The 103,270-nt window shown below is 37.6% G+C and overlaps 1 protein-coding gene across 2 annotated transcripts; it reads right to left on the bottom strand.

The window, feature by feature from the left end:
- Positions 1-8,943: 8,943 nt before the first annotated feature.
- Hr39 (Nuclear hormone receptor FTZ-F1 beta) lies at positions 8,944-98,463 on the bottom strand. 2 transcript variants are annotated; one of them, XM_089234236.1, is made up of 10 exons: positions 98,225-98,463; positions 42,949-44,219; positions 23,385-23,592; positions 22,480-22,745; positions 21,986-22,328; positions 16,379-16,777; positions 15,956-16,138; positions 13,907-14,160; positions 13,339-13,591; positions 8,944-11,204 (listed from the first exon to the last, which is right to left on the bottom strand). In XM_089234236.1, the coding sequence occupies exons 2-10, from the start codon at positions 43,429-43,431 to the stop codon at positions 10,960-10,962; spliced, it is 2,634 nt and encodes an 877-aa protein (XP_089090362.1). In that variant the 5' UTR covers positions 43,432-44,219; positions 98,225-98,463; the 3' UTR covers positions 8,944-10,959. The 2 variants fall into 2 exon arrangements, with proteins under 2 accessions (XP_089090362.1, XP_089090363.1); XM_089234237.1 differs by lacking the exon at positions 98,225-98,463 and adding an exon at positions 47,719-47,983.
- Between the last annotated feature and the right edge of the window lie 4,807 nt (positions 98,464-103,270).

The following is a 103,270-nucleotide window of genomic DNA, read 5'->3' as shown; positions in this document are numbered from 1 at the left end:
TTAATCTCAAAACTGGTACAGGGTAATTTTTGAAAACCTGTTGAGCATTTCTTAAACTGGAATCATACCTCTATGACGAACGGTGGATGAGATAAAAGCTGTACTAGCACTTACACAGGACACCTTGTATAATAATAACCACATTTGGCACGATTATACTTCAAAAAACTAACACAGGTGATATTCTTAACGGCAAAAAGTAGACAAACAATTCTTTTTTGACATACAGTGAAATAAATTTATTCCACTTAAAACTACATGAAAATGAGGTAATTACAAAGAAGCGTTTCGTTTTTTTTTTCCTTTATCGAATATAAAAAAAAGGGGGAAGAAAACAACGACAGACAAATGCTTGAGGGAGGGGGGGGGGGGAAATTAAAAAGCGCAAAATAGAAAATAAAAACCTCCACCATAAGCAGACCACATTCACACACACGCTTGCGCAACACAATAAAACATAACAACGAACAACAACGAAGCACCGGTGATAATTAATTAATTAAACATAATAAAAGCCCGACAGAAAGAGCGGAGGGAGGAAGGGAAATGCAGGAAACGGATAAGCACGAATAAAAAAAAAAAAAAAACAAGTAAATAAACTCATCAACGAAGCTAACAACACTTTATCGAACTGGTGCTTTTTTTTATAAAAAAAAACAGAAGATAAATGTGGATTGCGGAAAAATGATAATATAAAAAATATTCATAATAATAGATTCGTAGCGAGATATTTTATTCAATCAAATTTTGATTGTGGATTAAAAACGATTCACAGGGCAACACCGGAAAATACATTGTCAGACAATATAATTATAGATGCATGTATATATATATAATTATATATGTATATAATAGAATTTCACTTTTCAAAGCATGCTGAAATAACGAGGTGTTAAAACTTTTTTTTTCAACTGAAAATCATGATCGAATCACAAACACTGTACAGGCAACAATCGGGAGGGGAACGATATCTGAGAAAATCCATTTACTTAATATACACACATACAAAAAAAAAATCAAATCAAAACAATCGAATGGAATTCAACGTCAAGTTCATCAACATGTCGTTTGGATCAAAAGCATATTTAGTTTGAAAAGTGATTAATGTGATTCTCTAATGAGACAAAAAAAGATTCGTTCAGGGTATGGCACTATTCCGCAGCAGCGTTTCAAGAGATCCTGGCCTGCAATGGAGATTGATTGTCGGGGGGGGGGAACTGATGATGCGAGAGGAGGTTTCCGCCTGCCACCAACCACCTTGGATGGCCCGACAGAAGTGTAAATACATGATGCTTATAAAAAAAAAGGCAACTTGAGCTTATTCAGTAACTAGTAACAGACGATTTCAATTATTTATACTCTCGACCTGTGGCCCTCGGAGTCATCTGAAGTGGCCCGCAACATCAAACTTAATTTTGTAAAGCTGCAGATCACGTGAATTACCTGTGACACAAATCCAGAGCACTTAAGCGCCCCATGGTACAGTTGCACATCACTCAAGTTTCCTGCGGCACAATTCTGGTTCACTCAAGCAGCCCACTGCACATTTACACATGACTTAAGTAATTTAGGAATGTGTAAGCCCACTTAAGTGACCTGCGGCACAGTTACAGAGCACATAAGCAATCCGAAAATGTGTCGTAGGTTGCTTAAGTGACCCACAGTACATTTACCAATCACTTGAGTGGTTTGCAGCACAATTCCGGATCACTTAAGCAATCTATGAATATGATCGCTTGAGAGATCTGTGACACGTTTTAAAACCAATGAAGTAGAACCCACTCTACTAAAGGTTGAGCACCCTTGGGGCTTGATATAAATCATGCCCGTTTGGTGAACAAGCAGCATCACAGTAGGTGGGAGCATGTAGTAAACACATAGCGGTTAGTTAGAGATGCATGAGAGCACATCATAATCATCATAATTTGCTTTGTTGGAACTGCAGGCGAATTAAGAGACTTATTCAATCATGAAGTTTCAGGAAACAAGACGTATATTGACCATGTACAGGGTTAGCGAGAAATAAGTTTTCTACTTTAGAGAGCTCTGGAGTGTTTTCTACAACTCCAAGACAAAATTTGAACTAGTTCAAATGATGCATTTGTCATTTGTTAAATAAATGAAAAAATAGCACGAAAATCTCTCACTAGGTGGCGTTGGAGCATAATATAATATTGAATGTGCTTACTTGTATAAATTTTTAAAACTGCTCAATACGTCCCTCTTCACATTTTGAACTTAACGTGCTCTAATCGCAACAGGACAGCATTCTGTATCATTTTCTGGATATTTTGACAGGCTCACTACATTCAGCTGCAGTGAAAATATAGTTTTGCGATTAGAGCGCATTGTTAAAAATGAATGGGGGAACATATTGAGCAGTTTTAGTGCCGCATATTAAACATTCCTATGTATAAGCACGTTCAATGTTTGTACGGTGCGCCACCACCTATTTACAGATTTCCGTACTATATTTTTTTAATTATTACTCAATAAATGGCAAGCACAATCAATGAATTATACGTAGTTCCGATTTTGTTTCATTTGGAGCAGTAGAATGCACTCCAGAACTCTCTGGAAAGAGAAAATTCACTCGCTAACCCTTTACATTCACATTTACATCACCATAGAATAATATGAATAATACAAAAATCTGCATTCGCTAACCCTTATAAAACCTGCATTCGCATTCCTCAGGGTTCCTGAATGTGGACGCACCTTTTCATGCACTTATTTCTGTTTAGGATTTTGCTCAGAAAAAGGGAAGCCACTTATTAATAGATTGTTTCAAAAGTTTGGAGGATTTTACAGCGTCGTTGGAAAGCTAACGAGCCGTACTATCCGAGGGAGCCACGGCTCAAGTTTAACAACAGCTGGAATTAGAGCATCACATTGAATTCTCAAATGCCCGAAAAGTCAATCGAATATGATTTTTATTATGCAGCATTAGCTTTAAGTTAATCAGCAGCGCCAGACAAATAATAAAAAAAAGAAGACAACATTTTTTTAGGAGCAAATTTTCTTCTTTCGAGAGAAAAAAAACGATCCACAATCATGATTGTGTTTCTCACCTTTTCTGCAGAACGCTGATATAAATTTTAAAAATTTTGCAATATCTAGGGTTTCAATCAAGCAATTCTATAAAGAGGGAATTTTAGGAATCAATTTCCCAGTAGCCATGGCCACCTAGTGACTGGGAATCATCAAGTTCTGTTAGTCAGAATTTTAGGGGGGCTAGAAAATGCATCAAAAATGCTTTAATTAATTTTGACTTTAACTTCTAAACAAAGTAATAGCTTAAAACTCTTACCAAGACTGAGAACTCTTAAAACTCAGACATTCAGCCCCTCTGGCTAGAGTTATGAGAGAGCCCCCTTCAGCCGAGGGGGAGGGGGGGGGAAGCTAAAGTTTTCCTTTAACCACTCATTCAAAATCACACAGAGGCAAATTCCATGCTTGGTACGACTGAAAATATATCCAGATAATCGGCTTTCCAGCCACGACAACAATTCCACTATTGTGTTCCCTAAATACAGATATAATATAGCAGTGGTTCTGGTGGCACACTTGCAATTTGTTTTTGCCGGGCGGCGGGCAATAATAACCAAATTTATAGCCGAATGGTTTTTTTTTTATTGCCATGAAGTCCTGAAGCAGAGTGTTTTTCACTGTTATGAAACAAGTCCTCGGCTGACTGGAAATCTTCTGCTGTAAAAATTTGCATATAATAGTGCATTTTCTACTTTTCTTCAAATTCTTCCAGATTGTTTTGCAGTAGCGCTGATTAAGTTCTGCCGAAGAATATGGACGAGGTGCATGTATGGTGTAGTAGTAGCACTGATTGTTCTGTGACGTATATCACAGATTTCGGCACATTCTGCTTTAGGTATGAAGTACGAGTTTGATAAATTTGATTTCCCTAGTACAGGATAGTGCTTTTTTTCTCCTCACCCCCAAGTTCATAAGAAACTCTGATGAATTACAATAGACATTCACTGAACAGTATCAATCTACTACAGCAGGGATTCTCAAACTATGCACTGTGGCTCGATGGCCAGAAAAAGGTTTTTTTGAAGAAATTTACTTATTAAACTGCTATGGGAAATCAAGGATAAGCACTGATTAGAGGGTAAGGACACAGCGGGTGGAAAAAGTTTGAGAACCCCCCATACAATAATATCAGAACCGATAATTCTACTGACCCACAAAAAACTAATAATTTCAGAACGAAAGAATCTGCTTCAGAAACTGTTCATTGGACAAACTGAACATTCTAAGCAAATATGGAACGAAAAATAAAGAAATTAAAAAAAATTGTTTTCACCTCATATCCAATATGATATCAGGCAAACAACTAACTAATGAGTGCAATCTTTGAACTACTATGCAGTTATTTGAAAAATCATTACACATTCCATCCAGATACAATCGATTCACGATAAGTCAAACTTCGATAACTGAAATATCTGCTTCACTCAGCCCCAGAACTTTTTTGGTATTTCAAATCTCAAAATTTTCTCTTAACTCGAAGTTTTCTTCCTTTAAGTCAAAGTTTTCGACAATGAGAAAAATTTAAAAAATAGCATTTAGTGATAAAATTAAGAAAATTTAAAAGATTCTCCCATTTAACAAATTTAGTATTTAACAATAGAATTTAGCGTTTAGAAGTAGAATTTAGCATTTAAAAGTAGAATTTAGCCGATTCATTTGTCAGCTTGCAAAAAAGTGAATTGAGTTTCTCCTGAAAGAAGGAAAAAATAGACTATAAGAGAGTTGTAATTTGTTTCATTTACATGAGTATCATGTATATGCGACTGTTCCCATAATCCTGTACATACGTGCAGTTTATTTCTAAATATTCTCATTCAATGAATAAATATGATTAAATTAGAAAAACTTTTCAAATTTCGCTGTCTCCAGTAGTTTGAAATGCTTTACTAATACGATATTCATAAACAGCACTATTATTTCAATAAATATTTCTTTTTCCCCCCACTCTGAATTTCTGATAAGTCAAACTAATGATAACTTGGTTTTTTGTCAGTGCTGCTGCACATTCGACTTATCGAGATTTGATCGTACTTATGAAAAACCACAAATCATTCTTAACTCTTACACTGTGCATATACATGGAAATATACCTGTCCGTGCACTGAAAAGAAAAATTTTCAACATTTTAAATCACCAATAAGCGAACAAAGCCTGATAAGCTCATTGACCATACGAGAATAGTTTGAAGGATGAAAATTAAGTAATACAGTTGAGCCCTTACATAAATTTTGTTTCCCAGTTTCTGTAATGTAAATATTCATATCTATCAGTTCTACGTTCGGTGACCACCAGGGTTACATTATTGCCATTAAAATCTTGATAGAACCGGGAATCAGTGCATTATGTTAACCTGCAAATACAATACTGCACTCAAATCTAAATCCCGGCAATAAAAAATTTAAAAAATTGCTGCCAAAAACGAGACTCATAATTCAAAATTGGACATGTATGTAACATCATTATTTTGATGGTGGTTCTTTGGCAAAATTTTGTCTTTTTCCTCCCAAAAAGTTGAATTGTTTTGCGATTTCAGGCAATTGGCAGCAAATGTAGGTCGAGCCATTTTGGGAAGGGGGAAACTGAGGCAATGCACTTTTTACAGGGAAATTCCTTGTGAATAATTTTCTCCTTTAAAAGTAAGGATTTTTCAATCAATATTAAAATTCGGGAGATACAAGTACTTTTAGGGAGTTAAGGATATGGATTAAAAATTCGGGATCCTCCTGGAAGATCTTGGGAGACTTGCAACTGTGTAATTGGGAGCACCTGGAAAATGTTGGAACCCAAGCAGAGAAGCAACAGGTGAACGATTGCCAGAGGAGTGAACTGGAGGTGCTCAAAGTTGGAGAATCACTGCCCCTAAAACCTTTGAGAACAAAAATTGCAAAACAGTGTCACACATTAAAGCCAATCTAGAAGAAAAAAATAGTCAAAAGACTTATTTTCCCTTCTGAATTCTTCTGAAATTATAGTTTTCCCCCAAAAGTAGGGATTTTTTTTTTATTCTATAAAAATTAAGGAAATTTAAGACCATTTTGGGAAGAGAGTCTAGGTGAGGAAGAATTCTCTCTTTTTTTTTCCACAGCACAGCACACCACAACTCCAGTCACATCGCCATATAGAGCAGCTCAATAGATATCAGGTTAGAAACCTTTCTCTCGAAAGAAAGTCATATTGTGCTTACATTCTTTTCTTGAGCACATAGGGGACTTTTGGGAAGCATATACAGTGGAACCTCTGAATAAGAGACACCCATTGCACAAGAGTTTTTTTGTTCCTTATTCAGAGGTAAATAAGTTCAAATTCACAGGGAGACAGATTAGGATTCCTCTCCATTAAATAGACACACTTGGAGTGTCCCTTAAACTGAGATCTGACTATATTGAGATGCATCATACAATTTTCTTTCTTTGACACTGAGCACAACTCTAGTCCATCAACAATTCGACATGGGCAATTTACTACTGAATGAACTGCTCTGGAAGTGTGTGTCTGTACCTACCAGTCTGAATGGGTATCTAGTGTCATTTCTGAATTTTTCCAGTGCTACCACTTTTTCAAACTATGAGTGAAATTTAACTATTGAATATTTGTATCATTGTATGCCTGACGATCTCTGTAGCGAGACTTTCTAGGAGGGAGGAAATAGAATTAAAACCTCAGAAGCCCACCTTAAAAATCTGAGAGATTTGGCAGTTATCGTTTCATTGCATAGCTATGAGGACTTTTTTGGCATCCTTTGCTAATTTGATATATCAGGGCTCAACTGCATTTATTTCAATAAAGAATCGTATGCAATAAATGTCTTGAATTTAACAGTATCATTCAAACTAACAATAATATAGTTATTAATTCATAAAATTCAAGCAGAATTTTTGCAATAACATTCTTGAAAAAACGTTAAAACAGCTTTTTCTTGACATAAAAATCTTCTCAATGAGACTTGTTATCATTTCTCAACGGGACAAGGAATTGCTAGATGTTCCTCAAGAAACAGTAATGAATAAAATTGAAATAGTTCCCCCTAAATTACGTTAACAAAGATATTAATGATTCACGAAAGTTGAGAAACGCTGCTCCAAGTATTGATAGTAATGAAAAGAAAAAGAAAAAACCCTTTAAATCTAGTAGCAAAAACGAAGCAACAAAAAACAAAACACACACGAGAAAACAAAGCATGCATGCAATTTCCAATATCATGTATAACGGTCATCCGATGACTTTCTTTTTTTTTCTCAATACATTATATACACCACGCTTCAAACTCTAATTCTAAAAAATCACAAAAATATGCTAACTTTTTTTAAACTAAACATTAGTCAAATGTCAAAGGAATGTCTCGGAGAAATACATGGCTTTCACGGAATGTTTATCGACATACAAGAAAAAAATCTTCGCAGAACGCGAAATGTAATAAAAATTTGAAATCTTCATTTTCGAGAGGTTTTTTCCCCCTTTTTTTAACAGCATAGATAGATGATACATAGGGCTTTGTGGAAAAGAAACCAAAAACAATATTTCTCAAAATGCGGTCATCCTTCATTATATGATTTATGGTTGGAATCATACGTTTTATATGAAATTCTATCTGCAAGTGATTACAACCTGATCTTAACAAAGCTGATCATCAGTCCAGAATCACCCCCCCCCCAACTTCTTTAGCGTAGGTTTGTCCAATGATAATTTTTGAAAAATATGAAAAATACTGCTGTAAATTTACTTTTTCATCTAAACCCTTCTCATCCAGTAATTGAATGGTTTGCCATGTCAGACGATTTGAGATGTATAACCTAGTACAACTCAATGATTTGAGTTGTATAATCTATTACAACTCAATGATTTGAGTTGTATAACCTATTACCGTACATACTCTTGTTATATAAGCCAAATCAATTTTTTTAAAAATTGTTTTAATATTTCCAGGAGTTAGCTTATGAATGGGTCAATTTTTGAGAGGAAAAGCAAATCATACTCAGAGTTTAACCGACACCCCCCCCTCCCCATGCAGGGATACATTAATTTAAGTCAGCAAAGTGGGTTCCACCCATGAAACCAAATCCATTTTTGCAGCATCATGCCCCCCCCCTTTCCAGGCCAAGCAATGCACTTGAGACACACTTTTTTTTTCTTTTTTTTTAACCGAGCACAACTCAGGTCTATCGCCATAGGCAATTTACTACCTAGTGAGTTGTGCCGGAATTGTAAGTGTGTGTACCTAACAGTCTGAGTGTGTATCTAGTGTTGTGTATGATTTTTCAGTGCTGCCATCTATATCTCAGAAGTTAAGTGAGTGATGTGTAGTGACTGAATATTTGTACTGTTTGTAGGCCTGTTGCTCTCTGTGGCGAGACTTTTTAACGGGAAGATCGGCTCGCATTTGCGCCTTGAAGTTGGGAACCACAGAAAACCAACTTCAGCCGACCACCACTGCGGCGACGGTGGGGCTTGAACCCGGGTCCCCGCGATGCGAGTCCATCACTATGACCACTCGACCACCACAGCAGCACTCGAGACGCACTACAAGTTGGACATAATTTATGGTAACTGTTATGAAAAGTTATCTAAGGACTCGGCAATGCCAAGGTGAGCCCATTTATTATGATGGCCGTGTGAAAAGCATTTAAAAAAAAAATCAATTAGTCACAAACAGTAGCGATTTTGATCATCCAGTCAATAGACTGGATTATTGTATATCTATTCCTAGCCGCTGCGGTGGTCATAGTGACGGACTCGCATCGCGGGGACCCGGGTTCGAGCCCCACCGTCGCCACAGAGGTGGTCGGCTGAAGTTGGTTTTCTGTGGTTCCCAACTTTGAGGCGCAAGTGCGAGCCGATCTCCCCGTTAAAAAGTCTCGCCACAGAGAGCAACAGTCCTACAAACAGAACAAATATTCAGTTACTACACATCACTCACTTCACTTCTGAGATATAGATGGCAGCACTGAAAAATCATACACAACACTAGATACGCACTCAGACTATTAGGTACACACACTTACACTTCCGGCACAACTCACTAGGTAGTAAATTGCCTATGGCGATATACCTGAGTTGTGCTCGGTTTCAAAAAAAAAAAAATCTATTCCTTATTGTCTATGGGCACAGTAGCCATCAATACTGTAGAAAAGCATACCATGCTAAGTCTTGGTCGAATAAACAGGAGAAGGAAAAAGATTGATTATTTTCATAATGCATTTCATATCTTAGAAACATGCAATTTTCCTCTAAAATGTGTCTGGATCCAAGTTTTAGTTTCAGAAATAATAAGCAATTAAGCTGCAATGACTTTCGTTTCCTCTGAGAAGACACACATGGGTCCTGGGGCAGCTAACTAGATATACAGGCAGCAGAAAGGCCACTAAGGGCTGAAAAGCATTAAAAGGTAATAAATAGCCCACAAGTATTTCGGACAGAATGAAATGTTCCACACAAGACAGAGCAGTCTGACTGATAACCGACAACACAATTTGAAACAACTTAAAAATAATTGCAATATAAAACACCTCTGTGTGGTTGCGTGTGCATTGTGCTGGACTTTCATCATAAGGATCAGGGTTCGAACCCCGTTGATGCACGATTGGGTTGGCCAAAGTTAGTTTTATGCAGTTTTCCAACTTCAATGCATTAATGCAACTGGTTTCCCATCTAAAAACTCTCTCTGCAGAGAGGACAAATACCTACAATATAATTCTTACATAACATGAAAATTCAAGCATTTACCATCTTTACTTCAAAATATGGAATGCAGATAGAAAGCATCAGCAAGAACAAGAAAAAAACAAAATTCTGATAAAATAAAAACGTTAAGGACATGCATATACGCACACATCATATTCCTGCATGCACTGTATCGTTAGAAATTTCGCAGAGGAATGTGTACGAGGTGCATGTATAGCAAGTATAAAACATCAAATCCTTAAAGTTGATTGATACTTGTATTAAAGACGTGAAGTAGGGGGGGTGAAGAATCTCCGACCCGGGAGAGAGATGTGGCCTGCAAAGGGGATGTCATCCAGCCAGACACAAGTGCTCATAAAAAATATATATACTAATCCCCAAATAAAACAATAAGCACAGCAGTATGAAGCCAGCAAGCAGCAACCATCTCAAATATTTGGCCGGTAGACTGAAAAGGTTGTGCATCCCTGATGTAAAGTAACCAAAAGATATAATGAAAGATGACCGCTTAGGAAATTTGAAAATACTGGTAAAAAAAATGTAGGTGTTATTCCTCAACATATCGTTAAAACATCGAAAACTTTCAATTTTACCTGTCAAGAAATATATCTGTTACATTGATAAACATTTTAAAAAATCCCACACACACTTTTTTGTATTAAATAAAATTCACTATAATCAAACATTGCATAGAGCATAGGTGAGCGCAAGATTACAGATATATATATATATGTATATATATCTAAACACTTTTAGATTGCATGCTTCAGTTTCGATTGATATGCTTTGAGAATTACAAATTCTACGCTTGAAATAGCCTGAGAAGTTATCCAGAAAAGTTCGATCAAATATTAGTAAGTAGAGAATCTGGTTTTTCCTTATTATAAAACATTTTTTTGGCGAGTGACACAACAAAACGGTAATATTACTATGTCACTGACACATAGACATACAAAATATACAGAATTGGCACCAAATATCTTCAACCAGCGAACAATTTGGAAAAAAGGAAATAAACTGTTGAATTTGCACAAAAGCACACCAAAATTTTGAGAAAAAAAAAAAGGGAGAGGGGAAAAGCAGTACACGAAGCTGACATGATGTGCAATGAAACAATATGGGTGGGGGAAATACAGATAAAAAGAGAGAGAGAAAAAAAAGAATGTTTGACGAAATCTTTGGGTAGCGGCAGCAGCAGATTGTAGTAGAAACAACAGCAAACTGCGACTATTAGTGGTCCCCACGGAGAAGCTCCATCAACAGGTTAAAGCTTGGCATGTCCCCGGCTCGCTGTTTCGTGGTTAGAGAGTCTTTCCCGACTTGGCACGCACGCTCCAGTTCTGGCAACCTAAGAAGCAGCTCTCCGAACTTGCTGGGATGGTGAGGGTAGTGTGATGACGTGTAAGACTGTAATGCTTCCAGAACACGCTTCTGACATGCACGAACTTTATCCGGCTCCTTCAATCCGTGCGCATCTATGAAAAAAAATGTATTTTAACATATCCAAAGGCCTCAAAGAATTTATTTGTACTATTCAATATTCAAAAGAAAAATAGCACAAAAATAAACATATTTGATCATTTTTTTTGTGTTGTCACACTGCAGTTTTTGCCTAGGAGGGCTAATTAAGATCATGATCTACAATTTCCATCCTGATCATTTTTTTAAAGTGAAACTTCTTTAGGGATGGTGCAAATTTTTCGATCCACAGCAGGTAATTTGAAACAGAGGAATGGAAATGACATAATCTTTCCTTTCCCTCAATGACAAAAGTGAAATAGAACAAAGGAAATATAGTGTAAGCCGCTTTCCTTCTTGTTAAAAAAGATTACTTGAACCATTTTGCGGTTTGTGTCAGACACAGTTTATTACCTTTCCCTACCTCTCATGACCTCGCTGGGATTGTAGAACATCCCCTTTAGAGATGGTAAGATGGGTGATGCACACAGTTTGGAAGAAAAGAAAATTCGGCCAGGGTGGAGTGGGAAGGAGTGTGTATGTTCTCAGGCTTTGGTATCTTGCGACCAGTAAAAGATAGATGTTAGGCCAGATGAACCTAGTCATGTCAAATCAGACTTAAACAACCCATAAGTTTCACTTCTATTGCACGAGATTCTGACACAGATATTTTTCTGTCACACCACAGTTATTCTTCGATTAGAAGGGCTAAGACCATGATCTACAGTTTACTGCAGATTCTGAGCAGCAATGATCAACTTCTTTGTCTCACTGAAAAGTTGTTGTACCAACCAACACTGGCAGGGTGTTGGGATTTCTTGCGATACCAATGTGTTTTGTTGTACCTTCGTGTCTGAAAAGAACTAGTTGTATCCGGTAGAGTAGGTAACTATCTTATCGATTTGGCCTACCATATCACAAATGAAACAAATCAAAGAAATACAGTGCACAACGGTTAATGTGACCACATCAGGGATTCTGGGCTTCTGATAACAACTGATTAATAACTGTGACCATAATGTCCTCGTGTGGGAAACCGGATCCAGCTCCATTTTCAATATAACTGGTAGCAAAATGTTTAATTGCGGTGTTGCATTCCACTGATTCATTTTTGGCAACTTATTATACTGTTCTAAAACTTTAAGGAACTGTGAATCAGGTCAACTGAAGTAACCAAGAACTGAAGCCATTGTGAACACAGTGCAACTTGTACATCAATCATAAAGCTGATGATACTATTATGGCCTGATGAGGACATACATCATGGAGTTTGGAAATATTTGCCGGGAGTGTCACACCTCTTGACCTACTACATGGTCTGCAGGATAACTTTTAGAGAAAAGCGTTCAGTGGGAAAGCATGGGAAGTTCCAAGGCCTTCCATGAGCCATGCATTGAAAACCCTTGTGCTAGTGCAGTGCTTCTCAAAATGGGCATCACAGCTCCTAGGGACCTCGCAGTGAGCTGAAACTATTTAATATGGTCTGTTTAGTGCTTTCAAGGGGTTCTTTCATCGACTCTTACAGGGAGCTGCTAACCGATGGCAGGCCAATGGAACTGTAGATTTTTGGAACTACTGCGCTAGAGGATTGTCATGATAAAACAACGGCCAGCACAAAAACACTAAATTATCCTACTTTTTTTAGAGTTTTTAAGAAAGGCTTTTAACCTTTTGTTTCCCAGACCCTTTGTGCCAATAAGTCCACTGACCCCTTCACAAAATACTGTACATAGTAATGCAAAAATAATCAGTTAATTGTCTCCTCATCCAAGCTAACAGGATGAGGACTTCTCCTAAAGTCCAGGTGTTTTGACAAATTGTCATGATACAGCGGACAAGATAAAACAAAATATAATGGAGTAACTAAACATGGTTTTCATATATGTGAAGATTTTCATTATAAGACTTCCAGAGATATTTCTAGTAATGGCTGGAGATGTGTACATTCAAAAAGAGGCTTCTGGGAAGAAGATAAAATATATATATCTAGCATTTTTGCCACCTTGATACCTTTTAATCATACCCCAAATAATAAGTGCAGAAAGTCTATTTATTATTTTTCAAAAAGATTAAAATAATGAAGAAATATTCAATTTGATCGATATCTACACAACTTAAAAACAAAATATTGGGGGGAAAAGTCAAAATTACCTGATGTTAATAGGATGATAACCTTCAAAGAAACATACTCATACTGATCAACCTCTAACCGACGAAGATGCTCTGTCAAATTCACCATACGCTCAATCACAGGACTCAGACCCATGGCTTGTGCTTGAGAAATAGTAACAGACTTCTCATGGGAAATTCGGATTTCGTTAGGAGTTGCCATCGACCGATAGCAACAACTCAGTAGAAGAAGTTCACACCACGAGTTAATAAGAAGGGCGATTTGGTCATCCATCTAATATTTGAAAGAAAAAAATTGATTTAAAAAAAAAAAACTCGCAATAACAGATACAATAACAGCAGAAGTGGAAACATTCTTGAACAAGAAAATTCAGAATTTCTTCAGATAAAGAAATTTGCTACTACACCACGGGTATGGAATATTTACATAGCTCTAGCCTATTACATGCTTCAATTCATTTTACATAGAAAGATGCCATGATGCTGTGTATAATACACATGCACATATTGTATGAGAAATGATTATTTTAACTACTATAGATGGAAACATATTAAGTTTATTTTCAATGAAAATTTCTCTTGAACCTACCCCGATTTCTCTGAACAAAGGCAAGCTCTTACACCATTTAACAATCTTGTACAACCTGTTGTCTGCAATATTACACAAATTGAGGAAATCCTGATCCCCTTCTGATGGCTTAATGGATGAAGATGACGACCTGGAAGAGTCTCTATCTGAGGTGGTGGTACAATGCCAGAGATGCTCCACCGAGAGGATGTCGTGTATCAAAGATGGGACAGCAGGTTGGTTCTGCTCATCTGGTGAATTGGCCCCTGCTGACTCTGAAAAAAAAAATCACAAGTTTTATTACTTCACCATAAACGGATGATTTTAAAAAGTTACTAGTGCAAAACTATTCTTCAAGCTATATTGTCAATAAACCAATTTCAAAGCTGGGGCGTGTTTGTGATCTTAATACATAGGTCAATGGTAAAAATACTAATTCCAAGAAATCCAATACCAGCACTTTTTTTTATATGAATCTTTCGTGAATATGGAGTCCAAAAGAAAACATAGTATCGCCTTTTTGTTACCCAAGAGAAGCGTTTGTCTGATACTGGGATTAAACATTCTGCACTTTGCAAAGGAGCTATTATGGAGGAAAACCAAATAATACTCAAAGAGATGGAAAGCTCCTTGGACATAGCATTGACAGTGGTTAATAATAGTTTTGCTCCCATATTTTTTTCAGATAGAAAGATTTAAACTATGTAGCTTTGAATTGGCACCAGGAAAAAGGATGAACTTCATCTACCAATAATATACACTCATAAAAAAATAATCCCAAGTTTGGCTCCCTATAAATGAAGAGACACTAGTAGAAAAATTTGCTGCTGTGCAGCCATGTGGTAGTGATGGACTTGCATCACAAGGATTCGGATTCGAACCCTCACCATCCCTTAAAGGGGGGGGGGTGTAGGAATGGTACAGAAAGCCTGAAAAATCATTTTAAAAAAATCTATCTCAAATTGTACTGCTTATACAGGGCCTTAAAGTTGCCGTATAGTTCCTCAAAAATCACCCATAAAATAGATGTATTGAAGTAATATTACATTCCAAATATATAATTACTTTCTTTGTGACTATAGCCAGGGAAAAAATTGTGTTGCTAAAATCAAGGTTAAAAAAATGCAAACGAAAACCAGTTTGACCAATTAATGAAATCACAGTCACACATGATCTGTAACAAACAAAGCGCTATTGTAGTTAATTGGGACATCTCCTAGCATCAATTCAAATTATAAAATGGAAAAAAAATGACAGCCTATGTGCAAAGTCAATTCTGAATTTCTATCTTCACAATAGCTGCAGTAATGAATGTCTATAAAATTCCTTGCATACATGCAAAGCGTCTTATAGATGTGCATATATATGCAAAGCTACACATTTAAAAGTTAAAAGAAATAGGAACAATTAAGAATCCCAATATCCGCTTATCCAATCATGCCAAAATACAGTGATATTGCTTCATTAAATTTATTTATGTACTTAATTATAAATTATGCTAATACAGTGATACCTCGGCCAATGAAGCTTTCTTTTGCGATTCTTTAATCTTGCTAATTAATGCACATTGGTCTAACAAAAATTTTATACAATATGGATAGAAAATACAGTATTCAATTTCTTTCCTATTAATGTATAGAAATGGGATAAGACTAGAAAAAATTATCTACTTAATCAGTTTATCCACTTATCTAGTATCTGCTAACAGAGGTAACTCTCTAAGAGGTAATAAAATTCAGCTGTTGTGGACAAGCCTTGCATTACAAGTATCATAACATAGCTATTTCATACTAAATTACCATGAAAATTTCAGAAATTCTTTGATAAAGAAAAAGTCAGAAATCAACCGCAAGTAAAAAATGGGAAAATTATTTCCGAGAAAGAGCACTGGCCAGAAAGAATAATAAACTATACCAATGATAAATTACAAAACACCACATCGTATCGAAATACAGAATATTAAATTTAGACCAATAGATTTCCTTTTAGAGCATAATAAAGAAACATTGTACTTCAACTTAATTATTTTATCCATCATCTAATGTTTAAAAATAATAATAAAATAATAACCTTTAGAAGACCTTGATGACGAGGTATCTGGCTTCCCATGATAATCGCCCGTCAAAGACGATGGAGAAATACTGATCTCACCACTGTATGGAATTCTGCCTTCATCACCTAATGATGTTGCAGGCAAAGTGTAAGAGCACTGGTATGTACTACGACCACCCCTTGTCCTATCTTCCCGTATGGCTGAGAAAATGATGCAAGAGAAAAAAGTCACGGACACATAAAATAATAGAATGAAAATTTCAAATTTTTAAAAATTAATGCTGTAAATAGAGAATTTGATAAATTTATTGCAAATAGAACAGACTCTATCTGATGCATTTATACATATATATATATTTCTATTCTGAGACAAGAATTATTTAATCCACGGATGATAAGACATATATACAGTAAACCAATGAATTTGTGAGACCAATTTACCTTCCAGTTTCATTCCCATGCGTAAGCACTTATTGAAACGGCATGCAGGACATTTTTTCCTTGTACTGATGGCAACATGACAATTAGCACCACGTAGACACACATAATTCTTTTTGTTTTGAACTGTCCTTTTGAAGAATCCTTTACAACTTTCGCAAGAGAATATACCATAGTGAAAGCCAGATATTCTGTCCCCACATATGGGACAAGGACCACTCAGCAACTGTTGCCTGGAGATTCCAGGTGGTCCACCAAGGCCCAAAGGATTCTGGGAAAGATCGTTAAGGAATTGTAACCTACTCTCATCTATACTCTCACTGGACGGTCTCCTAGTCGGACTGGAAAAGTCACTAGCATTTGATTCGTCAGAGGCACTGGAAGCAACAGAGGCACTGGATGCTAAAGTGTAAGGAAAAATGAAATCAGAAAATAATAGTCACAAGTGAGACAATCTGCCAGTAATCCAAGTTACAAGCAAAGAAAAAAAAATTTCGCTAAAAATAATTTGAGTTCCGAGCAAATACAGAGAGTATTTGCTAGTAGATGCCACTAATTGGGATCGTGGGCAATTTTATCATCTAGACATTTTGATATCACTTGCACAAAGTATGGACCAGTCATAACTTGGAGAACATGGAGAATTCTAACATGGGAGCTTGGGCCAGGGCCATAAGTAGGATTTTTCCACCCCAGCAACTTCAACATTTGTGGAAAATTTTATAACAGTATTCTCTCTCCTCTCTCTCTTTGTTCCCCCTTAAAACTACCGTCCCCTAAATTTTTCTGCCTGGGACAGTTGCCCCCCTCTAGTTCCAGCCCTTGGACACTCCAAGCCAATCAATGAGTGACTGGTTATTGGTCTCTACTAGGCAATATATTTATCTTGTATGCAAATATATATTCTGCATGGAATAACAATGCGCTTACCATGCTCATCATAATTGCTTATACAAATTTCAATATCAAAGTATGTAAAACAGATTAAAGAGATATTTTTATAAAAAAAAGTCTGATGGGGGATACTTGTATCATAAAAAAACTGCAACCAGCAGATTGACCTTGTAGCTCATGATACCATCATTCTTACAAATTACTTGTCACTGCACTGACATACAGCAAGACTATGAATAAAGCTTTGAGAAAAAATAAAATTTTGACATCGTTTATCTTGATTTCAAGAAAGCATTTAATCATGTCTAACGGCAAATTCTTGAAACATTTACGTGAGATTGGGGCAACTTGCTGAATTGGATAGAATCATGGTTGCGAGATAGATCACAGCAGGTTATGGTGAACAGGAAATTTTCTGACTTCAAAGGTGTTAAAAAGAAGTGTCCCTGGTCCCCGTCTTTTTACACTTTTTATCGATAAGCTTGAACAAGGTATCGATGAGATTGTGAGCAAATTAATAGGTGACATGAAGCTTATGGGGGTAGTTGGGAATCAAAGCGAAAGGGAGAGGCTAAAAAAAAAACTTGAATATTATTGCAGCATGGGCTAATGACTGGAACATGACCTTTATTTATTTAAAAATACAAACTACAGGCAAAAGCCCAGTTACAGTTTGCATATATCAATACAAGATAAAGATAAAAACACATGTATAAACAGAATAAAAATTTAAAAATATACATCATCAGTAATACTGCATCTTAGAAATCGATACAATGGAGAATTTTTCAAAACATTAGAAGGATATGGAGGAACATAAAAAAGATTACGGCATCTAAGATTGATTTGTGGGCAATAAAAAGTAATAAGGTTTAGAATATCAGGTGGATCAATATCAAAGTGAAGAATTTTTACAAAAAACCTAGCAAGGTCCTGGAGACGGCGAGTTTCAATGGAATCATAACTGAACGATGAGCAAAGTATTTCATTTAGCATTTACAAGTGCATGGTTTCTCATTCTGGCTTGAACAAACCACGTTTCACTTATACATTGAATGGTGATGGTGTCATTCTGGATGCAATTAGGATCATAAATTCGGGAATGCTCATCGACAAGCATCTTAGGTTTTCTGAACATTGTTCAGAAGTGGTTAAAAAGCATATAGAATGCTTGGTTTCATTCTCAAAAAGGTTTTCTCATGTTCTCCTAAAGTTATCCATCCACTTTTCCGGTTCTTGTTTCATCCTGGATCGGAGCATAGGTGGAGATAGGCGCGATGATTGCTGGAGGGCATGATGATGATGTTAATTCATATATACGCAAATACATTAGATCAGTCTGCTTTACCTTTGATGCTGAGGGGGGCATTGCCCCCGCATCTCCGCCCATGGATTGGAGTATGCCATGCCATTAGGTTTTGAAGACCATACTTACAGAGACACATTGACTTGGTCAAGGGGGTGCAGAGAAAAGCTGCGAGTGCTCTTGATGGCACATGAGGCTTAAAGCTATGAAGATAGACTTGACATTTTGAAATGTTTACATTGGAAAAGTGCAAGTGTGGAGGATATGATTGAAGTATTTAAAATTTTCAACGGGATGGATAAAATGGACAATAATTATTAATACATTGCTAATCAACTGCTTCGACAAGGGGACACCAGTATCGATTAGGAAGGGACAATTTTAGGTTGTAGTATCGCAGGGAGTTGTTCTCTAATAGGATAGTGAATAAATGGAATAGCTTACGTCAGCACTAGAGGGAGGAGGGGGACGCAATTTCTAACGACTGCACGATAAACATATTGGGATAAATCTAGAAGCTATCCATACTTAGATGAGACAACCATAATTTTTTAATGGGCAGTATATTTTTGTTTTATCATAATTATTGGTTTTTTATTGCTCTTATTTGGTTGCTGTATCTTTTATATACGTTTAGCTATACATTCGACATCCATATTTTTTATGGGCATCTTTTTCCAGACACCTCATACCTCGTAGGATATTTTGTCTGTTATGACATTTGAATTTGTATAAGACTTGGTTTTTTGGTCTTATTTGAAGCTCTTAAGACATTTTTCCTCCAGAGCTTCAAATAAGACCAAAGCTAGATCAGAAAGGTCTAACATGAATTTCACCACACTAAAACATTCTGAAAACGAGACAGAATTAATGAACCTATTTGGTAGGAAAAGTATCAAGCTCTTGAAAAATTTTCTACTTTAAAAACACACATTTTTTGTTAGTCATTTAAATTGTCTTTGATTCATGATGAGATCTGATGCACAAAAATACTTTTGATTGTGATCCCTATATTGCAAAATTATAGCTAATCTAGTCTTTGTAGATTTTTCATGGATTCAAATGTCTGATCTGAGGATAGAAATTTCTGCCCCCTAAAGAGAGAATGTTTTGCATTGATCTGCAATGAAAAATCTCAACTGACTAAAAATGTTCTGCTATAAAAGTTCCCTGTGGTTCCCAACTTTGAAGCGTGAACAGGGCATAAAATCTCCCCAGAGAGAGCAACAGGCCCACAACGATAAAATCATTCAACAATTACACTTCACTCATAGTTAGAAAATTTGATGACAGATGGCAGCACTACACATAACAAGCATTACACAGAAGAAAACTTCACATTAGATTCACAACACCTACATGCATATTCTCACATGTACCACTTCGTTAGAAGTTCTGCAGAGGAATGTGGACAAGGTGCATATGTAGTTTAGTAGAAGTTCCTATTGCTCCCTAGTGTTTTCTACACTATTCTTGAAATTTTCCGAGATTGTTCTGCAGCTGCACTGTTTGTTCTGTGATGAATGTTGCAGTTTTTGGCATATTGTGCTTACCGATTTCAGTCATGTCTTTAAGTATGCACATGATCTGGACAAATCTATCGTCTGACATGCCCAGTAAAAAAAAAATTTTGAACCACATGCCAGACAGTAGCATATGCAATACCGAATTCAGACACGCATCATTCTATTAATTTAAACAACCACCAAGTACTGAAGGTACTAACTGATCAAGATGCTTGAGTAGCCCCCCAAAAAAATATATTCATGAATAAACAACGTAATGAACGCCCTTGAATTTTTATATGCACAAGATATAGCAACCATACCCCCCCAAATGCTTTCCTTGTCTTAATGCCTTGACTTAAAAAAACTTCAACGACTTGATCTCACCATTATACAGTAAGACCTCACTCAGTATGACATCTATTATTTTAAAGTATAAACTCTTCTATAACATCAGTTATAGTGTACGAAATACAGAAGAAACAGACTCGTCGAATTTGCAGAGAGTGAACAGTTATGCATCATGAATTCATTTTTTAAGAAGGAACCCCAAAGTGGACCTGGAAAAGCCCAACTAGAGGAAGTGATCATCAACTGGCGAGATGTAGAATAATGCTTAACATTAGAATGGAAAGAGTAAAACTTATCAAAAATACAAAAACTGTCATTGATATGGCAAATCTTCAAGAGCATTGATATAAATTCGACATTGTTATTATCAGCAGTAATCCAGATGAACTAGAAGAAATAATACAAGAGCTGGAGAAAGCAAGTATTCAGGTGCGTTTGAAAATGAATCTGCCAAAGACTAAAGTTATATTCAACTCCTTTGCGCAACAACAACACAGATATAGAAGAAATAGAAAGCTATGTATACATGGGAAAATAAATTACTATGGACAACAAAATCATATTAATGAAATAAACTGAAGGATCAGGATTGGGTGGAGTACTTTTGGCAAAACTAATTCTGAACAGCCACATGCTATTATGCCTGAAAAGAAAAGTGTTTAACCAGTGTGTGCTCCCAGCACTGACTCATGGAGCTGAAACATGAGCATTCACAAGCAGGACGATACAAAGGCTACAGACAACACAAAAGGAGCATCAAAAGATTTATGTTAGACATCACAAGAAGAGACAGAAAACAAATCACTTGGATAAGAAGCCACACAAAGGTATATGATATCGTGGAAAGAATTAAATGTTTAAAATGGAAATGGGCTGGACATATTGCAAGACTGCAGGACAACAGGTGGATCACAAGTATTCTGGGTTGGTACCCCCGTGGTGTTAAACATCCGAGAAGGTGTCCCCACACAGGCCCGTCATTTGGGGGGTCAGGGGGGGCTGTTGCCCCTATCTTTTAAAAATACACTAAAAATGATATATATATATATTACACAAATATATATATACATACATTGAGTACATGTTCTTTGCCCCCCCCCCCTCCCCCCGGAAAAAGTTGAAATGACAGCCCTGTGTCCCCACACAAGATGGATCGATGAGATCAAAAAAGTAGCTGGAGTCAACTGGATGGCTAAAGCATCAGACAGAGCAGAATGGAAAAATTTAGAGACCTTTGTCCTGCAGTGGATTGAAAATGGTTGTTGATGATGATGAACATTCATTTTTAAAAATCCTAGTCAGCAAAATCAACAAATTAGGCTTACTCATTAGTAAGTCACCCAGCTTATGAAGTACTGTTTATTCTGTTCCCAGGTGTAGCTTTGTAGCTGAAGTCTGACTATACTATATACATCCAACAATGAATTTTTTTTTCATGTACAGTCCAATGGCAATGGAGAATGTTGTTAGGTAGATTTCAACCACTATAGTTCTTAATTGAAAAAAAAACATGCACAAAGAAATTACACAACCACAACAAAGATTAATACGTACTAGTTGATCGAGCATCAGGAGTTGGATGTTGGGAAAGAGGAGAAACTTGATTCACCCTGGTCTCTATACTTAGGTGATCTGGCGTCGTTGCTATACACTGGTATGGTTGACTGATGACATTTGAACCTTCCGTCGATGAAGACTGATCTGGTGTACTGCAAGTACTACTGTGGATCAAACCAGGTGAAACAGAGACGCTATAAGGTCGATGGCGAGACATGGAAGAACTGCTGAGGTTACCGGGACTTCTAGCTGGGGAAAATCCATCTATATCCCCTCGTCTACTCTGACTGGGACTTTGAGATGGGGAGAAAACTGCGCCCTCAACCGAAACATGCCTAGCCTGAAATTTTTCAAAATAGCATAACATATTTGGAAATGGAGCGATATCATAAAACATTGAACAGATAAAACTATAAATATCAACATCACAACAACAAAAGTATAGTTTCGAAGTGAAAAAAAACCATCAACAAACTGATAATCAAATTTACCTGTAGAGGACTACCAGTAGGTGAACAAGCTGATCCATCACTGCTGTTTCCAGGGGTATGTCGAGATAACACTGGGCTCTGAGTATGGGAGTAGATGGAAGAGGCACTGCTGACATATCGGCCCATTAGTGGGCTTTGGCTCGGAGAATAAGATGAGCGAGAACTGGAACTGCTAGTTGGACGGGCAAGAATAGGGCTGGGTGTCTGACTGTAGGGGCCACTATAACCAATTATGTTTCGACTATGATGATTTCCTAATGGAGATTCTTAAAAAATATGTACATATTTATTTCAACAAACTAAAAGTTATTCATTTAATATATCATATATATATTTGTCAAACACAAAAATTCCAGACACAAGTTTCATATTTATGTAATTATTATACACATTTCATAGCTGCCAACTTTTGAAATGAAAATTCGGGAGATTTTCGCGCGGACCACACAAGTGCAAAATATTAATTTTCATACTCTAAATTTTAGTCCACAAGATTATATTCCATAGCAAAACTATGTTACCGCATAGTTTCCGATGAGAGCAATACATAACTGAATTTACTCATTTATTCACATTCTTAAAATTTCTACCGACCCTGGGCCTAACTGATAATTATCAGCTTCAATCTTCTATTCCTGCTTATAAATGGCTTTTCACTTTCTATGCTTGTCGATATTAACCAAAAAGTATGAAAAAAACCCCCAAATATTGTGTCTTCATCGAAATGTATGAATTTGTTACAATCAAATCATTTTCAAATAAGTATTGAGGTTCTTTAAATCAAGTTAATTGATTTTTCACTTAATGAATGAAAAATTAATGAAATCACAATCAAGAAACAGAGCATTTTTATTATTACAAACATCAAGAGCATTATGCAAAATAATAATACTCTGGAAACTTACCGTAAAGTATGGTATGAGCAGTGGGAGGACGATCATTGGAATGGCCACCAACATAGATAGAAGGTGAAGGAGACTTGATAAGGTTCACTGTGGTGTGAGAAGATGCTGAAGACATATTCGGACTTGCACAAATACTGCCATGACTGCCACTTCTCACAGTTACATTAATATCACTGCTCGGCTCACTGTTTGGTTCACTTCTCACATTCTAGGGAAAAAACAATGGTTTCGTTAAGCTAATCACTTAACTCAGAATTTCTTAGTTTGGGGAAAAAAAATCAAAAGAATTCTGACAATTTATATTATTTATAAAAACTAGATATGAATAAGTAAAATATGTTCAGTTTGTGATTCTCCAAATTCTATATCAAGATCTAAGCCATTGGAGTGCAGCATCCTGGTTTCATACAAGGTTATAGAAGGGGATTTTTAACCATGCCTTCACCTGCTACCATCTCTGCCTTCAGCCAGTTCACAGTTTCTGATACAATTATTTGCAAACGATTTGAAGATGATTTCAGTGAACATGGAATTCCAGGCTTTGATGTACCTACCGGCATAGTGCTTGGTATGATCCGGGCACCAGGTCACCATGGCAGATAAAAATATGGTATTGGCACAAAAAGTTTCTATGGGTGATTATTAAATTGTTGTCTGGGGACTAGAAATGTAAATTCTTGGTAAAATTTTTTTGGCTACTTTTAAAGATGATTTTGCACATGGAAGTCCCTGTTCATCAATAGGATGTACCCACATACGTCTATCCCTCCATTTCCTTCTGATATAAAGGAGATATAGCAACTTTAACTGCCTACGTGTTAGCTTCAATGTGCCTACTACGTCAAAAATATAAGACTCTTCTTAAAAAATAACACACTATAAATATAGCATTCATTTCTTTGAATCCACTACAAAGTTGTTGTCCCTGCTAATAGGTCAAGGTTTCTTGATTTTCATTATGATTCGGCACCTCAGATGCCAAATTTCGTCAGCTGGGTCAGGAAATGAGTTCAATTGTTGTCTGGGGACTACAAATGTTAAAATTCTCGGTAATAATTTTTTGGAGAATATTATTGAAGTTATTGTAGAGAATTATTTGAAAATATCCTCTGAAAGAAAGTATACCTTTTGGATAAGATAATAGACATAAGAAAAACATAAGTATATTGAAAATGTGATTAAACAACAGCTAGACGTGTTTTGGAACTGTGAGAAGTTCCTTCTTCAGTAGCATAGAGAAAAAGACAGAAAATATATAACCCCATATACACTGGTGTAATAAATTAAGAGAATTTGCAGACTTGGTCAATTATCTCTAGAACTTCTGTACTGATTTTAATGAAATTTGATATGTACATACATTGATACAATACAAAACAAATAACCATTCAATAATTGTAATACACAAGCATGATCGTGTGTAACACTCGTTGGAGTCGGAAGGTATGAAACAGCGGTTGCAGAATAAACAAAAAAAATGGGTTAATAGGGGGTATGGTCCCCTCTTACAGATATACAGGTCTCGCAGCGTGATTTCATACTTGCAGTTTATCATTTCCTGTGGCAATTGGTCCCACTCGTTCAGCAACGCTGTTTTCATTCCCTGGATGGTTCCCGGAGGGGGTTTGCGAGTTGCAATTGCCCTCCCGAGAGCATCTCAGACATGCTCTAAAGGGTTAAGGTCTGGAGATCTGGCTGGCCAATCCATCCGGCGAATATCCTCACTCTCTAGAAAATCGTCGAGCAGAAGCGCTCTATGTGGTCTCGCGTTATCATCCATTAAAATGAACTCAGGGCCAACTGCACCCCTGAAAAGGCGAACATAGGGCTCCAAGACCTCATCCCTCTACCTCACACCAGTCACAGTGCCTCTTTCAAAGACACAGAGAGGTGTGCGGCCATCCAACATGATGCCTTCCCAGACCATTAAAACTCCTCCGTCATAATGGTCGATTTCGCTGACATTGGAGGGTAGGTAGCGGGTCCCTGGTTCTCTCCATATGAACGTACGGTGAGAATCGGTGCTTAGGCTGAACCGGGTCATCATCTGTGAAGAGAACGGTCGCCCATTGATTCATACTCTAATCTCTATGCTCTCTGCACCATGATAAACAGATTCTCCTGTCCGTAGAAGTGAGCGGGACGCAAACAGCAGGTCTTCTTGCAAACAACCCTCTCTCACGAAGTCTTTTGGAAACAGTCACCCTTGATACACTGGTTCCTGTGGCTGCATACAAGTCACGAGAGAACTGAGAAGCTGTAGCACTCCTGTTATGCCTCGCTATAATCAACAAATGGCGATCTTTTCTGGCCGTCATGGCTCTTGGATGGACGACCTTGCCCAGGCTTTCTCTCGATGGATCCGGTATCCTGGAACTGTTTCCATAAGTTACACACGACGCTGGGTGTTAAATTGAACTCTCTAAAAATCTGGACTTGAGATTGGCCTGCTTCTAGCCTCCCCACAATTCGACACTTCATTCCATCATCTAAACGTTGGTGTTCACTCATTTTTACTGTTACAATTTGAAATTAACCGATTGCTGCAAAATAACACCAAGAAAATCGCAGAGGTGTGCTAGGGAACGAAATGCGTTTCAGCTTATAAAGCCTCTTTCTCTACTGGCTCCGCCTACACACACGTGTAAGCTTACGTATTTGACGTACAAGATTTGCATTTTTGTCTAGAAGCAGTGGTTTTACATTCAGTTCAGTTCTTTTCATGAAATTCGATAAAATATGCTAATTCTCTTAATTTATTTCACCAGTGTAGCTGAGGTGTTTTTTTACTTTTCATCTTGATGAGCGAGCAACCTCTCCAATATGAGATTAAGTTTTTATCTTTTTCTAAGTTAATTGATGAAGGAACTTCCTAATAACATTGATTTCAAATGATAGCCAATGACTAAGTTTAATGTTTAATAAATATTTTTCACTTTGTTTTACAATATTGTTTTTTTTTTTTTTTTTTTTTATGACTAAAAATCATGGATTTTGTCCTCGCTGTTACAAAAAAAATAAATATTGTGTGTATAAATACATACTAATAATATTGTATAAATATATATTTGCTGTAAAAAAAAAAAAAAATGTATTGTTATTTCTGTTGTTTTTCTCTCTTCGAATAATGAAATCACCTTATTTCTTACACATACGCTGAACGAAACTAGTTTTAAAAATTTGACTTTTCTGCTGTTTGGATGGTTTTTCATGATTTTTTTCGAAATAGCACAGAAAAAAATCAATTTGTTACATATATTTAGCAAATCAAAATTTTTTATGTCTGATGGGTAATGGGTTGGTAATTTATAATTTAACATCTTAGTTTAAAGTATTGTTAAATTTGTTTGCCTGTGAACCGTGCAAAAATGCTTCCCGTAACAGAGTGCATAGAAATGTTTAACTGAGAGAAAGATGTCTCAAATATTCTAAATACAGTATGCAACTACTTTAGTATGCAACTGTAGTACTTTTGTTCTCAAAAATTATATACAAAATGTGATAGGTAACCCAGAGACTCCTCTAAACCTCTGAAAAATGTCCACTCCATGAGGAAATTAAAAAACACGTCCCTCCCCCCACAGTTTGAATTTTGGTCGAGTAAAATCTTCAAAATAATCTCATAAAAGTGGACACTGGATTTTCTCAGCGGTATATTATATCATCAGGATGATTTTGTTTTTAATTCAAAATTTTTTTGGTGAAATTGAGCAGTAATTGAATGTTGGTATGAATCTTGCGGTTATGCCTCTCACATTAATGATCCAGAGTGGAATGGGGGGGGGGGGGGTAGAGCCTATGGAAACAAAAATAACATAGAAAAATAATGGTTCTGCCCCTTAAAATGCAGAATGTATTGTCAAATAATGACCTTTACTCATACTAAAATGTCCCTTATGACACATCTTCTTGGATCTGTGCCCCCCCCTCTCCCGGCAGTGATTTTGATGATCTGTACTACCTAACATTCTTATTCAACTGAAAAAATAACATGATGGAGAATGTGGTAAAGGGTGTAAATGGAATAGATAACTTATTAAATTTAATTCAAAACTTCAAAACCTCTTAAAAAAGAAAAATTTACTTTGGGTCATAGTTTTCATTCTAATGCGTTGCTTGAGTTTTTAGAAGACATAGCAGAGTGGACAAACTAGCCTAAATTATTATTTTCCATTATGAATTTAAATGATTGATGAAAACTTTTATTATATTTTGAAGCATATCTTCATGTACTACCATTAATGCTTGATGCTGGTATAGATGAAAAAATTATAATGATGTAACAGAGTGGATATCTGACAGAGAAAAATCTGGTACTAAGCACATAAAATGAATATTAAGTCATTTTGCAAAAGTCAAATCCAAAAAAGTTGATCAAGCATTAAAAGCGAACCTTTCAATGAAAAAGTGTTATCAGATTTAAATCTGGATCAGAAATATATTTCCCAAAATGACCGTAGCAGAGTGAACATTTTTTAAAATGGGAAAATTTTTGGGACACGAAGAAAAAAAAAACCAAAAAAATCTGGTTTAAAACAAAAATAACTTGATTTTCTGGTTTTTTTTACCAACCCTGTCTATGGCACAAATATAAAACATGATTCCAAGTTTTTTGAAAAAAAAGTTCCAGATTTGCACCAAGTCTCTGTTAGACACATTTTTTCAAGTTTTGACAGCCATATTTTGAGGTTTTGCTACAAACAATGGGTTTTTTTTTTTAAATTAGACACCATCTGAAACAAATTAAGAAATGCCATATGACAGAGAATTAAATGAAGAACTAGAAAAAAAATCAAAATTACCATAAGAGTGCTCTGGAAAACAGTTTGTACACTTTTTTTTGAAATGATCCATATAGCTGTTATTTTAATCATTTCGGCATACTTATGTTGTCTTATGTCTATTATTCTCTAGAAGAGCTACAATAATAAAAACTTTCACACAAATCTTAAGGATTTAATTTTCGAATTAATATCTAAAAAATATGTTTAGGAATATAAAAAAACCAAATTAATAATTAACTTATTACACAACTGCATTTTGTTTGATTTTTCTGCAAGCAAAAGTGATTGTGCAAAACAATAAAATTCAACATCGCCATTCTCAAAGGAGACAGAACTGTTCTCAATGGGCACTCTGATTATAATTATTCACAATAGTAATTAATTCTTGCTTTAAAGATTAAGATGTTTTTTGTTGCATGAGTAAAAAAAATTGGCGATTTTCTGAGTCTTATTGTGTGAAATGTATTATAATCTGCCAAACTGACAATCAGTACAGTTGCCAAAGCATTTTTTTTAAATCAAAAAAAGCACTCATTAACTTCACTCCTGAAAAATGAAGAGAAAATCATTGTTGAAGCTGTATGCAAAAGAAAATCGGTGATACTAAAACCTACCCACTATGCTTCAGATATTTTTGATCCGACATTTTAGTGGCATACTGTCTACACTATGGTGGCATTTAAGCAAAGCTTAGCATGAATCAGAATTCATTCACCACTTGGAACCTACAGTAGAGATGCCATGAGAAAAGATTCATTCAGAACTGACAGAGCATCAAGAAAAATTAAGACTTTTTTTGGAAAACTGTATGCTATGTCAGCAGAAAATATCTATACTGTTATGTGGTAGAAAGGAACGTGCATTGAAATAAATTAGACAAAAGTTAGCTTCTAAAATTGCTGCCACAGCAAGAGGTTTCGGTACCTTATATACACACCAGAATTATGTCAATAGAAAGAAGTGGAAAATTAAGTTTGTAACTTCCAATATTTAGAATAAATATTGTAGTCTAAAAATAGAATCCTACTACAATAAGATGGAAGTGAGCATGAATTATATACACATGTTCCTCAACTGAAGGATGTATCTAGACAAGATACTTATTGAGCTACTGAAAGAGGTAAACGGGCAAAGAACAGATAAAGAGGAAAAATAAGTAGTAAATCCTATGATGCATTGGTAGTTGATTGTAAATAATGGTTGGCATTATCTTAATTAGATCTGAAATTGTGACGAGTGTTGAAAATAAAAATGCTTCATAAATAATATCAAATCAAATATGATTATCAGTATCACGGAAATTAAAATCTTAGGGATTGTTCAGGTATTATGTCATCATCGATGGGGGAGGGGGTTTCCGATTCATAGGCGGAGATAGACTTGGAAGTTTGGGGGGGGGGGCACAATGATGATGATCTCAATTCACATATACATTAGATCAGTAGTAACATTCCCCCTATTGAAGGTGCCCTACAGAACCACTTTAGTGATCTCTAAATGTTTCGCGTATCTAAGTGATCTGGAAATGTGCCACGCATCACTCAAGTGATCCATAATTATATGCCGCTTATCACTTAAATAATCTGAGAATGTGCCACAGGTAATTTAAGTGATGTAGAACTGCACTAGAGGCAACTTAAGTGCTCTAAAACTACATCACATGTCACTTAAAGGATCTCTAAATGTGTCACGGATCACTAAAGTGTTCTGTAACTGTGTCCCGGGTCATTTGAGTGATCTGAAAATGTGCCACAGGCTGCTTCTGTACCACGGGACACTTAAGTGATCTGTAAATGTGCAACTTAGTTCATTTTTGCAAAATTAGGTTTGAGGAGGGCAGGCCATATTTGGTCCATGGGCCTTTATGCGATTTATCATTATATGGCTTAGAGGGTGGGTCGCAATGAATTTATTAAATATAAATTTTTTGAGTTCATAGCTTTCAAATAACATTGAAATTAACAGAAATTGATTATAACATAAAGGTATTGCCTTCCAAAATTTCAAATTAAAAAAAATATTTTTTTTTTGCATTAAAAAAAATAAATTTTTGATCGTGGGTGGAGTACGAGCCCCCACCATGCCTCCCCCCACATACGTCTTTGATCCCACCAATATGCGTTAGGATTCAGAGGGGCAGAGCTGATGAAATTTTGCTGGCTTTTGTTGACGGGGGGGGGGGGGTCCAAAAATGGTTAAAAATTCACTTACGTCATACTTGAACGGCCCCGTCCCAGCTTTTTAAAATTGATTTAAGTAATAAATTGCATAATTAAAACTCAATATTGATCATTTAAAATTGCCAATAATTTTATTTTCAATTAAAAACACCACTTCTGTTTATAATTGTGATGAATTTTATGGAAATCAATATTCAGAGTATTCGGCCAAAACATTAGACGATTATTTGGTGAAATGACTATTTGTCTCATCCCTACTGAGGACGATGCAATTTTTTTATGAACCCTACATAGACGAACAGATATAGTTGATGAATATTTTGAAACTGAGGATATTCACAGCATGGATTAACTATCAAATCTTCAGGTGGTGGGACTTAATCCTTCAGACCTAAATCCTGTTGAACATGTATGGAACACTCTTGGGATGGCACAAATGCAGCTCGCCATCCCCCCACCCCCTCTAGATCCATCCAAGAGCTGAAAACTGCAGGTGTGGGGGATGACTGTTACAGGGACTCATTAACTTCCTTATTTCCAATGTGATATAACTGTCAGAACTGCACGACTATTAAAGGCATCATATCCCGATTCAAGAATCGTATCGTGTTCGAAACCTTCATTACAATGAAGGTTTTGAACATTCCTGCACTATCATTGCAGTTATTTGTGCATGACAGAAACGCTATGCAAGGACCAGGGTCCGATACTCGCAGGCAGTATATTTTTTTTAGGAATGACCCATATGCGTTTCAGAATTAGAAAGTTCCTTCTTCAATTAGCTTAAAAAAAGATAAAAACTTAATCTCGTATTAGAGAGGTTGCTCGCTTGTCAAGAGAAAAGTAAAAAAAAAACCTCAGTTATATGGGGTTATAATATATTTTCTGTCTTTTTCTATGCCACTGAAGAAGGAACTTCTCACAGTTCCAAAACATATCTAGCTGTTGTTTTAATCACATTTTCAATATGCTTACGCTGTTGTTCTTATGTCTATTATCTCATCCAAAAGGTAATCTTTCTTCCAGAGAGAGAGAGAGAGAGGATATTCTCAAATAATTCTCCTCAATGAAAATAACTTCAATAATGTTCTCCAAAAAATTATTACCAAGAATTTTTACATTAGCCTGACCCAGCTGATGAAATCTGGTATCCTCAGATGCAGCAATGAGCTGATCAAATCACAAATGGATGAGACACCTACAAACTCGACTGAGTTGCGCCAACACCCACATTAGCAGACCAAAGCTGGAGTTGATTAGATATTATATAGTGTAAAATAAAAAGATCTTTTTCAGTACCTCATCTACCTATAAATCATTTGTGTCCAATTTTGAAGCTTAGCTTCCGTCAATTTTAGTTTAGGGCTAGTTTTTCTCTTTTTTTACAGCACTCCTTAGGACTTTAAAAAACTTATCTTTAAATACCTGGAACAAATGAAACAATTTTACATGGAAACCTATGGGAAATCTCAATTCAGTTAATGAACATGATTTTGGAAAAAATCATAGTTGTCTCGGAAATATCTTCGTTAGCCAAAATATCACTGCATTTTCTATTTTAACTTCAAATTTTGTAAAGTACAGTTCACAGTTTTCTGTCTGTCTTTGGCCTCTGGGAAAGGTATGGGAGGGCATATATGTCTCTTGATAACAACACAACCCTTTCAGTTTGCTGGCCACAAACCAGAGTACTTTGTGGGCCCTCTTTGTACATGAAGGGTCTTAGATGACTTTACATGGCAGTTACTGTTTCCAACTTGTAGGGGCAGTCTAATACAGAGCTGGACAAATCACAAAAAATCTAGGTTCCAGAAAAAAAAATTTTCTTCGAAGAAAAGGTTCACAATGGTTTTTTTTTTTTTTCATTTTTAGGGCATAGTGACCCTCTTTCGTGTTGGCAGATATACTGCTATAAATTCTAAACATTTTGTGCTGTTCTCAGCCTGTAATTTAATAACTACACAAAGAAAATTTTAGGCGCCACTACCAATTTTTTAGTCACCATAGCGATTTGCATTTTAGCACCCGGGATTTCTCCAGTCCTGGTCTAATAGACCTACATTAAAGTTCAAAATTGCTACATTGTTCTGCCAGAGAAACCCTGATGCTGTAAGATTGTTCAGTTTTTACAAACCAAATGGAACCCACTTTGCAGGCTGCATTGGCTGGATAAGCATTTGTGCCCCCCACCCCTTAAGGCCACAACTAGGAGAGGGCGGGAGAGGGGTGTCTGGTGCCTTCGAAGCATAGGCGGAAATAGACTTGAAACTCTTGGGGGCATGATAATTATGTCAGTTCATATATACGCATATACATTAGATCAGCCACTCCGCCTTTGACACTGGGGAGCACCCAATCCTGCTTCCCCCATATCTCCACCCATGCTCAGAAGCTGGATCGAGAAGGGCGGTGAATCTGTTTTTCCGTTCAAAATCAAGGGCAGGGTGCCAAAATGGACACTGGCTCCGGACGAGAGAGTAAATTTTCGTTTTTATTTGCGGTTTTTATTTGTTTCCCGCCTAATCAAGGAACGAAATTTGGAACAAATTACATGGCTTATACACGAGTATAAGCAGGGCCATAACTAGGATTTTTGCCGCCAGGGGAAAACATTATTTGCCCCTGAATGGTGTTCTTCATTTCCCCCCCCCCAAACTGCCGCCCCCCCCAAATTTTGCCATCCGGGACAATTGCCCCCCCCCCCAGTTATGGCCCTGGTATAAGAATATAAATAACAGCAAACTAAAACCAATGATAATTAATTACATTTTACAAAGTCTTCACAGTCTTAGTGGCAGAAGCGCAGACGTGAAGAAAATATTGGAGGGGCTGAAAGTTGCTGGTCTTCCTGGATATACAAGACTCAAACGCGTACACAGGAGGAGGAAGGTGCATTGCATTGTTTTCAGAAAGCATTGGGGGGGGGTGATCAGCCCCTAGTTTCCAGCACCTATGCTCAGTAGGTGAATGGTATTCACCACAAGGCCATAGAGAGCGGGGTGACTTGGGGGGGGGGGTCTGTTCCCTCCTCCCTGGAAATGTGAGAAAATGACCGAAAAAAGGGAAATAGATGGCCAAATCTATTGTTCTATCACCTCGGCCCCCCCCCCCCCGAACGAAATTTCTGGCTACGGGCTTGATTCAACAGGTTGTTTCGAAACCACGAATTCCCTGTTGGAATATCAAATGGACTTCACAGATTGATTGAATCCCACTACAAGAGTTCCCTTCTGTTATGCCCCCCCCCCATATTAAAATGCAAATGGTCGATTTTTTTCAAAATTTTAATTCTTTCCTTGCATGTGAAAGGGAAAAAATTAAAGCTACAGGATCTACAGAGGCCATGTATGGGGGCATAGAAACGCTGGAGAGGGGGAAAAGAAGAAAATAATTTATAGGTGCCGAGGAGAGAGGTCAAGGCCATTTCCATTCAAGCACCAGAGAAATTCTGAGGAGAGAAAAAGATACTCAGAAGGGGGAAACGACCCAAAACGTCCCAACAATTCTTCCCCACAGATGGCGCTACATCCAAAAGTGCTAGAGGACGGAGAATTGAAGGGGGTGGGAGGAGGGCAGGAAAAAAAGTTTCACGCCCAGGGGAACAAGGGGAATGACAAGCTTCCAGGTCATGGGAAAGAAAGGGAAGGGTTAAGCGTACTTTCGTCATTTCACTGGGGTAGGGGGGTGGGGGGGAAAGACACACATAGCATCACATGAAACCCGCTGAAAATTTAAGTGACCCACTTAAATTTAAAAAAAGGGAAGAAAAGGGTTAACACACATCCATCTGTGTTATGGACAAGAGAAAAAAATTATTGGGGACACTTTCCCACGGATGACGATATTCAAGAAACATTTAAGAATGGATGGAGTTCGGAAAAGGATATTCCCGCCCCCTACATTCGAGATCTCCAAAGAAAAAAAAAAAAAAAAATATATATATATATATATATAATGTCTAATAAACAGTTATTTGACCGTTGACCTGATTTCCCGGGGGATATTCAAACATGGGAACTACATGTTGATTGATGTACAAGTAATGATTCTGAGCTATACGTACTATTGTATACACTGCACATTCACCGAACTCATGATCTTCACTGTTACCAACTGCCCTAAATTCAAAAACCACTGGGAAAACGGGTTCAAACTTCAAAATAGTGAATCTTGAAGGATTAAAAAAAAATTGAAGGAAAAAAAAGACTTTACAAAGAATTGAATTCATGTGATTGCATTGGATGAGCGTCGGTTAGGCCAGTGCAGTTACGAGCAGTTGTCTATTGTGGTCCATAGAGAGCCAAACCATGGAACGGGGTTTTCAAATTTTTATCTATACCACACTGCCTCTTCCCCCGAATTTTTTTCCCCTTGAGGCCCTTCTCTAAGGATCCAATGTTATACCCGTAGCTTCTACTGTCCAGAAGTAGAACACAGCCCTAGAACATGGGGTTTCCAACGGGGATTCTGTGAGAGCTTTTTTAGGGTTCCACAGTATCCCGATGTGGAAAACTTTTCATTGTTGTTACAGCAGAAACATCTATATCAGATAATTATTCATGTTATTTCAGGTTAAGTGGAACGTTGGAATTCCCTGAGCTAGGATATGGAGAAAAACAGGAGATACAAAGAAAATTGGAAGAATTCATACTGTACAGCGAAGTCACGGAAGCGTTATCGAATAATCGGAAAAGGACAAGAAAATTTTAATTCACGTGTCTTTCACAGTACACATTTACTCAGTAAGGACCCGGTTTTTACTAATAAGAACCAGGTTCAAGACAAGGCCGGACCGAAGAACGAGAAAATGACCGATATATATGAAATAGCATGGTTCAGTTTATTGTATTACAACTTTAGTCCCCCCCCCCCTCCCGGAAAGAACTTTTTGACTACTGTCCCTTTCAGGGACCTAGAAGAGTTAGAATGGAACAAAGTCACTGAAATATGTAAATATACCGTATAGGCAGGTATTCATAGAAAATATCTGATGCTTCCTGACATAGAACAATTTGCCATTGTCAATAAATTCATTTCCATCCATGAGCGAAATAATTCGCTTTAACAATACGTAAAAACTCGTAACCTTATTGGATGTGCAGTTACATGGGACAGATCACAGGTAGCGAATTGAAAGGGAGGAAGGAGGTAAATTATGCTACAATTATTGGTCAGCTGTAGCCCGGGCCGAAGGCAAAAGAAAAAACTGCCTCGGGTGAAAACCTTTAGGGGCGGAAAATTTCTTGGAAAAGGGAGGAAAAATCGGGAGAAAAAAACTACTTTAAACACAATGTGTAAAAAACACTTGTTTATAGAACTGTGAAGTTTTACGGGGTTCCGGAAAAAGGTTTGTCTCCTCTAACAAAAATCCTAGTTACTGCCCTGCTTCTTCTGATTACTAGACAAATTTCGGCCACAGATAAGTGATACCGTAATCAAGCCTGTCCTTGAAAAAACAATTCTATGACAATCCTCATGCCTCTATAAAGGCTGCTTGCTATGCACGTGCAGGTAAACCTGAACGTTACGTAGAGACACAATCCGGTATACTTACACAGTATTTTTTGAGCCGAACGGATTGTTTTCTTCATTCGACGTACCTATACAGGTTAACCTGAATGGTGTGGATGCACTGAACCGTTCAGGTATGCGTTTACACTCTGGTCTACAGGTATACCTGCGCAGGCAAACCTGAACGTGCGCAGCAGGCTTTAATACGAAGATCAAGAACTGATCGTTACACTATGCCGTGATTATGTTTTATTCACGGGTCTACGGGCAGTGTTGAATCAAGACAAACCATCATCTTGTCCCAGGAATGTCTTTTTTGACCAGATAACGAGTGAAAAATAAAAGCAGAAGTAGCAGGACCGTCTTAACGCAATCCCGTTACACGGGTATTGAAAGGGAATCTCACGACAGAGCATCTTTTTACCCGGGGGGCCATGATGCTGTTAAAACGGCTCTGAGCAGTTGATATCACCTAATATTGCGCATTCATTCATTCGGGGGAATGAAGCAAAAAAAAAAAAAAAAAAAGGCATTTTTTGGAAAACTAGCATCGAACACATATCCTCTAGGTCCATCCCTTCCCCACACACAAAAAGTGGATTTAAAGCGTTTTTCTCACTGTTTTCTCGTCTTCACTTCGATGAACACATAACAAGAGTCCTGGAAGGGTGTTGTAACTCTCATCCCCAACTCACTAATAGGGCCGTTCAAGTTTACGCCATCAAATTTTTAGCCATTTTTTACCCCCCCCCCCCCCGTCAGCAAAATTTCGCCACCACTGCCCTCTACCTCCTAACACATATTGGTGGGAACTGAAACGTACGCGGGAGGAAGACATAGGGGATAGGGGGTTCGTGCACCCCCCTCCAGACGACAAAAAAAAAATTAATGTAAAAAACATTTTAAAAAAATCGAAATTTCGAAATAAAATACCTTTATATGTTATTATAATCGATTTCTGTTAATTTCAATGCTATTTGAAGGCTAAGAACACACAAAATTTCTCTCTAAGAAATTCATTGCGTCCCACCCTTTAAGCCATATATTTACCATATATGGCTTAAAGGGTGGGTCGCAATGAATTGCGACCACCCTTGACCTGCGGACCAAATGTGGCCCTGAAGGTTATCTGATGCGGCTTACCCCCTCAAACCCAATTTTGTAAAAATGTATTAAGCGGCACATTTTTACAGATAGCTTAAATAACCCGTGGCACAATTCTGGAGCATTTAAGTGGTCCGTGGAACATTTTCAGATCACTGAATAGGCCCGTGGAACATTCAAAGATCACTTAAGTAACCCGCGACACAGTTCCAGAACACAAACGATCCGTGGCACATTTAGAGAGCCCTTTAGTGACATGTGGCACAATTTTAGAGCACTTAAGCGCCCCTTCCCCCCAGTGTGGTTCTACATCACTCAAGTCACCCGTGGAATTTCCAGATTACTTAAGTGATCCGTGCCATAATTACGGACACCTTGAGTGATGCGTTGCACAGTTCCAGAGCACTCAAGCGGCCCGGAAACATTTCGAGATCGCTGAAGTGGCTCTGTAAGGGATTTATCATTAAAGAGAATGTTAGTTCAGGTGCCCACAAACTAGCGAAAGATTTTTCTCGTTTTTGGTGCACCGAGTTAAGATGTCATCAAGAATATTTCATATTTTCATAACGGGTGGTTGATGACGTAAGCATCATCCAACCCTCCCCCCCGTCATCAAAAGTCAGCAAATCGGACCCCCCCCCAATCGATGATGACGTAATACTTGAATGACCCCCATATCAGACAGGACGTTGTTGTCTTTAGATTGACTACAAGACATAATAGAGCTTGGTGACATATCTGCACTGTGGTATGAAGAGTAATAAGTATCATGTGCCCCATTCTGTACGTGCACTATGGTAATAGACTGACATCAATATATAGTCCGTTGGCGTACAAGTTTGCAGTCCTAGATGTATACGAGGTATAATAGAGGAATTTAGTGTCTCGTGATAGGTCACAATGAACCAATATGTCACTTACAGAAAAGAACTTGGCGAAGTTCAATATCATGGTTTTTTTTTTCTTTCTCGTTTAGCAATTTATCCATTTAATTGCAACCAAAATTTGAAATCTCCTGTGGTGCACTGGGTAGAGTATAGGACTCTCCACAACAAAGGTGGCAGATTGGAATCCCATTCAATTCGTAAAGTTTTTCTCTTCCCCTCCCCCCCTCCTCCCTTCCATCTTCGTTTTTTGATGATATTTATTTTTCTTCATCGTAATTCATTCTTAAACAGAAAAGTGTTTTCAAAACTTACAGAAGGTGGGCGATAATTTTTTTTTTTTAGAGTTTATCAGGTTTCATCAATGTTTGAGGGTACTGTATTTTCCTGCGTATAATCCGTGGCAGCGCATTATCCGCAGGATTTAAAAATTTATAAAAACTTACCTCGTATATTTCAATAATCAATAAATTGCTATGCTAATTATTGAAACTTATTTACGAAACAATAGCATTACTTACATACAGAACTAAATTTATAGTTCAATCAAAACCTTCAAAGTCAGACTCATCTGAATCGGAGTTACCGTAAATAAGCGCAACAGTTCATCTAATTCTAACTCGGAAGAGTCAATGGATTCATCAAGAGGATTTTCATTTTCAGCCTGAATCTAAAGGATGCAACTTCTTAGTCAAACCGCCAGGTATGGGAAAGACAAGTACTACAATTTTTGCAGGCGTCTTTTACGTATTCTTGACTATGAGCTTTCATTGAATCCATAACTAGGAGAGCCATCTTTTAGCTGTTGATAATATCATTTTCTGCAGATTATCTGCAGCGATAGATAATCCGCATTTTTTTTTTCTCTCAGACTATTTTTTCACAGTTGCTATGCACGGGGTCAGCGCTGACAGTTGTATGACTTTGAATTTAATAAAAACCGTAATTTACTGCAAATAATCTATAGCTGCATAAAGTTCGGAGGTATGAATTTCTCCACTTTGAAAAAACTTGCTCATCACATAATCCGCATATGTAAATATCATTCACAGCAATGAAATTTTGAGGAATGGAAGAAGTTTTTGATTATAGCCTATGTTTGTATATAGAGGGAAAATTTCAATTTTTAAACAGGAATTTTTCTTAATTTAGAAATCACACATTGATGATTATTTAAAAACATTTTTTTAAATACAATACTTCTCAAAACGGTCTCCTATTTTTGAGATGTGTAATATATATAATCAGTGCGATGTGAAACCCGATATGTTCAATTCAACTATAAGAGAGTTTCTTGAAAGTTATATGTGAGTATTGAATATTCATGTTATTATTCTTTTCCGTATGTATTTCTATTGTTCCACTCGTTTTTGTTTTTTGTATTTGTGTTTTTGTATTTTTCTTCTCTTGTCCATCTCTGTAATTGGGCAATCCTTGCCTGTTGAGGCGTGAATAAAAGAATAAATAAATTGCCAATGGCGATAGACCTGAGCTGTGATCGGTTTGAAAGTTATGTAGCGAATGTAGTCCTTGAAGAGCTACGAGTCTCAAATTGTGCCCGTACACTAGATCGTAGGTTTCCACCTGATGTTCCGCGGCATCAGAAAAGGTGAGATTACCAATATAGAGATGTATAAATATCTATATTGGCTTTTTTGGTTTCTGTGAAGCAGTCCTGTGACTATCAGGGATCTACACGAACCAAAACGTAAGAGATCCCTGCCCTTTAAGCTCGTGATTAATACTTGGGATATTTTGGGAGAACATACTGAATTGAAAACAAATGTAGGTTCGAATTCCCAACCATTGTGTCAAAACATCTTGCTGAGAATCCTTAATATCATGCAGGGGTGTTATGAGATGTGAAAAATTCTTATCTCATTTCCAAGGGTGCCGTGAGTATGAAAAGTTTGTAAATCTGCCTATAGTATATAGTCGGCTCCTCATTAAATACTTTTTTATTTTTCTAAGTGGCCCCACCAGTTTGAATTTCTTTATAAAGTGGCCCGAGCATTTTTTTTAAAAATAAATATTTTTAAATAATCACGTGATCAGCACGTATTCCCAAGAGATCGTTACGATCTGTCCAGGGAATTTGTTAGTGTTAGTAGACATCCATGCCCGACCCGGGATTAGAACCCAGACCTGCACAGTCAGAAGCTAGCTCCCTAACTACTGGACGGCCAGGCTGCCATGGGCGCAGACGTGCCAACTTTTGAAATCCAGAAACTATCCCGAAGGGTGGTAACCCCCCTTCCCCCAGCACTCATAGACCAGATCAAAAAAAAAATTCACGAAAAAAAAACTTCTTTCGATTTTTTTTTTTCCAATTAAGAAAAAGTTCCATTCCTTCCCCCTCCCCAAGGCAGGTGCTGCTTTGCCCCTTCTCGAGCAGAATATAATTCCATGTTAGTCTTTCCATGCAGAATAGAGAAATCACATCTACATACTGTTCATAAAACGTATTTCCTTTCGTGGATGCTATCAGTGATTGATAATCTTGGGTATATGAACTCTTAAAAGTTTGATATTTAGCTTTATATATAGCTAAAAGTTTTATATTTTCTTTCTGAAGACATATTTAATCGGAGAAAACAATTTAAAAAACTTCAAAATACGAAGCTGCTGACGAAAACACTTGTGTTCACCGCACGGCTGTTAATGGAATACAATAACGATTACACAGGAATTTCGGCAATCAAGGTCATGCCCCTGATAAATGACTGCCGATAAACGCTTTGCCGCCACACTAGAACATGACTCCCACTCTGTCCCCAAATGGGATATCACGTCTTTGCCAGTTGCTCACCAAGACTTTTTTTACGGCTGATCGATGGAAATGACCACGGCTGTCCTCTCTATGGGTGTTTTCCCTAACGACGACGGCAGTCATTGACGTCACGATAACGTGAAAGCTCGCGTAAAATCTAATTTTTTTGCCAAAATCCGGCAGGTCTGTGGCGGAGAGACTGGGGGATTGCCCCCCCCCCCACAGCTTCAAAGGTGGATCTAATGTATATATGTATGTATGAATTGACATCATCATCATCGTGCCCCCCAGCCTTCCAAGTCTACCTCCGCCTATAGGCCCGACGTTGAATATTGGTGGTAATTTGAACTGAAATCCTCAATTAAGAAAACAAAATTACATTTCAGACTTACATAAATTTAGCAAAACGGGACGAAGTAAAAAAAATCTTATATATAAATGTGAAAGTATGTATGTATGTATGTATGTATGCTCTTTATACAAATCTACAGTTTTAGGCTGATCGTCGCCAGATTTTGCGTATATACCAAACAGGACCGGGATTGAACCGTAGGCTACTTTAAAAGTTCGTCAGAGCTGGGTAAATGCCCGAAATGGGCGAAAAACTGTTTTTGCAACAATGGTTTTGGGGCCTCAACAATCACTTTCGGAACGTTTACTTTGGTTACCGTGGTTCCCAACAATGCGTTTCAGACGTGTATATATATGCCTTTACAATGGTTTGTCAAATCTTTAATTCTGCCATTATAACAGTTTATTCCTTTATAACGGTTTGTCACTCTTTTCCAATCCTCCCAGTAATTAAAAAAAAACCCGGGAAGCGCCAGATATTTTTGCTTGCATGTATACAGGATGTCCTGTAAGTGCTAATGTGGCCTTTATCTCATCAACCACCCATCGTTGAGGTATAGTTTCAATTTAAAAAGTGCTTAAAAGGAGTTTGAATAATATTCGCTGCAGAAGCTGGACATATGGCGTCACTAACAACAGAGAACAACAACTACGGCGATAAAACTGGGAATAAAAATGTTCAACGCCAGCTGATGAACTCAATGCTTGCCTCAAATCATCAGCACTCTACTTCACCAAACACCAACTCTGGCCATATCGCTACATTGCAATTTACTGCCATTAGTGAGATGATGGGTTGGAAGTGAAGGTGCTGTCTATCGGTGGTCGCCTCGAGTTTGTTAGGACATCAACACTCTGGCACGAAGCTAAAAAATTATCATTATCCACCAACATGCGAGTTCAACTGCAAAATGACTCAGCACTGCTATAATTTTCACATCAGTTGATCAAACTTGGCAACGGAAGAATTCCCGTAGACCCAAGCACTGGACTGATAACGTTCCCAAATGGATTTTGCCAGTTATTATATATATAAACTCAGTTCAAGAACTTGCAGACCACGTCTTCCCAAACATTCAACAAAATCACCGAAACCATGAGTGGCTTTGTGAGAGTGCGATTCTGGCACCGAAAAATGACAGTGTGAACAAGATCAACGGAAAAATCCTAAAAATTATTCCGGGAGACTCCACATCTTACAAATCGGTTGACACAGACACAGCGCAGACAGTTCTGTATCCTGCAGAATTTCTGAACTCTTTGGATATTCCGGGTGTGCCACCACACAACTTGACCCTCAAAGTCGGAGCACCTAAAATGATTTTAAGAAATTTGGAGATACCGATACTCTGCAATGGCAACAGACTCTGCGTGAAGAAATTGCACAATTACATCATTGAAGCAACGATTCTAACTGGATGTGCTGGAGGAGAAGACGTCTTCATTCCACGTACCCCAATTATCACTGAAGAAATGCCATTCACTTTAAAGCGATTACAGTTCCCGATTCGTTTAGCTTTTGCCGTGACAATCAACAAAGCGCAAGGCCAGTTGTTAGTAGTGGCAGGTATCAACCTACATGAGCCCTGTTTTTCACACGGACAGCTTTTCGTCATCTGTTCGCGTGTTGGTAATCCCAAAAATTTGTACATGTACACACCAGATGGACAAACAAAAATATTGTGTATCCACAAGCGATTGCCTGAAGTTTTTAATTAAAATATTTAAAAATTAAAGTAATTTTTTTTACTTAATGCAGAAATATTTGATTAAGAAATAATTAATAAGCTATATATATGTAAATTTTTTACAGGGCGGGCAACGTCGCCGGGTATCAGCTAGTATAAGATAAAGACTGAATACTCTTATTCTGAAAAAAAAACAAAAAAAACAGCCAGAATAAAACGTTCGTACTTCATCCAGTATTACTTCAAGAGTACTCAAATAAAAAGTGTAGCAGCGAATAGAAAACAATCTTACCTTAATGACGCAGCCAACATCCGAAGCTGCGATGTGGTTCTGCTCGTCGGTACACATAGGGCTGCCGGGAGGTCTGGGAACCACCGTGACTGTGGTTCCCCCGGTAAAGCCGCCACCGCCGACGACATCACGGTGGTGTTGCTGCTCACTGATCTGAGGAGGTGGAGGAGTATGCCTAGACTCCATGCCTTCGTCGTCAGACAGTTCGCCCTCCCAGGACATGGGTCGCTCCCGGTTGGGGTCTGGGTCCTCAGCGCACAGAACACCGTTAACGCCCATCCTCTGCTTCTTGGTCCGGAGGCTCAGCGGGCCGTTGGACACGACCTGCATGACCTCTGGATCGTCCTCGTCCTCCTGGTCGCCACCCCCCATCGCCTTCCTGTGGGGCGGTGGAGGAGGAGGTGGCGGAGGAGGTCTTGGCGGAGGCGTCCGAGGGGCGCAATGGTCTTTGAAGACCATGGCGGTAACCTTGTCCATGGTCATCAATTTGGAGCTTGGTCCACTTCCCAGTATCCAAATAGGTTTCGATTATTCCTTTTCTTTTCGTTTCACAAAGATTGATTGAAAACAGGCACTAATACAAAACTCGGCAGAGGAAGCGCTTATTTATCTTTCGATTCACTCAGACACATAACTTTTGAAGATATATTCACACGGACATCACAAACGAGCACACGAATTGCATAGTTCCTTGCATGATATGTCGTCGTACCAGAGAAGTACACTACGAACACTTAAGTCAAAAAGCTACGCTGTCAAAGCCGGAAGTGAAAAAAAAAGACGAACTCCCAAAGATGGGTAAAGATATTGTAGACACACCTATAAAATCCGTTAAGAGAATATATATTTATATTTTCACTGTATATGTATAATAGGCCTATTTATATAATATGCTGTTCAATGATATGTATGCTTCGATTGTCAGGTATAAAGTGTAGAAAGAGCGGATGAGGGAAAACTTGAAATTTATAAGTCGGCTATATTTTTTTTTGCTGTGTTTCCTTCTCCGTCCTATTCAGGCTTTTAGGGCTGCTTTGATGCACCAGTGGACGTGTGGTCCGTACGAGTAGAGGAGAAGTTTATGGCGGTGGCCCGGACCACCACAATAGTTCCAATAGGGCCAGCGCAAATGCCAGAGATCTCGCACGCTGTTGCTGCTGTTACGGGCATCGGCAACTTGAATGATCTGCGAAAACGGAGACGAGCTTCTCGATGAAATCAGCGACGAGCTCCAGTTCATTATTTAGCGCAATGCTGTCCTTTGACAACACCTGAGACGGGAAAAGAAAAACATGAATTAAATTACTAGAATTTTGCACAACATACCGAAAGTAAGATCTAATCAAAAAATAAGACCTAGATGGATTTTTCAGGATATTCGTAATATGAGTCCTACTTAAAAAATAAGCCTAAGTCGAAATCGTTGACCGAACGGACGAGTTTTCTACGTTTGTTGCTACATACGTCGAATACACTGAATTATGAAGTGATAATATTGTTATTCAATATATGGATTTTATTATTTGGCTACTATATGTTTATCCTTCCACTATTCTTTTATTTGCCTGTCTTTTGACTTATCAAGGGCAGCCCACTGATATTATCATGTCAATAGTAAGATGTATATTTATACTTAAAATCAGTTATTATTAATTAATTATTTGTATATACCTAAGGGGTCATTCAGGTATTACGTCAGCATCGGAGGGGGGGGGGGGGTTCGGATTTGCTGACTTTTGATGACAAGGGGGAGGAGGTTTGAAGGTTGCTTACTTCATCAACCACCCCTTTTTGAAGATATGACATATTCTAAGCTGCTGACGGAACTTTGCTGACAGGCATAGGCGGAGATAAACTTGGAAGTCTGGGGGGGGGGGCAAGACCATTATTGCTGGGGGGGGGGCACGATGATGATGTCAATTCATATATGCATATATACATTAGATCAGTCGACTTCACCTTTGATAATGGGGGGGGGGGCAATGCCCTCCACGCCCCCCCCGTATCTCCGCCCATGCTGACGGGGGGGGGGGTCAGTGTTTTGCTGACTTTTGCTGACAAGGAGGGGGGGGGGTAAAAAATGGCTGAAAATTTGCTTACGTAATACTTGAATGGTCCCTAAAAGGGTGTCTTTAGAAGAGAGATGAACGCTTCCAGAGCAAGGATTCCCAGAAGAAAGACTACTAAACTACGCATGACTACTAAAGACTATTAATTAAACCTCGTCCATAAAAGTGATGCCAACAGCACGCGGTATTCCCCCTTCCAAGTACTGACTGCTTCTGATACTGTTTAACTTCGGTGATCAGACGAGAACCAGCGTCTTCAGCGTGTTATGGCCGCTGGCCATCGAAACAGTGCCGTCTTATGTGCCGAGTTTATGTGTTATGAACCTGACGTGAAGTTTGTTTCTGCGTACTGTTTGTTGTGTGTGGTGCCGCCACCGGCCATCAGTTTTTCCAACTATGAGTGAAGAAGAAAGACTGCTTGTCTCCAGACTCTTGATATTATAGCAGGTCTGAGCCTGGATTGCGCTTCTTCCAAAAATTGGAAATTGGTATTGGCACCTAAAATTTACTTTGTGTAGTTACTAAATTGCAGGCTAAGAGTAACACTAAATGTTTGGAATTTATAGTAGCGTATCTGCAACACGAAAGAGGGTCACTATGCACTAAAAAGTCAAAAGAAGCAATATTTTGGAATTTTTCTTCGGGTAAAAGTTTCTTGGCGCTGAAAATTTTTTTTGGCGCCTAGATTTTTTTGCGATTTGTCTAGCCCTGTATTATAGGCATGAATATGCCGTTGAAAACAGGGACGTCTTAGCGCACGGAGCCTACCGAGACACGTCACTTGGACCTTAAGTGCATAGGGGTCGTAACAATGAGATCTGATACTGTAGTAAGCATGGCTTTCAGAAACTTCTAGCTACGTAAAGGCGCTAGAACACATGTCTGAGAGCCCATGTTCAAATGGAGATTTTTGCATGGAAATCAATGACTGCTCTAGAAATTGAATGGAGAAAAATATGCGTGAAAAGTTTATCAAGTCTACCCTGCAAATGAACGAACCCCTGAACAAATGTTGATTCTTTTTTTTTTTTACATGAAAAAAGAGCATCACCTGAAAATGAGCCCTGACGCATATTTTTAACCACAAATTAACATAGCACTCGATCTAATTTTCGGGAAAACACTGTATATATGCGTTTTTTAGATATTAATATTCTGTTTGCTCAAACTTTTCTAAAACTTCCAAGAGTTTTTTTTACACATGAAAAATTGGCACGCATAGTAAACGAAAAACATCATTAACGAATCCTTTCTTATCAATTTTGGATATAAAAATACTTCCTTTTATACACATAAGCATGTACGTACATCAGATGCGAGCATAAGCTGTTTTCTTCTACATTCCTCCCCTGGATCGAACCAAATCCAGGGAATCCGAATTCGGAGCGATAACTACCAGGTGGATTCTAGTTTTATAGAAATCATTTTTTCCTTTTATATAAGATTCCTCATGCTTTCACAACAGTTTTATGATTCATACTCACTTAACGGAGATATCCACATTTCGACCATTATTAGAATTTCACGATGAAAGCCTCTCCCCCCCCCCCCCACGGTCAAAAGCCCGGGGTATGGCCATTGCAGAAAGCAGAGTGAAGTTATAGCGAGCGTCTATACTTCGAAACACATCCCGAGGGTCTGTGGCGTCTTAACAGGTAGGTAAACGGGCTCAAAATCAGGTAAAGGCACCTTTTGAAAATCACCGGTGTAATTGAATGGTTAATATAAATTTGAAATACACTTTTATAGTATTTTTGTGGAAAAGGTTCAATGATGTCTTTGACACGAAGTACTACACGGTGGCGTTGAATACAAGACTGAAGCCAGATACAAGCATGTATGTATGGCGAGTTTTATAAATTGAGCGAGGGTTCACGGAAATACAATTCGGAGTCCTCACAGGTCATGCACCTTTACTAGCAGTAATAGCCCTGTCTAATGGCAGCACTTCTCGAACATGAAACTTACTCTGACATCATAAATATTTTGGAGTCATGTATACACACGAGTACCGAAAGTACAAATAATAAACAGGGGGGGGGGGGGCGTATGTCTAACCTCCACCCTCCCGCCGATGCCATAACAATTTTTTTACTGAATGGGGGGATACCACTCCTACGTATCCACCAGGATACGCAAGATAAAAAAATTCCTTTCGCAAAAAAGCGAAAATGATGAGAAAAGCTTTAGCAAAATGCTACAATGCTAATGTAATGATTGTTGGTTGAATGTCTACTCGTTCCGTACCTCCTGTATGCATTTTTGCGAAAGTGGCTACCACTTCTTTCGCATTCTAAGATAAAATGCGACCGTAGCTTAAACCCTGGTATCCACCTATGTTTGAGCAGTAGTAGTTGCGGCCGTACTCGAATGTACAGTAATGTGCACGATAATAAATAATATGCGTTAAGTATCTAAAATATCACCGATATACTTTTGAGCAAAAATTTCTCTTTATTTGATATAGAATTCACGTGCAATGCATAATTTGCAAGTACAAGGAGCCCTAGTTATAAGGTAAAGCTTGATTGAAAGTGATTTATAGAAAAGATAAAAAAAAACGTAGTTTTACTAACAGACATGATATTACACATTCGAATTTTCAAAATATTTTACATTCGACTGATTTTTGGGAAACCGCAACGAGAAATTTCTGCTTTACTGCATTTGATAAACTAACAAAATGACGGGAAAAGGTTACCTTAGGTATGAGGGCTTTAAGAAACGATCCACACAACACAACTTCGAAGAATTTTCACAGATTACACAAAACAACCCACGCACATACGAGGAAGAACAGTGAATATAGATCCCATCAGAAAGAAGGAAAATAATAAAAATAATCCTTTCACAATTTTTTTACGTAATATCAAAAAAAAAGAACGAAGAGCAAGAGCCCAGTCTGTCAAAGAAACAAACTAAGGACACCAACCATCAGCGAGTGCCTGCCGACCGAAATGATGGGAGCTCTGTATAAAGAGCTCGGCATGCTTGCACAGGGGGCACGTGGAAAGAAAGAGAGAAGTGGGGAAAGATAATATTGAAAAAAAAAATTAAATAACAGAACAGTCAGAGAACAACCTACGCCCCGAAACGCCGAATACGTCACCCGTGACGCCACCTGCAACCGCGCTGTGACCTTGGCTCTCGACGCCGCTGACCTTGCAGATCGCGCCGCCGCCGCTGCGAAATATCCGTCCACAGACCGCGAACCATATAAAAGCTGGAGAGGAAAGAAACAACACAGCGCCGCCGCCTTTTAAACAACGAAAAAAAAAAAGAGGGGTGAAACACACACTCAACACAAACAGTTTTTAAAAGTCTGCTGATAAATGTGTTATCCATATCACACTTGCTCCAGAAGTCAAAAAAAAAAAAAAAAAAAAATATATATATATATATATATATATATATATATATATCATTGCCAATAACCTTACCAAAAAAGAAGAAAGTAATAGTTGATCCCGCTTATAACGTTCCCATTTAGAATGTTTCCCCGCTTAGCACGACTTATTTTCGTCGTCTGAACTACAACTAATTCTCGTTAAAATTTCCCGCTTACAACGTTTATCGTGACGGTTTTTTCAAAAACATTATAAGCGGGATCGATCTACTGTATAAGAAAACTGCCAGAGTGGGGAAAAAGTTGAACACATTATTAATTACGGTCCCTCTTTTTATTACATTTCTAATTACTACATCTCGCAATGAGAAAAAAAGAAAATCTAATGAATTGTGCATAACTTATGTCATGAGAATATATATATATATATATATGTCATATTCTGCTGGCATCTAAATACAGCATCAATATGAAGGCAGTAGGTGCTAGTCAGAAAGGTAACGAAACATTGTTGGACATAGTTTAACTAAATTTAGAAATGACCATATTCGTTTGGACGACGCATGTTTTACTTTCATAAACAGCTACCATTGATTGGTCTCTTGAGGGTACTCCAATCATGCAAGATACTTGCGCACGCAATAGGGAATTCTAGGGTTCAACGTAGGGCAACATTAATCTTTTTTCACAGGCAGAATTCAGAAATTCGAATTAGTTACCATTTTCTTTTATTTTCCATTTTTTTTTTCTTTCAGTTTACAAATATCAACTGAGAATTTCACGGAAAAACCTTGTAGATTATCTGGACTCACCCATTCCCATTACAACAACACTAAAAATAAAAGCAAAAAAAATAAATCATTGCCTTCCTCGAAAATGAGCGAGTAATTCTGAAAAAAAAAATTACGGCATAAGTGCTGATATGAATGAGATTTTTGTTTCATAAATTAAGTTTTAAAAAAAGTTACGGTAAGAAAAAAATTTTTACTTAAAAAAAAGGAAATTGTTTTTTTAATTAATCAAACTCATGTTCTCAACTGGGAACTTTGACCGTCAAAAAATACGGAAGAAAAAATAATCTTGCTATATAAATGGTCACGCAATCTATGAAATATACTCTCGGGTCCATTGCTTAAAAATTGAAACACACAACATTAATTTACCAGACATATCAACAACAGCGTCATGAACTCGAAAATGACGACATATGGGTTAGATCAGGGATTCCCAAACCTTTTTACCTTCGCATCACTCTTGCGGTACAAGATTAGGATTTAAAATGTTTCCCTGCACCCCAGGAAGTTCGACGGCACCATAAGTTACTGCGATACATTGTTTGGAAGAATCACGGGCCTGTCAATATAATTATTTAACCTCAAAATTCTCACAGCATGCATTTTTATGTAAAATGGCAAACACGGAGTAGATTGGCAGATATAAGCTGATATCGCTTCAATTAATCTAATTCAACGAAGCTAATTTTCCACTCTATCGTTTTCTTTCCTTTTTCTACTCTTTGCTGTTTTTTTATACCACTTCCTTATTTTACAATTTCTATGGTGTTGTGAACGACCACGCAGAACAGCGCCGGTTAACAACGGGAGTCGTAATGAAAAAAGTCGATGAGTTTTGTGTTTGATAAAGTGTCGAAGATAGGGGCAAAAATGATTGATCACACACAACACGGGCCAATTAACAATTTAAAAAAAAAACATGTATATATTTCTCTTTTTTTTTCTCTCCCCCCCCCCCCTCCCGTTCAAGCTCACAAGATTTCATGCAGGACTAAATATTAATGTGCTCTGCAATTTTTAAAAAGATAGACAGTTTCTCAAATAATTACACAACCGAATTGTTTAATTTTATGATTCAAGAATGCCCGTGAAGCATTGCACCTAGATATCAGCATTTCTTGTCACGGAAAGTATTGTAACTCATACAGACTGTTCGAATGGGGGGGGGGGGGGACGAAACATCGAGGATGTGAACAGTGAACGCTTCTGCATTGCCACAAACGTACTGTTTTACATAATGCCTGAGCTTATCATAGGCCAGGGCCGGTCTGAAACCTAGTGACGCCCGGTGCAAAAACAGTAGTCAACCCCTCCCCAGGCGCGAATCCAGAGTGATGTGTCAGAAGAGGCAATTTTTGCTAGTCATTACTGACCCGTAAAATACGGGACAGATACATTCTACCATATTATCAGACTCTTGATGTGTGATCGTTCCAATCCCCCCCCCCTTCTTGATTGGATACTAAGGGACGAAGAAGTCGGAAAAACACTTCTAGAATGGGATTACTGCTATTTAACTTGTAAACAAGCAAAAAACCCAACATGTTTGATTTAATTAAGAGATCTAAAAACATTAAAAAGCAAAACAAAACGTCACACATTTAGGCAGGCTATTCATCACAAAGGATGCATCTTCTTCACACTTATTTTAATTGAGTTTTATGGTAAACTTCGTGTAGTGCACGCATCACGTACGGGCTAAGCTGATAATAAAATGGCTAAATTAAAGTGATATTTCCGTACGATTTATTTCATGTTTATAAAACTCATGAATTTCATTTGAAATTATCCCTTTCAGACCCAGTACTGAGAAACAGAAGGGGCAGGCAAACACCAGCTAAAGCACCGGGCCCTGTAACTTGGGCAGTCCCGTAACTATTCTGAAGCAACTTGGAACTTGGGCGGTGCCAAGAGCCGAATGGGGGGGGGGGCGCTTGTAACTCCTTTTTATAACCATTTTAAGGAGACTCCAAGAAAAGACTGCCCCCTAGAACGTACGCTAAGGCCCTGGGGAAGGGCCGTCTTAAGAGCATCATGCCCCCCCCCCCCCGCAGGCCAAGTGGTTTTTCTGAGGTCCTACCTACTAAATTCTAGAAAATTTTAATTAAATCTCATTTTCGTGAGGCCCCTACTCTTGAGGCTTCCGGGCCGTTCCCGGGTGGGCCCACGCGTTAAGACGGCACTGCAAAGGGGTTGTTTTTTTTCTCTGTAATTTTTTTTTTTTAACCTCAGGGATCGACTTTAATTTCAACGATAACGCACAATTCTTGAAGTTTGGGCTGAACATCCCTGAGGTTAAAAAAATAATATCTAAAGTGAAAAGAAGCAACTCGCACGTTTGTTCATACAGGGTCTAAAAGGATTATGCATAATCGCCGGTAAAAATGATAAATGTTGCGAAATTTATCAAACTTACGATTGGTGATTATGCATTACCGATTCAACGCACATTTACCGTAACATACATTTAATTGTATAATTCATCAACTTCAAAAACCTCATTTCAAATATACGAAGATACATATCCGTAATTTCTCTTATTCGAAACGGATTTGCCGCTGCTCCTCCCCCCCCCCCGTTTTGGATATGTGAGGTACACTACTTTATTTCCATATTTCCACGGAAGTCCCAATTAACCTACCTATTCTGCTGCGCATAGTCCGTGGATTATACGTTTAAAAAAATTACGTTCGAATAAAAACGAAACGTCAGAAATGAATTTCTTATTGTGGATCGAAGTTGCATGAGAAGAGTCAACTTTGAAGTGGCTTTAGTGCGGATAAACCAATGCGTCTTATGTACGGCTTTATTTTTTCCCGAGAGAGGTTTCATTAGTTATAATTACGTTAAAAATTTACTAACAAAAACATATTTTTTAAATATTTATAGATTGGATAGATGCCAGTACAAAAATTGACATTTTCTCCACAAAACCGTGTTAAACACCCCCCTCCTCCTTGAGAGCGATTTTATATTGATAAATGATTAATTTCTCATGTGGGTTATATCAGCACCTCCTAGAGATAGATCTCTAAGAGGTGCTGGTTATATACCGCAGCGGACTACAACATGGTGCCTTTTTTTCCTCAAATTAGCGAAGTTTGATCTGCGGATTCTAAGCAGCAAAATTCGATAGGTTTTGCTTAATGCTTATTCAAGATTAAAGTCGAGGAAATGACTTTCTTTAAGATGATTAAAATTCTTATAAATCTTATGGAAAACTAATACAACAAAAATTAAAATCGTTCCTCATTAGTTTCTTGAAAGGAAGAAGATGTCTTTTTAGAGTCCCGTTGCGGCCACACCTTAATAAGGCCTCCTAAAGCCTAGACAGTATCTCTGTCTAGGAGTCTCATAGGAGGTTTTACCGTTACTCACCGGGTATCTGGAACAATATCCATGAAACTCCGAAAAGATGTTCAGTTGTGTATATGTACGGTTTGTTTAAATTTTCCACACACACACACACACACGTTGCACTCAGGGGCGGTTCGAGACAAAATCTCTACCCGACCTACTTTTGGGCCACCTGACCTCCCCAATTAAAAAAAACCTTTTGTTTCAATCGCTTCGTTTTGATGCGTTCAAAGGAACAGCGATATTTTATGTCATAACATATCATGTCGAATTTCTTTTGGCCTCTCCTAGAGCGGGCAGAAATCATTTTCCTATATTTTTTTGCGTTTCCACTTCGGATATAACGATCCCCCTAAAGCGAGCAGAAATAATTTTCTGTAATTTCTTTCACCCTTTTACGTCGGATTTGACACTCCTACTAGAGGAGGCAGAGAAATCATTTCCCCTAATTTTTTTTCGCCCTGTCTACCTCAGATTTGGCGTCCCTCCTACAGCGGGCACAAATAATTTCTCCAATTTTTTTTTTTTTTTGGCTTTTCACTTCGGATTTGACGCAGGGGTAAATGAAAAGAACTCGAAAGAGGGAGTGTGTATTTTTATCTGACCAAAATCACTATGTACTGTACATATATAGGTGCACTGCCCATCGATTAATTTCTTTTCGCAAAATAACCGTAATATTATATACATTCAAACTTTTTTTTTTTTTAATTCTCATCTCGGTTATTTTTCATGTATATTTTATAGTTATTTTTTTTTATAAATACATATCTTAAAGATATTTTTCTAGTAATGTATATTTAACGAGTTTCGGCGCCCCTTCACATTTGGAGCCAGGCGTAATTACCCCCGTTATAGGCGGATAACATTGTGTCTGCATATGACTCTTATTGGTCTCAATGTTATAAAAAAAAGCTTTCTGCTCTCTCACAAAATCACACTTTTGGACTTAGGTGTAAATGCTGCGTTATTCACCCACCATGGGTGGAGATACGGGGGAAAGGGCAACATAAGCAGCAATGCCCCCCCCCTCCCAGCCTCAAAGGCGGTGCGGCTTGATCTAATGTATATGAGTATATATGAACTTACATCATCATCATGCCCCCTCAGCAATCATCATCGTTCCCAACCAGACTTTCAAGTCTATCTCCGCCTATGCCTCCCCTTCCCAAGTATTGGAAATCTTTTTTGATAACCTCTGAGTGGAACTGCTAATGATATGCATGGCCCTCACATCCCGCAGCTGGGATCTTAACGGGGCCTAGCTATCACAAATACATGTTTTCGTGCTTTCACTTGCCAGTCTCTTCTGAACAATGAAATATTGAACATACAACATCTGAGACCAATATTTTAGGGGGCGATTCAAACTTAGCAGCAGACTAGATTTTAAATTCAGATGGCACACGTTTAAGTCTGTTGAAGGCCTTATAGTATCTCTTTGCCAGGGAGTCCATGATGTTCTTTACCCTTACAGAGGCATTGAAGAGATATCTCACCTAACTTGATGCCTTTTATTTCGGCAATTACGAGATATCTCGTTCCCTTAATACCCTCTATTTCACAGAAACGAGCCCAGATAGTGCGTCGTGGGGTTTTTTTTTTTTTTTTTTTGTAACATTCAAGCATGTTTTCTATCCCCTCTCCAACCTGCCAGATCAACTGCCAGTGGGCGAAGTCAGCTTCCATTCAAAGTTTGATAACCGAAGGAGAGAGACGGTGGTTTTTTTCCTTTCCCTTCGGAGGGGGGGGGGGGAAGATAGAAATATGCGTACAGTATAAACAACAAAGAAATATAGAGTATTTCTCTTCATCTGCTTTTTTACTATTCTCTGAGATGGGCAAGAGTACTATCACATGCACAAAATTGCAAAAAATAGTCTTTTTAGAAAAATGTGTGACATTTTGCGCATGGTTTAGTGATTTCCACTGTGGCAGTTGTAATGCGGATTAGGGAAACTTTGAAAATCGCTCAAAGGGATTACGATAGTCATGGTTAGAAAAAGTGCATCTATTATCTTAAAAAAAGATGTACATAATTGATTGCATTTTTGATTGGTGCTGTGTTTTTTGTAATATATGACATCCATACTTGTTATGGGCATGTTTTTCCTCAGCCACCTCGTTGGGCATTTTGCCTGTTGCGGCCTTGTATTTGTATAATTTCCTTTATTTCTCCTCTAAGAGATAAGAAGCATGGGTGGTGGAAACAGAGGCACCGAAATGCACAGAAAATTTTGAGAAAAAACCAAAATGTTTGTTTTCTTCCTCAACAAATGTTTTTTTTCTCTCAACAAAACGAACATTGAGAAAGCTGAATGTTGCCAGTTGTCCTGTATGCACTGTTCAAGACCTTATGCAGGAGGAGGGATGTTTTGCATTGTATATTCACTTATTTTCGAGGGTACTCGAACAGTTTCAGCACCCAGGTTTCGGCACTTACGGGTGGAAGCAAAACATGGTTAAACTTTTGAACACAATGAGCACGACTGTTAATCCGGAACTCACTCTCAACACGAAAATTTATTAAAAATTGCCTGGCTATTTTTTTACAATGCTAAAACCTCAGCGGGATGCTTTTGTAAATAATCATCGGGCATAGCATAATCTGACACAACACAAGTGGCATGAAAGACCCAAAAGAAAATACAAACATTTTTAAGACCAAGGAAGACATTTACGCTAGGAAGTTTATAGACAGACCCCAGTGACATTTTAGGTTAAAGGTTTTTTTTTTCTTTCTGTCCAGAGGCACCCATGCATGGTAGATGATACCAGGGGCGGTGGCAGCGCCCTCTATTGTCTTCCAAAAAGCATTATACTTACTGTATAAAAAAAATTGCATTAGTAAAGTTAGATGCTTTAATACAACAGGCGCATGCGCCTCCACGTCGCACTTCGACGCCCTTTCCCATCTCTTCCCACCATCCATTTGGATTGTCAACCCGACACATAAGAAGAAAAGATGGTCGGTGGAGAGCGAGAGAGGTGGGGATGCATTGCTGCTGCACAACGGAGGTCATTGTCAAGGTCGTTAACGATCGACACTCCAAGGCCGTGATGCCAAAAAAAAGCCTTCACCCTGAACGAAAGCTTTTATTTTTCTGTCTACGTCTAAAATTTCTCATGATCAAAGAGGCGGATTTAACGGAGGGCTCACCGGGCGCGCCCTGGGCCCCGAAAAAAAACCCAATTTTACACTTCTTTCCAATTTAAGGGGCCCAATATTTTTTTCTGCGCCTGGGGCCTCAACCGACCTTAATCCGCTTCTGCATGGTCCCACAAATGCGTTCGATAATTTTTTTTCAGTTGATTTCGGAATCTTTCTCAAGAACGACAGCCAAGAGGAGGTTTTACTTCATGTAAAAAATTTTAAAAATTTCCACCACCAATTTCAATTTTCCTTCTGTTATCACAAACAACTCTTTTTTTCTTATGTATCGAGTTCGACATCCGACTGGAATCGTAAGTACACGGCTCTGGACTCATTAGAATGACTGCCACTGCAATCAAAATAACGGAATTAATTAGTAGCAAACGAAGATTTTCCACATTTTTTCAAAGATAAGAAAAATTCAATACAAGAAATCATTTAAAAAAAACACTATCCAATCGCATTCGATCAACAGGAAGTTTACAAGTACGATGTTTTGATTGACCATCCATCCATAGGCATGATATAAAACGTAAAGTGCGAAACGAAGTAAGATGGACTGGATACCAAACGGAGATGAAGATGCATTTCGTAAAGACAATTCACATGCCTGTGCTATCGTTGACCACAAAACATCGAGGCCGTCCGCATGCCCCCCCCCCCACATGCTGGAGCAGGGCCCCTAGGCTGGGATCTTTTGCGCGGGCCCCCCGTCCACACTTTCACGGGCCCCTTTATGATGAATTTATAGCGTGAAAAAGCAAATAATTGTGAAAATCGTTCCGGGCCCCAGAGCTGGAGCCTTGTCAGCCCACCCCTTGTGGGGGCCGTGGCCGTCCGAGAGAGAGAGAGAGCAGCGCTTAACTTGTACTCCACCCAATGAATGAAACCAGGTGAAATCCATGAAGTAAAAATGTCGAGACTGAAGTGAAATTAAAATTAGATCGTTTCAGCGTGATCGTAATCTTCGCTTTATGCAGATGAAATTTTACTACTATTTAACCTCACATGCTGCTTGTAGATATTCCTCTGCGGAATTTCCAACTGATCGGTAAATGCAGAAACGTGTTGAGTTCGTGTGAACACTACAAAATATTCTGAATAAAATTTATACAAGCAGCACAACAACAAAATGAACCCCCTCCCCCACGAAGAATATTCACGAAAAAATGTCGCAGCATTTTTATAGCCTCAGTGTAATTTTTTGACAATTTTAACGCATCAAAAAATGATAATATATGACACCAAAGAGAGATGAAGACCCCAAATTAGTGAGCTCAGAATAAAAATTCGAAGACTTTTCGAAAAACAAAAACTGATAAATGCAGGTAGGAAATTTCAAACCATTGAGAAGACGAAAAAAGCATTCTGAATGCCACAAAACTGGATCGGAAAGAAAACACAGCATAACGCTAAGAAATTTGCTTCTCCAAATGATTCACCGTTATGCAATATTCATGCTAAAGGAGAGGAAAAAGAAAAACTTTTCTTTCAGACATGTGAAGTCAATCATTGAGAGAGACCCAGATTTCACAGTTCAGAGATAATAGCTACTACTTATTATTATAGTCGCTGTTGTCATTACTGTTATCATTGAACCCTTCGATCATATGTAAAGCCTGTTTTTCTCCCTCCCCCCCCCGTTCGCTTTGAAACCGTATTTTGGCTCCCCCCACCTTTTTTTTTGGAAGAGATCACCAAACAAAAAATGAAGTTTTTCTCATTTTTTCGTAAAAGTGAAAAGTGAAGTAAAAAAAGTAAAAAGTGATTAAGGGATTCTTTTTTTAAGAGAAAAATAATCAGTTCATATTCCTTTTCTAAATTAACGATAAATGAATATGAAATAAGTTTTTTTCCCGCCTCGCTCACGTATTCATATCGAAATCATTTTTGCATACATCGTGTTTTCCACACATAAAAAAAAAACATATTTAGAGAAGGAATAGGGGCTCCCAATAATAAAATAAAGGCAGGCTACGCCAAATCGAAAAAAAAGAAAAAAAATTTAGGCGCCAGACAAATTTCTTCGGAGCCAAACATTTTTTCGTATGAACAGTTCGAAATATTTTTGTTTTCGATTTTTCTAGGATTTTGAATCCTTTTCCATGTTGGAATGATATATATTTCAAAAATTTTGTGTGGTCCAAAGACTCCAATCTGGTAAATACAAATATAAAAATTTACGGTGCCAGTACCAATTTTGTAGCGACCATGGCGACCTGGCAACTCGGTATTTTCCAAGACCGAAATAAAGGGGAGTTATAAGAGAGTTTTTAACGCCTTAAAAAAGTTTCACACAAAAGTTGTTATATATAAACCTTGAAAAATGCAACCAATAAGCTTATCGTTACATTCGCGAATGTAACCAATATCCTTACTGGTGGTTGGTTTTTTTTCCCTTCAAGTAACAAGTAACAACGTAAAAGATCTTTTTTTCAACCTTTTATAGTGTAATCCCGGCCTTAGATCGGTATTACATTATAAAAGTTTTATAAAAGTTCGTTTATAAAACTAGAAAAATGCAACCAATAGGCGGATCAGTAAAGTTCGTTCGAATGTAACAGATGTGTTTATTGGTAACATTTTTCAAGTTTTATAAAAGAATTTTTATCAAAGTTTTATAGTGTAATACCAGCCTTAGAGATCTATAATATCAGAGAAGGTGCTAAGTTTGATCTCTTCAATATCATACCTGATGGATCATAGTCCCATGAAGAATGTATGGGAACGAAAGCTTTGAAATTTACCGTCGACTGTACGGTTGGGGAAAGAATAGATCCAACTCTCAAAACTGAAACATTAATCAACTAGTGAGTGAACTTAAATTCTGGAATTATGATTTTCAAACTATATTTGTTGGCGAAACCACAAAAAAATACAATTCGGTGTTCCTACTGGTTTTCTGGAAAGGATTCAAGAGTATTCTCAAAATTTCCGTGTTTGTGGCCTTGGAGCTGGCGTAGAATTCAAATACCGTACATATCTCGCGGCATTTGAAAATGTTACCGCATACTAGTATGAATAATCACAAATTTAAAGAATTGTTAGATAAACGTCACGTGACATTTGTGGTTTGACATCAATTAGAAAACAGTCAATTTCAATCTGCCTTCTTTTCAGTCTTTTTCTTATTTAGGGCAATGATCCTCAAATTACAGGCAGCGTTGTCCCATGGAACATTGAAGCTTCAGAAAAATTCCATCTCGCACTTGAGCATGACGTCGGAAAGATTCAAAAATCGGTCTCTCGCCCTTTTTGGATACGAAAATGCATTGACCATGATCAAATCAATGATTTCCTCTCAGTTAATAGAATTCCTATACAACAGCCAAATCTGAGACAACCTTCGAACGTTTCGTATCCTAATAAAGAACGTGATAAACATACAAATACATGCGGTTTATAACGAATGTAAAGGCCTGAATCTAGACAGAATCATCATTATTTAAAAAATGATTGACAAAATGTGTGGGATTATACCAATGTTATGAACCCAGCAATAGTAGATCGACGGCCTTTAAATTTTAATTGGCTATCTATCACCTGACATTCTGACGATAAGCTTGTTAAACCAATAACCTCGAGTTTAGTAGAAAAAAAAAACGGAATCAATTTCGTTCTTATTTTTCAAACCACACAAATGCTGGGTAATCCACTCCTAGGGTGTGGAGGACCTTATCCTCAATTAACTAGGGGGGAAAATCCAGACAAGCAGCCAGAACTAAGTCGCCACCACTGAGCGAGAACTTATAAACTCCACCCTACCAAAGAAAAAAAAAGTCTTTCAATCTTAAAAAAAAGGGCCGACGGAGATCCATTAACAATGAGCAAAGACAAACAAACGCCTCCACCTCGTCACTTTTTTTTAAGAGTTTCTCAACCTCAAGATTATTGTTATTCTTTGCCCTTTCTTTTTTTTCTTACTATCCATGATCACTTACTGTAGAGCCATTTACAAGGGTTGGACCGGAACAAAAAACAAAGGGCTTAAAAACTTTAAAGGTTAAGTAAGGGGAGAGAGAAAAAGGTACAATTATGTGTACTAATTTCAGGTGTTGCCGTTCCAGCAAAGTTAAGATGGAAAAGAGAGAGAGGAATCACGAAAATTTTATGTGAAAAAAATATGGAAAATCCTCCGGAACAAGTGAGAGACTGACTAACTAATCACGGGCAAACAGAACACGGAAAAAAGAACAATTTTCTCCTTAAATACACAAGGGTCATAAGGGAAATGAACAATTTCAAAAGTCTATCTAAAAATAAATATTATACATGTTATCGTTAACCCTTACAGCGGCAATCCCGAAATATCTCGTCAAACTTGATCTGCTTCATTTCGATCACCCCGAAGTATCGCGAGTTCTTAAGAGGATTTTATTTCCAATGTGGCAGTTATAATGCGGATCAGGAAAATTTTAAAAACTGCTCAAAGGGTTAAAGTCTATAATTCAGTTATTCTATGAAAAACTAAATTATACACTTTAACGGCAACATATACATGTGAAAATTAATTATAAGTCTTTTCAACACTCGCCCCGTCAGCGAACACACACTTTCCATTTACAGCAGAGCTTGACAAATTGAAAAAAGACATTAGGCACCAGCCACAATTCCTAGGAGCCAAATATATACTGGAAAAATACTTTTTTAAGAACGTCCAAAATAATGTAATTTTCTTTAGGCTTTTACGAAACTTGTGACTTTTCCTATGTTGGTGGAAACGGTTACACAAATTCTGAAAGTTTTGCGTTGTTCTCAGACTCTATTACTCAACACACAGAGATAATTTCCTTCAGCACTAAATGCTGATTTTTATAGTCGTCATAACCTGGCATCAAACCTTAGCATATATGTGCAGTACATGATATTTACTCTTCCCTATTTCAAAATTGCATATTTTTTGAATCTCAATCTCACATAATTCTTTAACTGCAAAACATGCCGACCATTCAAGGAAAATTTTACTATAAAATTTAAAGTATGAATGTCGGATATGTGTGTATAAAAGAGGAAGAGTGGGGGAACGAAATAACACACTATTCCATATTTCAAGAGTTCTTTACAATTGCAATACGCGAAATCGACCTCTGAAGCAATTTTGTGAGTTCTGCCATCAACGAATAATATGTAGTACGTCTGGGAAAGCAAATGCATGAAGTTTCTTAAATTTTATTTCAACATTACTGGATAAGTATTCGTTGAGACAAAAGAAAATTTTACGGAAAGCGAGTTGAAGTTTAGATTTTAGACGTTTATTGCCGAACATTAGGTATTCACAGGTAGCGAATTATGGCTAACAATCCATTTATGATGATGGCATAACATTTATGCATTCAGCTAAAAGGTAATGAATGGCAAAGAAATTGTAAGACCGATTCTTCAAAAATTTCCCATATTCTGTATATACATGTATATGTTACGGTAAATATGATAAATTCAATTATACATAATAACCGATTATTATGCATACTTACTAAACATTTTGGTAAGTTTTATAAATTTCCCTAAAATTAACATTTTTACAGACGATTATGCATAATAACCAACCGTCACGTCGTTGATAAACATAAATCATACTATATGATATGTATACTATGCATGATAAATCACACATGCATCATTATATCGGGGTCCGACTATATTCATTACACATACTAGACTCATTTCGAATTTTTTCATATTTATCAAATTCACCAATTACAATAGGGTCTCGTGCATAATCACAAATATAAAGGCGGTAAATTTCGGGTACTTATTACATTTACCAAGGACGCGTCATGGTATTCGTATTATATTCACCGGGTATATGGGTATTCATATTCACCGGTAAACGTGATAAACGTTTGATAACGTAGTTATCAAACTTACCAAGACAATTGGTAAGTATGCATAATAACCGGCAATTATGTAGAACACTCATGGAGGCCGAAATTTTTCTCCGATAATGGGGAATTTTTATTGATATACCTAATACCTCGCATCACAAATTACTTGCGAACCGCTGATCCTAGAGCAGTGTTTCTCAACCACCGGACCATAAGTGATTCAGTGTTTAATTTTTCATTTACTTATTAGTCGTGTGCATGGCCGGGCATTTCACAGGTTGTTGGAAGAGCCAATCAGAAAAAGTATCCAAATAACTGGACCTCACATACGTCGCTCATATTGCAAGGGGTTGTTGTATAGTTAATAAAAAAAACATTTCATACGGGCACCCTGTGCTCAAAAACCCAGTTAAAAAGCTCCTGAGGCCAACAAAAGAAATTCTACACATTTCTACGTTCAATATTCGCTCAGATATTTTAATTCGAAAAGGGGGAGGGGAAACTTGTTGAAAAAACTGCATAATCGGGGAAAGAAGCGTTGTTTGTCAGTTTCTTAGTTTTTTGAATTCCAATATCTTGGTGCATTTTTCACTTGGAACCGTTGATTTTTTTTTTTTGGCATCAGGAGACTGGATAACAACTTTCTTATCGAGTTTTTGTGCACAGGATGACCAAAATCAAAAGTTTATTTTTATATTTTAATAACTATACAATCCCTTGCACCATAAATTATGCATCTGTTCACCATTATCTGTCTGCAAATAGAAACATTTTATTTTTTTCATTCGGCAAACCAATCAATTATTTTCATAGGAAAAAAAAAATATCTCAATTTTATCCACATTAAACATCCTATAAAACATACGAGTAAAAGGGGAGAAAAATAGCTCCACTAACACACAAAGCTCAAACAAAATACTAATCCAACAACACCAGTTGATTAAGCAGAGTACTATAATCAAATTGCCAGTGAAAAAAAAATATTATTGCCTAACATTTTTTCTGCAACAACGAGCACAGCAAGTTTAAAAAAAACAAACTAAAAAGAAATAAAATAACAAACAATACAGGTTGGTTTCGTTATTCGAAAACAATGCCCGTTTCAAACACCCCGAATATTATGAATATGATTGATGTTTCAAGTAATCAACACCATTTCCGGAATTCGGAGGGGGAAAGAAAGAGAAATTGTAACAATAAGAACAATATAATAATATTTGACGAAAACGAGAGCAAAGGATTTTTTTCCATTTTTTTATTTTCGGGGTGTGGCATAACAAGAGCTGTAACAACTTTCAACGAACCAGTTATGGAGCTAGTGATAACATGAATTTCAAAACACGAATGAGAAAAAAAAAATACAACCAAAATCAAGACAAAGCCAAGCGTAAGAAAAGAATAAAAACTCTGAAAGAGAGGGGTATTAACCAGGCCAAGGTCTACAACAAATACGAGTATGCAGGAAATGCTTTTATCATTGTTTTGCACCTCATCGTTATTAGCTACACTGGAATATGGAAACTTGAACAGCCACAGCGGGAATATTTGTGATAAGATCTTGTTAATAAAAAAAGAAAAAGATCTAACTATTCAAAAATTCTATGAGTAATCATTCGTTGTCGATAATTCACACTTCACTTTCATTTGAAGGACATAATCTGTGATGGTTTGATGCGTGGGACAGCAACCTCAACTCCCCACTCTCACGGAAGACAATATTGAGAGGATCACCACTTTACAATGGGATAAAAAAAAAAAAATTCCAAAAAAAAGTACTCAGTGTTACAAAAATTCCAACTTGAAAAATCAAGATAGGAAAAATAACACGAACGGAAAGGCAAGGAACCGAATTGTAAATTACTTTCTAAAGAACCCGGAACTAGGAAGCATCACGCTGTATAACGGGTCACTAATATTTTTACGTACAGTATATGCGCAGTCGCATATTTTTATGAAAACATAGTATCTTACGCGCGTTCGTCGTGCAAAATAATTTTTACTGAAGTTATGGACGTAAAAATGAAGTTAATAAAATTTAAAAAAAATTCAGAGAAAAGCTGAATTTCATGCTTTTAAGAATCCAGTGGTCGGCGTGGTCACATTCCAGTCAGTTTTCTTAAAAGAAAAAACGCCACTACAACAACAATCACAGAGACTTACGGAATGTCGAACCCATGGACGACATTCCTAAGCTTCCGTTCGCATTACACAAGGGGTAAAAACTGACTACTATGAGGAATAACCATCCTCCTCCCCGTTCACCCCAGTCCTCCCCTAATAAATAAATAGAAATCTTCAAAGTGAGCACTACTACTTCGTCTTCATCAACATCAAAAGTAAAGGACAAGATATTTGCTGCTGGTTGCTACTCTTTCTTTTTTTCTTTCACCTATTCCACAGGCTTCCTTCTCTTTGCTCTCATGTGACTAATAACCGCAAACCGGTTGCCCCAAAACAAAGTCTGGTTCGAGAACCCCGGGGCCAAACTCGCTTCTTCCAACGCAGATATAAATTTGACCCCCCTTTATCCAGCTTTCTCTTTTTTTTGTACACCAGTAGAATTTCCCGGATACACTTCTTCGATTTAAAAAAAAAAAAATGGGGGGAAGAGAATGTGACGCATATTGCATTGCGAGTATAGAATTTTAAAATCCTGTGGCCAACAAAGACTTCTGAAATAACATTCAACAACCGCCGAAAATGGGTGTCAAAAAAACATCGCTTTTGTACTAATCCAGGAATAACAATATTCGGGCCAACGATTACAAACTAAATGAAACACTTCCCCACACTGGAATGCGACTTTTTTCTTTTCCATTTATCTTCGCTTGGTATACAGTGTCATCTGTACTTCGTATAATTAGCGGAGAGATTCATCGTTTTATTCTAAATGAAATGCAGCATTGTTTCTGATCCGATAACCCCAACTCCCGGGTATTCTAAGGTCCCACGGGTGAAAAATAAAAAAGTTTGTGTAAGGTGTTTTTTTTTAAAGCAGTGTGCTTCTTAACCTTTTATCGCCTCTTTGAAATTTATTTTGTTTTCGATGTGTGATGCCCTTTCTACTTATTGAATCGATTTCAGTAAATTTATAGAGAAAAAAATTATCAAACAAAATCTACTTCTGGATCCTTGGGCTAGAATTAAGTGAGCTTCTCCTGTTTCACCCGTAGCCCCCCCCCCCCCCAAAAGCATCCCAGTAGCTACTACAAGGAATTGGTACCAAAGGGCCAATCTACCTCTGGGTGAGGACCCATTGATTTAAAGAGTCACAGATGGATGGGGGAAAAACAACACAGATGTGATTCATTTAAATGAAATTATGGAGGGGAAAAGGGATGACTACTTTTGGACTTCGCTGGAACTGCTCGTAGAGCCACTGAAAGATCGAAGCAGGTGAACATCTTGCACAGGAATACGAAGATCCACCTCATCTATAAATTTTTTCACATCATTGATTTACTCAGAAATCAACTTGATCGAAAGAGTAACCAACTTAGTTGAAAGAGTCGCATTGCTGGATGTTAGGGGGCCGCCTGGTCAACCAAGACAAAGAGCCACAAGAAAAATATATGGTCCAAAGGGGCCATAAGCGAAAAATGGTTACGAAACACTGATCTAATAATGTTTTCCAAAGTGAGTTCCTCCGAGGAGGGAACGAACGTGGGAAGGGCGGTAAAAGGTACAGGTAGAATATAAACCTCGCATTAGCTTATGCTCAGATATAATATTTGAACAACTCTAATTCACAGAATAATCGCTTTAATGTCATGAAGCGTTCAAGAATATCTGAAGCGGCAGAATAAAAAACAGATTTAGAAGCTCGTCAACCTAGGTTTAACTTATTAGTGATGGGGGTGGTGGTGGAAGAAAACAGTCAGAAACTGTAAAGCTGAATATAACGGAGACACTAAAACTACAGTCAAGAAAATCTGATTCATACATCGAAAGCAAATCACACAGTTCTACAAAAATCCAACAGATGAATACAGTATACAGTGAAGTACAACAAACTGAAATTCACCAATAACACTCGTGTGTAAAATTAAGAGAATTTGCACATTGTGTGTGTCTATTTTCACAAAAGTACTGAACCAAAGATACTAATAATGCCACCGAAGAAGTATGCAAATATTCAGTGTCGAATACGTAAGCGGTACACGTGCGTGTGGGCGGAGCTGTGACCACGGAGGAGGTGATAAGGGCACGAGGCATTTTCCCCGATTCGTGTGCTCGTATTCCTCGGCGACACTCGCCACGTTTCTCGCAAGAGTTTGGTAAATTTTATAAGCTATCAGGTAAAATGAGTAGCCACGAACGTATGGATGACGGGATGAGATGGAGAATCGTCCGTAGATTGGAGGCAGGGCAATCACAAGTGCAGGTGGCTACAAAGCTCGCCCAGTCCCACTAACTGCAGCACACAAGAGAGCGCGTTTAGCATGGTGCAAACAACATCAACCTTGGACCAGATTTCAGTGGAGCACCGTGCTCTTTACAGACGAGTGAGATTCAGCCTGGACGCTGATTCTCGACGTACACTCATCTGGAGAGAGCCTGGTACCCGATACCATCCCTCCCACATCAGGGAAATGGACGACTATGGTGGTGGAGGTGTCATGGTCTCGATAGGCATCTGTTGGACGACCGCACACCCCTCCATGTGTTTGGCAGGAGTGGGACCGATTGCCACAGGGACTCCTCAACTGCCTCGTGTCCAGTATGCCGTCGCGCTGTGCGACCTGTCTGACTGTGAGAGGGGACCATACCCCATATTAGACTCATTTTCGGTTCGATCTCACAACGTGGATTTCGGACATTTTTGCAATGATGAGCTGCGTACTATGACTTTTGTAAGGTACATCTCTTTCTCTGTTATAACTCTGCATTCGTACCAAATTTCATTAAAATCTGTCTACTAGTTTCTCAGGAATTCGACATATGCTAATTCTCTTAATTTTGCACACGAGTGCATTTCTGCTTTCATTGATGATTGTTGTCCTACGATTTTTAACTTGATATAATTTCGTTGGTAAGTTGATTGATGCAAAAAATTCTTCCCAAGAAACTTAATATAACTGTTAGCAGTTAGTTACATTTGAGTGTATTTTCTTTGGTTCTCAGTTTGATGACACGCATGCAATTATCGGAGCATTAGAAACACCTTTCTTAGTTAATGTCCCGACACCATATATGGTTTTTAAATATTCCGTAGTGTGCGATTTTATATGCAGTGGTATTCAGAAACAAAACAAATCACTAACGAAAGTAGGTCATTTCTCACTTCGACCTGCATAATTTATTATTTTGTTTGACAGGGAATTCAATCAATGTTCAGCGCGCGATTTTCAATTTTTTTTATCTATTTCTTTCGTGTTCAATTCGATGATGAAATTACATCGAGGCAGTAATAAACACTGAGAATTCCTTCATAACAGCATATATCATTTATCAAATGACACACGTTTTTTTTTTACTGATAAAAAAAGGAATAAAAATTATTTACGCCAGAGCTTGACAAATCGAGAAGTTCCAAAATACGGTAAACTCACTTTTTTGCGGACGACGGCAGGGAAAAAAAAATTCGTCCATAAAAAAAAGCAGTGACCGTAAAAAGGAGCGCTCCTAGTCAAGCATCAAAATTAAAACCTGATTATGATTTTGCCATAAAACCGGGGGAGGGGAGTGACCGTTAAGATGGTTTCATTGCACATACACACATAACCACTTTCCGTGTTGGTACACAACGCCAACATAAAATGGGAAAAAATAGTCCTCAAATTTAGTAATCCACGTTGAAAATTTTAGGTAACAGTGCCAATTTTATTTTATTTTTATTTATTTATTTTTTTTTTTTTGTCATAGCAAGCTGGCCCCTGTGATTTCTCAAACCCTGATTCACACGAAAACGAATACTGTACCATATGCCCTAAAGCTGAATATGCCGAAATCTGCGACGTATGTCGCAGAACAAACAGTGCTACTGCAGAACAATCTGGAAGAATTTTAAAGTAAAGTATAGAAAACACTATCATGAGAATTTTTACCGCAGAACATTTCCAGTCAGCCGAGGACTCGTTGCAGAACAATGCAAAACATTCTGCTTTGGGGGTGTACATGTATAGGGACCGTTCAGACAGAAAGTGAGCTATACATCGGCCTACAGTTTGGAGCCGATTCCAAACGGTTGTATATTCTATGCCATACACCTGTGGTTTTCAAACTTTTGTCTTCAGCGGCTCCCTTGCCCTAGTAGACATATATCAGCGGTTTCTCTGAATAGTCTAACAAAGGCCACTTTATGATACTGAGCAGGCACACACATTAATAAACACAGCTCACCGCGGTGCCCCTAGGACACCGCATACTTTGAGGACCATTGCATACACCTCTGTCAAACCGGAGGGAATTGTGCGTTAACCGGGGGAGCAATTATGGGTCAATAAATTTAATACGAGAGTCTGCTGTTTTACTCGCCCTTATATCTTTAACTAGAGCAGGAGTGTCCAACTTTCTAGGCTTCCCAAACCACATTGGAAGAACAACCATTTTGAGTCGCGCTAAGAAAAGAAAAACTGTTCTGGGCCAAAATGTAAAAAAAAAGAAGCTGATGACAGCAATTTGAAGAAAAATTCACCCTTTTAAATCGAAAAAAATAATCAAAGCGGTTTGCTTGGTGGGAAGGAATCTACTCGAAACTAAAGTACTAAAATATTAGAATAATATATGGTCATTGACACTACTTGCGAGACTAATTTCTGTTCTTGACCGCAAATGGTCCACAAGACATTTCTGGAGCATTCCAGACCAGGACTTACCACAATAATAGGGTCCATTAACCAAGCCATTTCATTTTCGCACACTCTCATTTGGTGTAGGAAGGAGCCATTCTTGATTTTTTTTTTTTTTTTTTTTTTTTTTTTTGTATGGGAACATCGAGGCTATTCTCAGAATAACGATTGACTGATTTTTTTTTTTTTTTTTGAGAAATGACCTTTGGAAATCTATATTTTAAAAACTGTAGAAAATCACTGCCTGAATCAATATTGAAAGAGGGAGAGAAAAAAAATATTGAAAAGGTGTAAAGAAACCCTATTTCGAAAGGGTAAGGGGTTTACCCCCCACCCAGTTCTGTTTACCGCTCCCAGTCAAGTCAGTCACCCATTCAAATATATTCAGGGATGATACGGTGTCCTGATTCGATTCAAGTAAAGGGTTCAATGCTATTCTATGATATAACGGGAAAGAAAACTTTTCCCCACGTAAAAAGTAGGTGAAAATCTTTCACAAAAAAAACTTTCTACCTTGAGTCCCTCAATAATGCAAACGCACAATAGCTTCAAGGATTCTCTCGGAAATCCCCCCTATTCAGAACTATTATAAAAGACACAAAATATGGGGTAAGGTTGAAATAAAGAATGGAGTCCCGTGGAAAGTACGTATATAAAATAGGTGGGACATCTTCGAAGAAATATTTTTTTGTATAGGACTGCTTGCCCTACTTCCATAACAATGAGAAGACATATAACTGTGCAATGGAAAAAAAAAATTTAAAGAGGGGTGAAAGTAGTCTTATACCCAATGGGTTAGGTAACCCGTTTTAACCTATTGTAATTCACAGAGAACGATCACGAAAACCTATTTTTGATGAACAAAGATGAATAATAAAGGATGGAAAAAATATAGTTCAAGACTGCAAAAACACATTTCTCTTAAAGCAAACTTCTTAGGAGTCAGCAAACACGTGTGAGATCTCAAATTCTAAAATTATATCCATATTTGTACAACGAAATCCCTAAAAAGTTGCATCACTGAATAAACGTTATTCTTCTCGTCACCACCGAATATCCGTATCCCACATACCACAAGAAAAGAGGTCTCCAAGTTCCGTCACAATGACGCACGCACACTAACACTTGCGCCACCGTTCACTGGAAACACATGGTTTTGTTCGTTTGAGTAAGGATAATTTTTATCTCAATTTTCACCTTGAATCATTCGAAAACGTCCCCCCCCCCAAGACTGAATAAAAAAAAAATATCACACCTCACGTTCATTGAGGAGGCATAAATATAGCCAATTCTAGAGATAAACTCATAGTTGTTGCACCAACCCTCGGGCAAGCGTAAGCGAAAAATTAAATGTTCTTAATCAAAACGTAAAACTTTCACAATACTTAATCTGGTACTATCGATTTTAAGTTTTGGCAATCATGTTTAGCATATACAATTGCTTGAGAGAGAGAAGCGGGCAGTCTTAATTTATGAACCTATTCCTATATTTGTTTACATCTACTCAATGAGTGAAATGAATAAAATTTTAATAGCACCTATTAGTAGAGGCGTTTCCAGAATGAATATGGTGGTTTACATACTTTAGTAATTTTCCGGATAGCGGAGAATTTGGCCAGTTCATCTGCTCTTTCGTTTCCGATGGTGACTTGTCACAAATGAAAAATCTATTGCTATATTGATATAGAAACAGCTTTTAAAAAGTACTGTACATCGATTATTAATTTTTCACTGCTGGTTATATCTTGAAGGGCAAGAATAGAAGACAAAGAACCACCACTGCAAATACGAAAATTCTATAGGCAGGCAAGGAAATTTTATAACTTTTTTCAGAGCAAGATTAAGGCAAAGGTGTTCCACTTGGAAAACCGAGCAGTCATCAAAAATGCAAAATTATCGATGTAAAATTTCAATTCCTGGTTGATAGAAAACAAAAGCCAATCCAACTATGCCGTTCATTTTGCTTCCGTCAGTGTATCACGCAATATTATATTTCTCCTAGATTAGCCTATCAAAATTTTTAATTAAGATCGGTTTTCTGGCAGCCGAATGAGGGATTGACGACACACCAAGCTTTCCATTTTTAACAGCGTTGTCATTGGAAGTGAAGGAGCTTACAGCAAGCTTGTGATTGAGGACATCCATATCAACTGGAGGAATTCCTGCAAGGATAAAAGGAGCTTCATAGCTTATTTTCCTGTACCCCTTCACTTTTCTTAGAAAAAACATTCTCCGTATTTTTCTCATATATTTAGCGTTTACTATTTTCTTCAGACAATCATCCCAACGCTTGAAGCATATCTGTGATTGCGGGAATAATTCCCTTGGAGTGAATAAGTTCTCTAGCATCAATGTTCTCGCTAAAATTATTTTTACAGATTTTATAAAAGCCGCAGAAGTTTTTTCTGATTTGCGAGACCAGTAAGAGATGTGTTTTTTCCCAGCAAAACTTGCTGTCAGTGATAATAATACCAAGATACTTTATTTCGACATTTTCTATCGTGTTTTCTCCAAGTTTTAAAAGCAGCTCCGTTTAATCGTCTATTTTTTTTTTTTTATGTACCATCACAGCTTTGCTTTTTCTTGGATTTAATTCTAACATATAGAGCTTCGACCATTGACCAAAGACAATGTAGGATAAAAAGGAAAACCCTGCTTAATCAGGAAGCGTAACATCAAGAAACACCAAACAGCGTTTCATTTTCTCAAACCGGAGTTGGTGATACACCAGAAAGGCAAGTTTCGGAAGTGTCTCATCAACTGACACTAAATACTCAATATAAAACAACAATCCCTCACTCTCCAGACCAATAGTAGACAGTCTGGGTGGCGACAACGTTGTCGGGATTTTTCCTCCAAACCGAAACTAGAATATCATGGGTCTGTGATTACGAACGAGGAAAGACACAGATACGTTATTACATACCCCAATATTAGCAAGTGAACGTGAACATTTCTGACTCATCAAAAATAAAAGATGAATATGAGAAGATAGTTTTTTCAAGAATACATTAGCAAAGGGGACAACAAAAATAGCCAATAGGGAAGGTGAAATTTCTATGTTACCACTTCATGAAAAGAACTCGCATTTTTTTTTTCTTTCACAGAACCATCTGATGCGAAATTAATATTCATCATGTAACCGATAACTGGGAAAACCAGTTCCGCTGACCACGATATATAACCACTGTTTCCACTCCATTCTATTTCTATTACTAGATTAATCGGACCACCTCCCCCAACCAGCTGTAAACTTTCTATCAACTTTTCTTCTCCTGGATGGATGGACCAGTAATTAAGAAGACTATGAGAAAGAAAAAAACTTGAAATAAATTAAGCGGAAAGAAAGAAAGAAAAAGAAAATCGTCGAGCACAGGTTCAGATACCTCTCGGATGACTTTTTTTTTTTAAATTTCATTACACACAAACTACTGCTTCCCTACTGTCAGTTTTTCTGTAATACGTATCCTTTTTTTTTCACCACCTTTTTTTTCCCAGGGCTTTTGCTTTAACTCAAAAGACAAGCTGTCTGGCAAGGTTGCCAGTGGCGGCAATGATAATTCATTTTTTTTACGTCGGTCAGACCGAAAGAAACAAGAAGACCAACGACCTCCATCCGAACATCTTCCAGAAGAAATTCAAGACAAGCGACGGTGACGAACAAGAACACGAAACACAGCGGAGAAAGGAAAATAGAAAAACTACGATCTTGTAAAGTATATAAATACGAAAAAAAAAAAAAAAACCAACGTGGCAGGTGATCACGTGACCAATTAGAGCCGAGCTGAATTTGGAAGACGTAAGAGAGGAAAAATGTTCTCTGTCCTCAAGAACTTTGATCTGTTTTCCTATATCTTTATTTTATAATTTTTTTTTCTACAAAACGCGAAAAACTCAAAAGGCAAACAGACTAGGAGCGAAAGCTTGCTCAGAGTCTGCAGTTGAGGTTTAATTCACATCTTCGACTTGGAAAACTGAACCCAACCTCGATATAACGGTTCCGATCTTCCATAAAAGATTGCATCGAGGGGATAAACCAGTAGTTCTCAACCAAGGGCCTGCCGTCCCAGGATATTAAGTGGGCCACAGAAGGAAATCAAGATGAAAGAGAACCGTGACCAGTGGTTAAGCGGGGAGCACACAGAACTTTGAAAAAAATAATAATGAATAGGCACAGTGAAACTTCAACATAACGATATTCCGCGGACCAAGAAAAAATATTATTGCGAAAGATTATTATTATATCGAGAGGCAACACTATTATCACGTGCCATCAAATTTATGCTGCTGTTAGCATCTTTTCTAAATCGACGCTGTTAGTACCACCAAAACACGCGCTTTAAGAGTACTGATTTGTCGCAAAAAATTTCAATTAATTAGTTGAACAAAATTCAGAAAGCGCGTGCGTATATTGGCTCTATGAAGAAGTTTATTGCATTACCTTTGGTGTATCACACAAAATATAGCGATACCGAAAACTTCAACACTTTCGGTGGTACCAAATACTGATATTATTAAGCCGCATATACATTAGAGCACCGATCTTATCGTGTACAACCCCTTGCAGCGGTTCTTCCGATCGTGGATACATAAACTTTCTTTGTGTTCTATGAAAGGTGTGTCCAATTCAAACAGCTCAAGAATCGTTAACAACGTACAAATTACTAAATAACCAATTGCGAATGCTTGCATTGCATAATCCGCGCGCTAATGTATATGAGCCTTTAGACGTCCGCGAATAAACTAAAACAGTGCTTCTTAACCTTTTTTTGCCCGTGGCCCCCTTTGAACTATATTTTTTTCTCGTGGCTCCGGTCTTACACAAAGTCTTCACCTCTCATCTAGAAGCAAGATCCTTTATACGTATTGAAATGATTTTTTCAGTGAATTTATACTGAACGAAAATTTTGTAAAGAAAATTGGCCTCCAGACCACTGGCCTAGAACTTATTGATCTCCATGCTAGCTTGAGTTCTATCAGGACCGTCTCAACATCATGGGACCCCCTAGGCAAAGTGATGCTATGGTAGTCCCATACTTAGCTGGAAATAAACAGCCTACATATTTCCTACTTATTTTCAAAATTAATTGTACTACAAAAATATCATAAGGTGGGGTCACTTATGGACATGACCCCTCACAAGAGCGGGACTGACAAGAGCTGCAGCCCGGGGCCTGATATGGTTTTCATCATTTTTTGTTTTTCACACTATATTTAATATAGAGAAGGGGGGTCTGCGAAAAAACCCATCCTAGGGAACTTGTTGCAAAATGTAGGTGGTGAGGCCCGGATGGGTCTATGCCCTAAGACGGCCCTGGTTTTATGGGTGGTTTTGTTGGATTCTGTAAGTGTATATTCACTGATATAAAAGCTTTATTTCTTAACACCATAATTTTTGTTCTGAACTCTCTGCAGCCTTCCAAACCACCTGTCATGGCCCCTTTCTGCATTTTCGTCCGAGGCCCCCTTGAAGTATCCCAGTACCACTAGGGCCATATGGCCCCCGGTTGAGAACCACTGAACTAAAATATGTGACGAGTTAAAACAAAATTGAAGGGTATTGCAAACGAAATATAAAAAAATATAGTTGCAGCGGTTTCAAAAAATATAGTTAATGACAGGTTTGTCGTAGTAAAGGATAGTGTTGTATCGAGGAGTGTAACATCCGACCACAGGTCATTCCAAACAAGATTTGAAAAAAATATCGTTGTAGAGGGATTTATCGTAAAATCTACTATCAATGCAGCGAGGTTTCACTGTATTAAAAAATAAAGTTTTTAAATGAAATACGGTGAGGAAAAGTGAGCATTTTCAGATTCCAGCAGTGCCCATAGAATCAGGACCGACCCATAGGTGACCCACATAATGAGATCTGGTACTATGATTCTGGCGATTAAGTATGTAAATATTTAATAGGTTACTAGTAAGCCGTTACTTTTAGCTACCTCGGGGGAAATGATATTGAGGCATCCCAGCATATAGCCTCCACAAGAGGGAAGCTCACTGGACTAACGAAAATAAAATTTTTATTTACTGTAAATGTTCTAAAAAAAATTCAATAAGCACAAAGGGTCTCACTCTTAGATGAGGGCAGGGAGTCCTGTGTAGGATGGGAGGGGGGCACAAGAAAAATATGGTCCGAGGTGGGAGGGCATAGGTAAAAAAAAAAAAAGGGAACATCATCAGAGAGAACGAATTTCTTGTCTCTCAAGCCACAGGTGGATCATATCGACAAAATTTTCGTTTCATGAAATTAATTTTCGTTTACTTTTTCTACATTTGAGCTCTTGCCAACATACAAGGGAAGAGTCACATCCTCCCCGATTCTTTGGGGTAAACCTTTCAGAGTGTCAAATGATACCATAAAAGAAAAAACACAATTAGTGATGGGACGAATATTCGGTTGCTATTGTTCCCTATAATATCTCCCACAAGTCTTGAAATGAGCATAGGATGGAACAAAATGCAGGACGCCACAGATTTATTCACACGACAGCTATTTACACGTATTTTGCAGCAGAGATCTTGACGGAACGTGATCGACAAATAACAAGAGCGACCTACCGATGAGGTCTTGTATACTCGATATTAACAACTGCTTAGTTCCGGAAAAGCAACGCCACTTTATTAAGGCCAAAAGAAACCTTCTAGATTTTTTTACTATCTTCTCGGAACATCTTTACACTTCTCCTTTGACATCAACCACATCATCAGAACTGTCGCCAATCGCGTCAAGTTTGTCGTTAGTTGGCACCACCGATTATTTGCAGGTGAAAGATGACATAATAAATGATAATCACTATTTACATAAGTTTCGTAACAGTATGGCGTGTATCCAACGCCACCTATAGAACCTTCTATAGGTGGTGTTGTGGTATATCAGGGCAGGACAAATTCTAGGCACCGGGGGTTTCAAGGAAACAGTTATTTTCGGGATATTATGCTGAGGTGAACTCGAAAGAAAAGTCATCACGTTTCCGCCGAGACTCGAACCCAGGCCCTTTTGCATACCGGGCAAGCATGCTATCATCTACACCACTGGAGACATGACCCTGCCTTCCTTATTTCACGCACTGTGGCGTGAGGCGCTGAAGTAGAGGCATTAGTAGCCTCTCTTAACTTTAGGAAATAGCCCCCGGGTGGGACGGTTTAGAGAGGGAGATAGATGGCTTTTTTCTCAGACTAAGATATCAAGGAAACAGTTATTTTCCGGATATTATGCTGAGGTGAATTCGGAAAGAAAAGTCATCACGTCTCCGCCGGGACCCGAAGAGGCCTGAGGTCGAGTCCCGGCGGTGACGTGATGACTTTTCTTTCCGAATTCACCTCAGCATAATATCCGGAAAATAACTGTCTCCTTGATATCTTGGGCTGAGAAAAAGGCCATCTATCTCTCTCTAACACCAGGGGTTTGTTCAATCGAACCCCCGTCTTCTCGGAAAATATTGAAAACAATTCTATTGCACTACACAAAAACTAGGACAAACAGGCGTCTCGAAAGCCTTTTTCGGGACAGGGCGAAAAATAGCGAAAAACCGGGACATCTGGCCACCCTAGTTGCTCTTAAAATGGAGGTGGTTTTAGTAGCATTTTTATTGGAGTGTGTTCGTTCTTCAATTGAAAAACTAGCCGCCGAGAAGAGAAGGTTAACTATTTTTATGCAGATAGGTTTATCTCGCCATAACGAACTGAGAAAAAAAAAAAAATTAGATTCCAACTTTTATTAGACACCAAAATCACGATCCCTTTTATTTATTTTTATTCTTTAGGTACGTATGTCGACAACCAGTGCCGTCTTTACGCATGAGCCCACTCGGGCACGGCTCGCGGGGCCTCAAGAGAAGAGGGGGCCTCGGAAAAACGAGAGGTAGTTGAATTTTTCGAGAATTGGCCACAGGTAGGGCTTTGGAAAAATCACTTAACCCGGGGGTCCATGATGCTCTTAAAATGGCCCTGTCGACAACCCACACTCGTTTTCAAGCACAACAAAGACCGGATGTGTGTATATTTGATTTCTTCACTACAGGAGCATTAAATTTCATTAAAAATTACTAACGCTAATGAAAACCACAGAATTTAATCAATAAATGAATAAACATCACAAACAAAACGATGATACTGACAATTTGCAGGAGAAGGGAGGAAAAAAAAGAACAAAAACGAGGAAAAAAAACACAAGGCGCCGATAAAATGTCAACAGCAACAACAAAACAGAGAAATGTAGTGAACTACTGCTATTTCCCGTGATGCTGACCTGTCGTTGACACCAAGGCGAGTACGATATACGTCTTTCTCTCCTCTCATCCGTGTTCCGCACGTAGTCGAATGATACTTCTTGCTTGCATTCTTCCGTCATCCAGTCTGGGCGCCAAATAGCTGTTGTGTATCGACACAATGATGATTATCATCATCAACTGATAAGAAGACTCACTGCGCAACTCCATGCAGTAAAACCATCCCGAAAAGATTATGTTAAAGAGATGCTTAATTTCTAAATCACGAAGTGTCAGTGATCTTCCATAAACGAATAACTCTTTTATATAATCCAACGCTTTTGACTTCTTTTTTCTTTTTTTCCTTTAAAATATTCACTAAACCTAATGAAAAACAAATTACTGTAAAAAAATACGTGTGCATTAGATGAATTACAAAAATACGTTCAAGGGTCCATTTGATGAAACAAATTTGCCAGACCTTAAACATTGAGGTGGGTCGGCAATAATCGTTCTTGCCAGGCTTGTGCAGCAAATACGTGCTCGTTAGTTCTACGTCCACACTACTCCAGTTGCCTTTGGCACAGAACGATTCGGAAGTAAGGAATGGATCGTCAAACACAATAGTCAGCTAGATATCAAGGAAAAATATTTTCTGGATATTATGCCAAAGTGGACTTGGAAAGAAAAGTGATCTGGCCTCCACCGGGAATTTAACCTCTTGCAAACCAGGAAAGCATGCTACCATCTATACCACTGGAGACACGACCCTGCCTTCCTTATTTCACGCGCTGTGGCATGAGGCATTGAAGTAGCGGCATTAGTAGCCTCTCTTAAGACCGACAGGGGTCGTTCAAGTATTACGTAAGCAAATTTTTAGCCATTTTTGACCCCCCTCCCCCCCCCCGTCAGTAAAACGCTGGACCCCCTCCCTCCTCCTTGTCATCAAAAGTCAGCAAATCGGCAACCCACCCCCCCCCCCCATCGATGATGGCGTAATACTTGAATGACCCCAAAGACATTATACTGACAGAGACGTTATGAATTTTCGAGTCATGTCTCTGACATGACGTGAAATCACGTCACATCAGAGTAGTGTGTTTCGGACTTTAACTTCAGCTAGGTATGTTCGGATTGAAAAATTAAAGAAAACAAGATTCTGTGAACTTGACGTGAATTTTTTCTACTGTATCGACAAAAAGCGGATCCTCGCGAATTAATGTTTTGTCCCATGGCCACTACTGACCGAGCTTTAACGTGGAGCTCAATCTTATAGGGGTTTCCTTTCAATTTTCTTTTGTCACTGAGTGTTAATTCACTCAAAAAACACAGAGGTGCCGCTTGCTTATGTATGTCGGAGCAACGGCCGTCAACATTACTCGCAAGTTTGGCAAGTCATACGATCACAAGCGAATTTATTCCCTTTGATAAGATGTGACCATAAGCGTATGTGGTCAGTTTGCCGAACGCAATGTCATAGACAATACTGTACTGGGGACCTCGGACCCGATATTTCGCCAAGTACCAAGATGCTAATTAATATTATGGGGAGGGGGGCAATACAAGTTCACGCCAATAGAAACAATTTAAAAATTCCGGAAAAAAATCCATCCCCCGTTCTTGAAATTTCTCTCTTCCCTAACCCTCCTTAAAATTTACAGTGGAACGGATTTTTCACAAAAACCACTCTTTTTCACTCATCCAACGTTATTTCCTGCTTACCACACTAATCCACCCTTTCAAGCACAAACACGTGAAAGAAAGAAAAAAATCAGTATTTTGATTGCCCCCGCTTGAACCCATCCATGGCAAAGCGTCTTTTTACCCCCATCGGGTCAATGAATGACTCACACAACATCACCTGGGATATAATATCTGTGTGTGAGAGAGTTCTTTTCTCCTTCCTTTTTCTTTCTGCTAAAAAAATGAAAATACTAAATTAGGAGAAAAAAAAACATTACAGGGCAGTTTAGTGATATTATGGCGGGAAAAAAAAATGTGAAGAGAAAGATGGGGCTGAACTGAACACGTGATACACCCGCAGGTACAACACACCACTCCAGTGTGTAGTCCACGCACAAACGCCTCTCTTCTTACCCCTGAAAATATAGAAAACCCGTTCCCAGCATTCAGCTGCAGTTATCCATCATCGTTACGTAAGAAAAAGTGGGGATGAGAGAGTGAGAAGAGTCTGGACTCATCTTGAAAAGAAGTAGAGGTCGCCATTTTGGAGAAAGGAAAAATAAATAAAAAGGAGGAGAGAGTAGGAAGGTATAGAACAGGGATGTCAAATTGGCGGGCCGCATGTGTGGCTCCTAAAGGTACTTGTGGCGGCATGCGACTTCCCAATACCATCTGAAAAATACCATTGTTTTTATTTTGGACAAGTTCCATAATTTTACTATTAAAAAAATATAAAGAATTTATCTCAAAAAACTTATGAACATATCTTTACTAAAAATTTGCAAGCATTTCGTGATATACATTTTTTTAAAATACTGAAATACTTTGATCAAAAGAATAACAGCAATAGCCTAATTTGCGTGACCAGTTGATATTAACATCTTCAGATGTACAGTGTTTTTCAATAGCACTCGACAAAAGTTCGAAAATTCACACACACAAAGACGTGGCTCAAATTATTCTTTCGGTTATTTAGGTTTACACTGACAATATGAACCATACTGAAGAGTTTTTGGAAATGTTTTCTATCCATGAAACCACAACAGGGAAAGAAATTTTTAACGCCGTGGCAAAATATGCATTTTAGAAAAATATTAACTTCCTATTGACAAACTGGTGACAGCGAGAACAGATGGTACGCCAGCTATGACTGGAAAAACATGTATAAATTTTGTTTCAAGACTTGCAGCGAAATTAAAGGAAAAGTAACCGGACGTTCTTAAACAGTAATCTTTCCATTGCGTCATCCATCAGCTGCATTTGCTGTGTTCTCAAGCTTGTGATAAACACTTTGAACTTCATCTGATCCAGAATCCTCAAGCATCGCCAGTTCCCACAATAATTTTTTTCCTGTAAGAGAGCGAATTCTAGGGGCAATTTCATTACACAGAAATATGTAGGCTGTCTCGTCATGAAGTTTTAGAAAATATTTTTTTTAACTTTCACACGAGGTAAAACTGTCCCTAGAAATGAAAGATTAAGAATCATTTTTTCATTATAAGACAAAGATGCGAGATATACCATTCTTAATTGATATTAAAATAATTAATTAATTAATCAATAAGTAATGTTTAATTACTTCGTTGTAAAACTTCTTGAAAAAGATCAGCTAATAATACATGTGTGTGTTAAAGGTGCGAATTGGATTTGTTAAAAAGATATTTGGAGAGAATATTCTAAATAGTTTTTCTTCTATGCGTCAATAGTTGATCAATGAGAATTTCATAGTTTGCTCTCATAATACTTTCACTTCCCATCGATTCCAATTAAACAGTTTTATAAATTTTTAATTTTGTAATTAATATTTTAATTAATAATTAGCATATTATTATTAATTTCCAATAATTGGTGGCCTACCCGAGGGATAATTTTTAAACCAATGCTTAATTGAGTTTGACACCCCAGGTATAGAAAAAATAGCCTTTCTCCCACTTACAAAACGGTTTAGGTGACTCAAACAATCGATCCGACACTTCATTTTCCAGCACCTATTAATGATCCGATGGGATAGACGGTAAGACCAAACCCCTCCACCTCACACTATTCCATTTCTCACACACAGTTCAAGATGAGAAAGTAAATTTGTTGAGAAAGTAATTTTTGTTTCTCCTGGATTTGTGTGCCCCGTTTGAACTTACCAGAAAAAAGGCACGGGGCCAGACGGCTTTCTTCCGGAACAAGATAGTAAAATATAGCGGTCCACCATAAAGGATGCGTGAAAGCTGTCGTCGTCGATGGTGTAATAAGAATAGATACTGGCAACGTGATAAACAAACAAAAGTGGAAATCGCGAACAGAGATATACAGTACACGTTAAACCTTACGTTCCACCTTATCATTTACGCCACTGTAGGATATACGATTTCACAACCTGCGAGACTCATTCATAGCTAATGTCATTCATTTCTCTGGGAGAATGCACAAATGTGAGATTTTCTTTTTTTTCTCTTACGTCAAAGAAAATCCTTTGGTTAAAATGCTATACTATATTGCGCAAGATGTTATCCTTTAGTAACATGTTTAACATCGAGCGGCGTGTTTCAGAACAAAGAAATTGAAAGAAAATAAAAGAGAACTGCCTGGACTGCTCCGGTAATGCTTTTGGAAAAATACCAATAACCAATATGAAATGACTGTGCAATTATTTATTCAGAGAAACAAAATAGACCGATTTTTTTTCTATACGTTTCGGTTTTTTTTCGAAACTCGTCAACAGAAAACTCGATTCGAGAATTCTTTGACAAATTATATAAAATTTAAGCACCAACATTTCTCCGAAGCCAAGCATATTTATTTTAAAGAAAACGGTAAAAAATAATATTCCTTCTCCATATTAGTAGACAAGCTGCCACGAATTTAAAAACTTGTGTGTTGTCCTCATACTAATGAAAATTTAAGCAGTGAAAATTTCTGGCGCCAATAAAAATTTTTCAGTCGCCATGGCATTCTGGGATGTGTCAAACCCCCCCCCCCCCCATCACAACAAACGAAAAAACGGAATACAATATTTACGGCGTTCATTTGGGAATCTCAGCCTTCTTCAGGTAGGGAGGGAAATTAGTTTGTGTCCAATTGAAGATCCTTCCCCCTAAAAAAAATCGTTCATACCTTGCGTACGTAACTTCTAACTTCTCTAACATTTCAGTGAAACAAAACCAGATTATCCTACAACATTCTAAAATAGCAGTTGTAGAGAGAGACAGAGCTTAAAACATGAAACAAAGCCAAAAGAGAAGCAAAGCACAAAAAAGCAAAAAAAAAAAAAAAAATAGAAAAGTCTCCTGCCTTCAAAAAAGTAACAAGGTCCTTGTTACACCTTCCCTGTCAAACTAGAAGACAAGCGGAGATAGATAAGCATTTATTTTTTTTTCTCCTTCTTGCAAAATATTTTTTTTTTCCTTTTTTCGTCAGGCGAAAAGAGCATTGGTCTTTTAGGTGAGAAGAAATCTCTGTGAAAAGAGGAAAGAGAAGTAAAAAAAACACACAACCAAGAATACGTTTGTGCATAGTCTCAGCACAGCAGGAGCAAAACAAGACAAGACAACCAAGATATTTTCCACAGTAGTTTTGGAGGTTTTAGCTTCCAATACTCAGAAGGGGAAAAAATGGTATCGTCACATGCAGAACATGAAAAAAGAACTTGAAAAACTTCAAGATGCAATCCAGGCACAAACAGATCTTGGATTTCTCCATGTGTACATACAGTTTGCCCAGGATGAGATGAAGAAGGCAATGTCCACACTAGTAGGGGGAAAAAGGTAGAAGAGCTACGTCATCACACTAAACCACAAACCCTTCCCGGATTTCTTAACGATTACTTTGTCAGCAGCACACACGCTCCAATTTATGCATCACAAATCAACATCCGGGGAAAAAAACAACAAACCGCAGTTCATAAGAAACCGCCATGCAACGACCAACGTCCGCGAACGAGGATCATGCATCGATTAAATGCCCGTTAATCGATACACACGGTATAAGTAAGGTAGTTAACTAAATTTTAAGTTGTCAAGTACTTTAAAATGTATGCAGACGATAAGGGGTCGCTTACACGGGCTTAGTTGGTAAGTGATTTAGTGGTTAAGTCGAATAAAGTCCGATCTATTTTTTCGATCAAGTAGGCATGATGCGCTCGCTAGTGGGCCTGGTCTCAATATCCAATGAGCATTTACTAAATCACAAACATGTGGATACTTTGAGCACTTAACTTAAAATTTAGTTAAATACTAATAAATCACTTGACGCGTGTAAATGGGCCTTATTACGTGTGTGCCACAACGTGACAAGTACTGAGCGGGCTTTGCCAAGGTCAAGTCAATGCCGCCATTACCATCAATGCATACATACACTACACTGGCTCGATATGTGTATTAAAAACGGTGACCGAATCCGTTCAGGCCACACAAGAAAATAACTTGATACCTTGAATTATTTTTTGTACTTATTAATGCGCGTAAGTGATTGGAGCATTTAACCTGGGGGAGGGGGGGCGCAGAAATTTATCATATAGAAACATGTGGGTGGACAGAGAGAGAAACGTGAAAATTGATCAATCATGTCTAGCATAACGATGACCCGTGCTTGAGTGTGCGTCGCCATCAAAACGACGTGATTTACGTATATTCTTCACGCCCTCAAAGAAAATCCCGTTATTCCAGGAAAAACAACGAGCAAAAACAATTCGAGGAAGATGACTAAGTAGAGCAGCCGTGAGAGACAGAGATGTTTCCATTATTGCGCTATGACGGACGAATGAGAGTCTATTACGTCGATGACGGCAGAGAGAAGGGAAATGAATGCTCCATTCTGTTCAAGGGACTGTATTAAAATTATTCAATTTTGACCAATGACCACGAGAATCTACTAAGGAAACGAAAGTGGCCTGAAAGTGTTCGTTTTCACCCTCGAATCAAAATACTGCAGCGAATATAAAGAAAAAACGGTGCAATGATTCGGAACAGATAAGCTACTCAGAGCTGTTCGAGTGGAGCGAATACATTTCAGTGAAACGAAACCTGAATATCTCGCCAAATATCAATTTTAAATCAAAAACGACAAAAAAAAAACAAAAAAAACTGTATCATACTTGCACACCCGTGGCCCTGAGCCCGGTACGATTGTGTATCAATTAATAGAAAATATGAATACAACAGAACCTCGGTTCTAGGAAGCGGACGGATTAACCAAGGTACAAAAATTTCCAAAGCTCCATAAAGATGAAGGAGAACAGAGCATGAAGTTATTGCACAGATAAGGCAGGGTTCCCAACAAAATCTGCTTGACCATTTCCCTGACCTAAACTCCCGAAGAAAAAAATTATTCCACAGTTACGGTTTTTTTCCCACAGAATTATTCTTACTTTTATCAAATTATTAATGTCTTGAAGGTATAATTAATTTACCTAAACTAGTTTTGCTTGAACAGCGGTGCTTAAATCAGCTAGATTTAAATCACTTGATTTTGAAAAAAAATCATTGACTTGAATCAAAAAAATTTAAATTTTGTTTTTTCTTTACATAACTTCAATGATATTGAAGTAAAAGTAACCTGGTATATGGTGTGCATGTTATTGATACTGTATGATAAAGTTCGTGATTAAAAAGTATAGATGATCTTTTTTGGGGGGTAAATATAACTTAATCCTTAGATACAGTGTAGAACGAAAACTGCTCCATTTCCAGATTTTGTGCATGGAAAAAATGGCAGAAAAAATATAGGTAGTTGCACTTAGCTTAACCGCACTAAGTATTTTCAACGCATTACAATGTGGCACTAGAGTTTCCTTGATTAAAAACAGTGGAATTATTTTTTTTTGTATAAAGCCTTGAATTCTGTGCCTTAATTGCTGATTCAAAATAATAACAGATGTTGTACAACATAAATATCATTGGGTTTCGACTTTACTTTTCATATTGAAATTTTGAGTTTGCTCGTTCTTTTACCATCTGTGAAAGAATAAAAATGCGTAAACCATTAAGTAGCATCATGTAAGTCGAAAGCACATCCATAAGAAACAGTCGTGTCAATAGAATTTGTTTTATTTAGTTGATGCTGAATGGCCGTTTGGTTGCGCATCATGTGTGATACTGAGTTGACACCACACTCATTAACTTTAATGGGGGGGGGGGGGGGGACTCATGTATAAAAGCACTTTTCATTTAAAAAAATGTTGATTCATGAAGTCAATTTGGGCTCAATGACCTTTCATGTTACATAAACACAGATTTTTGTGTTCGTATTTTTTGCTTGTGGTGCGTTTGTAGTTTATTCATTAATGCTTAATTAAATTTGAGCGATTGTGGGGTGGGGGGGGGGGAAACAGTTGGGCGATATGAAAATATGCATTCTTAATTATTAACAATGTTATAATTAATAAGCAGTCAGTTAATTCTATTCAAAAAAATCCGATTTTTTTTTAAATCGTGATTTTTTCATACCTTGGTTTTAATAATGAAAAAGTACGAGAAAAAACAAAAACCCAGGGTATTTTCAGAAAACAACGATTGGCTGTAATGTAGTGTATAAAGCCCAGAGGAGTGCGAAAGGTGCAGCCAAATGAGCAGTGAAACTAGATCAAAATACAGGGTGGACGAGACGACCCGGATGCATTTTAAGACTGATAAAAAGTTGTTAATTTTTGAAATGTGTTCCAGAACATTCTCATCTGCCCTGAATATTGACAACGTATTTCCTCTTGAAAAAATAATGCTTATAATTCTGTAAATTTTCTAATACGCAATCATTATTAAACCTTACTGCATGCCCTATAAACCAATATTTCCCTAATAAATAATCATACAAATGATGACTTGTAGAGGTCCGCAAAATCCTAGGCCTATCCCTGACTTTAGTTGCACCGTTCTCACACTCTTATTTTTTATTACTACTCTGAAATTTCGGAACAGACGGGTTGCCAAACCGAACCGGAAACTTTTTATGAATTCCGGAACAGGGCGGGCGGACTGATATCGTGGAAGAACCCTAACCCCATTTGCTATGTGGAATAACGGGAGAAATGGATTGACTAGTCCAAGGACCCCTAAAATACTTCCGTCAATTTTTTTTCCTTTTCATTTAACAGTTCTCCCCCCCCCCCATACCCATAGCACAAAAGTGAGGCCAACGAAGGGAATTGGGGGAAAAAACCTTCCCCCCTTCAAAAAGGGTTGCCATACAAGTTCCTGGGCGGAGAGGTGTTATAACGGGATCAGGGTTGAACACATGATTTTATGGGACAAGAAGAGGGGTACTCTATGGCTGGCTTTGTATAAATAGGCCATTACCCTAAATCCAAAACCGTACCAACCTGTATATCAACGACCTTCAGAAACTACAGGGTACAAGACCCCAAGGTAGTTGACAGCGGATTCCAGGGAGTGCGTATACCGTAGGTTGTAGGATGAGGGCATGAAAGGGGTATTTTGTAAGGAGGGAAATCCAGTTTCTTAAACTTAACATCTGATTTCACTGAAACGTGAAAAAAGTAAAAAAATTCAATCAGGTCACAGCTGTTCAAAACATTTTCTGCCACTTTCGCACAACTTCCATCCCAGGTCATTTGTCAGTCATCTGATCACTGAGACTACTTTAAAACTACTCAATAAGTAAAGTAATTCCAAATTTGATTACTTGAAATTACATCATTGTTAAGTGTGCAAAAAATATTCGTAAAATGTTACTTTGGCGGATCACACTAGCTGGATTTATACAGGGTGCACGAGTACCCTCGGCCTGAAATAACTTGCGAACGGGGAGAACTCAAAACTAGGACTCGCTCCTACTCAGAAGTCTAACAAAGGAAGGCTTCAAATCAACAAACAAGCACACATCGATATCGCCAGCTTACAGCAACGCCCCTAGGAGTTGTGACACATACTTTGAGAACCACTAAACTACGATAACGGTATTATAATGTGACTGAGTCTAATCAGACATAATAAAAATTAAAAATGAAGCATTTTAAAATAACTGGAGAAATATATAAAATTAACATTTAATAGTCCCCCCCCCCCAATCTACCATTAAAAAAAAAAATTCAAATTAGTCAAATTTATGCCTTTTCATTGTACGGAAAAGAAATTTACTTCGTGACATTTTCATCACCGAGAGTTACAAAATTGCGGGAGAAAACATGTTGCGTACTTGCACAATTGCCAAAATGATATAGAAATGCGAATTTGTATAATTACAAAAATGCGGGAGAAAACATGGCGCGAACTTGCATAATTACAAAAGTTGAAGCGTGTTGCAAATTTAGAAACTATCATTCTAAAGCTTTGAGATATGGAGTGTGGTTGAAATCTGAGTTCAGCCATTTTTTGAGTGATAATTGAAAACGATGCCAAAGAATTTGGAGATATATTATAAAAAAATGCCAAATTAAAGAATTTTAATCCAATTATCACGAGGCAATTCTTTTATTGCTGCAATAGAAAAAGGCATAAATTTTACTGACATCTTTCAGATGAGGAAGGTACAAAAATTTTAATTATCATTCTTCTCTCGATTATAATTTTATGCGTGGCTTTTTTCTTTTCACCTTATCGGGCGTAGTCACTTTACTTTTCGGTTATCTGAGTTGTATGTGGTCGTGGTTCTTACCGTTTGCAAATTATCTCAGTTCAAAGGGACTGTCTGTCTGCACTCTGTTTGATAGGCTCTGCTGATTAACAACTGTTATTTTTTTTCCTAGGAATTTAGTGAGGGGAAAAAAAGACGATGCTATGCGAACTATCGAAATAAGAGTAGCCAATCAATTTCCTTTCGATTGGAAATGCTGCCAAAAAAAGGTAATTTTTTTTATCTAACAGCGTCACGTGGAGCTTTGGCTTATAGAAGAAAAATTATTAAAAGGTATCTCCTGTCAGAGAGGCAGCAGTAACGAAGAAAGAGAACAAAAAAAACCACTAATAATAATAAAATTAGATTTCGAAACTTTCTTCTGTCCGATGGCAACACAGACGGATATCGTTCAAAAAGCTGTTGTCTACATTTTAACTAGGACACATCACCGATTGCAAAACTCGTAAAAAGAAATGCTCAGACAGTTTTTCGCTGAACATAGAACACTTTCGAAGAAAAAAGAAAAAAAAATTGAATAAATCGTAATGTGCAGTTGTTTACAGCGATGAATGCATATTTCACTTTTCTAAAATCTCCATTCAGCTGAAGCAAAAAAGAAACAATTCTCGAGAAAACAAATGCAAAAGCATGCAGAGAAATTACAAAGAAATATTTTGCCAGGTTTCTCGAAAAAAAGGTGATTTTGACAGACGCTATTGAATCGATGCACTAGTTTAAAAAAAAAAAAAGAAAACGTGACCTAATCTCTCATAGACACACTCACGAAAGTTTCTACACCAAATGCTCCAGCTACCTGTCATGCATTTTTACATGGGGGGGAAGACAAGTTCAGAAAAGACTTTGCAAGCTAAATGCCATAAACAGTGGGTTTTTAAATACTATACACGTCACGACACGCATGCTAAATCGGTAACTATGCATAATCACCAAACGTCTCGACAAGTTTGATAAATTTCACAACGTTTTACCACTTTGAGGGTGATTATGCATAATTTCTAAATGAAGTTGTTTTGAGTTTTGAAAATTTATATCACCCCATTTTTTTTCATTTAATTAGATTATTAGTTTTGCCGGTATGGGATACACAAACCGACACGTTTATTGCAATAAAAATTAAACTAAAATAAGTGTGAAATAGATTGAAATACAAAAATTAATACTGTCTTCCAATGTTGAAAATTCATCAACATGTGTAAATATAGTCGGCATTACTGATTGAATTTATCATCCCAGACTGAAGTCTAAGCACGATTCCGGTAAATAATGAGTAATGTCATTGACGATTCATTACATCCACCAACACGAGCTGGGGATTATACCTAATCACCGATAAATGTGATAAATTCACACTATATGAAGAAAAAAAAAATTTTTTTTCAAACTTTCGAACACTTTCATACTTTTAAACAAAGTGGTCAGCAATTATGCATAATTATAGGCTTTATCACATTTACCGTAAGGTATACAACCAAACATGTTCAACACGAAATATACATTAAACATTACAAAATGATTTCATCCCAATTTTACAGGACATCATGAAATTCGGTTAACACGAAATCAATTTCCTTGGTTACTTTCGGTTTCACGTCCACGGAGTTCGACTGAACTACACTAGCAGGGTCAAGAACCTCGTAAATCCAGAATATATAAGCCATTGGACAACAGTAATTAGCACCGATATCAATATCTGTGGTTTCCAAACTCCGCACTCGCGGCTCTCTTGCCCTGTGATTACATATAGTATATGAAAGGAATCCTCGTGAAAAAACTTATCGTACAAAATCTATATATTGAACTTTCCACTATTCAATAAAGATACATCCACTGCTCGACTGCTAAAAAAATTAATACTGACACCCCAATGTGTGGTTACTGAATTTGAGTATAAGGAAGAATCTTTTTGGATTTTATATATCAGCGGGTCTACAAACATGGAAAAAGATTACCAACTCCAGTGAAAGTAGTTTAAAAAAGATTATTTTGAACAATTTTTCGCGAAAATAATATGCTTGGCTCCAAAGGAATTTGGCCATTACCTAACTTTTTTTTATTTGTCACACATCGATATCCTCGGCTCGACGTGGAAAATAATTTCTGCGAACGTAATGTGTATGGTTGTTTACCGTACAGCGATTTAGAAAGATGTGTAATAGGAATACATACCCTCTAAAAGTAGGTGCTGAAAAAATGTAATGACTCTAGGAGAGGCATTGGCTATTCTAGATATTTGGCTATAAATTTCGAATAACAAGAACTAAAGACATGACGTCATTTGATTCTGGCAAACACTGCCCCAACACACCAGATATTCGCAGAAATGTTTAAACTGAATATATTTACATGAAATGAGACGCAAACAACGTGAAAACGCAAAGAAACTATACTCCGAAAATTTAAAAAAAAAAACCCGGATATCATCGGCATCATCAGCGAAAAAATGCAGAGACCAGCATTCCTTCCAGTTTAAGAACGCGCACACACACACTCTCAACCTCTTCCTCCCAGGACTCAGTTCAACGTGACCGATAAACTAAAAATCTCTTCTATGATGTAGCAGCCGATAAGAAACTTCAAACCGATATCAGAAATCAAACTTTTCTAAGAAAAAAAACAGTAGAGACTTCAGAAGAAAAAAACCAATCGACCACTAAAGGTCAATGTCATTTACGTGGAGTTAAATATATACAGATTTGAAAATTCGATTAAAAAATTTCATCTCGTCCCTCAGCAACAACTGGCTGACCATGGCTTTAAATATTTGATGCCTACTCAATAAATATTTATTCTTACTAAATAACAAGGCCGGAAATAAAACATGATAATTACATAGGCTAACACAATGCACACACTGTTTCTCATATAAAAAAAATAAAAATTCCCTGCAAATCTCAGCAAGATTCAAATATTTTCGGAATTGCACAATGAATCCAAACATGAATTCGCAGATGAAATTCAACATATTGAATCATAATATGCTTAAATTAATTTTTTCTCTAGTCCAAAACCATTATAATTTTATGCCACATAGAACTTTGTTCAAAGTAGTTAGAAAATTGATAGAAACAACACTGATAGTTTCTTCAACATCAATTTTCCCTTCATGTATGGGGGAAATAAAAGAAGCCTTTCATCAGAGTTCATTAAAAAGAAAAAGATTTAGAAGTTTGTACGATCTTCCTTAATTTTTTCAGCTCTTTTAACCTATCTACCAGATTATGAAAAGTGTCATAAGTTATGTATCAAAATATCATCTGTCAGTAGATAAAGGATTCACAAATTAGATAAAAGTATTACTTTATAAACAGCATATCATACAATTGTTTTTAATTAGGCTTATATGTAGCAACAAACCAAAACCTCCAACATTTATGCCACAACATACCATGATTTTTTAATATAAATATAGATTATTGTTTCAATAGCACACACAGGCCTAATAAAAGAGGTTTTTAATCACAAGAAATGGCACTTCATTGGGCTTGACAAATAAAAAAAGAGCACATAGGTAGACCTACTAGACAAATTTCCTAGCAGCCAAGCATATTTTCTTTTCCAAGGAAACAAAGGCAAAATTACTGTCATTATTATTTTTTTTTACTTTTCAAGAATCCGGTAACCTTTTCCTATGTGGACACACACAAAGTTAAAAATAATAATAATTTCCTCACACTCCAATTTAGTAACCACATTGCTTATTCTCGAATCCTTACCTCTGGACGAATTACAAAACAATTTTTAAAAAGTTACATTGATTATTAAATATTTAATTTCCATCTAGACTTACACTATTGCATTGATCCCTCATAGATGATTGAACAGTATAAGGCAGTGGTTCTCAAACCTTCTCCACCCGCGATTCCCTTAGCCATGTCAATGTGTGTGTGTACACACACCACTGGTATAAAGGTTAGAATCAACTATGCTGGCTGATTTATACATATAATCTTAGAAACATGGCCATATTTAACAGGGTTGGCAACCTTGGGTTGTTGTCTAAGGTTTTAAGGGATTTTTTTGAATATGCTGTGAGTGCAATGTTATATTATAGCTTGTTGGCTACTAAGTAATAAAAATAGCTTGTACACATCTAATTAAATTGGATGTACCTTCACCAAATTCTTTTTAATATTCTTCTAATATCATACTAATTAAAATTTAATATCAAATTAATATTAGTGAGATTCAGCTAGTTTTAATTTTAAATATATAAACAGTTTATATAATAATGCAAAATCTCTTTAAAAACGTTTTTAAACTTTTATATATGTACATACTTTGTATATATCATAACATTTTTTTCTTCTATGCAAAGACATTGCACTTGGCCGGATAGTAATATTAATTTATACGGGAGAAAAAGAAACTAAAGCTAAACAGATAAAGTTATTTTGCTAAAAATTATAGCCTTTAAATGGAATTTCTGGGCTAACAAATGAGTTTTCGTAGATGGGCCTGTACTTCCTATACCTTAAGATTATATTCTTTTCTCCCATGCAAAGAAATAATTGTATTCAGCTGCTAAGCGAACTCCTATGTAACGATATTCATTGGATCAAAGAAACATATTACACAATTGAAATATATTAACACAATGGAAAGTGCACCAGGCAGGGTTGGGGTTTTGGACAGGACACGCCGGATAAACTGTCCAAAAGTGTCTGAAACTGTGCAAAACCTCCAAGTTTCAAAATGTTATGTGAAAACCTTTGGATTTTTTGTTTGTTTTTTCTATGATACTAAAATATTAAAAAAAAATACTAACAGAAAATAAAACTAACTAAATCAAAAACATTTCAAAAAGGTGTCATTTGGTTTTTTTTTTCTAAGTTAATTGTTTCACGAAACCGATGGTTTTAAGCTGAAAAAATTTGTTAGTAAATTAATATCACTCATATATATTTTTAAATAAACACTGTTTTCAATTTTTTAGTTTGTTATAAATGTTATTTTCACTTCACATCTTATTTTTCATGTATGATTATGAAGCAGGTACTGTATTTGGGGCGGGGGGCGCACTAAAACTTAAAAACTAATTATAAATAAAGGAAAATATCTGAAGAAAATGAGGCCACTATATAGCACCTACTCATGACTAACAGAACATAATTTCACAAACACTGGTTACGCCTATATCATGATGATAAGACTTTAAGATCCAAAGTTTTTGTTAAATTTAAATTGTTGCTCTTTTGAGGATAGAAGCTAATATTTCACAGAATAAATTCAAGCTATATTTACAATTCTATCACATGGGGGCCAGCAATACGAAAAACATTGGAAGAAGGCTTATCAAAAGACTGTCTTAACACATGGTTTTTTTATTTTCATGTCCTCCAAATTATGCATCAATTGAAAGAATATTTTGAAATTTTGTTATCTTAGAAATCATCTGGGCACAGCCACAGATAGGGCAGCTAAAGTTATGTGTTATCAAATGTTAAAAGGTGCAGCTGCGCTTGATTATTACATAAGTTTAATATCATTCTATAGTCATACCTACAGGGCTCCCACTCGTCCTACTTTTCCTACTTTCTGGATTTTGTCCTACTTTTTTACGAAATCCTATCTACAAAATTTGTGTAATAGGTTTTAATTGAGCAGGGAATCATCGATATATTGCCAAATAGCACAAATGTTGTAGATTGCAATTAATGATCTTGCCAAAGCAGAAATTGTATCGTTTTGAAGGACATTTTTCATTTGCTTAGTTTGAGGGGGTTCAAAAAGAAGAGTAGTCATTAAAAACTTTGGTCTGGATGGGAAAAATAATTTCGTATTTACTTTTCATGGTCTCGGACAGTAACTAGCAATCATCATTCAAAATTATGGTGCACATTTTGTGCATAGGTGAAACAACAGTTTGCATTACAAAGCAGTTGGATACATAGGCCTATTCTACATTTGGTGACTGATTCGCTTTGAGTTGAGAGTCAATCTTATAGGATACTGAAATAGTGCTATAAAAAAATGAATGAGAAAAAAACTTTTAAATAAAAAAAATTTAGGAATTTTTATTGTTATGCTATGTCTAAGGGCCCTACCCCATCTTACTTTTTTAGTTCTGCTTTTTCCTACTTTTTCTAATTTTTTAATTGGGAGCCCTGTATCTATTGCTCTTTTCTAATTTTCATGTGACAAATTTTTATCCCATTTAATGTAATTAATAATATAATTTATATAATATTAGGCTTAATATTTGATTATAGAAGTTACCTCTTTATCAAATTGCAAAGTTTTTCACTTATAGTTATAAATAGGTTTTGGACCAGTTTAGTACAGTTTTGGACAGTACGGTAAATACCATGGTTTTTACCGTACTGTACAAAACCTTGCCAACCCTGGCACAAGGACCAGTAAGTAATATTGTTATACCAGTGTTCATCATTGTAGAGGATATTGTTCCATGAAGCTTTTTGGATCATGTGATATTTTCCTTCAGCGAAAAGTTTGAGGGACATAGACTATATCCAAAAGGTAACTAATAGAGACTTCCTCTGACACTCATTGAGCAAACAAATCTGATCTATGAAATGTATATATATATTTCCCCCCCCCCCTTCATGATGGATATTAGGAAGGCTTTTATGAAGTTTTACCGATCTCTGTGTGATAAGTAAAAAAAAATGCTTCAATTAAAGCTGTGAAATTTCTTCAATGTAATACTACGAGTCATTATAGATTTAAAATCTCAAACTAGATGAATTGATGCAGTGGAACATCAAAATATAATAAAAACAAAAAAACAAGTTTTTATTTTCATACTTTTCTCAGCTTCTTTTATATCTCAAAGTAAATTCAAGATTTCAAAAACGAAGAATTTGATGCAATTTTTAAAATTTTGTTATTTTGTGTGTGTGCGTGTGTAAAATGATCATTCAAAAGGTATAGGCCTACATAATTACAGAAATGCTAAAAAAACACCTTAGCGAAAGAAATAATTATAGAATTATTGGAAAAATAATTTCATAATTTTTGAAAAAATTGTTACAGAATTATTAAGAATAATTTCAGAATTGTCAAGAGTAATAAATTAATAAAAAAAAATTAAAAATATTTGAAAGAAATAATTTCAGAGTTATTGGAACAAATTTCATATTTAATATAAGAAATAATTGATTTAAAACAATTCTTTTAGAAAGTTATCTGCAAATAAATGAAAATTCTACTTTAATGAAAGAAATGAATTCAGAGTAAATAAAAGTGTTCAATAATTTGGGGAGCCCTGTTTAATAGCCAAGAATACTATGATATGACTTGGTTGCCCACTGGCTTTGTAGAAAGTTTAATTTGGGCCGCAATGTCTGAGAAGTTGAAGACCCCATGCTCTAAGTGATGATGATTATTATGCGAAAAGCATCAAAAGAGAGATTTTCAGTTATTAAATCTTATTTATAAAAATACTATAAAAAGATAAAAGGTTGTTCTGCTAAAGACTGTTGATATAATATAAGTGGGATTTTCTGGGCTATATAACAAATGACTTTTCACCAAAACCCACTTCCTAGCAAAAACAGAGATTTTTTGTAGGTGGGTCTGTACTTTGTATATGTTAGGATAACATTCTATTCCCCATACAAAGCCACATCAGTAATTTTAATAATTGAATCAAATTCTTTGTTTTCAAAATCTTGAATTTACTTCGAGACAAGCTGTCAAAAATATATATAAAATAATCCGGCTGGACGGAACTATTTTTGAATTGGATACCTGTGCATTAACATTGATTTCAACTTTTTTACTTATATTTTATGAAGCATGAAAATAAAAATTCATGTTCTTCTAAATGGTCTCAGTGTGAGAACGCTTTTTTTAGCCATCAAGGAAACAGACCTTTTTCTAGATACTATGTGAACTAGGAAAGAAAAGTCATCTGGTCTCTGCCAGGAATGGAACCGAGGTGCTCTCTAATAGAATGAGCTGAGAAAAAACACTCTAATTTTGACTACCGTGTAGTACCACTAGATATACAGTGAAACCTGTCTAAGACGGGCACTGTACAAGACAGAAACCTGTCTAAGACGGACACTGTACAAGACAGAAACCTGTCTAAGACGGACACTGTACAAGACAGAAACCTGTCTTGAATGAAACAGAAACATAATATAGTGCATAGTTTCGCAACCTTTTTTGTCCCATTGCCCCTTCTTCAGAAATTTATTTGTCCCAGCACTCCCTAACGCAATTTACCCACAGCTTCTACCCCCCCCCCCCCCGGAACATTCCATCGCCCACGTTGGGAATCACTGGTTGAATGCTTTTTCTATTATGGGAAAATCTCTTTAAGATGGAAACGGAAGACATATTTAGTCTATTTTCAATTTAAAAAAACCTGGTGAAACAAAGAATTTTTGGCCAAGTGCAAATTTTTGTCCCTTGAATGGGAAAAAGTTGAGTCGTACTGATTTTCTTAGGGAACTCTTTTACTTCTCAGGAAAACGATGAACGCTTACTATTTTTTCTGAAGCAGATATATTGAAAGCCTGTTTAGAGCATTTCGTTTATGATGAAGATGACTTTTGTTGGGAGGTATTCCTGTTTCTTAGAAAACCATTTTAAACTAGCCGGGTGTAGGATAAGGGGAGGGAGACTTAATTATTATTCACAATTTTAGGGGTTTGTTTTTCTAGCGATTCATTCAGGGTAGAGATGGCCGTCAGCCAAACAAGCAACACTTCTTGGATTTGAACACAAAACTACAGGTGATAAAAGGCTAAAGAAAAGTAGAATTTAAGTGTTACAGAGATGTGTAGATCTTTCTTTCACAACCCTCCTTTAAGCTTTAACCCCTCTTTTCTTCTCTGTTTTCAGTTGCTCCTCCTCTCTACCAGTGCGCAAAGGTAACATTATTTTTATAACAATATATTTATTCATTAATTGCTGTAGAAAGCCTTGCAAGGTTCTAATATCAGAAACATGCATGGGGGGGAAAAAATCTATTTGGATGCGAAAGTGTATATTGGTCATATATATTCTCTGTATTCAAATTTCATTGTATTTATATCTGTTTTGTGGGTATATATCTCCAAAAATTAAATTACTAACAAATATTTGTACTTGCTATCCACTTGGTGTATTGATAGGCATGATTACGTAAATCATTAAAGTTTCAGTTCATGATGAACATAATTTTTAGTCGCATCTCTTAGAATGTTTTTTAATTAGAAAGGATATGGCAAACCGCTGGAAAGAATACAACAAACCATATTTTTGGTCTTTTAAATTTCATTATAACAGGGATCAACTGTGCACGTCAGCAAAATATTAGTTCTGTTGCATAGCATAGCGAGTCATAATATTGAAAAATCAAAACAAATCTATGAATTTAACATTGGAACTTACAAAAAGCAGCCAACTAAATCAAAATTTGTCTTTTTATCTTTTCCTGCCAAATTTAGAGCTTTAGGAAAATCATGAATAATAAGAATGAATTTATGGGTGTCGAACTCAGACTACATGCAGCCCAAACAGCTATACTCCAGCACACCAAACAATTTCAAACAGATGTTTCAATTCAAAAAATGTTTGCAATATTTCAAGTACCTTTTACTATGCCAGACTTGGAGTTGCAGTTCTGTCGTTTTTGAGTTTGGCCCAAAACAGGTTTTTTTTCACTTTGGTATAAAAACTTGTCAATGTGGGTCATAAAACCCAAAAAAATTATAGGAAAAAGTCTGTTTAATTTATGCATTGAAATGGCAGCTTCCCCCCCACCACCATCATATGCACACATAAGAACCCAACATTGCTCTGGGGCAATCGGCACGTGAAGACTTACAGCCAATTATAGGAAATGCTGACAAGTTTGTCAAAATGCTTTGCAACTGAAAGATAAGATACAAGAATGGTGTAATTTTGGATGCAGTCACATGACCCACATAGCTCAATGGCTGGACCAGCGATATTCCTTGTTTGTGTCATTCTCATAGTACATTTTACAACTGTGCAAAATGACTGACAGGAAAAAGATAACCATATTTTCTGGTTATCCGTGATCACCTTCCCACTATTAGCCGCAATAATCGAGGCTCTACTGTATTTCTACCATTAATGAAACCTAGTATATTAATAGTATAGCTATCATTCAATAAGTATATTTTTAATTAGTCATTTTAAGAAGGTTTAAAGTACAAAAATACTTTTTTTTTTCCCCCAACTTTGTTATTTTAAATCATTTTTTTCTGTCAGTTTAACAGTGTTTTTCGATTACCCGCGTTCACCTTTCCCACCTTAGCCCGGATAGCTGAGGTTCTACTGTATAATTAGAATCTTGATCTTCCGAATATTTCTCGAGTTATAGAGACAGACGGCTTTTTCTTAGCCCAATATATCAAGAAAACAGATATTTTCTGGATTTTTCGCTGAGGTGAACTCGCAAAGAAAAGTCATCTGGTCTCCACCAGAACTTGGACTTACACACTCCAGGCAAGCAAGCTCTCATCTACACCACTAGATATATTTTCTGAGTGGCGTGGTGCTAAGATGCTCGTCTACCACTGTGAAGGTTGCTGTCATGGTCCTAGATCTAAACCCGAGGGAGGATATAGATAAGATATTTTTCCCCAACGAGCTTGAGGCGAACATCGACAGACAGCCCATCTCATTAATGGCAGTAAATTGCAATATAGCCAAAGTTAGTGTTTGGTGTAGTACCACTAGATATATATATCTACCGACCCACCTGGGATTGTTCCAGACTCTGCCACGAAGCTGGGCTGGAAGAGATCTCGGCAACGGGATAAGTCCAGTGGCAAAGTTCTCCCGTTCATTTATTCACTCACCTGGGGCCATTTGCTGAAATTAAGAGAGGCTGCTAATGCCTTTATTTCAGCAATATGCACCACAGTGTGTGTGTGTGTGAAATAAGAAAGGCAAGGTCGTGTCATGCCAGATGGTAGCATGTTTGCCCAGAATGCAAGAGGGCGCCTGGGTTCGAGTCACGGGGGAAAAGACTAGATGACTTTTCTTTCAGAGTTCACCTCGGCATAAAATCCATTAAATATGTGTTTCCTTGATTACTTAGTTCGGTTTTTTTTTGTCCCTTCTCAGAATTCTTCCCTTGACTTTCCTTCCACACCATGGGAAGCCTATTGAAACGTTGATTATTTAAAGAGCTATGTCCAATTGCCATCACTTGAACCATTGCACCACAGCATAATCATGTGTTAACAAAACATAAATACATTCCCCCACGAACAAAAATTAAGCACTATCCTGTTGACAAAACGATTGTGACACAAAAAAAAATTCGAGATCCAAACATAAACAATCTGGGATATAACTGAGGAACCCAGATCTCGGAGCTCGATGTTTTTAAACACGGAGTTACCAATACATTTAATTTGGAAGCATGAAATATTTAAATTATCAAAGGCTTTACTAATTTATTTTCAAAAATACGATTCAGGGCTCTCTCAATGTAAAATAAGGATTCATTAATATGCATTTATCACCAACTCACCTGCCGAGGCAACTGACAAGCATAGCTATGGATACCGCCAAAAAAAAAGCATCGGAATCAACACACGTGATGATGATGAATATATCCCACAGGATTGGTTAGAACACTCATCATAAAAACCAAAAAAATCCGTGTTATAAAATCAATTATTTGAAAATAATCTAATTAAAAACACAAGAAAACGAAAAAAACAAAAGAGGACCACCATTACATCCAACACTACTAATCAGCACCACACTGTTTACCAGAAGCTGGCAGCCCAAAAATGATGATGATGCCAGACGACGTAATCTCGTCGACCTGACTGTGACCAAAAAAAAAAACACAATATTAATAAGTTCAATTATTTATTGTTTCTTTCTAGAATAGTGTAAGAAGTATTTATTAAATGACCAATTGAATTTTTTAATTGCAATCTATGATTTATATATAATTATTTCAAGGATTTTCAATTTCTTTTCTCCCCCATTCAGTAAGAAAACATAAGTAACCGAACAATATTTTCATAATTTTGAAACTCCGCTGGTTTTCTTTTTCTTGGGAAGAAAAAGTTTGTTATGGAGAAAGCAAAACTAGACTTGTGTGAATTACATAGTTATGTATACACTATAGATTTACCAAATTGTGATATCCAATGGGCAAAAAAAAGTTAACCGAAACAAAATACACAACATTTTTGAAAGACTATGGTTTCGAAGTTTCGCTTTCGTACGCTCAAATCTTAGAGATTTTACCTTTCTTAACATTTCAGTTAAAATGTAAAATTTATCCACAGTTTGTAAAAAGCTAATTTGAAATTTAAACATGAATAGTTCAAAGGGTTTTCTTCTACAGGATTTTAAAATCTGCCATCAAGGAATAATCATTAAGATATGGTATTCATGCTGTCATCTAGTGAGCAACAGGAGACGAAACAATGCAATTTCCAAATATGCTAAAGCAGAAGGAATTTTATTTTAATGAACCAATTAACTCTCAAATTCCAAATATCATATTCTAAAAACTTCAAAACTCTTTTTTTTTTCAAATATCTTGCAATTTTACTTCAGCGTTGAGCCATTAAACCAAGGGTCATAAACGCTCCCTCTCCCAATAAGCCCAGCTGAAGCTCAGTATGCAGATCGCGGAGTGTAGTGAAGCTGAACTTCTAATTTCCAAACCTGACTAATATTTTTAGTCAGAGGCACCAAGAATTATCTTCCATAAATCTTCCTTGATAACAGCAAAACTTTTAACTTTTTCTTCCTTTTTTCTTCGAAAGAACGCTTTTAACTACCTTTTGCACCACAAGGTCACCACAAAATTTCTGAGTTGTCACCATCGAATTTTAAATGAAGAATTCTAACAAATGGTTTGTCTCCATTTGAAAGGTGGCAGTAGGGGTACAATCGCAACGGTGTTTCCCGCCGGTATAAAGAATAAAAGAGTACTAATTGATGTTACTCTGAAACCCCTGTGCATAAGCGGAGATAGACTTGGAACTCTGGGGGGGGGGGGGGCCCGATGATGTATATGCATATATACATTAGATCAGTCAACTTCACCTTTGACGAGGGGGGGGGGGCACGCATCACCACCCATGCCCAAATGCTACCATTTAAAAAATATATAACACATTCCACATATCATAGTGCAGGCAACTTCAACCTTTTGTTTACGAAAATTATGTAAATAGTCCTTATTTATCATGTCTTTTTTTCGCCTGTAAATAGCCATTAATGCACTTCTCTGTAAATCTCGCCAAATTAACGACAAACCTTGCAAATCTGGCGACAGCTCCGTTGATTTGGCGATATCATAGCACCAAGCAAGGGCGTACTCAAGATCTGAACTAGAGGGGCCAACTCACAGATACTAAATTGATACGTCTGTGATGTGTGTCAATTACTACACTTTAATTTCTCATATGGGGGGGGGGCACAGCTGCCCCTCGCTGGTTACGCCCATGGCGCCAAGAGAAGTATAAAGATTTCGCGAGATTCGTGGAGATTGTTCTGGAAGGTCTCTTTTTCTCCTATATAGCAGTGCAGACAGGGCAGAACTCTATAACCATTTTTGTTGAGTTTTTACAATACGAGATCTCTTGTATGTGAGAGAAACCGCTCCTTGTTAAGCGTGTTTCATCAAATCACAGCTTGTGAATACGTGTAAATAGATGTTCTGTAAAATAAATCTGTGTTGTCCTTGAAATTGCTTCGTGCTTTGCCATCTCGAGTGCTTGTGAGTCACAAGTGTGACGGACTGGTTGCGACAGACTTTATCCGTAACGATTTGGTACCAGAAGAGGGATACTTCAAGGACTTCAATGGTAAAGACCAGAGGGATGGACATGGACGAGATGCAAGAACAGCTCAACTAGTGGATGAATGTTATGGGGCAGATGAAATTGGGCATCGTGGAAAAGATGAACAAATCTGCCGCCACCATCAACACATCCATTGCTGCCATCGAAGATGATGTCACCACCAGGGCCGCAACTAGGAGGGACCAGGCGGGTATTGCGCCCCGATCGCTGGATCAGAGGGGGCGGGGCAAATTGCATTCTCAAGCCTCTCCTTCAATATCACAAGGGGGGCGCCAAAATTCGCACTTGCCCCGGGTGAATAAGCATCTAGTTCCGGCCACCTCCTGGCCGGACCTGGTCACCACCTCCATTACTGAACTGAAAGATGATGTCGGCGGCATCGCCTCCGTCCTTGCCAATGTGAAGGAAGACATCACCGCCATTGAAATTAGGGTAGGTAGAATAGTCGACGAAGTAGAAAAACTCACCCAAGAAATGAACACTGTCACGGAACACTGTCACTGTGATTGTGGTCGACGAAAAGCTCTCGAAGAGGATACAAGAGCTGGAAAAGAAAATGAAAGAGCCTACGTTTCCCGCGGCCTCTCACCAGGTCCTGCCAGCCATAGCTGACGTCAATCTTTCTTTTTTTCTAACCGAGCACAATTCAGGTCTATCACCATCTATGGGCGATTTACTACCTAGTGAGTTGTGCCGGAAGTGTAACGGTGTGTGTACCTAATAGTCTGAGTGCGTATGTAGTGTTGTGTTTGATTTTTCAGTTCTGCCATCTATATTTCAGAAGTGAAGTGAGTGATGTGATATGATTGAATTGCATTTGTACTGTTTGTAGGTCTGTTTCTCTCTGTGGCGAGACATTTTAAAAGGGAAATCGGCTCGCATTCGCGCCTTCAGCCGACCACCACTGTGGCGACGGTGGGGTTCGAACCCGGGACCTCGCGATGCGAGTCCGTCACTATGACCACTCGACCACCACAGCAGCTGCTGACGTCAACCTGAAGACATCGTGGTCGATCTTCAGGACACAGTTCGAGATGATTGCTTCCGCGAACGGATGGGACCGCGTACCTAACCGCCGCTCTCCGAGGAGAAACTGCTGAAGTTCGACAGACGATCGCCGTCGAGGACCGATCCAACTATGACGATCTCTGGAGCTGTGATTCTGAGAGAACTACCTCAAGCCGGCGGTGGCTGCAGGTACGGAAGATGCGCCATGCCGAGTACACCTCGTCTCACAGCTGCATAATGAAGACCGCGGACTCTACGTGACGGGTGAAATTGATGGACTTCCATGTCGAATGGTCATTGACACTGGAGCCAACGTGAGCATCATTGGGACGGACCTGGCTGAAAAATTCCAGCAGCGACTTCTCAACGTGCCACCATCTCTGAGTCTGCAGACTGTTACAGGAGAGAAAATGACTGTGCGCGGAAAATTGAAAGTCTCAGTGAACTTCACTGAAGTTCGCTACGGTCGCCTATCGACACACCTTCTACGTGGCTGACATAAAAGACCAGTGTATTATCGGACTGGACTTCATGAGGAAACAGATTTTCCTTGGACATAAGCAATGACCAGTTGCACATTCCGAGGGAATACCCATCCAGGGCCCCCGCAATGCCGTCTTAAAGCATGGGCGCAACCGGGCACAGCCTGAGGTTTTCAAGAGAAGACGGGCCTAAAAAATGAGAACTAATTGGAATTTTCGAGAATTTTCCTGGTAGGGCATCAGAAAAACTAATTGGCCCGGAGGCCCATGCTGCTCTTAAGACGGCCCTGGGTTCCAGGTCAAGTAGTTTTTCTGAGGCCCTACCTGGTAAATTATAGAAATTTTCAACCGGATTTCATGTTTGTGAGGCCCCTTTTCTTTTGAGGCTCCCGGACCATGCTCGGGTGGGTCCATGCGTTAAGAGGGCACTGTACACATCGTGCTACTTGGATGTGGTAGTGACGAATTTCTTCCACGGAGAGTGATGGCCATTCCAGAAGCGAAAAAAGAGTTCATTTCTGATGCAGTCACTAGCGATGACGGAATCGGAACTATTTTTTTCGCCGGAGTCAGATAGGATGAAGGTCCAGCTTCGTAAAGAAACATCGAATAGAAATGCTGACGATCTGACGGAGGACCAGATCCGCAGAAGCAGAACTGTCGCCATTGCCTCAAGATGCAGAAGAGAAGTACGAGCCGGTGAACCCCGTAGTGAGACAGGTAGCGTCTCAAGTGATGATTCTTGGAGCGACGAGAACACCCGGAAAGCCCAACTAGAAAACAATGGCATACGGCCAATAATGGACTCGAAGGAATCCACCGGAAATAAACCAACGTGGCAAGACGTTGGCTCTTCCAGTCCGACGACCAAGAAACACTGGGAGCTATGGGACTCCCTGGACATTAGAGATGACGCGCTGTACCGTAAATGGAAATCGGAGGACGGAAAGACGTTCAGATGGGAACTCATTCTACCAAGAGGCTGTATGAGAGAAGTTTTGAATGAGTTGCCCGTAAGCCTGACCGATGGATATTTTGGCATAAACAAGACTCTCCAGAAGGTCCGTGAAAGATTCTATAGGGAAAAGTAGAGAGGACCGATGTAGAAGAGTGGTACAAGAATTGCGACATCTACGCCGCTTGCAAAAGACTTCCGAAGCGCACCGGGCCGCGTAATTCCATACCGTACATAGGATTTTTAACGTGGGATGCACCTCATTGGCTAAGATCACTATTACATCACTAAATCGT

Source organism: Pholcus phalangioides, unplaced genomic scaffold (genome assembly GCF_987345545.1).
Source record: "Pholcus phalangioides strain wild (caught in Gottingen) unplaced genomic scaffold, Ppha-v1.0 ptg000008l_1, whole genome shotgun sequence".
Taxonomy (NCBI): Eukaryota; Metazoa; Arthropoda; class Arachnida; order Araneae; family Pholcidae; genus Pholcus; species Pholcus phalangioides.
The sequence above is the reverse complement of the archived record's forward strand: the minus strand, read 5'-3'. Positions and strand labels throughout refer to the sequence as shown.

Excerpts from the sequence above, each read along its gene's own strand:
- Hr39 (XM_089234236.1), bottom strand. The coding sequence starts at position 43,431 with ATGACCATGGACAAGGTTACCGCCATGGTCTTCAAAGACCATTGCGCC. Across the intron at positions 23,593-42,948 it reads ATGTTGGCTGCGTCATTAAG|AATGTGAGAAGTGAACCAAA; the intron begins GTAAGATTGTTT and ends TTTTTTCCCTAG. Across the intron at positions 13,592-13,906 it reads CTTTGTTCAGAGAAATCGGG|ATGGATGACCAAATCGCCCT; the intron begins GTAGGTTCAAGA and ends TTCAAATATTAG.